At 44.4% G+C, this 137,533-nt stretch overlaps 2 protein-coding genes across 4 annotated transcripts; both read left to right on the forward strand.

Moving 5' to 3' along the window:
* Window positions 1–12,099: 12,099 nt before the first annotated feature.
* Window positions 12,100–66,274, forward strand: TXNRD1 (thioredoxin reductase 1). Of its 3 annotated transcripts, none has more exons than XM_080662767.1 (15): window positions 12,100–12,471; window positions 13,881–13,990; window positions 31,814–31,936; window positions 35,393–35,465; window positions 37,123–37,242; window positions 41,307–41,449; window positions 41,869–41,984; window positions 43,629–43,854; window positions 46,249–46,341; window positions 46,530–46,606; window positions 47,911–48,067; window positions 51,534–51,641; window positions 54,926–55,021; window positions 57,189–57,323; window positions 64,359–66,274. In XM_080662767.1, the coding sequence occupies exons 3-15, from the start codon at window positions 31,850–31,852 to the stop codon at window positions 64,419–64,421; spliced, it is 1,494 nt and encodes a 497-aa protein (XP_080518893.1). In that variant the 5' UTR covers window positions 12,100–12,471; window positions 13,881–13,990; window positions 31,814–31,849; the 3' UTR covers window positions 64,422–66,274. The 3 variants fall into 3 exon arrangements, with proteins under 3 accessions (XP_080518893.1, XP_080518895.1, XP_080518894.1); XM_080662768.1 differs by lacking the exon at window positions 12,100–12,471 and adding an exon at window positions 12,515–12,678; XM_080662769.1 differs by lacking the exon at window positions 13,881–13,990 and having other exon boundaries at window positions 12,233–12,471.
* Window positions 23,404–25,503, forward strand: EID3 (EP300 interacting inhibitor of differentiation 3). Its single transcript, XM_080662770.1, has one exon. The coding sequence runs from the start codon at window positions 24,078–24,080 to the stop codon at window positions 25,215–25,217; it is 1,140 nt and encodes a 379-aa protein (XP_080518896.1). The 5' UTR covers window positions 23,404–24,077; the 3' UTR covers window positions 25,218–25,503.
* Window positions 66,275–137,533: the final 71,259 nt, after the last annotated feature.

A 137,533-nucleotide genomic window follows, 5' to 3' on the forward strand; every position in this document is an offset into this window, starting at 1 on the left:
ACTAAGGGTTTTTGGCATATATTTGTACCAAAACAATAAATTGAATGAAGAAGCAAATATGAGAATCTTGCTATCTTTTATTAAACCAGACACTAAAAAACTTGTAAAAATAATGCCAACCTTCTCACTATATATTTTTGAAAATATAGTTATTTAAATTAAATTATGTTGTTAATTTAAAGAGAATAAATATGCTTAAATTTTTCAGTTTTAATTTCTAATATGATAAATATTAATAACTATAACCCATATCAACGAAAGTTCTTTGGGGCCCTCAATAATTATTTAAGAGTGTAAAGGGGTACTGTTACCAAAAGTTTGATATCTCATGTTCTAGGGCAAGTAAGAAGTGTGTTATTAATCCAAGCACTTTGTTCTTTTTTTTTTTTTTTTTTTTTTTTAAATATATTTTATTGATACTTTACAGAGAGGAAGGGAGAGGGATAGAGAGCTAGAAACATCTATCAGCTGCCTCCTGCACACCTCCCACTGGGGATGTGCCCGCAACCAAGGTACATGCCCTTGACCGGAATCGAACCCGGGACCCTTCAGTCTGCAGGCCGATGCTCTATCCACTGAGCCAAACCGGTTTCGGCAATCCAAGCACTTTGGATTCTGAAAAATTTTCTTGCCCCGGTATAGGAGGAACACTGTCGAACATGTGTAGGGCCTCACACAGGAGAGATGTATGATCTGGTCCATATTTCCCAGAAGGTTTTAATTTTGGAACTGGAATTGCTGATGTGGTCTGTAAGTTCTGATTTCATGAATAGACAGCTTCTCATCTGTTTCTGCTTGGCTCCACGATTTGATTTTCACACTGGCCTTGGCTACCTAATCTCCCTAGTGCCTAGATCACAGTAGATTCTCAAAGAGCCAGACAGTCAGTTGGTAGAGGTATCTGGTATAGAATCTGGTGGGTGCATTTATTCATCCAGCATGTTTTCTGAGTGCTTGTTATATGCTAAGCACTGGAAATAGAGTCAGGAGCTAGGCAGGTGTGCTTCCTACTCTTACGGAGTTAGGCTTTTTTTTTTTTTTTTTTTTTTCCCCAGGAAATCCCCTTTATTTTCCTTTGGAGTTGGGGGCCTGTGGTAACCAGGGCAGTGTAGCATCTAACTGAATTGCTAATGGAGTGACTCTGCAGTGACTCCTGCATTTGCAATAGTATCTCCTCTTAAAAAAAATCAAGATGGAAAGCTGTGCTACCAGGGATCCTTCCCCACCACCCTGACATTTTCCTCTTCCTTCTTTTGGGCTGTATTTTGGACCAGTCTATATAAATTAAAGTTATTACTTGAGAATAACCAGAAAGATCAACTCAGATCTATTGAGTTTGGTATTGAAGGGAGGAGCTTAGTACAGGAAGACAAGGCATTGGCATGTATGTGTGGGCAGTGGTAATAGTCATAAATGCTGTCTGCGCCTGAAGGGCATGTTCTCCTCCTCAATCTTCAAAGTACATCCGTGAGGTGGGTAGTGATATCACCTTCTTATGATGAGGAAACAAACTATAGAAAAGTATTAATATGGGGGATAGTTGGCTTGCTAGTAAACCCATTGGTAATTCCTGGTCCCTCCCTGTGCTTCCTCCCACTACCTCCTCAGAACCTTTCATGCCTCACCCCACCTGCCTTATGTATGATGTGCATGGTATTGATACTATGGTAGGTGTTCCTGGATGTGACGGCGGCTGTTGTCACCAGAGGTGGTATAACCTGCCACCATGCCAGCTGCACCGTGCCTACCCCTGTGGATGAGCTGCCACTCACAGGGCTTTTGATAGATGGAGCCGTGTAGCTTGGCCTCAGGTAGCTGCCTAGTGGCTTTGATCTGAGTAACAGACAACATTAGGGTAATCATCTTAATTTTGGCTGGCAGCTGCTGCCATTCTTCAGCTGTCAATATGGAAAACAGTGTAAGGTTTGAGAGGACTTGTGTGACAGTTTGCCAAAAGTGTATATCTGGATGCCATATGTCACTAATTTGGGGATTCTGATGTGTATCATCTTTGTTCCCTGGCTGCTTATAGATAGCATGGCTTTAATGACTTAAGAGGGAGGAAATCTAACATTTGAATTTCTGTTTTTATGCCAGTATTTCATCTCTCTCTCTCTCTCTCTCTCTCATTCTCTCTCATTCTCTCTCTCTCTCTTACAATATGACTGGTGCTCTAAAAGCCTGACACTTCTGTCTCTTAATCTTCACAATAACCTTGTGAGTTGCTGGATTTAATTCTGTTTTACAAGCAAAGAAGCAGATGCTCCACATTTTAGTAACTTGCTCTGTGTGGCTGTGGCAAGCCCAGGCCTGTCTGGTTCTCAGTGCCCTTTCCTTAAACAAAGAAAAGCCCCTTGCATGCAGAGGTATCCCAGGCTGGCTCAGATTTCACCGCTTTGATATTGATGCTTATTCATTCAACAGATGTGTTTTGGACACCTATTTATTTACCAAGCCCTGGCAGGAGAGAAAAGAAGAATAAGGCACAGTCTCATTCTTTAGTTTAAGGGCACTCCACTTATTTGCATCTGTGTAATCAGGTGTCTAGAAAGGCTGTCAGATCACAGAGTAGCTGTGATAGGATATTAGATAGTTGTTTTCCTGGTGTAAAAAAGCAAGGAATTCATGGCTGTAAACAAAAACAAATTAGAAAACATCATGGCTTGTTCACTTAGAGTGAATCTAGTAAAGAGTGGGTGGCAAAGAGATGATGAGAGATAAAAGTGGGCAAGGAGAGTCTTTTCCTGTAGGAAGTAGGGATCCATGGGAGGTCATTGTATTTATTTTATGAACTAGAGGCCCAGTGCATGAAATTCATGCACTGCAGGGGGGCTGTCCCTCAACCCAGCCTGCACCCTCTCCAATCTGGGACCCCTCAGGGGATGGGGCCTAAACCAGCAGTCGGACATCCCTCTCACAATCCGGTACTCCTGGCTCCCAACCGCTCACCTGCCTGCCTGCCTGATTGCCCCTAACTGCTTCTGCCTGCCAGCCTGATCACCCCCTAACCACTCCTCTGCCAGCCTGGTCACCCCTAACTGCCCTCCCCTGCAGGCCTGGGTTCCCCCCAACTGCCCTCCCTTGCAGGCCTGGGTCCCCCCCAACTGCCCTCCCTTGCAGGCCTGGTCCCTCCTAACTGCCCTCCCTTGCAGGACTGGGTCCCCCCCCTCTGCCCTCCCCTGCAGGCCTGGGTCCCTCCCAACTGTCCTCCCTTGCAGGCCTGGTCCCTCCCAACTGCCCTCTTCTGCCGACCTGGTCACCCCCAGCTGCCCTCTTCTGCTGGCCTGTTCACTCCTAACTGCCCTCCCCTGCTGGTCTGATCACCCACAACTGCCCTCCCCTGTAGGCCATCTTGTGGCGGCTATCTTGTGTCCACATGGGGGAGCCATCTTTGACCACATGGGGGAGGCCATCTTGTGTGTTGAAGTGATGGTCAATTTGCATATTACTCTTTTATTATATAGGATAAGGCTTAAAATATTCTTTAAGCATTTTAGTTTTGTCTGTAAAAATGTTCATTTTAGAAAATTTGGAGACTGCAATACAATAAAATTTAAAAATCACACATAGTTACATTCATAGATAACCACTATTAATATTCTAAATAATATCAGAATATTCTATAAATAATATGCTGATTTATTTAATAAATATTTTGCATGTTATTAAAGTTCTTTTTAAAAAATATTTTTATTGACTTCAGAGAGGAAGGGAGAGGGGGAGAGAAATAGAAACACCAATGATGAGAGAGAATTGATTGGCTGCCTCCTGCACGCTCCACACTGGGGATCAAGCCTACAACCTGGACATGTGCCCTTGACCAGAATTGAACCAGGCCTATTCAGTCTGCAGGTCGATGCTCTAACCACTGAGCAACCAGCTAGGGCTTAAAGTTCCAATAATTTACTCAGTTATTATAAAATATTCCATATATTTACTTGGCCACTTCACTATAGTTGGACAAATAGTCTTTTTGCTATTATAGAATAGCAGGTTAGAAGTATTTTTCTTTGTCATAAAGTTTTTGCTATATTTAGAATTTTTCCTTAGAATAGATTACTGGAATGAATTTCTGGGTTAGAGTATGAACACTTCTCAAGTTCTAGAGCCTTTTAAGTGATGTGTACTAATTGATAACCCTACAAGCTCAATGAAATGTTACATAATAATCGGTTTTCAAAAATTATTGTTTGTCAATTTGAGAGGTAAAAGAGTCTGTATTTTAATTTGTATGTCTTTGATTATTAATGAGGCAAATTTTTTCTATATGTTATATTACATTATCTGAATTGTATCTTATTTATTGTAATTCATTATCTGAATTGTCTGTTCATGTTCCTCATGGAATAATAATAATGGCAGGAAGCCCTGATATGGCAATTGCTGTGAACCACTGCTCTAAGCACTTCAAGTGCTAACTAACTTAATCACGTTCTGTGAGATTATGTTCACAGATGAGGAAATGAGGCATAAAGAGGTTAGATAACTTGCTCAACGTTGTACAACCAGTAACTGACAGAGCTGGAACTGGAAACTAGGGCATCTGGCTCCAAAGGCCAGGCTCCTAATGCTGACTTGTTCTCTGATCTAACCTGTACTTATGATCTTGTTGGTTATGGTGCTCTCCTCCAAGTTCTATACACAGAAACAGACACACCCCCACGAGGCTGCTTTTTATACCTGTACTAGTGCTACTTATGGAAATAAGCCCTGCACTGATTGGACCCCTAGTGTGTGCTTTGCTCTTATGTAAATGAGTCAAGAGGATGGAGACCAGTGGTTATGTAGCATTCACCTAAGGATCCATACATATATACAACTGTTTAGTCAATGTCTGTTTGGAATGAATGCAAGGAGGGTAAAGAAGTTGATTATCCATTTAAGAAAACAACTTACAGCCTTGGTCTGTGTTGCTAAGCGGTTAGAGTTTTGGCCCAAGGACCTAAGGATCTGGGTTCAATACCTGGTCAAGGGCATGTACCTGGGTTGCAGGTTTGATACCCGGTCCCATTGGGGCACCTGCAGGAGGCAGCCGATGAGTGTCTCTCACATCAATGTTTCCCTCTCTCTCTCTCTTTCTTCTCTCTCTCTCTCTCTCTCTCTCTCTCTCTCTCTCTCTCTCTCTCTCTCTCTATATATATATATATATATATATCTCGCTCCCATTTTCTCTAAAAATTAATGGAAAAAATATCCTTCGGTGAGGATTAACAACAACAACAACAACAAAAAGAAAATAGCTCACACATTTTATAAAAGTAGAAAATATGGTTTTGTACCATGCAGACCTGGGTTCAAATGCATACCAGGTAAGATAGTGTTACTTCTCTGTTTGAGTTGTTAGGATTAAATAAGAGAATGTTTGCAATGCATCTAACATAGTGTTTAATTAATGTCCTCTTCCCAATGTACTAGTAAAGTGCCTGGTACTGTTCCTGGTACATAGTCAGTGCTCAGTAGTAGCTACTAACTCATGTACTATTAGCTGCCATTAAAAATGATTCACATAGAATTTTTAATAGCATGGGAAATTTTCTATAATAAAGTTTAATTAAAAAAACAAAGAGCTTATCAAATAAAAATAAAAACAATATTTCAAAAAATAAAAAGGAAAATTATGTAAAAAAACAAAGCATAAAATAGTTTTTGTAGAGGAGTCACATCTTGCTTTAAAAAGCAAAGGAAAGGACTGGAAAGAAATACATAAAAATGAATAATCACTCAAATATTTGTGCATCTGTCTTGCCAGTGCAATAGGTTCTGAGGAAACACAGGTGAATAAGATGTGGTTCTTCTTTAGGGGGAAGTTTTTTTTTTTAATCCTCACCTAAAGATATTTTTTCCATTAGAGAAAGTGGAAGAGAGGGAGGGAGGAAGGGAGGGAGAGAGAGAGAGAGAGAGAGAGAGAGATTGGTTGCCTCCTGCACGTGCCCCCGACTGGGGCAGGAGGATCAAACCTGCAACTGAGGTGCATGTCCTTGACTGGGAATCCAATCCATAACCCTTCGGTCCTAGGGCCAGTGCTCTAACCACTGAGAAAACAGACCAGGGCTAAGGGAAGTTTTAATGCAGGGAATGAGGATCATAATCCCGTGCAGGATGAAGTAGAGGAAGAAGTCAAGCATGGGGCATTGATTTCTGGCATGAAGAAAGATGATGGTAGAATCATCATTTAGGACACAGGATTTAGACTAGGAAGATCATGAACTTGGTTTTGGACACATTGTGATTGTCCAGTGTGGCTCTATAGGCTAGTGGGTACATAGGTCTGGATGAGTGGGGAGGTTTACTCTATAGGTGAGGTTTGAAGTTGTGGGAATCAATAAGAGAAATTAGACGGGATGTTCCTCTCAATATCAACTCAAATAGGGTTTAAGAATTTAGCGGTTAATAATAATAAGCTGTGTAACTTCTCTCATCTGTTTACCACTATTAATGAATACACATCTTCTTGATTGGTGGTGAGGGTGGCTGATCTCGTTTTGTAAGATGAGATATCTGAAAGTTTACTGCAATAGAGACTGTACCGCCTGAAGTTCTGCTGGCCAGAGGTTTTCTACATTAAAAATGTTTTCTTTCCTCTATAATCGAAATCTTGAGTGTGTGCCTACTATGGGAAAGGCACTGTGCCAGGTACTAGAGATTCAAACATCAGCCCCTCAAGTGAAAAATAGTGTGGTGGAGAAAGAGAATGAGGGTGTAAATCCCGGGAGAGCTGTCAGACCTTGAGTTTACTCATCTGCAAATGGAGATGGTAATACATATCCCAAAGGCTTATTGAGATGATTCATGAGAACATGTGAAGCTCCTGGCACACAGGTGCTCAATAAGTGGCAGTACTAAGGTTGGCAGGCGTGTACACAGACAGCATTACTGCAGGTTGTTGTAAGAAATAGGAGAGTGACTAGTCCTATGTTTGCTCGGAGGCTTCACAGAAATCATGGTCCCCCAAGCAGTTTTCAGGGTGGATGTTTCATGCATGAAGTCTGCCCTGGTCATTGTCAGAAAGTTAATGCTTCTTTTTGTCCTTAAATCATGTTGCTTTTACTTCTTTTTAGTCTGTACCTCACTACATACACTTTTGAATTGTAAGACAAACAGGGGATTTAGGGATAGACACACCTGGATTTATATGGCAAATCTAACACACCTGCTTTGTGACCTTTGGCAAGAGTCTTCATTTCCTGGAATTTCAGTTTGTAATTTTGTAATATGGGTGTAGTACATGGATGATTTTGAGAATGTAGGGAAAAGAGCTAAGGCCCTAGCTGCCTTGTGAACCCCAAGCTGAATCTAACATATTTATAGTTTCATCTTCCCTTATGCTTCCGTATAACATGCAATAACACACAGTATCTCTCCTACTGCTGTTCCCTAGAAGAAAATCTGTTCAAGTGATGGAACAGCATTGTGGTAAGAGCCAAGGGCTGAGTGGCAGTCTCAGCTCTGTCAATTATTAGCTCAGTGATCATGGGCAAGATAATTATCCTCACTATCCCTCAGTGGGTTTGTTTTCAGCCGTAAAAATGGGAAAAATAATAGTATCTCACTCGTTGGATTGTTGTGAGGATTAAATGAGTCATACAGAGACCCAGATTTATGCCTGGCACATAAGCAGTGAAAAATTCTTAGGAGTTACTTCTACTCCCATTATTCCTCAAGGTATGGTTCCCTTATAGATATCACTTGCTTTTTTAAGGCCTTCCCCAGTCTTCCCATACTATTATTTGCCCTCTGTGAAGTTGATGGGCCATTACATTTGAGCACTTACTATGTTCCAGCCATGCTCATAGGCATATTACAATTGTTATTTTACTCAGACCACCCAGCATGTTCTCATTTTTTATCCCACCTACTCTCTGGGATAGAGCAAATTCTTAAAGACCCAGCGTCCAAGGAGGTCCAGTCCCTGGCAGAGGGACTCGGACCCAACAGTTAGCATAGTGGAGCAGGGTCAAGAAGAAACTTCCTCCCCAACAATTGGTGCAACGAGCAGGGTCAGGAGTGTGTGCAGGTTCGAGAAGCAGCTGTGCTCCCACACGATATAAAGTCTTTTTTTTTTTTTTTTTTTTTTTTAGATATATTTTTATTGATTTCAGAGAGGGAGCAGGAGAGAGAGATAGAAACATCAATGATAAGAGAGAATCATTGATTGGCTGCCTCCTGCAAGGCCCCACTGGGGCTCGAGCTCACAACCTGGGCATGTGCCTCTGACTAGAATCGATCCGAGGACCCTTCAGTCCACAAGTTGATGCTCTATCCACTGAGCAAAACCAGCTAGGGCACCATATAAAGTCTTTTTTCCCTTTTCTCTTTGGAAAAAGATGAGACGGACAAATTAACTAATAATATACCATTTTACAGATTGAATCTTTTGACAGATATTTATTAAGCAATTACTATATATGTAGGCCCTGTATTAAATTCTGGGAACATGGTGAGCATAAATAATCCTGGTCCCTGCCCACATGTGGCTATTTACATCTAAATTAATTAAACAAGTAACAAAAACTTCAGGTCTGTACTTGCACTAGCCATATTTTAAGTGCTCGGGGGCTTTTGGGTTGGATAGTATTGATATAGAACATTTCTATCATCACAGAAACTTCTATTGAGCTGTGCTATTCTAGAACTGGAGGCTGACAGTGATCATATTCTTAGATCTTTCTTGGCTTCTGTCAGAGAGGAAAATTTTCTCCTCTTCTAGATGGTTTAAGAATTAAATTGAGATGAGACAAGTTAATTGGAGAAAATCAGTTTAATTTCATCGGAGGCTCAAAGACAGTCAGGCAATTGACAATGGTTTATATGCCATCCAGAGCTAAAAAGAAGGAATAGGCATCTGGGACTTCACATGGAGATGTCAAAACAAATGTTTGGTAAACGTTTGCTATGCCATACAAAGCCAATTAGAAGGAGTACTCTGAATAAGCAGGCTTTGCTAAGTTCCCCCAGCTCACCACACCTCATATTATTTAAGTTATCCCTGGTGATAGCTCCTCTTCCTGGAACAGGCTATCTAAATCAGTGGTTCCCAACCTTTTTTTTGGCCATGCCCCACCTAAGCACCTCTAAAATCCTGATGCCCCCTTGTGACATATAATTCTTATTATTCAAAAAGTGAACTCCCATTCACGTGGAGGAAGCCTAAAAGGCCATTAATTTAGTCTAAACAAGCTTCCAAAGAACGTGGCATCCATGAAAGAGAAAAATAAAAGAACGAAAGGACAGTTGAAGTACTGAGGAAGAAATCACTAAGAAATTGTTAAAAATAATATAAAGGGATATGAAAAAATAGCAAATAAAGTTTCAAAACATAATAGAGAACTGAAATGCACAAATATGTCCACAATATATATACTGTATCTGAGGCCCCTAGAATCATAAGAAATGCAAAACATTCACTGTTAATAACTCATTCTCAAATTGCCCCCCTTAAAAATCAAATTGCCCCCCTGTGGGGCATGTGCCCCATGTTGGGAACCACTGATCTAAATTCTTTTAGGCAGTTAAGGGGGAGGTAAAGAGCTCTTTCTGGGCCTTTTGTTTCTTAAAAATAATCAACCTAAAATAAACCTCATGCCAAAGAGACATGCTTTCCGACACCTCCCTATCCTACAAAGAATTCTCCTCCCTCGTTTTTTTTTCTGTGAAGGGGAGCAAAGAAACGGGGTGGTAACTATTAGGGTTGGAGCACATGGGATGATGGAAGGCTTTTTTTTTTTAATGTGAAAACTACAGTGTGTTTGTATGGTGATGGGAATGATCAGGTAGAGAACAAGAAATTGATGATGCCATGAGTGAAGTTACTGAAGATTGAGAAGACAAGGAAAGGGAATCCAAACACAAGTGGAGGTTGAGAGGGAAGTAGGAGGGAGTTCTGTCTAGTTGATTTGATTTTCTTAAAGTAGAAAGCAGGTTATGAGCCAATGGGAAGCTGTAGGTGTATTAGAGGTTTGACAGAAGAGGAATAAGAATGCAATAGTAACTTTGGAAACAGGGAAAACAAATATATCAGAGATGCAAAGCCTTGCTGGGCAGCTTTGGGGCACATTGAGGTTTGTGGTCTTGACTTTAAAGTGAAATCACTTTTAATTTCTGTGTCTTTTCCAGCAATGTTTTGGGTGCAGAATATGTGGACATCTAGGTTTTACAAGGGTGAGCCTGGCCAAGTCAGTACAATTGAGGAGGTTGGACTTTATCTTGAGGGTCCTGGAGAGCTACTGAAGATTTGAGCAGAGAAGATTTGGGTGTCAGAAAGGTGTTCCAGCTCACTGGGGCGAGAGAGGCTTATTTGTAGGAGGAACAGTAGTTCGATGCAATAGGACCTTAATCAAACACCTGCATAGATCTGTTTTAGAGTGCTTAGATGTTAGCTCAAGAACATAGAGGGCCTTTTCAAGGATTTTTTGAGTACTTACTATATATAGCAGGTTCTGGGGTGACAAGATAAATCAAACAAGGGTTTGCCTTCCCAAAGCTCTCTTGGATTTAGATGACTTGTAATTATTTTTAGTTATTTGGGGACACGGAAAAGGGGAGGATCGATAAACACTGGGTTAGAATCAGGGAAGCCCTCCCAGAGGAAGTGACATTTCAGATGAGCTTTGAAAGAGTAGGCCCTTAGGGAGGGAAGAGAAGTCAGGCAAAGGGAATAACGTAAAATGTATAACTAGAACAAATGCTGCATCATGGAAAATGTGAGGTGAGGCACTTCTTCCATTAACCAGCAACTAAATAGAACTAAGGAATTCTCTGTTTTGTGACAAGGGTAAGGCATCTGGTCCCTAACTGTAGCAAAAAGGGCTTAAAAAAGTGAAGGTTTTTAAAAATGGTGATCTTTTTACTTAAAAAAAAACAAAACAAAACAAATTACCTGCAGTATTCTAGCTATTTGTACTATAATTTGCTCATTTAAGAATAGTGTGAACTTAAGATGCCTTTCTGGCCTTTTCTGGTATGCTGTTAGAAAATATTAACTATGGTAACACTGACCTATCTGTCATACAGGGTTCTTAGAAATCAGTCCTTATCACTTGCTTTTAGTACTTTATTTCAAGTTAAATGATTTTAAAGTCCCTCTCCTTAGACTTTTGAATAAGGTATAGTGTCTATATATTTTTAAGAAGGAGGAGTGTATGACCTTGGTTCATGGCTGTTATTGTGTAGATTAAATGAGCTAAGGCCTATAAAATGGTTAGTATGGAGGTTGTTTTCTCCCTTAGTCCCAGCTTTCTTTCTGACACAATTTTCATTCTTTGCTCCTTAAAACATTGTATCCTGACCATCGTCTGTTCTAAGGACCCCAGAATCAGGTGAGGCACGCTCTCAGGAAAACTAGTAGTGGTTATTAGGTAGGGAAAGTGTCAGGTTAGTGCACACATGCGTGTGTGTGTGTGTGTGTGTGTGTGTGTGTGTGTGTGTCTGCGCGCAAGCACACACGTTCAGAAGCTGAAAGGATTGGAAGGCGCTCAAAAATGTGGATTGTGTTTGCCAGGTCATAAATGTGGTTTCTCACAGCCTTAAGAAACCAGCAACCCTTTCACCTAAGTCTGCTTCAGTCTGGCAGTATCCAGACAAAGAGGTGGGAAGACATTCATTTATTTATTTATTCAGCAAATACACCTAGCTGGCTACCAGTGTAAGAATATGACAGAGCAAGGACGTATGAGAGAGCATGGCTACTTGGACGGCTACAGGTGGCTTGGCATGGCTGGAGTTGTAGACTCTTCAGTTTTCTTAAAATATCCGTGACAAACCTAAACCTGAGAGGAACAAGAAGGAAGAACTGTAAGGGGAAGTTGTATGTTGGTGGAATTTGTCACTTCGTTTCAGGATTAGTCAGGGTAGACTAGTAACTTCCTTTAGGGAATTGCCAGGCTGACTAATCCATTACCTGAAGGCAGTGGGTCCCTCACTTTGCTGTTCACTCTATAGAATACCCAGGAATTAAAAAACAACAACACTCATGCCCAGGTGGCACCCCATACCCATTCCATCCCAATATCTGGGGGTGGAAACCAGGTGCCAGCGTTTTTTATAAGATCCTCCCGCGATAACACTGGGCAGCAAAGTTCTGGAGTCACCGCCTTAGGGCATAGTCCAGTTTTGTTCATTTAAAACCCACTCTTATTTTGGGTTCTGGTTCCACACATTCCTTAAATTGTTTTTGTTCTTTTCTTGGGTTGGGGGCGCTATCAGCAGGAAGAGGATGTGGCGTCACCCACTTAGGGGATCCTAGTTAGCTGAGCCACGGGCGTAGGTCGCCAGGGCTGCACGAGCAGTGGATTTTTGCTTTGTCATTCTGACTCTGGCTCTCGGCCCACCCGCTCAGCTCAGAGAAGGGCGTGGCTTCCTGTAGCCACTGGGACCCAGCAGCCAGTCCCACTGTTCGCTGCAGTCCCGCATTGCATCGCAGCGGACGGTGTGGGACACCCGAAGAGGGCCCGAGGCCCTGGAGCGCGTGTGCATGTAAGCCTTGGGTTAACTGACAGCCGACCCGCTCCGAGCGAGCGGCTGTGAGCACGCCGGGGACCCGAACACCGCCTGCTGGGTGCCTCGGGAACGCAGGGAGGGGGGATGTTGCAGGCGTGTCTGAGTGAGGGTGAGGCTTTTCTCGGGCAAGTGAGCTGCTCGGCGTTCTTCGTTTAGTCCCGGTTAGTGGAAGCTTAGCCTGTGGTAGGTGACACCGGCCCCCTGGTGGTTTCCTTCCTCTCGCTCTTCTTTGTGGAGACAGTTTGCTTGCATAATATCTGAGAAAATGGGTTTTGTATCATTTCTTAGTGCACGAGCTTGATAGATCCTCAACAGCATTAAGAGAGTGCAATAATTTAACGACGCTTTCCCAGGATTTTCACACCATTGAATCCCCGGAAATCCGGAGAGGTTGGCAAACTATATGTATTTACATGTTTAAGGCCCAGAATCATATGACTCCCCTAGGCAATTAATCGGGGACAGCTGAGAGTGGAGCCAGTGCTGTAATCTGACTTTTTTCAGGCGATACAGGGTACTGTATAAAAGCACACACCACACTGCCTCAGTGTGGATCCTAGATCTGCTGTTGACCAGCTGTGTGACCTTGGGCAGGTTAGCTTTTCTGTGCCTCAGTGTCCCTATCTGTGACATGGACCTGATAGGCCTTGCTTCAAAAAGGCGGTGAAGATTGTGTTCATATATGCAAAGCTACTACAGAAGTGTGTTAGCTATTATTGTTATTATCAAACAACTATACTTTTAAGTGTTGGTGTGGTTTTTGTCTCACGAATGGGCCTGATATCAGTGTAACTGGAGTCTTTAATTCTATCACTGACTCATTCTCTGAGTTAAAATTGGACCATTAGGTACCATATGCCATGGAGGGTGTTGCTGTATTGCTTAGGGTAAATAAACCACCCTAAGTGGAAAGAGTGTTCGTAATTCTGCCCTATGGATTCAAATTTCAAAGAAACGTTGGAAGTTGGAGTTTGACGTCTTGTATAGATGCAGAGTTTAAAGGAAGATTAAGTGGGGAGGTGTTTTATAAACCTCTCAATGCCTCAAGCTTCCTTTTGGAGGCTTTCCTGGATTCCGGATGCACTGGGAAGGTAGCACGAGTATGTTTAGCGAGACTTAGTTGAGTCTGACCGGAAATTCGTAGCTGGCCTCGAGGCCATTTCCAGCTTGGGTGGTCCCGGGTCCGGGATCCGAGATCCCAGCCCGGGCGCGGGCCGAGGTCGCCGTCAGGGCTGCGGCAGGTGGCGCTGTTCCGCGGGAGGCGCTGTGCGGGTCGCCTGGGGGCGCGCACTTGGGTACGCGGAAGCCCCGCCCCCGGCGCGCACTTCCCGCCGCGGCCCTGAGCGCCGGCCTGACCCGCGCCCCTCTCTGCTTCTGTGCCACAGAGGACGGGCCGCGCCTCGAGGGAGCGCTGGCCGAGCTGACCTCGGAGACCGACGTTCCCGTTGTGTTTGTGAAACGGAGAAAGCTAGGCGGCCATGGCCCGACCCTGAAGGTAGGTAGGAGACGCTAACGTTCCTTTCGCCCGCTGAGCTGGGAGTGGGCCCGGCGTGGTCGCGCTCCGCCTTTCAAAGCCAGGGCGGATGTGCACCGAGCTCCAAAAGGAGCCGGTCCTTGGGAAATGATAGACACACCGGGGCTAGCCCACGTGTTACTCGAAGTTGATGAAACGTTGGTAAAGCGAACTGGCGAAGGGAATATGTAACTCTTCTCATCTTTAAAAATGCATTTTTGAAGTGTCCCTTTCCTCCTATTGTCCCTTCTTCTTTCCCAGTAAACCTAAATAACTTAGGACCTTCTAGGAGAAGTGTAAACTTGTTTAGGGAACTGCTGGGAAAAGGGGACCAGGAAATGCTTAGCGTTTTTGGTTCCTAGCCTGTTTAATTCTCTGGGAGGGAAACCCAGAAACCCCGGCGCAGGGGAGAGCAACCAGGAAGCTCGTTGAGTGCTTTTAGTTTTCTTCAGATGTCTCTTTTCTAGCCCAGAGTTAGCAATTGTGTGGAAGGAAAAGAGAAGTCTTTCCTTTGGCTGGTGGCAAGCGTGGTGGCACTCCTGCCCTAGGTCCCTTGAGGGAGGGATAGGTCATGCCCAAAGGCACTGGCAAAATGCTTGGAGGCTGGTTTAGGGCATATGTAACATGGAAGATCTACATCGGGTTGGTTACCAGGTTAGAAAGCCTATAATCCCATCACCTTGACACATTTCTGCTAATTATCTTTTTGTCCTTGTCTGTTTATATCTATGTAATTTTTGAAAAAACGGAACTCACATTTGAACACATTGCCTTCTGAGAAAGTAAACCTGTGGCACAGTTAAATGTAAAATCTATTTAGATATGTGTGCCTTTAGGAAGGATATTAGCAATTAATTTACATTTTTATTATTTTTCTAAAATTTTTATTTACGTTTTTGAAAAATGGGTATAGGAAATGGAGATGGACTTCAAAGACAAATAGCAAATTAATGGACAATAAAGAGATAAAAAGGCTTTTGGCTTCATTTAAACTATATTGTGTTACTCAGACCTTTAGTTTGCAGGGAAAATGAGACAAAGGTCTCTTAATATTCCTGTCTGATTGTTCTCTTTGTTCCACCTGTTTCATAAAATTGCACTTAAAAAGTTATATAGGCGTTTGAGCTTTATATAAATTCTACAGATGATCCTGGTTTTAACATCCATGGGAGGAAAAAGAATCACTGTTTTTATATGCTTTGGACCCATTTTATTGATATAATCTGATGTTTTCAATTCCATGTGATCATAGGTAATTTCAGACATTTAGGGAAGTGCAACAACATGAATGAAAAGCACACTACCAACTCACAATTAAATCACTTAGCACATCTCTTTTAAGTAAACTTACCACTCAGCTCTGTATCATTTGGTTTATTTTGGGTTTTTAATGAGTACTAAGGAATGGAGGAAGAGACACAAGATAAGGACCACTGGTTTGAAACGTTTGTGAATTTCCAGCCGATTGTTGCCCACATTTGGGGCTAACTGGTGGGTTTTGAAAACCTTTAAGGAACATTGGGTTTGAGTAAAGAAAGGCATTTATTTAGTGGAGAATTGGGTGATTGTAAGATTAGTGTTAAAATCCTAAAGTCCACACCTTAAAAAAAGGTTAAGGTTTCATACTCTGATGGCAACATAAATAATGGAGAGGGAGTTTTTACAAATGTCTTCTCCCTTCTCTTAATAGTTTTTTCCTTTGCCTCCTTTCCTCCTCAGTAAGTAACAGTGGCAACAGCAGAACTCACCTTGCTTTCATTGTACTGTAGAAGACAAGGGAGTGAGATTCCTATTTCAAGGAACTGATAAGCTCAGATGACTACCTACAGGAAGGAGGTTTTAAAGAAGCAGTTCAAAAACTAGTCTTCGGAACACCTACACAGAATTCTCTGGAGTGCTTATTAAACATGCACCCCTGGCTTTACCTGAGGTCTTGCTAAATAAACCCTCTGGAAGGGGCTAGGACAGCTGTGGGCAAACTACGGCCCTCGGGCCGGATCCAGCCCGTTCGGCTGTTCTATCCGGCCCGCGGAGCCGAAAGAGTGGAGGGTTCTCTTGCTCTCCCCTCCGCTCCTTTACTTTGAATTTATATTAGTTCACACAAACACTCCATCCATGCTTTTGTTCCGGCCCTCCGGTCCAGTTTAAGAACCCATTGTGGCCCTCGAGTCAAAAAGTTTGCCCACCCCTGGGCTAGGATCTGCTTTTATTATTATTTTTTTAAACAAGCCCCCCTCAGGTAATTCTTATTATTAATACCGAGTTTGGAATTTTAATGTTTAAGGTAGTTTAGTCAGGATTGGTTGCTAAATAATTAGAAGTGAGGAAAAAAATAACTATTCTTTAATACCCAAAATATAATAGAAGATAGCTAATGGTAACTCAACAGGTGAGTAACAATTTATATGTGAATAGAAAAATAGGGAAATATGCTATCTGTGGCTAGGACTTGTATGTCCATGTGTAAAATTAGAACTAGGGAGCTACTAAATTCTGAGAACTATAAATAGAGTTCCTATTGCTCCAAGACCTCTGGCTTTCATGAACATTTGAGTTCTTAATGGCATAATGCAAGTATTCTTTATAGGGAACCTTGTGTGTAAATCAGTGTCTCTAGGATTCCAGAGCATTGAAACCACTTGTATAAATGCCTTTTGTTGGTATTGAGAAGAACAGCAAAGTGAATGAAAAAGTGCTTATTGAAATACTAAGTGCTGGACATAGTTAGACTTTAGTAGTCCTCAGTAGTTTGAAGTAGTAGTTTTGGGAGATAAGACTTAAACTGCGGCAACATGGGACTTAATTTCTTCAAAGCAATAATAGAAAGGTGACAAACACAAATCAGTGCATGGTTAACAATCCAAGTGAATTATGAGACAGTTGTGAGAGGAGCTCAGATGTGATTGTGTAGTGGTCAGGCTCGGTAGCCCCGTGTTCCAGCCTTGAAGGCGGGTAAGACACTGAAACAAAAGCTTCTTTTAAGCCTAATTTCCACAATTACCAGAAATCAGACTCTTAAGTGAATAGACACCAGGAGATGAGTGGTAATTTAGTAACTCTCCAACCATTACCTTTCTCTCCTAATATTCTACCAAAACTGGCAGAAAACATTTCTTTTTATTCTTTCCTCTGAGATAATTCCATCCAGGGAGATGAGCCGGGTACCTGCTTTTGGTCTAGTTAAGGGTTGAGGCCTGGGGAGAATTGAAGGACCACTTTGAAGATGAGAGAAGTGAACAGGCTCTGATTTAAGAATAAGGAAAAAGGTAAGGACTAACAAGATTTTAAAGGAGGATAGATCATTAGGACTGCAAATGAATTTATCTGGTGCTGATTATATAGTAACATTTTTACTAGTTGTGAATCCATGTTGAGACCCATTGAGTCCTCCTCCCACTTTAACCTAGTGAACACAAATCCTTTTTTGCTGTGTAGCTGTTCTTTTTTCAATACATGTCACTATTCTGGTGGTCCAGGGTTCAGATTTCCTCTGGCCTTTCCTGTCTGTTCACTTACCAGGGCCTGACTGCTTCCTATGTATGTGCCTGCAGTCTATCTGAACTTTGCCCAGGCTATTTCAGGCACTTACTTCCTCTTGCCCAAAGCATTTCATCAGTCTCTAATAACTTGCCTTCCACTTCTGATCATCTCCCTCTCTGTCCAGTCCATCTGTGTTCAGAGTCATCTTTCTGATTGCTTCTTTGCTGCCTCCAGGTCTGTACCGGTGATAACATGCACACTTCTTAGTTTGGTATTCGGTGTCGTCAGAGAGCTCTGGGTCCCACCTATTTTTCTGGTTATTTTCTGCTCTGCTCCCTCACCTACAGAAAGCTCCTGGGAATAGTGTTACAGCCATAGTCCCCAAATGTCCCTTTTTTTGTCCTGGTCTTTGGTTCAATTCCTGACTTCCTGCTCAAACCCACTTCCATTAGTCTTACGAAGGAGATGGTTTATCATCCAGTTTTACAGATGAGAAAATGGAGGCCCTGAGAATTTAAGGAGCATGTCCAGATTACACAGCTAGTTAAGTGGCAGAGCCAGGAATGGAACCCAAGCCTATCTATGTAGTTCACTTGGGTGTACTCACACTTCTGGCACTTGGCTCTGTGTTATTGCTATTGGGATACATGCCTGATCTCCCTCGTGTGATGGTGTGCTCATGATTCAAGGCTGAGCCCATGCAAATCTTAGTATTCCTAGCATAGCCTGGCAAATTGGAATTCATTCGTTAGATGCTTGCCGAGTGGAACTGCATTCCTCTGTGCCTACTAAATTGTAGTTTCCTTTAGGATGAAAATGATTTATTTTTGTATTTTCTCTGTGTTTTAATATCTAATGTGCATTCAGTTAATATTTGTTGAATGAATGGATGATGTTAGGGCTCACTTCATCACTTAAGGGGAGACTCGCTTAAGTGAGGTGTTTAGCTACAAGGTGTCTGATTTTGTGAAGGTGGGCTGTCTTTGTAGAGACCAAGCCCTAAGATGTTCAGGAGATGGTCTTCGGAGCATAGAACGCAGTTCAGAATTTTAAATGCTGGATGACAGCAGTGTTGTCCACCAGTCAGCACTGCTCAGCCGCCTATGCAGGTGTGTCTAGGTCAGTTGAGAAGAAATTCACATTATGCCTATTTCGCTAATTGAGCACCTGTGTTTGCATGGTTTAGCTAGGTACTCTGTTATCTCTAACACAAGTTTGTAGGGCAGAGTGTGTACTTTAAAATACATTTGTCAACAAATGTTTGTATATGACTTTTTTAAAAAAAATATATTTTATTGATTTTTTACGGAGAGGAAGGGAGAGGGGTAGAGAGTCAGAAACATCGATGAGAGAGAAACATCCATCAGCTGCCTCCTGCACACCTCCTACTGGGTATGTGCCCGCAACCAAGGTACATGCTTGACCGGAATCAAACCTGGGACCCTTCAGTCCACAGGTCAACGCTCTATCCACTGAGCCAAACCAGTTAGGGCTATGACTTTTTACTTAGAGTCACAACCACTCCCTTCGGCAGAGGAGGAAACTCAAACTCTGAAGAAAATAAGTGGAAACTAACAAAGCACTAGTTTTGATTTGAACCCAGGCCTCCAGGGCAGAGTTCCTTCTTGGTCGCTTCCTCTGAAAGCCACATACCCAGTGCGTCGCTACCCTGGTCTATGAAAACCATGCTCCTGGTCATTGCTGACTACTGAGGTGTCCCAAGAGAGCTGATAATTGCTCTTACAACCTGAAAGGCTATGTTCTCCTCTGTCACACCCTTGTTTACATTAGATCTTGAGTGGCAATTCAGTTGCCACTGGGTTTTCCTAAGTGTTAGTTAAGTGTATGACTTTTACCACAGACTAAGGTGGAGGTTTTATATACTGTGGAATATTTCAGGGAATGGCTCCAAATTATTTTGTGGGACTCAGCTGTCATTTTCTCTTTTATTTCATTAACAATAAAGCAGTATTATTTGAATATAGAATAATTATTCAACACCTCTTTCGGATACTGTGTTTTTAAAGGAATGTGCTGAAATCCAAGGAGCCATTCATGGGAAAAATACACAAATAATTTTGCATATCGTCTCAGACTTTTTGTGGACCTGCTTCAGAGTATTTAGTAGATAGGATTACCTTTAAAGTACTATACACACTTATATTAGTTGAAGCCTTACGTTTTAAAATTTTATTACATGTCAAATTCCTTTTCACTGGTGTTTGTTATAATGGGATATATTTTTGTATTCCTCCTTACAGATTTAACCTTTAAAACATTTTTCTTTTCCTAAATCAACATCAAGGAGTGAAGCTACTGGTTTGTATATATTTTTTTCTATTTGGTATCTAATGTTTATTAAACATTTGTTTTAAGATTTATTACGTACTTACTCAACAGTTGAAAATACTGTCAAATCTATCACATAATTCTCACTTAATACCTATAGTAATTTCATGATGTAAGAAGTAGTATTCCCATTTTACAAACGAGGAAACTGGAGACCGAGAGGTTAACACGTTAAGCGCCCAGACTGTTTTGTCTTCTGGACGGAAACTATAGTGTCAGTCACCTGTGACTACAGGGCGCTTAATGTGTTAAGCAACCTGCCCAAGATAACAGTAATAGCTAATAGGTCAAGATTGGAACCCAGGGTTGCCTTCTTCCACTGTTCATGGTCTTTTCAGAAACCCATTTGAAAAGCACGTAACTGCCTTGATCATAGCACAGTTTACCTTTAGTACTAAAGAACCAAACAACGCAAAAATATACACTCAGAAACAACCTTAAAGGAAATTAAAAAGAAAAAGAAACTATACCTAGTATCCTAGCATCCTGCTACTCTGACAAATCAAGTAAGACTTTTACCACGTCTCTTCACTATTAAATAGATACCCTGGCAGGATGAGGAGAGAAAAGCTGCAGTGAGAGAAGAAACAAAATTATTAGGGAGGTAGCTAGAGGCAGAATAAGTCTTATCTGTTGGAGTGCAGGACTCAGACTCTTAAACATCTATTTGTTATAGATTAATCCTGAAATAAAATCCCACTGGAAAGGGTAGTGGGCACTGTGTGAGTTCTTTTTCTATTTGGCCAGAAAGAGACCTGTGATCTGTGACATACATCCCATCATGTTTGTGTTGAGTGCTGGGGGTTGTGGGACAGAGCTCAAGAATGCTTGGAAAGAATGAATCTGAACTATTAGCAAAGGGACTGAAAAAGAACGCAGGAAGGAAAACTGAAGAAAGAAAATGGAGGGCCATATTGAGCCCTCAGCAGCCACTCCTGAAAGAAGAAAAAGGGGAGAAGAGGAGCTAAATTACCTTGGAGGCCAAGTTATGTCATTGGTTGCCTGAACTAATACTAATGAATTTTTGCTTTCTTTTACAAGTCATAAAGAAGTTTACCAGTATAACTGCAATTGTGTATTGCTGTCATTTATATAATTACTAGAGGCCTGGTGCACGAATTCATGCATGTGTGGGGTCCCTCGGGTGGCCTGCAGAGATCGGGCCCCAGCTCACGCCCCCAGCCTCACAGCCCCACCGGGCACCCAGCCTTGGCCTGGCACCACCTCCTCACCTCCACCATCCCGCCTGCAGGGTGATCGATCGGGGCTAGGCCTCCGCCTGGCTCCTTCAGGGCCTGGGAGCCAGGTGGTGGCCCTGCCCCCCTACCACCACTGCTGGTCACTGTCTGCGGGGCGATCGGGCCTCCGCTCACACCTGCCTTGGCCTGGTGCCGCCTGCTCACCTGCTCCACCATCCTGCCGCGGTCCTGCTCTCGTCAGGGCCCATTGGGGCTGGCAGCGCCTCCACTGCCGCCTGCTGCCAATGCCGCATCGCCGACACCTGCCATGTTCTGCACCACCCCTTGGTGGTTGGCCCATGCCATAGCAAGCAGTCGAACTCGCGGTGGAACTACTGCCCGAGGGGGGCAATTTGCATATTAGGCTTTTATTATATAGGATTACCAGTAATTTGATCTTAGGTTAGAAAGTCACTGTTTAGTGATTTAAGGATTCTCAAGTGTAGAAATTCCCATTCTATAAATTATTAGGGAAAGTCATTAGACAAATTTTTACTTTGAAGCTTCATCTGAACCTTGTGCTCCAAAGGCAGGTTTAAGAAGGCAGGATATAATGCAAGTATGTCTTCTTTCTGAGGCTGATTTAAGTTATGTATTACTAAGGTTTCTTAGGGACAGGGATCTAGCATAGAGTGAATTCAGTACTGGAAATCACAACTTAATAATATGATGCTTGTCTTATTGTGTTCTGTTGCTTCAAGCAAATTGTGTGGGCTGTTATCTCCTGAGAAATCCCTGTAAAATGTATTAGTAATACTTTATAAGTAGGTTAGGAGAAATGATTTACTTTTCTAAAGCATTTTGAAATTCTTAGATGAAAGGCTCTGTATGAAGAAATTGGTGTCAGCTATTTTCTCCAAGTCCAGAGAAAATAGGCACCTTAGAGTGGGAAGGTTGGCTTATCTTTAGCACTTCTTTATAAGTTACTTTTATTGACTTGCAAGTGAATATCAGGAGCTCCCAAGACTATGGTTAACTGTAAGAGCAAATATTTTTGGGTTTGGGACTTGGAATTAGCTATGTGTTTTCATCTAAGATTTAAAACAGTTTTAAATATTAGTTTGTAATTGGCCAACTTGGGGGCAAAATAGGGCCCTTTGTTGATCGTGGGTCCCACCTTTGTTTTTCTCTTGCTCTTGCTTTATTTCAGAGAAGGGATAAGCCTGACTTTTTAAAAAGCATCAATTTCATTTCCTATTTGAAATTCAATCTCTTGCTGCTAAGTAACTTGCAATACGTCGTGGAAGAAACTTTTTCATCTATATCCATTTATACATTAAAATCTGCATACTCATGCATCCATGTGAAAACAGCTTTGCTTGGAAGACTTAACACATTCTTGCTTTAGAGAGGCTAACAGTCTAATAGGTCAGAACAATATATATGCACAAGTAATCGTAATACATGGTGTTTTTGAAAAATGCATGCTTCTTCCTCAATTACCCTTACTAAAAAATAATGGTGAATAGTAGTAATATAAATATTTTGGAATAACTTAGTAAGTTTTGCTGTTCATGGATTTGCAAGAAACTTTCTGCTAATGTCAAAGAAAAATGAACCATTAAAACATGTATCCCAATTTGGGATTCTGAACAAATAGTCATACAATCTTCCACTTCCCAATCGTGTTAAAAGCTCCCACTTCCCAAACCATAAAGTTAACTTTTCAATGAAAAAGAAAAAAAAAAAAAAAAAAGAAAGAAAAAGACAAATGAACCAGCCTAGGTGCAAAGGATGGAAGGTAGGGCTAATTTACTTCCTGGTGCCTTGAAACCAGAGCTGATAGATGAAGTGTGGTGTATTCTCTCTCCTTTAAAAGGAGCACCTGTTGCAGTGATTAAACACTTTTTTATCTTGTGGGCTGAGTGCATGTTATCTTTAAAAACAAAATTATTTCTTTGCAATGTTATGTATAATTTGCTGCTCATGTGACTGCTGAGCTGGGCCCTTTCTCCAACTACCAGAATTTCCGGTGAACTAGTGTGTGAATTTTCCAATTTAGATTAGTCACCCAATTTACAGCATTACTTGCATATCTTTATAACAGATTGCGTTTAAAATCTTCCTAGCTTTGCTCACCTTTTAGGGTTCAGATTTACTATCCATTCAGTCTGTGGCCTTTACCCTTTGGCAAGCTCTCAAATAAACAGCTCTTGCAGAGACTGTACCCACTTTATTCTTCCACCCTTGGGTTGTGGAGGACTGAAGATCACTTGAGTAATACCCCTCTCCCCATCTTCGAGCTTGCTCTAGCACTGAAATTCGAACACAGGTGACTACTCCCCGCCCCCGCACCCATCACGAGGTAGGTTGGAGGGGGTTGGGCTTTGGAGGGCTTACGAGGGCCCACCACGGTAATTGACGCAATTTACATTTGTATAATAATTGAGTTACAAACAGCCATCTTGCAAATGTGCCCTTGGAGTTAGGCCTACTTGTAATAGGGCTTTGCAGTCTTGCTCCTTGGCCTTACGGGCACGGGCAGTTTATAATCCAGCCAGATTTAGTTCTCAAAAAATAAAAGAATAACCGTAGTAATCATGAAAAACCGAGGTCGACCTAACTGCAATATGTGACAGCAATCTAAAGCGCAGGACCTTGAGTTTCCCCACAGTTTTGTCAAAGATCATCCAGGTGTTTCTTTGAAAGCTAGATGACACTGTCAGTAAACGCTAAAACAATACCTATCGCCTAAACGGGTGGTCTTTCAGTGTGCGGTTGGGACCCATTGTTGCGTGTGTTCGTTCTGTGCGCCGGCGCGGTTCTGTGCGCCGCCTTCTGCGAGGTGGGCTTTTTGCAGGGCCCTGGCGCCTGGCTCCGCGGGGCGGGCTGTCGCGAGGCGGGGCGAGCTCGGGGCGGGGCCTCCTGCAACGCCAGCCACCACTGCGCATAGGCGGAGGTCTCAGCTCTGACTGACGCCAGCCTTCAATTGCCGCCGTTGTCTGTGCGAAGCATTGCGAAGGCCGCTAGCCGAGCGCTACCTGAGCTCAACTGTCACCGACATGTCTGATGAAAAAGACTCCCTGAGGGGAGACGAAGAGAGAAGAGAGGAGCCGGTGGTGCGTGCCATCCCCAGTAGTGCGTTCTCTCTGACGCAGGCAGGGGAGGTGGACCCCCTGAAGCTGGAAGTGGCGTTGGGGGCTGACGGCTTCTCTGACAGCTGCTCCGAGGACTGCTCTGACGACCTCAGCTGTGCGGCAGCCCACATAGATCCAAATCTCCTACTGCTGGTGGCTGACGAGGAGAAATGCCGGAACATCCGCAGGCAGTATCGGCAGCTCATCTATAACGTCCAGCAGAACCGGGAAGACATCGTGAACACGGCGAGCGACTCTTTAACCGAGGCTCTGGAGGAAGCCAACGTCCTGTTTGATGGAGTGAGCCGAACACGGGAAGCAGCTCTCGATGCCCAGTTTCTTGTTTTGGCTTCTGATTTGGGTAAAGAAAAAGCAAAGCAGCTAAACTCTGATATGAGCTTTTTTAATCAAGTAGCATTTTGTGATTTCTTGTTTATTTTTGTGGGTCTAAACTGGATGGAAGACGATGAACATGATGCGTTGAATGGTTGTGATGATAACATAGTTCTTTCCTTCTGGGAGACAGTACATAAGGAAGCAACATCCTGGATATCGCAAGCTGAAACATTCCACTTTATTTTTGGTTCATTCAAGTCAGAGTCTTCTGCACCAAAGCGGCGACCTGGACACCATAAAAAAGCTCACAGGGTGGAAGAAAATGTGGATATGCCTACGAAGCTGAGGAGGCTGGACCTGAGCAGCAATCAAGAAGGGACAGAAAAGGAAGTAGAAAGAATCTTGGGGTTGTTGCAAACGTATTTTCGAAAGTATCCTGACACTCCTGTGTCCTATTTTGAGTTTGTGATTGATCCAAATTCTTTTTCTCGCACTGTGGAGAATATATTCTACGTTTCTTTCATTATAAGGGATGGTTTTGCAAGAATAAGGCTTGATCAAGACAGGCTGCCAATATTAGAGCCAATTAATGTTAACCAAGTGGGTGAGGAAAATGATCCCAGTTCCCATGGCAGGAAACAAGGAGTTATATCTTTGAGTTTACAGGACTGGAAAAATATTGTGGCGACTTTTGAAATTTCAGAGGCTATGATTACAAGCTCTTACTAAATATTTTTGTTCTTAGTATAGGGTGCATTTTGTGGCTTTTCTAAAGTATCATCTCAAAATAGAGTGTAAAACGTAAATAGAAGCCCATATTGTATCTTGTAAAGAGAAATATTTTCAAGAACATCAGAATTTGTCTTACTGTGCAGTGTATTTTTCTTGGTAGTTTATAAAGTTGTCATGATCTTCTGTTATTTAAAAACAATCACTGGCATGTTCATGGAAATTTTTTTGAATGTCCTTTAAGACTTTATTAATAAAATTCAGTTCCAAATTTCATAAATTAAAAGGTATTTTATAATTTGCAAAAAATTATCAGTTATGCTCTGTGATATTGTATTCCTCTGTTACAGGGAACCAAGAGAATCCCATATGGGACTCCTAATCAGGTTGGGGGAAAAGTGGGTAAAAAGCTAAATTAAAGGAAGACTGACTATAGGGCAATGAATGTGTAATGTTAACACTAAAAAAAAACAAACAAAAAAACAGGTGCCTTGCTTCATTGCTAGGAAGACTCAGTAAGATTAATTCTTGGGTACCCACATTCTAAATAATTCTCCCATGATTAGATCAAAAGAAATACAGTATCTACTGTAGTAGATGAGGTATCAACTAAGTGCTGAAATGTGAGTAGGAATTGGTCACAGATAGGAACGGTATACTGGACATGGAGGCCAAATATAGGGAATTGTGAGAGGTTTATGGCATTAGAGAGCCATAAGATCTTTTTGAAAACTATTCCAGTTGAATGTTAAACTGGGCAAAAATGAATTACCTTTTCTGTTAGTATTCTCAGAGGTAGAAGATATTTTTGTTAGATTATTTTAAACAAAATCAACATCTAGTTCTAGTCTTTATGTGCTTGGTTAATTTCTTCTTTGGCTCCTAGTTTCTCTTTGTAATTTCTGCTGGTACACTGTGTGTCCTTCAGAAATCAGTGATGTGCCATTATGTAACAGCCTTGAATATCTGTTCTCAATTCATTTTGTGTGTTTCTTAATAGGGCTTTCAATTCCTGGAACTGCCCGTTTCAACTGAAATAATTGATTAATTTATTCATAAAGCCATAAATGCGCTTTTTTCTTTTTAAAATATAAATCAATGCCTTATTTGGAGGTTATTCCTGAAAATTTGGGTTTGTAAGAAAATAGTTTCGAAGGTGCAGTGAGCGTGCCTATAAGCTTCTTTTCTTGAACCCTATCGGAATTTAATCTTTGGTACTGGTGGATTTTGTTATTAAACATTATTTGGCAGGTGGATACGTATTTTGCATAGCAATAATGATAAATTTTTCTATTAAGTTTAGTGTGGTATGGAGAGGGGAAATCCAAAGACTAAATGAATGACATCAAGATTGAGAGGAGAGGTTTTTATATGTGTGAGTAAGGTTCTTTTTTAATAATAATGAAGGTGTTTTTTTGGTTTTTTTTTTAAGCAGAAATAGAAATTTCTTATGAAACTTGGCCAATTATTTTCTTAACAAATGAACCGTTAGATTTCCTAGTCAGTTTGTAGTGGAGGTTCTGCATGTCATGATCCTTGATCTCCCCCCCCAAGTTCATAATGTAGACAGATTAGTTCTCACACAAAACTTCGAAGGAATGCTGACCCTTCCTGGTCGTCTACCACCCTTTTATTTAGCAGTCAGGAGAGCATCTCACTGATCCTCACTTTAGCCTGTTTCTACCAATTGAGTTCCTTAGTTTCCAGAGATTGGCTGTTTGAGGAAAAGATACTCTTAAAATGACAGCAAAAAAAATCTTGCCTCAGTTCTTTACTTGCCACCAGATTGCTCTGTTAAATGCCTAGTGTCTTTATTAGGAGTATTTGAGACTTAGTAATAACTAAAAGCAGTAACAGAGATGTGAAGGTTTGGGGTCTTCTCTACAGTTAATAGCTGTTAAAATATAAATCAAATTAACCACTTGTTTTGTTTTTACTGGTTGTCATGATACTTGGGTTGCCTTATCACTTTGAAATTAAAATGACTGCTTGCTTACCTTGAAGAAAAAGGTGAATTGACCAAATAGGTAATTTAATTATAGAGATTAGGTATCCACCAAACTGCAAATCTTGTGGGTTTCCCACTAATATAGCTAGAGTGGCTTAAATTTCAGATTTCAATAAAATCAACTGAACTTAAGGAGAATATTATGGCAAAAAAATTTTTTTACTAGACCTTTGTTATATAACAACCACTTTCTGATCAAAGAACCTGGGATTAGATCCTCACCCTCTAACATTCTAGAGAGACTTTGGGCAAATTATTGAACCTGTAAACCTTAGGTTTTTTTTGTTTTTTGTTTTTTTTTGTTTTTTTACTACAAAGTGAAAATAATACCTATCTCAAGTTTACAGTAAGGATAAAATTAGAAAATGTATGTGACAGGTACTTTAAAATATGAGCAACTGGGTATGGTATAGTGAGAAAAGCAAGAGATTTGTAATCATACAGACTTGAGTTCCATTCTTAGTTCATGGGCAAGGCTCTTAATCTCTAGTGCTTTTATATTATCATTTCTGAAATTGGAAAGACATCTTCTTGGAAGACTATTGTGAGAATTAAATGGGAATACACGTACCACAGTGTGCATGCGTGCACACGCACATATACACCGACCCCACTCCATCTTCTGCAGCACCATGTCGCTAATCGTGAGCACTCATATTGGTGCCTCATTCTCTAGATCAGGGTTAGAAAATCCATGCTGCCATCTCCTTTCATGGTGACCATCTCTGTCATGGTTTATTCACTTAAGTTTAGACATGACTTCCTTTGTTCTAGGAAATCAATTACCAAGTGATTGGAATTGGGGCTTTGTTGATTTACGTAGCAACTACTTGAGTGCCCGCTGTGCCAGGCACTGCTCTAGGCACTAGGGAAAAAGTGGTGGACAGAATATGACTCAACTCTCATGGAATTTATATTTTACTGGGTGTATTAGTTTCCAATTGCTTCTATAACAGATTACCATTTAGTGTTTTAAAACCAATTATCTTTTATAGTTTTGGAGTTTGGAAGTCCAAAATAGGTTTCTCTGGGCTAAAACATTGTTTCTACACACTTGAATTGCTTTCAGTATTATTTTTGCACACTTGAATTGCTTTTGGCATTGTTTTTGCACACTTGAATTGCTTTTGGCCTTTTAAAGGGGAATCTGGAGCAGTGTTTTACTGGGATGGGGGAAAGACATTACTGAGAGGCAGGTGGAAGAGAGGGAAGAATAGCTAATATATATGTAAGCCTGGCAAACACCTGCAGGTGGGGTGTTGCATATTTACACTTACATCCTACTAGAGGCCCAGTGCTCGAATTCGTGCACCGGTGGGGTCTCTCGGGGTGGCCTGCGGGGATCGAGCCCCAGTTTGTGCCCCCAGCCCCGCCTGGCACCCCGCCTTGGCCTGGTGCTGTCCCCTTACCTGCTCCACCATCCCACCTGTGGGCTGATAGATTGGGGCCGGGTCCCCCACCTGGCTCCCTCAGCACCTGGGAGCAGGGCGGTGGCCTTGCCCCCCGCTGCTGCGGGTCTGCTGTCTGTGGGGTGATCAGTGGGCCGATCAGGCCTCCACCTGCACCTGCCTTGGCCTGGCACCGCCCACTCACCTGCTCCACCATCCCACCATGGTCCTGCTCTCGTCAGGGCCCATTGGGGTTGGCAGCGCTTCCACTGCCACCCGCTGCCAGGCCACATCACCGACGCCCCCCTGGTGGTCAGCGCACGTCAGAGCGAGCAGTTGAACTCCCAGTCGAACTCCCGAGGGGACAATTTGCATATTAGGCTTTTATTATATAGGATAGCATGGTTCTCAGTGAGGTCTGGATTCCTCTAGGGGCCTCTGAGGCTCTTTCAGGAAGTCCCTGAGGTCAAAAATATCTTTGTAATACTAAGATGCTGTTTGTCCTTTTCACTCTTAATTTTCTTGCAAGTCTACCATAGAGTTTTCCAGAGGCTACATGCATGACAGGTGATATTACAATAGAGTGAACACAGAAAAGATATGGGCTGCCTTTTATTAAGACAGACATTAAAGAAAATTATCAAGATATTAAACAATGCCACTGTTGCCAATTAAAAATGTTTTAAATAAGTTATGTTTAACGTTTAAGATATTTAATAACTTACAATATTTTAAATCTTTTCTTAGTTTTAATATGATAAATATTATAAATAAACCCCATTAATCAAAGCTCTTTGGGGTTCTAAAAATTTTAAATTGTAAAGGGATTCTGAGACTAAAAAGTTGGAGAACTCTTCTGTATCAGCTACTGTGATTAGCAGCCACTATTTCTAGTAGTTGTAATTGAAGGTGAAAGCGGGGAGCATTTTTCTCTAGTCTGCTTACCCCATCCGTATGCTCCTTTCTTACATTGCCTGGCGGAGCTGTCTTCTACTCCATTTATATTTCAGAGGGGAAACCACTTACCTGGAGCTGAATGACAGCAGTGTCACTTTTAATTTAGATTAAAATTTGAAGACATCATGTTTAGTTCTGGGGTCAGCTGAATGCTTCAGTTGCCTGTCTTTCTGATTTTACACAGTTAGAAATGTCCAGGCTCTCTCAGAGCTTGCTTTGTGAAGTCTGTGCACTGGCTGATATAATTTGACTTTAACCTGGACCATAAGAACCCAGGTCTGATACAAAATTTCAGCACAGAACAGATTATAAACATTGTTGGAGGGAGTGTGTGGCATGATAAAGCTTTATTTTTTTCTCTTGCTCTAGTAGCTATGTTGGGGGAGGTGGTTGCAAGAATGCTGGTTTTCTTTTAGACAGCCCGTGATTGTGTTCTGGCATCATTTGTGTCGAGTAGATGCAGATAAAATGGGGCTGAGATGAAAAATGGTTATTTTCCAGAAGAACATCTAAGTGCATTTATTAATTCTTTCAGACCAGCAAGTCAGCTTTATGTTCTTTCTTTAAAATTTTTTTCTAGCTTTATGCTCTTTGATACCAACTAGAGTGATGCTTGTTATTTGAAGATTATATTGATCCTTTGATCTGAATGGCTGTTGTTACCAAATTGTTTTTCCCCCCACAGTGCCTTGTGTTGAAGGAGGAGCCGCTGCCATAATGCCAGTTCATGAATACTGGCTGTGTTTACCAGCCTCTCATGTTAGACCTTTTGTACAGACCGTCAGGGTGACGCAGACTTGTCCCCACTGTTGCTGGTTTCCAGGTGTTCTGCCTTGCATCCCTGGGCCATCATGTGTACCTGCTATGCTGCCAAGGGGCAGCCACAGTGCCGCGCCTCCTCCTCCTCCTCCTCCTCTTCCTCCACCACCACCACCACCACCATGTTCCTCTATTGCACCCCCTTCCACATCCCAAGCATCCTGTTCTACTGACCCCAAGCTCAGCCTTTCACCCCCAACATCTGAGGTAGGCAGGAGAAAAATGTAAAGTCTAGGCTGGTAAGTTTGGGGGCTTTTTTTGTATTAAGGTTAAAACTTGATTTTTTAAAAACATTTTTATGCTTATTAACTTTTCCAGTTATTATCCCATATTAGCACAGATTTTTATTTTAATGAAAGGTAATATGAAGTATATCACCGAAACTGTATTCAAAGCTAATGTGCAATGGTAAATAATGTGTATAAAAACCAGGGGAATGAAATATTTTTTTAAATTAAAAGTCGAACAGTTACATTATAAAGCCTGTTATGTGCCAAGTATATGGAATCTAAATACTGAATACAATACAGGAGGCTTCGTGTATAGGTAGATTAAAGAAATGAGCTTTATAGAGTTGTGTATTTTTATTTCCTCCCCCCTCCTTTTTTATTTAAAATGCCCTGCAGAAGTAGGGACTTTTCCATTTATGTCAATTGATGATTTAGTTCTGAATTTCTAGATTTTATGCCTTACCTAAACAATATAGAAAAGTCTTAAGTATTTGGCTAATCTGTTTCAATGGCTAGTTACCAGGCCCCTATCTTTATCTGAGACCCTAGCCCACACATTATTCTACCTTTGACTTGAAAATAATGATGATTGACAAATTGTATTGATGATTCTATTAAAAACATACAGTACAAATGTTTAAAAGCCTAATTTAAAACCTAGTTTAAAAATTCTAGGATATGCCCTAGCCGGTTTGGCTTAGTGGATAGAGCATCGGCCTGAAGACTGAAGGGTCCCAGGTTCGATTCCAGTCAATTGCACATGCCCAGGTTGTGGGCTGGATCCCCAGTGGGGGGCGTGCAGGAGGCAGCTAATCAATGATTCTCATCGTTGATGTTTCTGTCTCTCCCTTCCCCTCTCTGAAATCAATAAAAATATATTTAAAAAAAAAACAATCCTGAGATGCTTCTTCAATATTAAAAAATAAATTCTAGGATAAAAGGACGGATCAAATTTAATTTAGGCCTAAATTGATTTTGTTGGGCCATCAGCACCTTACTTATGTGACACTTCGAGTAGCTATCTGTGATGTGAGAAGATTGAATGTTTCATTTGTGTGCTGTAATATAACTCAACATTTTTTCTTTGAAAAATTCCTTTTGCTTTTTTTTTAAAGGAAGGTCTTTCACAAAACTCTTCAGACATTGCTGCTTGTAAGTTAAATTATTTTCCCTTTCATTGTTTTTGTTCTTTAGGCTTATCAAGAGGGCAGACTTCAAAAGCTACTAAAAATGAATGGCTCTGAGGATCTTCCCGGGTCCTACGACTATGATCTCATCATCATTGGAGGGGGCTCAGGAGGACTGGCAGCTGCTAAGGCAAATCTTTTTGTGTGTTACGGGGTTACAACAGTTCTCCGGATTCTCTGTGGAATTTGTTTGAGCCACTTTTGTGAAATTTTGCACATTAACTTGGGTAGGACATGTCAAGGGGACCACTTTATAAGTCATTTTTCCAGCTTGAACTAGATGTTCTTTATTTAAAAAAAGATATTTGTATTGATTTCAGAATGAGGAAGGTAGAGGGGGAGAGAGAGAAAGAAAGATAAAGAGAAAGAAATAGCAATGATGAGCGAGAATCATTGATTGGCTGCCTCCTGCACGCCCCCCCACTGGGGATCAAGCCCGAAATACTGGCATGTGGGCTGACCAGGAATTGAATTGTGACTTCCTGGTTCATAGGTCGATGCTCAACCACTGAGCCACGTGACCGGGCTGAACTATATGTTCTTTACATGAAAGTACTGGACCTAGTATTGTTGGGATGCATTTTTATTCAGTTTAAGTTTGGTTGATTTTTTTCAAAGATAATAAGGGTGTTGTATGGAAATGATTTGAAATTAAATATATTTCTTATTCTTAATAAATATTATTTTTTTTCACTTTGATGTTCCTATTCACAACTCCTCCTCCACAATTGAAAGATGGAGAGTGGTTAGAGTTCTTAAACTCAGTAAAAATGATTTGCCTCTTGTGTATACTGTGAGCTAAGAGTATAACCACTAACGCTGGCCTGGGGGTGGTGGGTAGAGGATTACAAATAAGAGAGGTTGGTGTGAGGCTTCTAGCCCTGAATTGAGTTTCATTCACCATGTGTGAAGGGTCCCTTGGAACTATCATTCTTGCTGAAGAGGTTCTTTTAAAAGATGAGGTGCTTATACTCCTTGTAGCTTGTGGTGAATCAGTAAAAGTAGATTCAAAGGAAACTGCCCAATATCTGAATAGGCCAGTGGTCGGCAAACTACGGCTCACGAGCCACATGTGGCTCACGAGCCGCCGCAGTTTGCCGCTCTGTTGACTAATGAGTTTGCCGACCACTGGGATAGGGGCTTAATCACAAGGAACAACAACAGCCTGTAATTATTGGAATCAAGAGTCTAGGTCAGTGGTCAGCAAACTCATTAGTCAACAGAGCGGCAAACCGCGGCTCTCGAGCCGCATGTGACTCGCAAGCCACAGTTTGCCGACCACTGGATTAGGCCAATACCTGGTATTAAACAGTGTTTTGCTATAAATAACTAAGGCATAGTACTATGCATATGTATTTTACTGAAGTGATGGTGGTTTTGGAGGACACATAGACTCTACTTTCAAATAACCCTTGGAGGTCTAGTTGCCAATACACAAAGCTTATTCTGTGAGAAAGATAAAGGATGCTCTTCAAAATGAATTTTTGACTGTCATCACTCCCCTAAAATAGATTTGGAAATCTTATAGATACCATCAACTTTTTTATTGGCTCCTCACATAAGTAAATCTGACAATTTTAAAAGAAAAACTTCTCCAATATTCTGCTTAGAAACAAGTAAAACTTAAAAGTACTTTAAAAAAGATTATAGGATACTAGAGGCCCAGTGCACGAAATTTGTGCAGGGGGGTGTGTGTCCCTCAGCCCAACCTGCACCCTCTTCAATCTGGAACCCCTACCAGGATCGGGCCTAAACGGGCAGTCGGACATTCCTCTCACAATCCAGGACTGCTGGCTCCCAACTGCTCGCCTGCCTGCTTTCCTGATTGCCCCAACCGCTTCTGCCTGCCAGCCTGATCACCCCCTAACCACTCCCCTGCCAGCCTGATTGATGCCTAACTGCTCCCCTGCTAGCCTGTTTGCCCCTAACTGCCTTCCCCTGCAGGCCTGGTCCCCCCCAACTGCTCTCCCCTGCAGGCCTGGGTCCCCCCCAACTGATCTCCCCTGCAGGCCTGGGTCTCCCCCAACTGCCCTCCCCTGCTGGTCATCTTGTGGTGGCCATCTTGTGTCCACATGGGGGCAGCCATCTTGTGTGTTGGAGTGATAGTCAATTTGCATATTACTCTTTTATTAGATAGGATAGAGGTCTGGTGCATGGGTGGGGGCCAGCTAGTTTGCCCTGAAGAGTGTCCTGGATCAGGGTGGGGGTTCCCTTGGGGCATGGGGCCGCCTGGGCGAAGGGCCTGTGATGTTTTGCCAGCTGGCCACGCTCCCCCGGCGACCCAAGCAGAGGCCCTGGTATGTGGAATTTATTTATCTTCTATAATTGAAACTTTGTAGCCTAGAGCGGAGCCAAGCCTCCTGCTTGCTCTGTGGCTGCCGCCATTTTTGTTGGGATTTATTTATCTTCTATAATTGAAACTTTGTAGCCTTAAGTGGAGGCCAAGCCAGGCCAGGGCTGTGGAAAGCTTGGCTTCCTCCATCGCCAGGGGCAACTCAAGCCTCCTGCTCTCTCCAGTTCCGTGGCTGCTGCCATTTTTGTTGGGATTTATTTATCTTCTATAATTGAAACTTTGTAGCCTTGAGTGGAGGCCTGGGCCCTCCAGTGTGTGCGGAAAGCTTGGCTTCCTCCATTGTGGGGGAAACCCAAGCCTTCTGCTCGCTCCGTGGCCACAGCCATCTTGGTTTGGGTTAACTTGCATACTCGCTCCTTATTGGCTTGTGGGAGTGTCTTGTGGGTGTAGCAGAGTGATGGTTAATTTGCATATTACTCTTTTATTAGATAGGACTAGAGGCCCATTGCATGATATTCGTGCAAGAAGAGGCCCCTGGCTTCACTCCCAGCCGCCCGGGAGCCGGCAAGTCCCCACTCCCCAGCCGCCTGGGAGCCAGCATGTTCCCACTCCCGGGCCACCTGGGAGCCGGCAAGTCCCCGCTCCCTGGCTGCCCGGGAGCAGGCACGTCCCCACTCCCCGGCCGCCCGGAGCTGGCAAGTCCTCGCTTCTGTCTGGAGTACCACTCCAGTAGCTCCTTCCGCCGCCCTCCTTCCCCTCATAGCAGGCTTCACACCGCTCTGCGCCTGCATATGCAAATTAACCTCCATCTTTGTTGGGTTAATTTGCATACTCTGATTGGCTGTGGGTGTAGCGGAGTAATGGTTAATTTGCATGTTTCTCTTTTATTAGGTAAGATAAGATGGATTAAGGGTTGTAGACTATCAGTAAATCTGTTTTACTGGCTACTTAGCACTTGCTTTGAAATGGTCATATGTTTTTCAGATTATCCCTTAATTTGTTACTGTTTGAGTGGAATTATGTAAGAGGATGCTAAGATTTCCAGCTGATGGACCATTTTATAACTGTAATTTGTGTGTTCTTAAAGCCACCTTTAGGATTATCTAAGTATTGCTTAATTTTTTTCTTAAAGTAGCACTAATTTTAGTATACTAGTATGAAATTCCCAGGTATTAATAACTGGTTATGCTTTAGGCATTGTAGCCTAATAAAAATAGCATGGATTTTTTAACATCCCATTTCCAGTCTATCCTGTTAATTTTTCCAACTCATTTTAATAATTTTATTTTCTAGGAGGCAGCCAAATATAATAAGAAGGTGATGGTCCTGGATTTTGTCACTCCAACTCCTCTTGGAACTAGATGGGGTAAGTTTATAAAATATTTTACAAGTGAATATTTGTAGGAGCAGGTTTTTCCTTGGTATTGGTTTAAATGGCTCCTAAAACCCAATTATAAAATTAAAAATTAAACAAACACCCAGCCCTGGCTGGTGTGGCTCAGTTGATTGGAGCGTCATCCATCCTGTACACCATAAGGTGGAGTGTTCGATTCCTGGTCAGGGCACGTACTCAGATTGTGGGTTCAGTCCCCGGTCGGGGTGTGTGGGAAGCAACTAATCCATATTTTTCTCTCACATCAATGTTTTTCTCTCTCCCTTCCTCTCTCTCAAATCAATTAAAAAAACAAACCCCAAAACATGTACCTTTTACTTATGCTATGTTAAAATGGGTTCCAGTTAAATGTTGAAAATTTAGGTTCCTTGGAAGTTAAGACCATACAAAACCTTATCCACAGCTTTTTTGATGATTTAAAGCTAAATCATACCATTTTGTTCACCTCACCACGTACCTACATTTCACTCCCATGGAGATAGCTGATGTACCAAATAGCTATCACCATGTTTTAAACTCAAGCATGCTAATATATATATATATATATATATATTTTTTTTTATTTTTTATTTTTTTTAATGAATTCTTTTTTTAAAATATATTTTTATTGATTTCAGAGAGGAAAGGAGAGGGAGAGGTAGATAGAAACATCAATGATGAGAGAGAATCATTGATCGGCTGCCTCCTGCATGCCCCTTACTGGGGGTTGAGCCTGCAACCCGGCATGTGTTCTTGGCTGGAATCGAACCTGGGACCCTTCAGTCCTCAGGCCGATGCTCTATCCACTGAGCCAAACCAGCTAGGGCTTAACGAATTTTTTGTGAGAATCAGCAAAAGCTAAAGACCACACCATCTTCTTTAAAACATGCTCATATATTGAGGCCTGCGCAGGTCCCAACCTGACCGTGGTTTGGAGTTGCTATCTGCCTCATAAAGTAAAGCAGAGGATTTGTCTTCTGGGAGGACTAAGTCGTCTTCTCCTTTGAAAAGCCTCTCACATAGTCGGTTTTGGCATCTTTCAGGAATAGCAGGGCAAGGATTGAGGCCTCAGGAGTCTGGGTTTTCATTTGAGGTAGAGAGAGAAGATAGTGGTTGTAACTAGAAAGTCAGAGTGGGGTATAGTTACCTCCAGAACATGTCACTGTTAACCCAGCCTGGGCTTCGTGATAGTCATAGAGGTGGGTTCCTTAATAAAATAGTAATAAAAATACAGTTTATAAAATGCTCGTATACACCAAATTTTATATGTAGTTCCAGACCACTACAGTTCAATTATGCTCAGTTTCACAACCCCTTTATCAGGTAGTTCCGCGCATAGATTCAATGGCAAGTGTGGGTTGTACACAAAGTAAAATTTCAATTTCTGGCATCTTTATTAGCAGGCAATTCATTTTGAATCTTTAAAGTATGTGGACATTTGCTCATTTTTGTGTTTTCTGATGTGTCTGTGTTTGGTATATAAGGCTATCTGAACTTAGAAATGTCACAAGATTTAGGAATAAACTTGTATAAACAGTATTGGCTACATTAAGCAAATAAATCGTGGTTCATAGACTAGTAATAATTGTGGATCTTTTCCTTTGAAGGATTGCAAAGCAGGTTGTGAACTGATTTCTCAATGCTGTTGCAGGTCTCGGAGGAACATGTGTGAATGTGGGATGCATACCGAAGAAGCTGATGCACCAAGCAGCTTTGTTAGGACAAGCCGTGCGAGACTCTCGGAACTATGGATGGAATGTTGAGGAGACAGGTATGGGGGGGAAAGCTGTTGCTCCCTTTGTGCTTTGGGGGTTTGAGCTGTGCTCTTGCAGTACGCCATTTTTATGAGACTAGCAATAACCTGGAAGTTGTTTTTATTGTTTACATTTTTAATGGATAAAATCACTGCCGAATCCTATGTCAGGTGGCGACATAGCTATTATGGTAAGAACAGCTATTGCACTTGGAGTTTCTTTCTTTACTAAAAGACCAGAATTCTTTCGAAGAAATCCTTATAGAGCATTTCATAGAGGAGTACAAATTACATTTACTTGCTTTTGAAGCTGTTACATTTTTCTCAGTTCAAAGAAGTCTGTTTCATGAGCTGATATTTTGGGCGTGGAGGGATGGCTTGTTTGTTGAGTAGAGGATGGTTAGTCTTTGTCAGATTATAAGTATTTGGAGCCCGGTTGGTGTGGCTTAGTGGTTGAGCATTGAACCATAAACTAACAGGTCGCTGGATTGATTCCTGGTCAGGGCACATGCCCGGGTTGCGGGCTTGATTCCCAGTAGGGGGCAATGCAGAAGGCAGCCAATTGATGATGTTTCTCTCTCATAGATGTTTCTATCTCTTTATGCCTCTCACTTCGTCTCTAAAAATCAGTAAAAGCATATTTTAAAAAAAAGGTATTTAGAGTACCCTAGAAAAGTTGAAGAGGAATTTGTTGACTTTATCTGATAGGAGAATAATATGAGGCCTGGCACAGCTTCATGGCTAATTAATGACCTAGGACACTATGTCCTTGGAGAGTGAAACTCCAGCCCCTATCTGATTTTAGCTTTGAGACCTATGGGTTATGAGACATTGGAAGGCAATCTTTCATCCAGTAGCTAGGGTAAATTATTTTGTGGCTTTTTTTTTTTTTTTTTTTTTTTGCATTTTAATTAATAGTTGATTATTTTTTTGAAAAGAGCTGCATACATCCTTTGAAAAATTTTGCTTCCACTCAAACTAGTCATGCTTCCTTTATTAATGCTTTTCTTTCTCATTTAAAATCAACTTTTTTTCCAAGTCTGGAATCTTAGAAAATCAGTTACTTTAAAAGTTTTCCTGGGGTCATAACTCTTTCCTCAGACCCTTAGAAGGCTGCTTCCTGGGTCTTTGAGATCTTAAAAAGGTAAGCATCGGCCTCTGCTGAATGTAAATTTTATTAATAGGGCCAACTGAATATTATTTTAATAGATTCAGTAATCAGGTGGATGAGGAAATATAACTTGGTAAATTTGATAAATCTTCTTTCCAGCAAAAGAATGTCTCTGTCACTGTTCTGTTATAATAATAAGCACTGGCTATTTTTTTTTTTACTGGCTATTTTTTTATGTTGAATTTATTTCTAAATGATATAATAAGGAACTAATAAATGCACTGCAACAGGGGTAATAAGAGCCACTACGAGCATAGCCCACATCTGAACAGCAAAAGCTCCCTGAATTTCATGGGGGTTTTAAAACTTAATTCAAGGGGTGTCTTATTTGTCTATCCTTACAAATTATCCAACCAATTTAAGTTTACCTCTTTTGTGTTTTTCCCCCTTTCCATATTTTAAAGTAGAAATGTATAGTTTTCTATTTTTATACCTTAACACTGCTTGTATTTGTCAGCCACAAAAGCAATCTCCGTCTTTGTAGTTAAATCCCTTCACTCTTCCCAAATCGAAGCCTGGTGGTTTGCTTATTGTTATCTTCAGCTTTCCTCATTAAGCCTTGGGCCTTCTGAAGCAGGCAGTGGCCTCGCTGTGAGAACCAGAGGCGGGCGGGCTTTGTAGGAGTGGCCTGTCAGGATCCACTACTGAGGGAGCAATAATTACTCCCCTCCTTTTTGTGTTTAAAATGATTGTGGTGAAGAATTAGTGGATTTAGACAAATGTTTTTGTCATTAGATCTTAGAGGAAGAAGGAAATTTGGAGGTGTAATTTCAGATGAGAATCCCCTAGAGACTGCTGATTCATGTTCCCAACAGATAAAGCGAGAAGGCTTATTTTGCATTTTTCTAATAGAAACACATCTAATCGCGTGTCCTTGGACAAAGAACAGTGCTCAGTTTTCTGGGAAGAGACTTCTCTGACACGGCAGATAGCTCCCAGTGTGGTGACGGAGGACAGGGACCTTGGGCCAGGCAGCACAGCTGACTCTGCCCAGTGACAGGGGAGTGACACGTACGGGACGCAGCCTGTGATCTGCCGTTTCCCTGAAGCTCCAAATGGAGAATGTACAGGAAGCGTCCAAGGCCTTAAGAAATATTACTGAGCTCAGTTATGCAAATTGGAGGAATTGGTCCTTTCTGGAAGATTTATAGGCTTTATATTTTTTAAGATTTCTCTATTTGAATTCTCCTATGCTTAAGAATTAAGTGTGTCTTTAAAATATTAAATATTTGGAAAGCTTTAGAATCCCATTGTCAATACAAAGAAAGCAAGCTCATTGGTTTGCAGTCGGGGGCTTGCAGTTCTCCCACCACACACCTGTCTTTTCACATACACTGTGTGTGCGTTTGCCACTGGGTTAGTGTGTGGCCTGGGGCAGGCCATTCGTCCTTCATTGGGTTACAGCTGATAGACCAGGCCAGTGGAATTGGGAGGCCTAGGAGAAATGCTGGGGCCGTGCCAGCAGATGGGGGAGTGTGGGGATGTGGAGTATGCAAGTAATATTTGGGAATGCAGTGCATTTATTTGTTTCTTATTATACAATTTAGACATTTTTACTCATTGAAGGTGGTGGATTTAGGCATTATCAGAAGACAGGGCAGCCCTGGAGAACGGGGGTTCAAGGAACTTTAGGACCAATAGTCCAACAAGGATCCAGTGACCACCACTAGCATGTAAAGTAAGAATTTGGGTTTTCCAAGGCCAGAAACTCAGTTCCCAGACTGGAATGCAAGGTCAGGACATAGGAGCAGCTAGAGTGCCTTGATGCTGAATCCCAAACTGGTGGATGGAACTCTTAAAATCCTTCTGCCTGATCAAAATCACACTATAGAGATTGGCGATGGATGATGGTTGGCTATCCCCTTATCAGAGGATGAAGGAACTCTGGTAGAAAAGGGGTTTTGATGAGTTTGGGAATTGGGGGATCTGACGGCAGCAGAGGAAGGCAGACTGAGATTGGATCAGGTCTAATAATTGAATTTGGATTTCTGTCATTGAAATAACTGAATTTGTTGGTGCTGTTATTTAATCTCAACTATGTCTTCTTTTAGAATATAGTATCTCCTATAGGATTAGCAGAGTATGCTTCACTTAGTCGTTCTACAACTGTCAAATTTCAGAAGTGAATCTTCCCTTTAATCTAGTCCATTGTTTCTTCACGGGGGTGTAAATAGCACTGGCACATTGGGCCCGACAGCAACTAGCTGTAAGGAACTGTAGTGAAGGATATTTAGCATTGCTGGCCCTTGGGCATCCCTGAGTCACTATAACTAAGCCAAAGTCACCACCAATAAAATGATGTCTGGGGTTTGCTTAAATATTCTAGTTTGTTTGTGGTTTTTTTTTTTGTTTAAAAAAAGAGAAGTAGCCTGGCCAGTGTTGCTCAGTGGTTGAGCATGGACCGGTGAATCAGAAGGTCTTGGTTCAGTCAGGGCACGTACCTGGATTTGTGGGCTTGGTCCTAGTAGAGGGCCTGCAAGAGGCAGCCTACCAATGATTCTCTCTCATCATTGATGTTTCTCTCTCTCTCTCTCTCTCTCTCTCTCTTTCTCTCTCTCTCTCTTTCTCTCTCTCTCCCTCTCCCTCCCTCTCCCTTCTTCTCTAAAATCAATAAAAATATATATTTTTTTAAAAAGATTCCCATTCATTTCTAGATAAAGAAGAAAAAAGTTGAGAATAGTTATTTTAGTCTTAAGAATTGCCAGGAAGCCTTGCATTATTTAGTATTATGGTCGTTTTCTAAAAAGGAAAGAATATTTGAAGATTAAAAGGTTGTTCATGGCTTGAAATGAAGGATTTGCCCTTTTCAACTAAAAACTCTGCTCTTTGTATTCCATGTGAATAGTTTCTGAGAAACGATCTTCGCCAGGCAGGTGAAAGGCTAAATGTTTTGTCTTATTTCCTTGTGCAGTTGGACATGACTGGGGAAAAATGACAGAAGCTGTGCAGAATCACATTGGCTCTCTGAACTGGGGCTACCGCGTGGCTCTGCGGGAGAAGAAAGTCACCTATGAGAATGCTTATGGGCAGTTTGTGGGTCCTCACAGGATTAAGGTAATGGTGTGACAGCCTGAGTAGCTTCTTTGGGTTTGTGTTAAGCTCTGGTTGGAGGTAAGGGAGGAAAGGAGAAGGGGACTATCCTAATGAAAGTAATAGCCACTGTGACCCAGAGTGTCCAATGTGGTGATTTTGCCATCACCTCTCCTTGTGGGGCTTTCTTTTGTGGTGTTGTAGAGAGTAAGAGAACTAGATTCAGGGCCACACCATCTGGATTTGAGTCGTGGCTCTGCTGTTTATTGGCATTGTGACCTTGAGCCAAGTCCCTTAATTACTCAGAGCCTTAATACCTCTTATGTATTACCAAATTTATGAGGGTCAAATTGGACAATGTGGTGAATGGCCTTTGTTAACTATGAAGTTACAATTCTACGTCATGACAACTATTAAAAGCTGACATTTTGGTTCCTTTGTAGACAACGAATAACAAAGGCAAAGAAAAAATTTATTCAGCAGAGAGATTTCTCATTGCTACCGGTGAAAGGCCACGTTACTTGGGCATCCCTGGTGACAAAGAATACTGCATCAGCAGGTAAGTAAAAATCACAGGGAGAAAAGAAAAACCCATTGTGGATTTACGCTTTTGCTTTTGTCTTAAAACCCATTTTGTCTATTTCCTGAAACTTAGCAGTTTTTTGTTTTGTTTTTTTTTACCATATTTTTGCCCAAAGGGGCAAGGGGTTGGGAAAAAGAGAAAAGAAAAATTATTTTATATATGAGAATATTTTAAAAATTAAAAACTATAAACATTGGTCATCTTACCACCCAGAGTTTACATCACTAACATATAGATGTATGCTTATATTGAAATTTATATGTGTGAATATATTTTATGAATGTATTTTATAAAACCAGATGGACAGTCACAAACATTTTGTGAAATGATACATATGTATATTTATAGGATCATCTGTTACCCTACCCTTTAACACTTGCAATGTGACACTGAAAGAATGAGAGGATGGCAGACCATTTGGTTTATCAAAGCCTGGTCCCTGTTCACTGTTGTTCAAATGTTTGCAGTGTCAGTGTAGATGGACTTCCGAAATAAGTGAGTCAAGCAAGAAGGTTTTGCTAAGTGATTTATTTTTGTCCATCAAGGGATAATACTGGTGACATTGTTTTTCAGATGTTTTAAATTATGAAGACATTAAGATAGATTGTTGATAAATATGTCCTCTTGGATGCTTTTTTCCCAGAGTATCTGATTGTGTTATAGATTACTTTTTTTTCAGGCCTTTCCAGAGTATCTGATTGTGTAATAGGTTACTCTTTTTTCAGGCCTTTTTTTTTGTGTGTGGCGGGGAGGTATGATTTATTTCCTCTGTGCTTCATATAGGTGCAGCTCAGATGGCAACTGTTGTCTTTGTTGTTTTGAATAGGCTCCCTTCTCAAAATTTAAAAAATTCATTTTCTAATGCTTATGTGATTTCACTCATATATTCTATATTCTTCATTCAGCAAGAAGATTCTGTCAGATTTTACTTTTTATAATTGACTTTTATATACAAAAACTGTATGTTGAGTTTTTCCCCACTCTTGATAATTGGTATTCCAGATAAGAAGTACCAGACTTTGCACCTCAGAGAGAGCGGAGTGGTGGGACGAGGGTTTAGATTTTCAAATGTAGGATATTAAACACAGTGTGAAGAATCGTTCCAGGCAATTCAGAATCGGTTTGTTTGACTGTGAGTTGGACTGTGGTCAGAAGTTACATAGTTTGCTGTGCTTGGCCCCAGGGTAGCTTGAGGTACTCCCCAAGCCACTGGGTGGCAACACAGGGAGAGTCTAAGACCTTATAAAAACTTCTCATATTATGTATGTAGCTAATTAAATGTTTACATTTTTTAATTGATTTTATACAGAGAGGAAGGGAGAGGGATAGAGAGTTGGAAACATCGATGAGAGAGAAACATCAATCAGCTGCCTCTTGCACACCTCCGCATTGGGGATGTGCCCGAAACCAAAGTACATGCCCTTGACTAGAACTGAACCTGGGACCCTTCAGTCTGCAGACCAACGCTCTATCCACTGAGCCAGACCAGTCAGGGCTAAATGTTTATATCTTAAAGGTGTCTTTCTCATAAGAAAGTAAAAATATTTGCTTTGATTTGGTCATTATTCCCATGAACATTTTTCTATTTCTGCCCCCTTTTTTTTTCAAATCTCTTTTCAGTGATGATCTTTTCTCCTTACCTTATTGCCCGGGGAAGACCCTGGTGGTCGGAGCATCCTATGTCGCTTTGGAATGTGCTGGGTTTCTTGCTGGCATTGGTTTGGATGTCACTGTTATGGTACGATCCATTCTCCTTAGAGGATTTGACCAGGACATGGCCAACAAAATTGGTGAACACATGGAAGAGCATGGTGTCAAGTTTATAAAACAGTTTGTACCAATAAAGGTAAGTGGAGTTGCCTGCAAGTTTGTTGGTTCTGTACACGTATTAAAAGTTAGGAAATAGATTTCTATGGGTGATAGAAGCATCCTCTCAGAATTATAAACCATTAGGGACACTGTAATTCCTCAATTGTGTGGTAGTGGTATGTAAACTTGTACCTACCTATCACCTAAATAGCTTTGTTCTTATTTGCAGAATAATAATTTCTTCATTTCCTTCTCTGCTTTCTTACCTTTGGTTCTCTTCTGTTTAACACTTCCCTTTATGCATTCCTTTATTATCTTTGGTTTGTTATATTTTGTTCCTTCATACATACCAGTGATTTAAATAAGAATTCAAGATTGGCTTATTTTAAAAAATTTCCCATAAGACATTTCTCCTAGATGTACAGTGTAGTCAATAGTTGTGCTGTATTATTCTGGCTTCCCTGCATACAATTACCTATTTTGCTCATTTCATCTTCTCTTGAAAAGGCCGAACAATATGACAAGTTATATTGGGACTTGTAAACATTACCACAGATGCTTGATATGTAAGAGTGACAGAATCAAACACTTTGTATCTCAGATTAATAGTTTCCTTTAGTGCAGGTGAGGATGGAACTGTTTTGTTAAAGTTAAGGGATTTTATCTGTTTTTTTAAAAATTGCTTAGTGGATTAACATAGTTTCATTGTGTGACCATGAGTCTCATAGTGTTGATAGCACATGGAGATTGAGGTCAGAATGGCGTGGATTTGATACCGTTCTGCCCATTTCTTGCCATATGACTTTGGGGGAATTATTTAACCTCTCAGAGCTTTAGTTTTTTTCTATGAAATTGGGATGATAGATGATAATAGCACCTATCTCAGTTCTTGTGAAGATCGCATTAGCTTACAGTTAGATAGACAGTTCTGGCTCAGAGTAAGTCTAAGATGAATTTATCTCATAATATTGTAGTGAGGATTAAGTAACAAATGTCCTGAAGGTTATCAGTACTTACTGCTGTAGCTGCTTTTTAGGGAGTGGAGGTATATGATTAGAAAACAGCGGCTACCAGTAATGCCATACTGATAAGGAAAGCAACATCTTTTTTTTATAACACTTTAACATCTGGGGAGTTGTGGGACCCTTTGAGGCCCTGGTGGACTATCCCTGGTGAAATAAACCAGGTGTCTGTATACATAACATCTTGCTGAGGTTACCAGGTGTCCGATTCCCCAGAGGCTAGTGTGAACGCTTGCTACATTATAAAGCGACTGAGTGGAAGAAGTCTCTGCAGAGAGGAGGGATAGAGGGCATTTTAGGCAAATAACAAAGTATGAGCAAAAATGCTGTTGGGAATAAAATTGTTCTAAATGCAGAAATTGTTCTAGATACAGGAAAAGCCTGACTGGAACAGAAAAGTGAGTAAGGCAGGAAGGAATTAGAGGTGGGGTGAGGCCCTTATCATTTTTTAAGCAAATCTAAGCCGTGGACCAGTTCAACTTTTCTCCAAAGATTAGAACATTATACCTTAAATTAAATGGGAAAGACATTTCTTAACTGTATAAGAAAGCAAGGGAGTTCAAGAAGGAAATCCTGACTGTCTATTAGATGTTGAAGATAAAATCAACCTTGATAGTTTTCCCACACGGAGCGGTTGTATTTTAAAGGAAGGGTAGACATTGCAGGTTACTTTTATGGATTTCTCCCAGTAAATATTTTACAGAAACCCATGATTTGGCTGTCATTCAGAGACAACAAAGGTTCACTACATACTTGCAGAAGTCTCCAGGTAGTAGGTTTTCTTAGTCATTGTCACCAAGTTGCCATTGACATCTATGTGTAGTAGGCTAGTATGTTCTGTCTCATTATAGCACAGGAACCAGGACTGCTCATTCCCCACTACATCCTTAACTGGAGACAACCCATGGTGGTGACAAACAGACACACCTCCTTGCCCACTATGGTTTTTAGGGCTTTCTAGATGTTATCTGTATCATGATTGACCTCCTCTCCTGTGTATTCTTTGTATAGAGTTGAGCATCTGTAGTCAGAAGAAGAACCTCTGAATATGAGCAGTAGTGGCTCTCCAGGGGATTAGTGGTTCTGGGTGACTTACAATTCAGTCAGTCATTGGTTTGATTTTAGGGATTGTTGACTGCTTTCTCTGGCTTTCCTTTCACTTTTCTCTCTGAATTCTGCATAAGAACTGTTTGAAAGAAAACCCCTCTAGCAAACATTAAGCAGCGAGAAAAGGGATTAATAAGAGAATCACATTATCCTAATGATGCTAGGGTGAGGGAGATAGGACATGAAAGACCTTTCAAACCAGATTTTGTGTCAACTTTGGGTTAACCAGACAGAAAGGGAGAAAGTAATTATCCACTTGATACATGTCTTTATCGTTGAGTAAAACCTTATCACTTTTATAGGTTGAACAAATTGAAGCAGGGACACCAGGCCGACTCAAGGTGGTAGCTAAGTCCACCAATAGTGACAAAATCATTGAAGGAGAGTACAATACGGTAAGGAATGGATCCAGGTCCATACTTCATTGTAATTTGTTTTAACTCTTGCATTATTTTCTTAATGAAATTTCTTCCCAGGTCTGGATAAATCAGGTTGGCTTAATAATCAGAAAAAATAATAATTAAATAACTCATGCAAAGCTTTTTGTTATAGTCACTACATATATGTCAATTTTTTTTTCCAGGTATTGCTGGCAATAGGAAGAGATGCTTGCACAAGAAAAATTGGCTTAGAAGCCGTGGGTGTAAAGATAAATGAAAAGTAAGAAAAAAATCTTTATTATATCTTATTGAATACTATTTCAGTACTTATAATACTGATTAATGCTGGAGTTTTGGATTTTTAAAGTTAATTTTTATCATAGTTGGAGAGTTCCCTTTTTTAAGTTCAGAAGAAGTCTTCCAGCTCCACTCATAGTATTTTCTGTTTCTTCTTTCTTTTCAAAATCTAATTGAGAGCTATATTGGCTTGCTTTTTGTTTCCTTAATGCATATGTGTGCAGAAAAAGATCCAGCCCCCGGTTAACTGTAGGAATATGCTTTAGCTTCACTCAATATGTAGATTTGAATCATGTTTAAAGCTACCAGGTTTTAAGGTCACTAGGACTAGGGTGGTCACTACATTTCTTGTGACAGCGGCAGGTATGAAAACTTGTTTCTGCAAGGGTTTTAAAAGTTAAAGTCCTTCCATCTCTCCCCCAATTTTTTTGGGGGGAGGCAACCAAAATTTTTGGTGGCTTTGTTTTGACAAGGCTTAAAAAAAAAAAAAAGTTAAAGTCCTTTGGACTGTACTCCTGCACCAGATAATTGAGACTGGTATCTGCTTATGGGAGCAGCATGGGGTATTTCCCAATATTGCCTTTCTTACATCCAAGTATAAAAGCATGCTGTGAACAGAAGCTCCCTTGGAGTAATGGCAAGCTCTTAATCCTTGCAGGAATCACATCTATTCAGGAGAAAAGATAGCTAATCTTACTGTGAAGACTGTTTTTTCTTCCTTTTTTTCATAACCTGCTAGCCTGTTTCCAATTAGGTCTAAGGCTTATATTTCATATAATGTTAATAGTTATTCTGTACTTACTGTGAGCCATGGACTATTGTGCTGAAGGCTTTATTCACATTCGCATTCAATCCTCACAATCCCTTATGGAAGATAGAGATGGTGTTCTTTTTCTTCCTACTATTATTCCCATCATTATTCCCATTTATAGGTGGGGGAATGAGGCTTAGAGATAGTAAATAGCTCTCCCAAGATCATAGAGGTAATAACTAACAGACCTGGTTATTACAGTTTATAATTCTTATTCTTAACCGCTATGTTCCAGTTTTTCCATTCCAGGGTTTCTATCAAGTTGTCTTATTCCTTTACTTTTCAGAATAGCAGTGAGAATGGTCTCTAAGCTTTTATTTCCTCTGAAATAAATAAAGTTGTTTTGTGTGGTAATACATTAGAACATTGTCCTCAGCTGGAGTCATAATTTTGGGCTTCTTTGGGATAAAGGGGATTTTGTTCTTCTTAACTAATAATGGTAATTAATGATGATTTTTAATGGGATCAATTTGCAGGAATGGAAAAATACCTGTCACGGATGAAGAGCAGACCAACGTGCCTTACATTTATGCCATTGGCGATATTCTGGAGGGGAAGCCAGAGCTCACCCCTGTAGCAATCCAGGCGGGAAGGTTGCTGGCTCAGAGGCTCTACGCTGGCTCCACGGTCAAGGTGAGTGACCCACTGAAATACTGTTTTTAATAATATGCCCAGTTCTCTATTTAGGGATAGCTGGGAAGTTTCCCAGGTCTTGAATAATTTAGTTACTTTGATGATGGCATCCTAGATGTGCTTTATTACTGAATTCCAAATGACATTGTTAAGAATGCTGTACCTTTGTGATTTTATTAAGAAAACTGTCACTCTTGGAATTACACTAAGAATAAAATGAGCTTGATAAATCAAATTTTAGCACTATTATGTTCCATATACACATAATAGTTGTATTTTATATCATTTTTTTTATTATCAAGGTAAGAAATCTTGTTGTGGTACCTATCTAGGGTATGTAAAAGGATTTGGGGATCTAGGGAATAATGCCAGTGTGCAGAGCTGCTTAAACCAGTGTTCAGGCTTTATTTCCCTGTCCTTTCTAAAAATATGTCTTCTGTGCTTAGAATGTTGAATGTGTTCTATTAATAACTTAATGTGGTTTTTAAAAATCAATGTAGGAAATGGAAACTCTTAGGTATGTTTCATGGGACCAGTTATTGAGTGCATGTCTGCTCATGGTGATTTTGCTTGGGGGCGGGGCGGGGGGTAATGGAGAGTGACTGCTAATGGGTATAAAATTTCTTTTTCTGGTGATGAAATCTTCTGGATTAGATTGTGGTACTAGTTGCATACTTGTGACTATACTGAAAACCACTGAATTGTAAACTTTGAAAAGTGAACTTTATGGTATGAGAATTCTATTTCAAATGTTAAGAAAAGTAAGAGAGGGCGGGAGGGAGGGAAGGAAGTGAGGAAGGAAACACTAGGACTAAGAGAGAACACCCAAGTAAGAAACAAACTTGGAATGGGGTGGGGAGAAGAGGGCTCCCAAGGCTAAAAAAATGGTTTATTTTGCCTTTATTTTCTGGAAGATATTTTTACTGAATATAGAGTTCTAGATTTACAGTGTTCTTTAAATATTTTAATGATTTTTACCATTGTCTTGTGGGTGCAGAGATTCTAAAGAGAAATGCACTATCATTTCTATATTTGTTCCTCTTAAGATTTTCTTTCTGTCATTCTTTTTTTAGCAGTTTGAATATTGCATGCCTTGCCATGCTTTTCTTTATAACTCTTCCTCTTGTGATTTGTCCAAGGTTCTTGGATTTATCTGTTTATAGTTTTCACCAAATTTGGAAAATTTTTAGCCATTCAATTATCTTTTTATTATTTTTTTTAATCCTCACCAGAGGATATTTTTTTCCATTGATTTCTACAGAGGGTAAAAGGGAGGGAGGAGGGGGGAGAGAGAGAAACATTGAAGTGAGAGAGACACATCGATCCATTGGTTGCCTCCTGCACATGGTGACTGGGGATGGGGAACCTGCAACCAAGGTATATGCCTTGACTTGGAATCGAACCCCAGACTCTTCAGTCCACAGACGGATGCTCTTAACCACTGAGCAACTGGCCAGGGCTTCAATTATTTTTTTCTGTTTCCCCCTTTTTTGTTTTCCCTTAGACTCCAATTTATAAATGTTGGTTCACTCGATATTATCTCATGGTCTCTGATGCTCTGCTCCTGTGTCCATTTCCTCCCCACCCAACCCCATCTCAGTGGTCCATTTTCTTAGAAAACCTATTGCCATGTCTTCATCTTCACTGATTTTTTTCTTCTGCACTCGCTTGGGCTATTAATCCCAATCTGTGTGGTTTGCACTTCAAATAGTCTTTTTCATCTCTACAAGTTTTATTTATTAAAATAAATTTTCCGTTTTTCTCCTCAGCAGGTTGATGTTTTCCTTTACCTGGTTGAATAGACAGAACATATTTATAATAGCTCTTTTAATGTCCTCTGCTAATTCCATCATTTTTTTTCAGTGTTTGTTTCTATTGGTTGATTTTTCTCGTGGTATTGGTTCACATGTTCCTGCTCCTTTGCATGTCCAGATACTGTTGGGTGGATGCAGATACTGTACATTTTACATTGTTCAGTGCTGGGTTTTGTTGAGTTCTTCTATACAGTGTTAGGCTTTGTTCTGACAGTTCGTTAAGTTACATAGGGTTAGTTTTATCCCTTCTGTAACTTGCTTTTAAGCTTTTTTAGGGTCCGGCTACAGCAACCTTTCACCTAGGGCTTAGTTTCACCATTCAATTGATGCCTTTGGGCATCAGTTGACCCCGTTCCTCTCACATGATGAATTCTTTCTGCTTTGGCTATGGGAACAGGAACTATTTCCAGTCCTGTTGGAGCTCTGGTCATTTTGGGGCCTACTGCTTTCCAGTGGTTCTTTCCTCTGAGGCGTTTACAGATCAGTACTCAGCCCAGATCCCAGGAGTTCTTGCCCAGCTGTACCGGCTTCAGCGCTCTGCCCTGCAGCTGTTGCCAGATGTTTAAAAAGTGTTGCTGCATATTTGTCTGGTTTTCTAGTTGTGTAAAGCAGGGAGGTAGATCTGGTCCCAGGTACACTATTGTGGCTGTCAGTGGAGATCTGCCTTTACTTTTGAATCAGAATCCTGAAGATTTATGTTATTCTTAGAGAAAAAGGATTCTGTTGTTTGCATAGGGAGGCACATTTTAAAGATTTCACCCTACTGTTTTAGGGAGTGAAAATTCAGTTTCTCATATTTTAAATGCAGAATGGCTCACCTCTGTGGGTAAATGTAACTGGGTAGGTTTTCATCAAATAGCATTTACAAACATTTTGCATTTATATAACAGTTTTCACAATTCACATCAGCATATTAAAGACTGAGAAATTTGGTAATTGAGAAACTTATTTGCTTAACACAGCATTTTACAACTTCTTTGATTTCAGAATTTGTCATCTATGCCTATTAACATAAAATATGCTTTGGAAATAGAATCCTTAACTTTTTTTGTTTCTGTAGTTTTCATTTCACTTTAATTGCTGCATAATGTTACATGGAGTGTATGTACTATAGAACCACTTCCTTATTTGCACTTTAAAGCTGCTCCAATATTGCCACTATTGAAGAGAGCTACAGCATTGCTCAGTTAATGCACACAGCTGTTTCTATATGCTATTATAGATGTCTAAGAATGGGTTTATTGGTCCAAAAGGTATAAAATATTTTTTATGACTCTTAATATGTATTACCTAATTAACTTCCCATAGAAGTCTGTTAGTTTCTGTCACTGATAATGAGACCATCATCTTTGGGTACACTTGTATTGTTTTTGGCTGCTTTATTAAAGGTAGAGAAAGTATGTCCTTGTTGTTAACATCCATGAATCACTTACTCATGGCTAGTCTTGCCAGACATTAAACCTCTGCCAAAACCTCATCACAGTGGTTTATGGTTTTCATGTGGTAGGTTTATACCTGGGATTGTTGTGACTTCCCATATTTTTGGTAGAAATTTATTAGTCTGCTTTTCTCCCCTAATTTTTAACCTTTTTGAAGCGTACCCTTTTTTTGAGTTATAATTTCTCTTGTAACTCTTCTCCATTTTGAAATAGTGTGACTATGAAAATGTTCCAACAACTGTATTTACTCCTTTGGAATATGGTGCTTGTGGTCTTTCTGAAGAAAAAGCTGTGGAAAAATTTGGGGAAGAAAATATTGAGGTAAGTTCTACTCTACTGCTTTCTTTTCAAAATTAAAAATAATTTCAAGCATACAGAAAAGTAGGAAAATTGTACAAAGAACTTTTGTACAATTATCCAGATCCACGTATTATTAATATTTTGCCCATTTGTTTTTTTATGTTGCATAGTCTCTCTTTCTCTATTTGTGTATCTGTGTGTATTTTCTTTCCTGAACTACTTGCGAGTAAGTTGAATGCCTTTTTTCTCCTAAACACTTCAGTATATATTTCCTATGAATAAGAGCATTTTCTTATAAAATCACAGGGTAGTTATCACATTTAGGAAACTTAATATTGATACAACTAGAGGCTTGGTGCATGAATTCATGCATGGTGTGGTCCCTAGGTCCAGCCATCAATCAGGGCCGATCAGGTTCCCCGCCTTCCTGCCTCCCACATCCGCTGCCACCCACCCCCGGCTCCCCATCCCACCCTGGGGCCCAGCCGTAAGGAGGGACTGGGAGGTTGGTCAGCAGGCCCTGATCGGGCCATCGGGGCCTGCCGGTTGGGGGCGGGACCCAGGAGGTTGGCCGCTGGCCCCAAAGAGGGAGCCGGCCCTCGGCACCCCTGGGAAAGGGGCCATGTCCGATGCCAAACACCCCTGGTTCCCCGTCCCAGCCTGGGGGCCCGGCCCCAATCAGGCAATTGGGGCCTGCGGGCTGGGGGCAGCTCCTCCGTTTAGCGTCTGCCCCTTGGTGGTCAGTGCACGTCATAGGGACAGGTTGTTCCATCGTAACAGTAGCTTAGGCTTTTATATATATAGATAGATACTTTTATGTGATCTACCTTATATTTTTCAGTTTCATCAGTTGATCCAATAATACTTCTACTTATTAAAACCACTTTTACTGGTTTCTTTTTATTATTAAAACAATATTGTTGGAAATAGGAAAATACAAAGAAAAAAATTAAAAATTAACTTTATTTCTGCTGTTCTTTTAGGTTTTGTCCCTCTGCTGTTATCCTCTAATTTATACTAACTTTACCACTCACCTTTTATTATATAGTCAAGGAAAATGCACATGAAATGCGCTATTTTCATATACACAAATAATGCTACACAAAGTGACTGCTGCTTTTTAAGTAATTTGAGGAAAAGTTTTTAGTAAAACCTTCTAAAAGACCAGAGTAAGTTTCAGGATGTGAATCTATTTTAAATCTCTTATCAGTCTTTTTCTTTATTATGTGCATTAGTAGTAGCATGTAATATCTTGGTCTATGAGTAATATTATTAACTTTTTTCTGATTGTAAACATAGTATATCCTTGTTATAGGAAGCTCGAAAACATAAAAAAGGAAATTTTAATTTATGAAGTGGTAACTGCTGTTAATATTTTGGCATATTCTAGTCTCTAAGTATTTATGTGTGTTTTTATATATTGAATGCATGTATAATTTTTGTGTAGGTACATATATCCTAATTTTTTTAAAAGTGCGATTAAGTTATATGCAGTTTCTGGCCTACTTTACAATAATATTAGGCCAGGAGCATTTCCCCCTAAAAACATCATTTTTAAAATGACTTGTGTAATGTTTCTTTTTAGGGATGCTATACAGTAATTTGTTGTGCCATTCTTTATAGTGAAAACATGTTTACAGTTTTTCACTATTAATAGAATGATGAACCTTTTCATTATTCACTGTTTCTCTGATTTTCTGAGAATAGATTCCTATCAAGAGGTATTTAAATTTTAAGGTTCTTTTTTTTTTTTTTTTAAAGAGAGTGACTTAATAATTTTATTTTATTTTTAAAAGGTATTTCTTAAATATATTTTATTGATTTTTTTTTACAGAGAGGAAGGGAGAGGGATAGAGAGTTAGAAACATTGATGAGAGAAACATCGATCAGCTGCCTCCTGCACACCCCTTACTAGGGATGTGACCGCAACCAAGGTACATACATGCCCTTGACCGGAATCGAACCTGGGACCCTTCAATCCGCAGGTCGACGCTCTATCCACTGAGCCAAACCAGTTAGGGCTTAAGGTTTTTAATATACATTCCATATTTCTTGATAGACCATCTTTGGATTTTTTTTTATTAGAATTTGCTTTTTTTATTATGTGAATAATGCATTTGAGTTGAAATTTTGGAACATGTAAAGGAAATAGGAAACAATTACTCTTTCTTTTTGGTAACAGTAGTAGCAATTGGGTATAATTTCTTTAATCATCTTTTTCCTATATAATTGTTATCATACTATGATGATATACATTCAATTTGGTAACCCATATTTTTAAAAAAATTTACATCATTTTTATAATATAAAAGAACACTTATTATAATGTCTACAAGATCAGTATGTTTTTAAAAGGTAGTTAACCATATATATTTCGAATTGAGGCTAGCAGTTAGAGGAGAAAATAAAGCCCTTTAGTCACCCAGGACTTAAGTTTATGAAACATCAGTAAGCATGTCTGAGTCCTTCCATTTGCCCACCTTCCCTCCCGCCTTCTCTGCTTCCCTTCGGTACTCTTGGTGAATAATGTCAATGGAGGGAATGTCTTTGGAAGCATTAAGCAAGAAAACTAGATAATTGCTATAATGGTTGCTGGCGCTTGACTTGTCCTTCCTCTCAGGTAACAAAATAGAAGTTTTTTGGTTTTTTTTAATCCATATGTTAATGCAAGACAGCATGTAATGACACGGCTTCTTTCTCTCATTTGCTGACTCTTTGCTGTTATTATGACTTAACGTTTACTCTTGAGCCTGAGTTGTAATTAAGGGATGAGCATATAGCAAAAGGATCTGACAACAGGACTTTTAAAGTCATTTACTTTCTGACCGGATTCCTATTTATTTATGAATTTTATTGGGGGTGTTTTGTATGTGTTTTCTTAACTTTGATTTTTCAATTGCAGTTGACATTCAATCTTATTTTATATTAGTTTCAGATGTACAGCATAGTGGTTAGATAGTGATATAATTTACAAAGTGATCCTCCCCAATCAGTCTAGTACCCACCTGGCACCATGCATAGTTATTAGAATAGTATTGACTGTATTTTCTATGCTGAACTTTGACATCTCTGTGACTATTTTGTAACTACCAATCTGTATTTCTCAATCCCTTCACTGTTTTTACCCAGTCCCCTTACCCTCCTCCCCTCTGGAAACCATCAGTTTGTTCTCTGAGTCTGTGTCTGTATGAATTCTTTAGTGAAAGTCTAAATACTAAAGAGCCTCCATTGTCTTTTACCAGAGCTAGTGTTTGACAAACATGCTTCTTAAGATGATGAGTCTAATTGTGCTTGTATCTTCTTAGGTTTACCATAGTTACTTTTGGCCATTGGAATGGACGGTTCCATCAAGAGATAGCAACAAATGCTACGCAAAAATAGTCTGTAACATGAAAGACAGTGTAAGTGCAATTCTCATTTAATCCTTTCAACTAATTTCATTTTGTTTTTAATATGTAGCTCTATTTTGATCACATGTTACACACTACACTCCTTTCCTGTTTTACCTGTCGGTCTCCCCAGCTGCATAGACCTCTGAGAGCAAGGACCATGGTGACACAGTGCTCTCGCCCCAGCTTCACTGGCACAGCGCCCTGCACATAGGAGGCAGGCAGCTAAACTTGCTGAGTGAAGGAGCCTAGGGACAGCTTGAGAACTCTGTGTTTGTGTGTATGAAAGGAAGCCAATTAAGTCATCAATGACCTAAAAATGGCAAAAAGAAAAGAACAGGAGTACTGCAAGTTTATATCCTAAGCAGCTATCCCCAATGAGAAAGCGTTAATGGGAAGCCCTCTTAACTGGGTTCTGATTTAAGGTTTCATTGCTTGCTGCTGCATGTATCAGTTGATAATGAAGGCCTATGGGTAAATTCTTTGACCTCACAGTTTGTCTCCATACTTACACAGCGAGTGAGTAAATCATTGGTTTTCAAACTTTTATGACTGCTCCCCCATTTTATATTGTAACCCAGGACACGTATATGTTGTGCACATACTCTGTAAGTATTGTGAAATATATCTTATGAGAACTGTTATTTTTAACTTAGCTGGGATCTTACTTTAAGAAAAAATACAAACGATGCTAAAGAAACCATATGTTAAAAGCCTAATAAACTCATAATTTTCTTAGGTGGGATTGAATATAATTAAGCTATCTATCCTGTTTAGAAGTTACTGCTCTTGACAGTAGCACAGTAGCAGGTTGCTTTTTGCAGAACCCAGGGTTCTAGAAAAACATGGATCCTGTGCAAAAAGACATCATCATAGATACATTTAATAAGTGAATATACTAGGATAACCATAACAAGCTCTACACAGTTGACATCAAGAACAATTTTAGGTACAGTTTTTTCTTTTCAGACAAGTTTTATGAAAAGGTTATTTGTGTGAGCATATATTAGATAGAAGTTAAGTAATTGTGCCAGGGCATGTACTAGCTAATGGAAGGGCTGGAATTCAGTCCCAGGCAAGGTCGATTCCGTGCTATTAACCATTATCCCATGCCTATGTAGTCTTTTGTAGTCCTACTTGATCCTGTACCCCTCATTTCTTCCCTACCCCACAGGCAGCAGTCTTGAAGTTGGAGTGTCTCACCTGTTCATTTTTTTATGTTTGCCACCTCCGATGTATCTGTAAACATTATACATTGTGGTTTGATTTAGTGGTATCCTTAGCTAATTAGAGCCTGCAACTTGTTTTTAATCTCAGTTTTTGAGATCTATCCATGTTATTACATTATTTCTAGTATTTTAAGACCTAGTATATTTTGTGCTTTGTTTATCCGTATGCTGAACCCCTGATTGTCAGGATGAATGATGTAAGTCCAACATGGAATATATTACAGTACTTTGGCAACAGAATGACTTCTTGATTGCTTTCCATAGAGTGATTGAGCCTTAGGCTGTGCACCCCACAGCCCGAGTTGCCTCGGCGGTTATGAGGAGATTGGACTAGAGTCACTAGACAGCCTATTTCAGTCAGAGTTGGCTCTCAAAGTCTGAACAATGGAATGAATCAGATTTCTCTCCTCTTGGCAGAGTTTCTTCTGAGTTTGGGAAAAAGGATCTATCCAAAATAATTCCTACACAGTTATTTCAGAGTTGCCAAACATTTTTCTATTGTTTTCAAAAATGCTATCTATCCCCAAAACCTAATTTAAAAAGATTTTTAACTTGAATGAGTGCTCTGAAATGTTTCAGCTATCCCAGATAGGTTATCTGGGGCTTTGAGACAGCCCATAGAGGAGATGAGGACACAGTTGCCCATCGAAAACATTTTCCAGAACATTTTGAGCTTTTGGAGTTGCAGGCAGTTCTTCTTTCAGTGTTTCTCTCGTCATCATTTGTCGCTAGTGCTCTTCTCTTCCTTCTTGCTTGATGTGACCCCACACTCTGTATGGGCCCATGTTGGAGTTATCTTCAGCCTAAACAGCTTTTAGCAGCAAGCATTAATATAAGTCTATGGCCACTCCTGAATGGGGTTTTTAGAATGGACTGGGAAAATACTTCAGGCTGCTAAGGGGGTGGTGTGAGAAACCAGCATAATTGTATTACTTTATTTTATATTTTAGGAACGTGTTGTGGGCTTCCACATACTGGGTCCAAACGCTGGAGAAGTTACACAAGGCTTTGCAGCCGCGCTCAAGTGTGGACTGACCAAGCAGCAGCTGGACAGCACCATTGGGATCCACCCCGTCTGCGCAGAGGTGGGTCACCTGCACTCACATGGCTCTGCCTAAAATGCACACGCACTCTGGCTTACAAATGGCACATCTCGCAGTCTGGAGCTAGAGATCTTCCTGCTGTATCGAGCTGCTTCTATACCTCCTTGTGGCTCGTGAATGAGTGAGAATACCTCAAAAAGAGGCTTTGTCTCTAGAACCCACATTTTCCTCTTTCAAACGGTTCTTATTCCTGGTGTGAACTGGATAGTTCGGCCATGCTATTAGTTGGTAAAAGCCATATTTGTCATGTCTTCTAAATTATTTTTATGGCAGTCAGTTAATAATGCCATTCATACCCAGAAACAGCTTAAATACTTGTTATCTCGGGTGCACCTCGAGGATAAATGATAATGGGTGCCTCTTTAGCTTTGGATATTAGAGAATGAGATTTGAAAATGATGCTTTTTAAAGATCAGGCACATGATAATAGAATTGGAAATTGACCATTTGGGGCCTCTGGGTGTTAGTTTTCTTCATGTTTGTCAATGATTATTGTGGAGTTGAATGTTGTGATGCTTACTATTAACTACAAATTGTAAACCCAAAATGTGTCTATGTTGGAGAAGTTGGTGAAGATTGGGAAGAGGTATCTCAGACCAGCTTAAGTATGGAATTGAAATTACAACTGTTGTCTGGCCACCAGTCAGTGGTTTCCACGGTGTACCTTGTGCTTGTGCACACATGCACACACGCACATGCACACGTGCGCACACACACACACTCCTGCCAGATTTCGTTCAGCAGCCTGCTAACTGGTGTCTCTGTTCTTCATTGCCCTTGTACAACTGAACTCTTTACTGAGTATGAAATGTCAGCTTCAAGGCCTGGGGAAATGTTTTCGTTCTTTGGTTTGCCGTGTTAGGGATAGTGTCCTCCTCTAACTTAGTATGCCCCTGGCTGGGATAGTAGCATGAAACTTTAACATGTTCCGTGATTAGGGCATTCTTCATAGAAAACTACTGTCTTACGAACTAAACCTAAGCTTCAAAAATATAATGTAAAAATTGAAACTAGTCTAGATTAATGCTCTTAAGCAATGTGCTGTGATAATATATTTTATTCAGTGTAATGAGTAAGACCGTCACTGTCTGCCTAGGGGAGGAGCCAATTAACTTTTCCCCCAAACACATAACTTTAGCGAGTATGTTACTTCCTAGGGCTGCCTGAACCAAGCAGCACCAACGGGGCGGCTTAAACAAATGTTCTCTCAGAGCTCTGGAGGCTGCAAGTCTGACATCACCGTGTCCGCAGGGCCATGCTCCCTCCACACGCTCGAGGGGAGAATCCTCTGCTCTTCCCATGGTTGCTGGCAGTCCTTAGTGTCCCTTTACTTAGAGGTGCATCACTCCAGTTTCCGCCTCTGTCTTCACACGGCCTCATCTCCTATGTCTGTGTCCAGATTTCCTTTTTACCATAAGGGCATCAGTCATTGGGTTAGAGCCCACTCTGATCCACCGTGACCTCATCTTAACTTGATTCCATCTGCAAAGACCCCATTTCCAAATAAGGTCACATTTACAGGAGCTGGGGCCTCAGACTTGAACATATCCTCTGGGGGGCTTAATTCAACTCATAACAATGAATATATTTAAAAATCTTGATGCCAGTCCAAGAGGCTTAAAAACTACCACAATCATATCCAATTTGGGTGAAAAGATAACTTCCCGATTTACATCTGTGTGTCTAGTATTTTAATCTGAATTCAGCTCTCACTGGGCTGGTTAGAAGGAAGACGGCTGAGGGCTTGGCTCCTGCGGCGCCCCCTTGATAGAGTTGTGCTTTGTCTCAGCAGTGGTGAGCCCGGCAGCATCTGGCAGGGTGGCTGCCAGCTGGGCAGAGAGGTGCAGTGAAGAGGCAGGGCATCTTCCTGACGCCCCGCCTACAGGGAGGCCAGCCAGAGGCCTGTTTTCCTTGGCACACCCGGCACATTTGAGAGCCCTTTCTAAGCATTTACTGCTGTGCATCTCCATCTATCTCTTGGTTCTCTTGTGACGTTGAAGCTCAGAAGCTAATTTCACTGTTTTGATAGGGCTTCCTCCCACCCCCCACCCTTTTCCCCCGGCTATTGGCTGATTTAGGAGGTAAAAATTGGGTGCAGTGTCACTCTGTGAGCACATTTGTTGTGCATCTCTGTGCACAGCACTGTGCTGGGCCCTTGAGGATACAGCAGGGATGTAAGACGCAGTTAAGAGCAGGGAGGCAGGTGAGTGAAGTGCCAATCACAGTTCAGTGTGTCAAGCCCTAGGACACGGTAATAGTATCATGTGGTGTTTGGAGTAGGGGTACGGGCAGGGTGGTTGAGGAGGGAGTCTTGCCTAAAACTAGAAGAATGTGTTGCGTTAAGACAGTCAGAAGGAGCGCCAAATAAAAGGCCTTTGTGGGAGCAAGCATGGCTCACTCAGGGAACTGAAAAACCCTCAGTACTGCTGTAGCTTGAAGAGCTTATAGGTTTAAAAAATCATATATATGTATATGCACACTTATACATACACTAGAGGCCCGGTGCACGAAATTCGTGCACACAGTGGGGGGTGGGGAAGGGCGGGTTGTCCCTCAGCCCAGCCTGCGCCCTCTCACAGTCTGGGAGCCCTCAGGAGATGTCCAACTGACGGCTTAGGCACGGTGGGACATCCTTAGCACTGCCATGGAGGCGGGAGGCTCCCGCCACCACTGCTGGGCTTGCCAGGCATGAGCCTGGCTTCTGGCTGAGTGCACTGACCACCAGGGGCCAGCTCCTGCATTGAGCGTCTGCCCCCTGGTGGTCAGTGCGTGTCATAGCGATCATTGATTTGCCTTTTATTATATAGGATATACATACATACACACATACTGGAGAAGTAAGTGGAAGGTCATGGCCTTGTAAACCAAGGTGCCGGGCATTTTTACTTCATCCTGAGGCACTGGGATTCAGCTGAGAGGAGCTTAAAATGGGAATAACATGATCAGATAGGTTGTTGAGAGAAATCACTCTTGCTACACTGGAAAATGGGCTGGAGGAGACATGTCTAGAGGCAGGAGTGGCAGCCTGAACTAGGATGGTGGCAGTGGAAATTGAGACACTGATCCATTGGAATAGAAGGGCGAGTTGATAGTACTGGCCAGCTGGTTGGAACTGTGAACAGGGAAGAACTGAGAATGATTCACATTTGAGTCTGAAGTAGGGAGTGATAGAAAGAGCAGGTTCGAGGGGAGGACTCTGATGATAGCACTGACGCTGGTGAGGGTTCCTGTGTGTGTCCAGCACTCCCGCTCTATATGTATCGACTTAGCCCTTGGAAGAAGCCCAGGAGGTCGGTGCAGTAGTATCTCCACTTGACAGATAAAAACAGAGAGGTTGAGTAACTTGCCCACAGTTACCAGCTTGGAGGTGGCAGAACTGGGATTCCAATCCACGCCACCTGGCTCCCGAGGCACCGTGCAGTACAGATGATAGACCATTTCCACAGACCTTCTTACAATATTTAACATAGAATTTAAAAAATGGAAATGATATCGGTGGCAACATGAGCATAATGAAGACACACAGACCTGGGTTGTGATCTCACTCAGCGAATTCTTCTCGGTGAACCTGGCATGTCACCTGGCTTTTCAGAAGCTTAGTTTCCACGTTAAATAAATTAGAGATAATATCAAACTCATAGGGTTGGTGAGCAATGCTATGTGGAAAGTGGAAGTGTCTCAGACAGCTCCTGGCATATGATAGCTATTCAGTGATTTGATACATCTGATAGCTGGGTTTCCCCAGGGTATTTCATTATAGATGTGCCTTGACTAAATGGTCATCACTACAGTATTTTTAAGGGGAAGGGAGTGGGTGTGGGAGGGATATGTATTTTGAAAAAGCTCCTCTGGATTTTTTTTTAAATCCCTGGTTATGAACTATTTGCTTAGAAATTAGATTTTGAACAACCAAAGGCTTCTAACCCCTGACTATTGAAATCTTTTTTAAGTTACTTGATTGAGGGAAAGTGAAATTTGATTGGGAGGGGATTTTAGGGACCCTTCTCTGTGCTAAATCCTGGGATCTGACATGGACTTGCTACTGGACCCCTCACTGGCTTTTCATGTCAGGCTATAGACTGTAGAGGGGTGCTGCTCAACGTGCTGGCCACAGAACGTTTGTTACTGTCCTTAGTGAGTTAAGGATGGAAATGAAGAAAGGTTTAGAAACTTGGAGAGTAATTTGACAGTATTGGGTTTAATAATTAAAAGTAATATGCCTTTTAAAAATTCATTTTCTTAGTACATTTTATTGCATTTCACAAGTGTCCGTCCATTGGATGGCTTAGGAATAATAATCTAAACCCTGCCCCTGAGCACTGCTTTGAAGTGCTCAGAACTAGTCCCAGCTCCCAGGCCAGCTGTGGGCGGTTGGCAGAATGAATCATCAAATGATGTCTGTTACTCTGTTTTGACAAAATAACCCAGGCAATGGAGCAACCTTTGCTTTTGAAGAGTAATTACTTAGAAAAGTGGACAAATTCCTCAGTTGAGACTTCGCTCTTTGGAGCAAAATCACTTCTAAAGGGTTTCCTTCTGGAATTGCTCTTTTTTGTGTTGTTGTTGTTGTTTTTTAAATAAATTTTTATTGATTTCAGAGAGGAAGAGGAAGAAAGAGAGAGAAACATCAATGATGAGAGAATAATTGATTGGCTGCCTCCTGCACGCCCCCTACTGGGGATTGAGCCCATAACCCAGGCATGTGCCCTTGACTGGAATCGAACCTGGGACCCTTCAGTCCCGCAGGCTGATGTTCTATCCACTGAGCCAAACCGACTAGGGCAGGAATTGCTATTGTTTTAACCAGAAGCCCGTTGGTGTCAATATGAAAGGGAATCTTAGCCCGGGAGCATCAGTGATGCATTAGCATTATTCAGTGTGAAGATAGCATGGTGATAATTTATTCTGGACATCTGAGCAGCAATATTTGAATGGGAAACTGGTTGTACATCATTTGGAGTCATAATTTCAACTTGTCAAGTATAAATGTGGGGGAAATATAATAGCTCAAGAGGAAAGAACATTAGAAAGGCCCCTATGAAATGTCTCTAAATGAACTTCAGTGCCCAACATCAAACGTCTTGTTTTAATAGTCAACATAATCATAGTCTAGACTAGAGTGAGGGGTTCTTGTGAGGCTGGGAGGTGTTGGGGCCAGATGTAAGTGTGAGGTGAAGCCTGAAGCAGTGTTTGACCCTTTGTTAGTGTTCTTTGTGTTGCACAGAAAAACACGAAAGGGCAGCCTCCGTGCTCATTTTTGTAAATTTTATGAAGCTTCTAAAGCAGTTATATGCAAATGAAATCTTTGTAAAAATCAACCCCATCAGTTTTTCCATGTCTACTAATCAACAGTGGCAGTATATCGGCTTCCCCATCTTTTTAACGTGAGTGTGTTATCAGTATAAGAAAAAATAGATAAGAGCTCTTTCTTATCTGCTTGCATGTTTGATGGGTTTTGTTTTCTTTCCAAATCTGTAGGTTCTATTTCTAAATTAATTCCTGATAAAGAAAACTTAAGCTGGCAAATTCATAAGCCTGAAATTTCTTTGAATGCATCCCCTGGCTCTTTATTGTTCTTTCATTGTAAAAATTGAAAAGAGAGTGTGTTTGTTGGTATTTTCGGTTGCCCATGATGTCATTCTAACAGCTATTTTCATTACTGAATATTGTCTTTCTGCCGTCTTCCACAGTCACACATTTTTAAAAAAAGGGAACTTTATTGCTTTTCCAAAGAGTCATACTTATAGTCTCCTCAGCATTGAATTGAAGAGTGCTAATGAAAATGCTGCAAAATTCAGCATAAAATAAATTATGGGGGATAACTTATTTCAAAGACACTGGTGTTCCACAGAAATTCTCATATGTGACAACCTGCGTTACAACCAATCACTTAGGACTCCTGCTAAAAATGAGATTCCTGAGCCCTCCCCTAGCTCTGCCAAATGAAAATCTGTATAATTTCTGTGTCTTTCAATCAGTCTAAACAGGCTGTGTTCACTAAAGTTGGAGAAGCATTGTTTTACATATAGGCCATCTTGTGAAGTAGCCAGTTAAAGCTGCCTAAAGATGTTAATTAGCTCTAAATCCACCAGCGCCACATGTTTGCAAGGATGTGACATGAGAACTCATGGGTCACTGCAAGTAAGAGTGTCAGTTGGCGGACACCTTGGAAATCCAGTCAAGTCAGAGCTGCATCTCACCTGCAACCCAGCAATTGTACTTCCAGCTCTGGGTGTGAGGAGATCCTGCATGCCACAGAGCATGTTGCAAATGGCATGTTGGCAATAGCTGGGATGGTCACCCAAAGGAGCCTGGATATGTAATCGTAATAGATGCACCGCTTGAATGATTTGGATACGTAGTGTACAGCATGTGTAGCATACTGTAGTAATTGAATACTCTCCAGTGAAAAATGGAAGAATTAGAGCAGTGTGTCCGTCCATATGTGTGAGTTACAGAAACATGTTTAGCCCAGAAAGCAGGTAGCAGAAGCAGATATACATCATCTCGCCATTTTCATGTAAAGTTTTAAAAACTTACAAAAGAAGACAGGAAGAAATTCGTAGGAAGGGTCGGCAGTGATTGGGGGAGAAGCAGGGAGGAGGTGACCAGGGAGGGGCACACGTGGGACTCTAGCCACATTCCTAAAGCTCCCTGAGCTGGGTGGGCACACGGGTGTTTGTAACGATACACCTGGCACATTTCTACGGGTTCCAGATATTTCATGTGCATTTTCTTAGAGAATAGACAGGCAACTTGGGTAACTTGTTTTAATCAGCCTTGTGCTAATAAAGTTAGTCATTAAAACTTAAGTATTTTTCTCTTTCGCCTTTGTTTTAAAATGTTCCCCGCCTTTATTCTCTGGAGAAGTTGAGGATATCCTTGGTCATATCACTTCTCTGTTTCTTTCATTTTAAGTCGTCACCTAACTCCTTCATACATGTGATGTGATCTGAACTACTCCTGTTAACTCATCTGCTCGTGTGTCTGAGAATCTCATGCTTTCTCCTCCCACAGGTATTCACGAGTCTGTCGGTGACCAAGCGCTCCGGGGCGAGCATCCTGCAGGCTGGCTGCTGAGGTTAAGCCCCAGTGTGGATGCTGCTGCCAAGACTCCAAACCACTGAGGTGTTTCCTTGCCCAAGTCCAAGGTGAAGTTGTCAGGAAGCTTCTTTGGCTTCGACACCTATGTGTCCTGGACCTATGTCACCCGAGGCACCCTTGGATCTTACGGGCAGGAGGTGGTGAGTGGAAGGCAGGCAGCATCACACTGGGGTCACCATGACGGACTCGAAACTGACCTTCGGCAGTGCATCGTAGGGTGCGTCCATGAAGTCACTGGCCTGAAGCCCCTGCGGTGGGCCGTGATGGAACTACTGGCGGAGCAGTTTTAGCATGACTCCCTGTGGGTTTCTTATCCTCTTTGACAAGCTTCTATGATTGATTATTGTTTTCTGTTTTCTCCAGGGTGTTAATGATACTAGAGATGAAAAAAAAATCTTAGTGCTTGATTTTTGTCCAAAGCAAGTCTTGGCTTGAGTATGCTCATGGGTGCCTGGTTGCTTGGGAGGCATGGTTTGGCTCACTTGGAGGCTGAGAGGCCCGTCCCATGATCCAGAACTGCCCTGGGACTCAAATGTTCTGTTCTACTCGACTGACCCGTTCAGCGTCTCCCCTAACAAGTTACATGTTCAAGCAAGTAAACGTGTGGTTGACTCTGGCCAAATCTGCCCCATGTGTTCCATCACTAGTTACTATTTTTCTTTCTGCTTAGGAGAGGAAATAGCTACTTGGCCAGCCCATCTGGGCGATATTCCACCGCACGGACCTGAGTGGTCCAGTGCGATCGCCATCATTACTCATCATGGAGGCAGATGTGCTCCTTAAATGGGAAAAACCATACATGTCTCTACTGAGTCCGTTGCATGTGGGTCTAAGTGAGCTGAAATGCTTAATACTTGTTTAAAACCTTTTTTTTGAGGGGGTAGCTTTAGCTTTAAGCTAAAGGCACCAAATGTCACGGCTTTATTTTTCATGTATGTTATGTATCTGTTCCTTGCTAAGAACTACATTTATCAGAAAATGGGTCTTTCCACACTACCATTTAACTCTTTTGTGGTAATTGCTTTTTTAAGGAAGCTCATCGTATCATAAGTTATTATTATTTTTGAACACAGGTGGATGTGAAGGATTTTTGTTTAAAAACCAAATGGTTTTGATACTTCTGTTGAGTGAGTGACTGTACCTGGTGGGGTTTTGGCAGAAGTGTCTGTGCTTCGTTAGCATTCCAACGTGTGTTACCAAGACGCCTGTGTGAATGTGCTGCCTGAGGATCATACCCAGGCCTCTTCTCACTACGTCAGTTGGATTTAATGTGTGCCGTGGCCATCAGGCCTCCCACCAGCAGTCCTGCAGCTCCTGTTGCACTCCCTCCCCTCTGCTGGTGTCTGTCGGCTGCAACACCGAGTAGTTGATTCAAAGTACATTTCTCATCACCTCAGGGAACCCGTGCGTGTGCCTGGCATTCCATCACAGCACTAACCCTTCCCACAGGGCCCGCCTCGCACCCTCATCCCACCCGGTTATGACGAAAATGAGAAACGGAAAAACAGAAAGGGAAATGGAGGCAGTTGACATCTAGTTTTATTTATTTTTTTAATACATTTTGTCTCCAAGTCTGCCAGTCTCTGAAATTCGAACAGGAGGCAGTGAGAGGATTGTGCCGAATCATGTGGTTCTCCCTGCTCAGTGGAATGGAAGGTTCTGCCCCCACAAGAAGGGTTGTACTTTATGGACTTGTCTTGTTTAGATTCTGTACTTGCCCAATGTATTGAAACATTAAGTTCTATGTATTTTTGTTATAATTCTTCGGGAAAAAAAACACAAAAAAACCCCAAACACCAATGTGAACCATTAAAAGTATTGATAACCCACCCTGTGTGCCTTCTTACTTATGGTGGTCTTGGGGTTCTTTGCATGAGCCTTCTTATCGGCGATCGTGAGAACCAGCTGCTGAGGAAGCAGCAGTGATGGGCTCTCAGGACTGGGCGGTATGCTGACGTTTACATTTTATGGCGTCGACTTTTCACATTCCAGTTTTTAGCTTGTCCTGATTTGACCTGTCAGTCTTGCCATCAGGGTCACGAAACCACCCCATCCTACTCCAGGTCACTCTGGGTCCTGACACTTGGTACATCCATGGCTGCCTCTGTCTGCTACTGAGTGAAGAGACGAGAGGAAAGTATGGAATTCTTACATCCTAGGCACGGTGGACAAAGTGAATCAACACTGGTTAATTTATGTGTCAGCTTGACCGGATCATGGGGGCCCAGCTATTTGGCTGAACCTTATTTCTGGTTTGTCTGGGAGGGTCATGTGTGCCTGAATGAAGTGAGCACTCGAAGCCGTGGACTCGAGAGCAGTTTGCCCTCCCCAGTGTGGGTCGCATCATCTGTCCACTGAGGCTCTTACCAGAGGAAGAAAGAATTCAGCTCTTCCTACCCGATTGCTTGAGCTGGGACACCCATCTTCTCCCGCCCTCCGGGTTCCTTGCTCTCAGACGCCTGGACTCGGACTGAACTACCCACTGGCTTTCCCACTGGCTTCCTGCGTCTCCAGCTTGCAGCTGGCAGCAGGTCGTGGGACTTCTCACTCTTCACAATTGCATGAGCCAATTCCTTATAATAAATCTTTAACTGTATGTGTGTATGTATATATACATATGATTAAAACAGACAGACCTTGCCCTGAAGCTGTGCATGGTTCGGGGGGCGGGGGTGTCAGTTGAGGTCAGCAGTGAACAAAACAATAATCCTTGTCCTCAAGGCATTTACAGTACAGTTGAGGGAAATGTGCAGAAATACCAAGTCAGTTACACAGAATGTGAAGTGGTGGTGAGTGCCTAGAGCATGTTGGGAACCATTGGAGATCTCTGGGCAGAGGAGGGGTGTGGGTCAGGGTTGAGGCAGCCTGAGGCTTCGGGCAGGATGGAGGATGGAGGTGACCGCAGTCATCCAGGGGAAAAGCTGTCTTGGTTCAAGATGGTGGTAGTAGATGCGAGAGGCAAGTCCTAGTGGGATTCAGTGTTGGATTGGATGTGGGTGGGAGAGAGAGAAGTCAGGAACGACGTCAACTTTTGGGGCTTCGACAACTGGGAGGATGGAGGCAGGAGGTGTCGTTTCACTGAGATGGGAAATGATGGGAGGAGGGGCAGGTTGGAGGGGAGCATCAGAAGCTCAAGGTTTGGGTCCCAAGTGTGAGATGCCTGTCGGACCTCAGAGTAGAGATGGCGAGGAGGCAGTGGACATGAGTCTGGAGCTGCAGAAAGAAGGTCAGGATGGAGAGTTAAATGTGGGTCAGCCCAGAGAGGGTGTGTCAAGTCCCCCAGGCACGAGTGCAGGGAGAAATGAGGAAATCCCTGCCAGAAACCAGAAGCTGCCCCACAGGACAACAGCAGAGCCAGAGAACCTCTCACAGATTCTTCCTTTCATGAAGAATGGGCAGGGAAAGGACATTGCAGGCAGGCAACCAGACGACACGGAAACAGAAAATAAGAGGAAGATGGACAGGTGAATTGTAAGCAGCCTGTGGAAGGCCCCACGCAGCAGGCCAATGCTTTTGGACGGCATTCTGGGGCCGTGGGGAGCTGGGAAGGTCCCGGACTGCAGGCTGGGACTGGGGTGAAGAGAGGCGTGCACATACTGGATCAAACTTGCACCATCACCTCCCCTACTGGTGGTCCTGCATAACTCATGGGCGGCTGGGTTGGGAGATTAGCATCCTATTGCATTGCAGACAGAGAGAACACCAGTTTGAATCAGCTTTGCCACCTCTTGGCCAAGTTTTCCATGCTTAACCTCGCTCTGCCTCAGTTCCACATCTGTAAAATGGGGATATTCATTGATCCTTCCTAGGGTGGCTGTGAGGGTTACGCAAGTTGAAACACATGAAGTGCTTAGAACGTGGCCTTACTATGCAGAAAGTAAGCATGCGGTCAAATTGACTTCTTACACAATTTGGTCAGAGTAAAGAGAGATGAAGTCACAAGCAATTGCAACTCAGAGCAGCGGTCGCCAATTGGTGGTCCGTGGACCACTGGTGGTCTGTGAGGTCCAGAAGGTTGGCGACCGCTGAGTCAGCAAGAAAAAGGGGCAGTTGTCCTGGAAGAGCTGAGATGGATATTACCCTGGAGGCTGGAGGTCTGAGATCAATGTGCTGGCCAGTTCATTTTATTTTTTCCTGGGGCCTCCCTCCTTGCTGTGAATAAGGCCACAGACTTATAAGTTACAGGGCTTGCAAATCAAAAGGGAGGGACAGCCTGGCCAGCATGGTTCAGTGGTTGAGCGTCCATATCACCCCCATTACTCCTCCCCCTCCCCACACTCATGCCCTCACCCCCCTGGTGTCTATCCATTGATTAGGCTTACATGCATGCATACAAGTCCTTTGGTTGATCTCTCCCCCTTACCCCCACCCTCCTCTACCTTCCCTCTGAAGTTTGATGGTCTGCTTGATGCTTCTCTGTCTCTGGATCTGTTTTTGTTCATCAGTTTATGTTGTTCATTATATTCCACAAATGAGTGAGGTCATGTGATATTTATCTTTCTCTGACTTATTTCGCTTAGCATAATGCTCTCCATGTCCATCCATGCTATTGCAAATGGTAAGAATTCCTTCTTTTTATAGCAGCGTAGTATTCCATTGTGTAGATGTACCACAGTTTTTTAATCCACTCATCTGCTGATGGGCACTTAGGCTGTTTCCAAATCTTAGCTATGGTGAATTGTGCTGCTATGAACATAGGGGTGCATATATCCTTTCTGATTGGTGTTTCTAGTTTCTTGGGATATATTCCTAGAAGTGGGATCACTGGGTCACATGGGAGTTCCATTTTTATTTTTTTTGAGGAAACTCCATACTGTTCTCCACAGTGGCTGCACCAGTCTGCATTCCCACCAGCAGTGCACGAGGGTTCCTTTTTCTCCACATCCTCGCCAGCACTTGTTTGTTGATTTGTTGATGATAGCTAATCAATGATTCTCATCGTTGAAGTTTCTCTCCCTCTCCCTCTCTGAAATTAATAAAAATATTTTTTTATAAGGGGGAAAGGAGAAACAGTTCAATCACTGTATGTTCAACTATAAAACTAGTGCCAAATAACAAAGGTAGACTTGGAACAGATGAAGGACCTACATGTACTAGTATATGGTGCAGCCATAAAGTCTTTATGGTAAATGTAGAAAAATATCTCTGTGACCTAAAGGTGGAGAAAGACTTCTTAAGCCATGGCCTAAAAGCATGAACCATAAAGCAAAGACATCGCGCGGGCCAACTGCATCACAAGTTCTGACCCCAAAGACCACCAGGACAGAGTTAATAGGATTAATAAGAAGATCAGGAGAGCCCTAACCGATTTGGCTCAGTGGATAGAGCGTTGGCCTGCAGACTCAAGGGTCCCGGGTTCGATTCTGGTCAAGGGCATGTACCTTGGTTGCGGGCACATCCCCAGTGGGGAGTGTGCAGGAGGCAGCTGATCGATGTTTCTCTCTCATCAATGTTTCTAACTCTCTATCCCTCTCCCTTTCTCTCTGAAAAAAAGTAATAAAATATATATATAAAAAAAAAAGAAGATCAGGAGAAGCTAATTTCAGTGTCTAAAACTGACAAGGGACTTAGGCCCAGGGGACAACAAGGAATTCTGCCCAATCAACAAGAAGACAGGAGCCCCAAAAGAACATGGGCAAAGGACATTGAATCGGTTATTCCTGGAAGAGGAAACCCCATAATCCAACGAGGGAGATATACACAAGCTCCTGGCTAATTAAGAGGTCAATTAGGATAATGAGAGAGCGTGTTATACTCACCAGATCTGCAGACATCAGGAAGCTGAATAATGCGTAATGACGGGACCTCGGGCTCTGCTGATGGGAGAATAGACTGCTTGTTGCTCTGTGTGTAGACAGATCAGGCACCTTGGACCCCAGGACCCAGCAGTCCTGCTCCTGACATCAGCCCCGGAGAAATTCTCACACATGTCCCCAAGGGAAAGTGCTTAAAGATGTCCGTTGATCATCTTCTTGGAAGTTGGACCCAATCCTCTGTCTCTCACTGCAGGGTGGACGAGCAGGCTGGGGTGGATGCAGGACACACAGCAGCGTACTGGGAGGTACCATGCCATGGGTGGATGCAAGTGAAGGAAGAGAATGAGCCCTACAGCTGCTTTTGTGTATTAAAGTGACACACCTCTTACAAGAACCTCTACAAGCAGCACCAGCCAGCACAGCAGAACGGCCCACTGTGGAGGGCAGAGGAGGAAGCAAGTGGAAATAAAAGGAAGTTAAAGAAAAAGGGGGCACCACACTAATGCCAGCTGTCCTGCACCCCTGGTGGCAAGCAAGGCCTCTCCAAGCCTCGCTTTTCTTCCCCAGAAAGTGGGGATCATCATAGTGCTCACCTCCAGAGTTGCCGGGAGGACCGCCTTCGCTAATACAGATGTGCAAGTACTCAGAATAGTGGCTGACACCAAGCGGGTGCTGGGTGAGTGGGCGCTACTATTAGCAGCAGGAGGAGGAGGAGCTCAAATCTCAGCATGGGAGGTGCAAAGAAGTAAAGGTGCAGTGCTGGGCCCTCGCTAGTTTGGCTCAGTGGGTGCAGCGTGTCATCTGCGGACTGAAGAGTCCTGAGTTCGATTGTGGCTGGGCACGTGTCTGGGTTGCCGGCTCCATCCCCAGTGGGGGGCGTGCAGGAGGCAGCCAATCAATGTGTCTCTCTATCTGCCTCTCTCCCTTCCACTCTCTCTGAAAACAATGGAGGAACATCCTCTGGCGAGGATTAAAAAAACAAAACAAAAGAAAGGGGCAGCATTGGGATTCAAGCCCAGGATGGTGACCTGCCTCTTTAGACTTCAGCCCGGCCCCCTCCCGCCCAGGCAGCAGCCAGGGGCGTCTGTTGGTCTGGGAAGGACCAAGTGACTCCGAGCCTGTCTGACTTGGAGTGTGGCTCAGAGCCCGTTTGATGCTCAAGGAAGTGAGGGTGACCCTAGGGAGAGCACTGGGCCAGCAGGGGGGTGACCCAGAAGAACAGGCTTGTCTCTAGCAGGGGACAAGCACAGAGCCAGGGTGGGAAACACTCTCCACGCTCTGCCCCCCATCGCCCACCTGGAACCCCACGTGAGCCTCCTCTGAGAGAGTAATTACAGAATTAAAAATGGCCCTGTAGAGGATCTTTCCATTAGGGAACCCTGGAAGGCGACACTGATGGATGTTATCAGGGGCTGGCGCCTTCCTCCCTGCACCCCCAGCCCTAGTGTGGAACAGCCCTGGGGATTTTGTGGGATGAGTTCCCCATTCTGGAGGTGGGTGGTGACTGGTCCATTGTAGGCACCTCCCTTCCCCGGCCTCCTTCTTACTGTAGTAAATTTGAGCCCGGTAGTTGGTGAAATGAATTTCTCATGGTGAAGTGAGGAGATGGGAAATGATTAGGAATGCAATTGCCTTGCCTCCTGCGTGGCTCACAGTTTGAAGACTGCTTTGTTATAAATGTATTTTTATGATTCTAGTGGCTTTCTGCTGGGGTCCACGTCCAGGACCATTAAGCAAAGGAAGGGAAGAACGTCAGCAGCTGATCAGGGCTGCTGGCAGGTGTGGGGTCAGGTAGCTCTGAGAGACTGGGGTGGGGGCTCCGGCCACCACAGGCACAATTTTAAAAGCTTGTCATCAGCATCGTAAATCCTGCTCTCCCCCAAGCTTCTGAAATATGGCTGCTCTGCTGCACGCCATCCAGGGCTCTCTCACGCAGGACCTCATTTGGCTCCCAGATGGGTCAGAAAGTGGGGCATGTGGCCCCTTTTCCCAGAAAAACCTCGGGGTGGTGGCTCAGGCACAATGTGGACAATCTGGTGTCTTCAGCAAATAAAGTCAAGGGAGAGCAACGAGGTGGAAGGAGCCAGGGCCCCCGGATGACCAGCCCGGAGCACCTGCCCGCCTCCACCTGCTGGGTGAGAGAGAAAGACGCGTGTGTCCTATCGGCCTACTCTTGGAAGGTACTGCACTCTGGGGGCTCGGATATAGCAGCGTTACCTAACAGAGCAGTGTTCCAACTAATACAGCAATTTAATTTTTTTTCCGAAGATAATGATATGAGAAAAAGCTTATGGTTTATATTTCAATGAAAGGAAATCAGTATACAGACGCGAGATTTTTAGGGCAGTGAAACTACTCTATATGATACTACGGTGTTGGTTACGTCACACTATACATTTGTCCAAACCCATCAAATGGGCACCACCAAGGGTGATCCCCATTGTAAACTCTGGACTTAGGGTGATAAGGATGTGTCCGTGCAGGTTCATGGACTTCACAAATGTGCCGCTCTGGTGGGGGATGTTGATAATAGGGGAGTGTGTGTGTGTGTGTGTGTGTGTGTAGGGTCAGGAGTTAGAGGAAATCTCTGTACCTTCTGATTAACTTTGCTGTGAACCTAAAACCTCTCTTAAAACAATAGCCTATTAAAAAAAACACCCAGTTTCATAGATGTGCACCAAATATGGAAGACCATATGGCATGGCCTCCCTCCGTCTTCTCACGGCTAGTGGGGAGGCCCACTTATTTGCCAGAGCACCTGGGGCTTGGAGTTTTTTGTGAATAACTCTCTATGTAAGATGCCCAGGTGGGTTCCCTGAGCTCGCCTGGGCCTGATGGTCTGAGAATCCCTCCAACCAATGAATGAGCAAGAATCCAGTCACAGGACAACCCAGCCTGTTGCTATGGAAGTGATGACCCTGGGCCTCACAGAGCGCCTGTGACAAGTGCAGGCAGCTCCCAGCATGTTTTCTTTTTATCCTTTTGGCAGTGATCTTAGAATGGCTCTGTGCGATGGTATCCTTGTCCCACCTCTTTCGGATTCAACACAGCTACTAAAACGATCAGAATTATACAGCGTTGAGTTAGAAGGGCCGACTTTGAGTCTGCGTATATTTAAGAAATCTGAATTTAGTTTTAGATAATGGCAGTATGTGACTCTCTCATTAGATTCATGAGGTGTTGTATCTGAGGAGAATGAGAGCATTAATTGTATTTATAATGAAATTCATTAGTGCATAAATAAGAGGCATGAATGTTTTATTCATGACTATTAAGCGCTGGTAGACAGGCCAGCGCTGTGCTGGGTCTGAGTTTGGAGTCATCTCTCCGTTTCTGCAACTTCTCTGCTCCTTCCCTCAGACACACACGGGGTCCCCCAGGCAGCCACACAGGCACGTGTGTACACACCTGTGCCCAGGCCCCTCATGCAGCAGAAGGAGAACGGTGTTCGGGTGACATGTTCTTTCTGGAAGCAAGAATATGTCAGGTCTGATCTAACAGGAGTGGGGACCTCTCTTCTGCCAAGGGCCATTTGGATATTTATAACATCATTCACTTAATATAAACGTGTGTTTCTATGAATAAAGCTCCTAGATTTATTGAATTTCAAGTCCCACGTGCAGTTGCCAGACCAAATGATTTCGTGGGCCTCATGCGGCCTGTGGGCCGGACGTTCCTCATCCCTAAAACAGAACTTCCGTTATGTGGATAAAACAACAGAAATGGGCCTCCAAAGCTTCTGACGTTCTGTGGGACGCGGGTCCCGGGTCCCAACGATAGATTCCCTGGACGGCTTTCCTCGATGGCTTGGAGCCTTCCTGGTGAGGTCTGTACCCTCCCCCAGGCTCCCTTCCTCCCTAGCTGCAAGGGAGGCTGGGAAAGTGAGTTCCTTTTAGCTTTTCCAGTCTATTGAGTGGATCAGCCAATGTGCAGTCTGTATCTCAGCATCTAAAATAGAGGCAAACTAGGCAGTGGAGGGAAACGGAAGAAAAACTGATCTTTGTTTCCTGTCCGCCCTCCTCCTGCAGGCTCCCCACTCCCCCACAGTTGTAGGGCTCAAAGAGCTCCGAGATGTGCCGGATGAGTTATAGTCACCATCCAGAATGCCAGGCTGCCACAGGGAAAGCCAAGCGGACCATCAACGCAGGCTGCCTTGACCCCTGTTTACTTGTTAGAAGGTTTGGGTTTGAGTTAAATCATGAAGCAGTCGAAGCACTAGCTTTTAAACCTCACCTCTCGTGACCCCTCCTCGTCTGGCCATTCTTTATCCTCGGTGCAGCAGGGGCCAGTCCGTTCTCTCCGTAAATAAAATCAGTGAGAAACCTCCAGGTACACGGCAGGGCGTACACAGGCGCAGTGTTAATTCACCAACAGGGAGAAAAGTGTCAATATTTGTGGGGAGGCGAAGTCGCCACGCGTAGGAAAAGGCCACATTATGGAAATGGAATATTGTATGCAGAGACGTTTTCAGAACCCGGCGGGGAGGTGGGTGGTCAATAAAGAAGAGTGACGTGCATGTGTATAAGAATTAGGCACAGACAAGTCTACTGGCTGAGACATAAAGCAAGACTTCCACAATCTACCCCGCCCCTCAGCGCCCACATCCCCCTTTTAAGAAATAATGGACATTTCCCAGGGACTGTTCTGTGCAAAAATCTAAAGGTGTTCATGCCAAAGACGGAGGGGGGACCACTGCTACCAGCCACCACAGCCGTCTGTATTCTGAGTGGATTGGCTGCTTTGTTCCCCAGTCATAAAGGAACTAGAGAAGGGCGGTTCAAATCCCAGCTCAGCCAAATCCCAGCTCGTGCTGTGTGACTCTGGCTTGTTGTTGAACCTCTCTGTGCCTCAGTTTCCTCAGGTATGAAATGGGGGTGATCGCATCAATACTTTCCTCCCAGGGTGATGACGACTAAACAAGTTAACTGAGGTCAGTAAGGAGCTGGCAACGGAGCTGGCATGTAGACAGGGATCCGCGGGAGTCAGCGATTATCGGACGTGAGCCCCCGGCAAGCAAGCAGCGGATCTGGCCACGGGAGACGCTGGCTTTTCCCAGCTGTGCCTGCGAATGTCTTGTGCCGAGCAGAGATTTTGAAAGCAATGCGTGTATTTTCTAGAAGGAAGGCCCAGAGACGGGGGGGGGGGGGGGGGGGGGGGGGGGGGAGGCAGAGGGAAGGGGGTTGACCAGGTGCCGTATAAACAGCATAGGAATTCAGACTTTGCCATCAGACGCACTTCAGTTTGAACCCCGTTGCTGGTCCGCACTAGTGTGGCCCTGGAGTAGTCCTCTGTCCTTGTGTGTGAAGGAGAGATGGTAAAGGCTCCTGGCCCGAGGGCCGCTCAGAAGGTGCCAAAGGACACTGATGGAAGAAGGATGGCGCATGCCTGGCACGCATGGCGTTCAAGAAGTTCATGCGGCAACAGTAACTCAGTCAGAAGCAGCCTGCGGCTGTGGGTGAGGGATTTGCCTCTTGACTGTCTGCCCCATAATCCATCATTTCACTAAATGGCAAACACTGATGGGGTGCAGGGTGGAAGGGGTCCCAGCTGTGTGTAGGGGGGTGCCGACCCCTTGGGGTCCTCTCTCAGCCTGTGAGTGCGTGTGAGCAGTGACCGGGGCGGCTGACAAGGTCCTGGAACCCTGGGGGGCTGGGCTTTGAGAGGTGGGGGTGTCAGGAGCTGGTGTTGGGTGGGGCAGGGCTGTAAGCGGAGAGACTGGACAGCCTCCATGAGCGTGGGCCTGGAGGTGAAATAGCAGGCCCCAAACTAGGCTTTCTTGGCTGCAAATGCTACCATTTCTAATCCAGAGGATTATTTTTGTATTTGAGACCCACTCAGGAAGATCAGGAACTTATTAAAATACAGAACGTTTAGCCTTTGGGGAGGAGTCTATGTCTGTTTTGTTCACTTATTCCCAGAGCCTCACAGAATAGGTGCCCAATAAATATAGGTTGATTAAATAACCGAAAATGAATTTAAGTAGCTGGTATTTGAAGCTCCCATATGCACAAAGATATTTGTTGCAGCATTATCTTAATAATAAAAGCCCAGGATTGTAACGACCACTCACGACCAAACACTGACCATCTGGAAGTCAGCGCTGGGTTGCCCAGCTGCAGCCTGGCCACCCAGCACTGACTGCCCAGGTGGCTGAGACCCAGAAAGTGAGTCAGGGTCTGATCTGCAGCCTCAGTGGAAGCTGTTGATCAGTGTACTTACCTCTCTCCTTCTCTCCCTCTTTCTTTCTGATCTTCGCCAGCAGCAAGGCTTTTCTTTCTCTCCCAGCCTCCTCCAGGGCTGCTGTTAAGCCCTGTCTCTTTGATCAGACCCAGAGATAGGCCTGGAGATGCTGACTGGCATAGAAACCGACCAATCAGAACCAAATCTGGGTGCTGTGGGGAGCCAATGGCTGTCTAGGAGGCAGAGCTTTTGATGCTGACTGTCATAGGAACCGACCAATCAGAACCAAATAAGGGTGCTGTGAAGAACCAATGGCTGTCTAGAAGGTGGAGGTTCTGATGCTGACTGGCATAGACACTGACCAATCAGAACCAAATGTGGGTGCTATGGGGAGCCAATGGCTGCCTAGGAGGCGGAGCTTTTGACACTGACTGGTATAGGAACCGACCAATCAGAGCCAAATTGGCCAGCAGAGGAGGGCAGTTGGGGGCGACATCAGGCCTGCAGGGGAGGGCCGTTGGGGGCGAGATCATGCCGGCAGGGGAGGGCAGTTGGGGACAACCAGGCCAGCAGGGGAAGGCAGTTAGGGGTGATCAGGCAGGCAGGCAGGTGAGCAGTTAGGAGCCAGTGGTCCCAGATTGTGAGAGGGATGTCTGAATGGCAGTTGGACATCCGGCAAGGGGTCCCCAATTGGAGAGGGTGCAGGCCGAGTTGAGGGAACCCCCCCTCTGTACACAAATTTCATGCACCGGGCCTCTAGTTTATAATAGAGAAGAAGTAGTTTTTTATAGTCTGGTTAAACAGTCTGTGGTATTGAATACAATGTAGTGGATGTTAGTATTAGAGTTAACAGGAGGAGTATAAAACATTATGGAAAATACAGGAAAAGGATATAGATTAAATTTAATAATTCCATGATTAAAACAATATAAATGTGTAAATCTAGATTAAGATTCTAAGGCACATTTAGAAAGGAAGTTATTATTGTGTAAAATTAGTGGGCTTATGAGCAATTAAACACTTCTGATCATGTTTTACACCGGCTTGGAAAATATTTTTAAACTCTTAAAGACGCTTTCTAAACCGATGAGCCAGTTCACTGTTTTCCAGGGTCTGCTTGGTGAGCTGTGAAGGCCGCATTGGATAGGGAGGGGCCTTCTGGAAATTTCCGTCTCCCCACTTCCTGGTGCAGGGCAACAGGTTATTCCAGGCAAACACAGTGGCCTCAGGTTCTCAGTGCAGGGAGCCTCCGGGGCCGAGGTGCCACCATCTGTGCTGGTCAGACGTGGCCAACAGAGGGCTTCCCGGGCTTTTATTTCCAAGTCTGTTCCTTCCCTCCTTTTTTTTTCTCCCTAATTTTAGCAAACAGCCAGGTCTGTGGTTGGAACATGTGGAAGGCCGCCTGGTCCCTCCTCTCCTGTACGCGTCCCTGCTGCTTGCGGAGCCCAGGCCTCCGCCCCCCTCCCACCCACACCATCCTGTGGTCTGACAGAGGACCCAGCCCTCGCCGAAAGCAAACCTTTGCCGCTGGACCGCCCGTGTCCTAACGGGACATTGGACTCTTTGTGGGACCTGCCCGTGTCCTGCCCAGCTGTTGGGTTGACTTGCTCCTGGAACTATAGCTTCGAACTATCCAGGTCTTTGTTTGCAAACAACCATACTCCGGGACATGGAAATGGGTCTCTGTGGAGGTCCAGGTGGAGCTGGGTGGGCTCATCCCCACACAGCGGGGTGCCAGCGAGACGGGCACCAGCGAGACGGAGCCCAGCGCCACTGCGGCAGGCGAAGCCAGGTGGGCCCCTGAGAGCAAGTCCACTGTGTCTCCCATCGGGCCCTTCATTCTGCCCCAATGTCTGGGCTTCCCCTTAGGTGAGTTAGAGCAGAATTCTGAGGGTCGGCTTGGGGGGCTGACAGGCTAGAAGGGTCTTGGTGTTTTCCTGCCCCACCTGGCATTACCGGGAACAAGCAAGAGCTTCCCTTTACTTCCACTTCCCAGCTCGGCCATGTACAGAGCGAGTGTAATAACAGCCCTCATCCATTCTTCTAGTTCGGTATATGCTGCATGTTTTATATGCTTCATCCTTTTTCTTTTTATTGCTTCATCCTTTTTCATCTCTGCAGCTGTGGGCTGTGTGTACGCGTCAGCAATGAGGCCCAGCAAGGGCAAGCTGCTGGCCTGGGGGTGCCCAGCTTGTAGTTGGTGAAGCCAGGATCCAAACACAGATGGATTTTGCTCCCAAGCTGATGACTTAATCCTTATCCTTATTACCTCCTTCCGCCCTGCGAAGCCAGTTTCCCTTCCGAAGCAGCAGAGCTGACTGTATACCGTGCTCACTTCTCCATAAACCCAAACTGCACAAATCCTAAACAACGAACACACACACTTCTAGCTCCAAAACTCATACAGCAGCAAAACCCGTGTGGAGCTGCCGTGAGGCTCCTTGTGGTCTCGATTTATCCAACTCACTGGGAATGTTCATACGTTTACTGAGGACACTTTAATGATGAGTTGGACTGTGGGTCCGCCCCGGAATCTGCTGGAGGCATACCACGGTGTGCGGAATGTACACTGCAGAGCATCGCTCCAACCCGGGAAATCCTGAATTCCGAAAGGCACGTGGTCCCAAGGGACTGAGCTGAGCGCTGAGATCTGTGGGACATTGCCCACTCTTGCTCCCCGGCCCCCTGCTCGGCCAGGTCCTGTAGGAACTCTGGAGGCAGTTGGGTAACAAAGGTCAAAGGTTGACAGGTACAAGCCGTTTGACTCAGCAGTTCCTCTTCTAAGAGTTTCTTCTAAGGATTCAGCATGTCAAAACCTGGAGATAGGGTAAATACCCTAAACTCAGGAAATAGCTTTGATAAAAAGGCTGATACATTCAAACAATGGAACCCTATGAGCCATTAACATTGGTGCTTGGCTTGTAAGTCTTCTAATATGGAAAAATATTCATTAAGTGCTGTTAAGTGGAGGAGAGACCACATGCTATCTGGCCCTGTATTTGTTAAAAGGAGAAAAACGACAAGAAAGAACACTGTTTTCATTTATTTATTTATTTATTTTTATTTATTATTTTTTACTGATTTCAGAGAGGAAGGGAGAGGGAGAGAGAGAAACATCAATGATGAGAGGGAATCATTGATTGGCTGCCTCCTGGGCATGTGCCCTTGACCAGAATTGAACCCAGGACTCTACAGTCTGCAGGCCAACGCTCTACCCACTGAGCCAAACCGGCTAGCGCAAGAAAGAACACTGTTAATCAGTCCTAGCCGGTTTGGCTTAGTGAATAGAGCCTTGGTCCGCGGACGGCAGGGTCCCAGGTTGTGGGCTCGATCCCCAATAGGAGGCAGCCAGTCAACGATTCCCTCTCATCATTGATGTTTCTCTCTCTCCCTCCCTGAAATCAATAATATATATATCTCACTGCCAATCATTTCTGCTCTGGAAAGAACAGTTCTCCAGCTTTTTCACCCAAAGGACAGCACTGGGCTCTTAGCCTGGAGCTGGCCGGCTGGCCATGGACCTGCAATGATAAAGGATGCTTTCCCTGCTGATGTGATTAGGGTGCTTCCTGTCCTCAGCACTGCCCATCCAGAGCAAGCGAAGTGAGGCAGGCGTGCTCCCCCCACCCCCGACCCCCCTTCACCCCCAGCCAGAGCGCTAGACCCATTGCAGTGGCTGCACTTTCTGCAACTTGAGGTGGGTCATCTAGGGATTTTCATCTTTTCCTTCAACAAATATGTCTTCTATCTTTCAGGCAGTGCACTGAATGTCAAGGATGTAGAAATTAGCAACACGACGCTCCTAAGTGTCCTCTCCCCAGTAGCTGTGGTATACCTTACTCATCCATGTCTTCCACGTTTCTCATTGTACCTGCTATCGCATGGATGGGGGCTCAGCAGATGAATGACAAATGAACAGGGTCCCTGTCACAGTCCTGGGAAGGGTAACAGATAAAGAAATAAGCTTGATAAGGTGTTAATGGCGGCATGTCCTGGTGGGGACACATAGGAGGGATGATTCACTCTGGGGGGGCAGGGTGAGGGGAAGACTGGCAACTGGTCTGGATGGATGATCTCCTTATGCCCAATTCTGTGTTCAGCTCCATCACAAAGACAACAAGCTCACTCAATGCCTCTGACCCAGACTGCGTGCCAATGTCAATGCCAATGCCAATGCCGCAGAGGAGCCAGGGCAAGGGGGTTCCTAAAGAAAGGATAGGATGGCAAAGATGACTTAGGCTCCTGCCTCTTTAAGCCGGTGTGTTATCCTTTCCTTTGCTGTCTCTCAAGTCAAGGGGGCGGTGGGGAGAGGAGAGTCCTGGGGGCGGGGGCAGGGTCCACAGTAGAGTCATTTTGTTTTTCAGAATTTCGGCTTCTCACTGCCCTAAAATGCCCTGTGCTCTGCTCACCCCCCTGACAACCACTGATCTTTTTCACTGCCCCCACAGTTTTGCCTTCTGTAGATGTCATATAATTGGGATCACACAGTGTAGCCATTTCACAGGGGCCGCATTCCCTTAGTGATACGCATTTAAGGTTCCTCTGCATTCCCTTAGTGATACGCATTTAAGGTTCCTCGCTGTCTTTTTGTGATGTAACAACTCACTCCAATGAATGATTCATTGTCTGACCCCTTGCCTTCCCACTTCATTCTCCTCTTTCAAAATTGTTTTAGCTATTCCAGTTCCTTTGCCTTCCCATATAAAGTTTAAAACAATCTTGTCTATTTCTACAAAAATCTTGCTGAGGGTTTGAAAGGGATTAGGTAAAACCCATATATCAGTTTGGGGAGAATTGACATCTTTTACTGTATTGTGTCAGCCAATCCATGAACATGCTATGTTTCTTCATGTATTTCGATCTTGGATTTCCTTCATACATATGTGTGGTTTTCAGCATACAAATCCTATACACGTTTTATTATATTTACACCTAAGTATTTCATATTTTTTATGAACAACTGTAAGTGGTATTGTTTTCAAATTTTGATGGCCAGGTGTTCATAAGTATTATATAGAAATACAACTGATTTTTGTATATCTATCTTGTATCTTTGCTAAACCCACTTATTTATATAGCTTGAGGATATATATATTTTTTGTAGATTCCTTGGCAATTTTTTACATGGACCATCATGTCATCTGCAAATACATCTTTCTTTCTGGTCTGTCTGCCTTTTATTTCCTTTTCTTGCCTTATTTCACTGGCTAGAACTTGCAGCACCATGCGGCCTAAGAGTAGACATCTTCACCTTGTTCCAATATTAAGGGGACAGTGCTCAGTCCTTCACCATCAAGGATGTTAGCTGTAGGGTTTTCTCAGGTAGATATGATTTATTAAGTATTCCTTCATTCCCATTTTTCTAAAAGTTTTTTTTATTGTGAAAGGGCATTGAATTTTGTCAAATACCTTTTCAACATCAGTTTATTTGAACATATGATGTTTTCTACTTTAGTCTGTTAATATGATGGATTCCACAGATTGATTTTCAAATATGTATTTTTAATTTTTTCTAACATTTTTATTTTATTAAAAAAAATCTTTATTGTTGAAAGTCCCTTTTTTCTCCCCATTGATCCCTTCTAGCCTGCCCCTTCCCGCCCTCCCCCCCCCCATCCCAGGCCTTCACCATCCTATTATCTGTGTTCATGGATTATGCATATATACATGCAGGTTCTTTGGTTGATCTCTTCCCAATGATTTTTAAATAATTGAATCAGCCTTGCATGCTAAGGATAAGCCTCACTTGTTCATGGTGTACAATTCTTTCTATATATTCTGAATCCTACTTGCTAATATTTTATTAAGGATTTTTGTGTCTATATTTATGAAGATATTAATCTGTAGGTTTTTTTTTTGGTACTGTCTTTGTCTGGTTTTAATATCAGGGTAATACTAGCTTTATAGAGTGAATTGGCAAATGTTCCCTCCTCTGTATTTCCTGATAGAGAATATAGAGAGAGACAGTGTTACTTTCTCTTTAAGTGTTTGGTAGAATTCTCCAGTGAAACCATCTGGGTCTGAAGATGTCTTTTTTTTTTTTTTTTTTTTTTTTTTTTTTTGCAGTTTTTAAATTACAAATTCAATTTCCTTAATAGTTGTAAGCATATTCAAATTATCTAGTGCATATGGAGTGAGTGGTGGCTGTTTGCATTTTTCGAGGAATCGGTCTCTTTTATCTAAGTTGTCAAATAATGTGTGTTCTCAATAGCATTTTTAAAGCTCACTTTCCTGTGTTCGTTCTTCTCACATTGAAATGAGATGCTGATTTCCCTCCATGCGTTACCCACCCTCCTTCAGGTCAGAGATGATAAATGACACAAAGCTTTATTCTGTGTCTTGGACCCTCAGGCAGAGCCCAGGATGGGACAGTCCCAGTGTAAACTCACAGAGTCTCAGGGAACCAGCTCTCCGTGGGCTTCTCTAAAGTGTCCTGGAACCCAAAGGGCTGGAGACCTAAGTCACCTAAGCTTACCTAGAGAGACCTCAGAGGAAGCCATACCAGGTTTGAGAACAATCTCCAGGGGCCCCAGGTACCACTAGGTGGCGCTCAGAACGCACAGTTGCTTGCAATGGCCAATGTGGATCCAAGAAGCTCAGCTCAGGGAGACAGGTCTGTGGGGCATTTTGTCCTTTCCGTGAGGTGAACACTATAGAGTCTAGCCTGCAAGGACCACAGGAGCTCTGCGCTGGTGGAGTTTGCAACGCATTCTCAGGCCTCCCTGCAGACAAAGGTGCTAAGGCTTGAGAGGCTGGCTGGAGGCTCCCGGAGGCGTCCGAGGACCAAAGAGCAGAAGGTCCCCACTGAGACAAACATGCCCCCTGGAGCCTCTGTCTGGTTAGGAAGCAGTGACACCCAGCCAGGCCTGGAGCAGAATCCTGAACCCATCTGCCCTGGTCCCCGTCCACGCCTGGCTCTGGAGTATGTTGGGAGGCCTGAGGTCAGCCTTGCCATGTGCCCTGGGCAGGTCTCGTGCAGCATATTTGCTGGGTTCTGGACTAAGTCCAATTCCTGACTCAACCACGCCGGGGCTGTGCCACCCTGGGGAAGTTACCTGAGCTTTGAGAGCCTCAGGTTCTTTGTCACGTGGGGTAACAATGACCCTCACCTCCCAGTGCCGTGAAGCTTGAATCAGGTAGGTGTGTAGCACAGTGTAAGCCCTCGATGGGCATGAGCAGGTACTTTTATCATCACTCCCATGATTAATCCTTGTGCCTTTTCCATCCCTACCCTAGGACCAGATGTATTCGCTTCCCACTGCTGCTAGAACAGATGCTACAAACGCAGTGGCTTAGGACAGTGTGAATTATTCTCTCATAGTTCTAGAGGCCAGAGTCTGTAATCCAGTTGCATTCTCCTTTTTTAAAAAATATTTTTATTGATTTCAGAGAGGGAGAGAGAGAGAGAAACATCAATGATGAGAGAGAATCATCGATTGGCTGCCTCCTGCATGCCCCCCACTGGGGATCGAGCCCGCAACTCTGGGCATGTGCCCTTGACCGGAATCGAACCCGGGACCCTTTGGTCCGCAGGCCGATGCTCCATCCACTGAGCCAAACCAGCTAGGGCAGTGGTCAGCAAACTGCGGCTCGTGAGCCACGGTTTGCCGCTCTGTTGTCTAATGAGTTTGCCAACCACTGACCTAGACTCTCGATTCCAGTAGTTACAGGCTGTTGTTGTTCCTTGTGATTAAGCCCCTAGCCCAGTGGTCGGCAAACTCATTAGTCAACAGAGACGCAAACCGCGGCTCGTGAGCCGCATGTGGCTCGCGAGCCGCAGTTTGCCGACCACTGAGCTAGGGCATGCATTCTTCCTGGAGACTTCAGGGAGGACCCATGTCCTTGACTTACTGGGCTTCCAGAGGCCACCACGTTCCTTGACTTGGGGTCCCTTTCTTGAATCACTCCAGCCTCTTGCTTCCACCATCACATCTTTTCCTACTAACTCCAGCCCTGTTTTTAAAAATATATATATTTTTATTGATTTCAGAGAGGAAGGGAGAGGTGGGGAGAGAGAGATAGAAACATCAATGATGAGAGAGAATCATTGATCGGCTGCCTCCTGCACACTCCACACTGGGGATTGAACCTGCAACTTGGGCATGTGCCCTGACTGGGAATCGAACCTCCTGGTTCATAGGTCGATGCTCAACCACTGAGCCATGCCAGCCGGGCTAACTCTGATTCTCCTGCCTCCCTCTTTTAAGGATCCTTCCAGGGGTCCTCAAACTTTTTTAAACAGGGGGCCAGTTCACTGTCCCTCAGACCGTTGGAGGGCCGGACTATAGGGTTTGGCTCAGTGGATAGAGCGTCGGCCTGTGGACTGAAGGGTCCCGGGTTCGATTCCGGTCAAGGGCATGTACCTTGGTTGTGGGCACATCCCCAGTGGGAGGTGTGCAGGAGGCAGCTGATCGATGTTTCTCTCTCATCGATGTTTCTAGCTCTCTATCCCTCTCCCTTCCTCTCTGTAAAATATCAATAAAATATATTTAAAAAAAAAATAAAAATAAAAAAAAAAAAAAAAAAAAAAAAAAAAAAAACTATGAACAAATTCCTATGCACTCTGCGGGCCCGGGACGAGTCGGCTGCTAAGCAGGACAGGCAGCGGCACCCGGCTGGCCGGATAAATGTCCTCGGCGGGCCACATGTGGCCCGCGGGCCGTAGTTTGAGGACGCCTGCATCATCCAGGATAATTTCACCACCTGAAGCTTCTGACCTCCATCATGGGACCCAGTGAGCTGAGGCCCAGTGTGTGGAGGCTCCGGGGATAGTTCTCTCTTCCACGGGACAGGAATGAAAATGAAAATCAGTGTAAGCAGTGGGTGTGTACATACGCCACATGCAAAAGATTTTTATCCCAGCATTGCCGGTAACTATGAGCGGCGGGAAGAAATTGCGAGTTTGGTTAAGTGGGCGGTGGTGTAGCAGGAAGAAGCAATGCAGTGCTGTGGCGACGGTAAAACTGGAGGAAAAGTCTGTTGAATAGTACTGAGAAAAAAGTATGCACGAAACTATATATACATGTTCTGTGATTATAACCCTGTAAACATTACGTGGGTTTATAAGGATTGAAATTAGAAGGCCCTTATTAACGAATGGAAATAATTACTTTGTAAGACTGCTTGGGGTTATGAGTAGCTAAAAATACCCTTTAAACTATTCTGCGGTGGACACTATATTTTATGTTTTCTAAAGAATTCTTGCAGGGATTTCTTCTTGTTTGTTGTTGTTATTATTGTGTGTGTATAATCTGATTTTATTTTCTGAGGGTCTACCTAAATTTGATTTACAAACTTGGTGTCGCGTATGCGATTTTGTGCCATTTTCCCCACTTTACAGTATTAATAATCCTTTTTAGAAAATGCCTTTTTAAAGAGCTGCATAACATTTCGTAGATGGATTTATAACTCTGTTATTTATCTATGTTGTTACTTTTACTAGTAAGATGGTTTAAATTTTCTACAGCTAACCCAGCATTAACATCTTTGTATATTCATTTTTGTTCCACTTCAGAAAGATTTTTAGATATGTGGATTATTTATCTTTATACTAGTATATACTAGAGGCCCAATGCATGAAATTCATACACGGATAGGGTCCCTAGGCCTGGCCAGCGATCAGAGCCGATCTGTGGAGTGACCAGCAGGGCGATCAGGGCCCCTGCTGGCACCCGCCTTGGCCAGCCTGGCACCGCCTGCTCATCAGCCCTGCCCCCTGTTGCCGCAGCTGCCGGTCACCTCCTGCAGAGGGAGGCGACTGGCAGGGCGATCGGGGGTGGGGCCCCCCATTGGCACCCACCTTGGCTGGCTTGGGGCCTGTGGGCTGGGGGCAGCTCCTGCATTGAGCGTCTGCCCCCTGGTGGTCAGTGTGAGTCATAGTAACCACTTGTTCTGCTGGTCAGTCAATTTGCATATTAGGCTTTTATTATATAGGATAAACCCAAGCAACTGAATGACTGGTCGCTGTGATGTGCACTGACCACCAGGGGGCAGACGCTCAATGCAGGAGCTGCCCCCTGGTGGTCAGTGCGCTCCCACAGCCAACTTCCCTCGGCTGGCCAACCTCCCGTGGTCCCTCCCCCCAGCCAGCCAGCCCTGATCGGCCCTGGTTGATCAGGACTGGGCGAGAAGGCCCCAATTGGCCTGATCACCAGCCAGGCTGAGGGACCCCCACCTGTGCACGAATTCGTGCACTGGGCCTCTAGTTTTCAAATAAGATTCTACAACTATGACAACATAAGGGTGGAGCCTTTATAGCTGCCGTTTCCTTAGCGTTGCCGTGGTGCTCTCCTGCAGTGATTTCTGATGGGTGGACCAGTTGGTTGCCATTTTCCAGGGTCTGCCTGGTGAGCACGGGACCCCGATTTCCTGGCAGCTGCCCTCAATCTTGAGGGTTCCAGCCTTCAGACAGTTGCTGTGTGTGGAGAGTAGAAAGACAGAAGGGGACAAGGACCCTCATGGTCTCAGCGAGCTGCTGGCGGGCACTTCTGACTTCCTCCTGGGTGGGCCAATACACTTCCCAGTTGTTTCACACAGTGGGGATTGTGCTTTTGATGGAAGGAGAAGGCATCATAAACCCAACCCTCTCCACGGCCTTCTCCACATCTTTTACCCCATTTTAACAGCACTGTAAGGTCAGCAGACTATCTTTATACAGGATCCACTTTGGAGAATGTGTTCTGTAGCAATAACCTTTCTTTACACTCCCCTCTCCCCGTGTCCCTCGTTCCCATCTTTTACCCATTTTTTGTACCATCTTTTTTTCTGGAGCTGTGACCCTCAAGCTTTGGTTGGGCAGGAAGCATGGGGAGGCCAGTTCTTTAAGACGTAGATTCTTGGGCCTCCCTTCCAGGGTCTGCTCTAGGCAGATGTTCATCTCTGCATTTTTACCCACCTCTCCAGGTGCTTGTCCTGCAGCCGGAGTGAGTGAGGACCACTGTTCCCCTACACCCGTGGTCGGCAAACTGCGGCTCGCAAGCCACATGCGGCTCTTTGGCCCCTTGAGTGTGGCTCTTCCACAAAATACCACGGCCTGGGCGAGTCTATTTTGAAGAAGGGGCATTAGAAGAAGTTTAAGTTTAAAAAATTTGGCTCTCAAAAGAAATTTCAATCGTTGTACTGTTGATATTTGGCTCTGTTGACTAATGAGTTTGCCGACCACTGCCCTACACTGAGGCATGTGCCCTGGAGTCATGGGCAAAGCCCTGAGGGGGTGAAGGGAAGAGACCGTCTGAAGACAATCAACATGGTGTTTGCTTCTTTCTTCTTCAAATGCATAACCACACACAAGAATGAAACATGATCTGACCTTCCTTTCAGAACTCCTTGATGGTGACCTTCACACCTGATCTGGATTAAAATTGAACAGCTGCACTGAAACCATGTCCTTGTGGAAGGACAACTGGATGTCTCAAAAGATTCGTTCGAATGACTGGGTAGAGATCCCAACCGAGGTTAATAATTCTTTATAATCAGGTCCATCCAAGATGGACTCAGATGATTCAACCAGCTCAGGAATCCTCATCTGTTCTACTGATATTGAGAATGCAATGATATTAACATATTTCATTGATTCTAAGATCACCTACCCCCACATGCACACACCTTAGCAGCCGTGAAATTGGGATGTGTCCATGATTAAAGGTCTCATTGTCATTGACATGAGGTCATGACATGGCTGCCATTGCTTGACACCTCCCCTCAGCACCAAAGTCCAGGCCCTGGAAAGAAATGCTTTATCAATGCCATCAGTTGCCTGGAGGGTGACTTTGTGTTGAAAAAGATTAACACTGACAACATTCAGGATTCAGTTGAAAATCATTAAGAAAATGTGAACTCTCAAGAAGTTTTGAGAATAACTTAACCAATTTTTTTCACTTCTATTTTTCTTTCTAGGTGTGCCCAAGGGAGATAGGTGATATATCCCATAAGTCACTAAATGAGTACTTTCGATAAGTCTACAATAAAAATTGTAAGAGATAAGAGAGCATTGAATAGTTCAATTGGGAGTATTTTTTCCTTTCCTGGTGGGACATAAAGCAGTGGTGCTTCTTACAGTTGACGGCATTTTAGATACAACGAAATGCAGCAGCAGCTCACACACAGGTCGTTTCCTACACCAGCTGTCAACACTTCATGCACACGAACTCATGCAGATCCTCGTTACTGTCAGTCCCAGCCAACCAAGGAGGAAACCGAGGCACTTGGGAGATGAGGAGGTTGGTAGGGCTGGGTGGGATTCCCATGCAAGCCGTCTGCTCTGGGGCCCAGGCTCGTCGCTGTATTGAGGGTCTGACTGAGAAGTGTGTAAGCTTGCAATGCGTTGGATAATAACCGGTGAAGGATTTCCCACCAGATTTGTATTTCAACTAGCATGGTATGGATTGGGAAGAAAATGTGCAAACCTATTGCAAAGATAAGGCCAATTCTGTGCAGGCAAAGGGCCATGGAGGGAGCTTACATCATGGTTATTTCTTGTCCTGAAGCGCCCAGCAGGCACGCCCTCATTCATCAGGAACACCACACATCAGAAAGTTTCTTGTGGTTTCTCATTGCATTGGATGGAGACTTCAAAAGAGTAGACACAAAACTTGTTTCTACATTGAAATAGGGAGTGACTTCCGTGATGACTGATCTGCAGATTTTTGCTGCCTTTGTCAGGGGAAGAGGCAGTCCCAGCTTTCAGGGACTGAATTTATATTCTTTGCAAAGGATTATGTAGGCACTAGGGCCAAGGGTACAAATGTGGATTCAGTGTTTGACCTAATGGTAAAGCCTATCCCCCAAGTTTACTTCATTTAGCAGCTTTTAAAACGTCTGAATTAGCACAGATTTTATTGCTTTTTTCACACACGATGAGATTGATATGGTAACAGTGACATTTGGGATATGAGTGACTGGAGTTGATCATGGAGACAAATTTGGGGGCTCAGTTCATCGGCAGGTGACAAAATGTACAGCTTTGGTGATAAAACAGGAACCAAAGAATCCGTTATCTTTGTTCATGGAACATTTCCTTTGAAAACTGTTTTTCTAAGGCAAAGGCAACAACAAAAGAGAAGAGTGGTATTAGAGACCCTTAAAGCCGCTGTCTGCCCCAAGCTTCGTGCTCTCTCGGCAACAGGACGTTTAGGAAAACGAAGCTGACCTAGACCCCCCAAGCGCCCTGGGTTCATTTTTGTCTGTCCCAAGGGACACTGATGTGGAAAAGTTTGAGAAGCTCCGCTTTACAAAGAGTCCCTTGAGCCTCATGGCCATTGGTCATGAAGTAGGAAAACACTCCCGGTTCCTTCTGTCCTGGGCTGCCTTCCATTGGTGTCCACCCATGACCATGGCCTGCCCATTGGCGGGCAGGGTCTTCGCAGCTGAGGGCTCCCTTGGCAGAATGTCCTCGGTAGTTTTAGCCCAGGAGGCCCAGGTAGTGTGGTTTGCAAGGCAAAATTAGAGACCACCCTGGAGTCTTGAGTCTGAAATAGTCTTTCCCTCTGTTTGGTCCCCTCTGGTTTGGTGTTGGGGAGGTAGGGCCCTGAGGGGCTCAGTCTGGGCGTCCAGTGAGACAAGAACACTTTGCAAAACCAATAGAGTCCACACCTCTGTGTACATAGAGGTTGGAACATTTGCACATTTTTGTATAAAGTTTTTCCCATTGTATTAGGATTTTGAAAAAAGATATTCATTCATTCAACAGTATTGTTGAACTGCTCTGGGCATGGAGAGTGCAGCAGCAGCCAACAAAACAGCTAAAATCCCTGCCCTAATGGAGTTTACCTGCTAAGGAGAGAGAGAATTTAAAAAATGATAAAAAAAATATCTAGAATATCTGATGTGATCTATAAAGACAAATAAGGAAGAAGGGATGAGAATATGTGTGTGTTATTGGGTTGATCATGATGTTAAGTAGGTTGACCAAATATCACTGAACAGGTGACATTTGAACAAACAACGGTGGGATGCTGAGTCTGTTGTTGAGGGTACAGCCTGTTGAGTTGCCTGATGGATTGGGTGTAGGGTGTGAAAGGAGAGAAATTGGGGATGACTCCAAGGGGTGACAGGCAGATGATGACCTGACTCCTGATGACCCTACCTCCTGGTACTTATGTCTTTGTGTCATTCCCTTCCTCTTGAGTCTGGGCTGGACCCAGTCACTTGTTTCTAATGAGTAGAAGATGGCAAAGTTGATGGGATGTCATTTCCATGATTAGGTTATGGAAGATTGTGGCTTCCTCTTGTTAGTGGGTTCTCTCTGCTTCCCTGCTGGCTTGCACACTTCATTGGAGCAAGCTGCTGTGTTGGAGAGGTTCCCAATGGCAGGGATCTGAGGGCAGCCCTCGGTCCAACAACCCTCAAAGAACTGAATCCCGCTCAGAGGGGTCTTTCCCCAGTTGAGCTTTGAGATGAGATCACAGCCTCTGCTGACACTGTGATTGCCACCTGTCAGGGACCTTAGAGCTGAAGGCCCAGCGAATCATGTCCAGCTTCCTTACCCTTAGAAACCGGGAGCTAGTAACATGAGTGTTTTAAGCTAAGTTTGGGGATAATCGGTTATACAGCCATACATAACTAACACACAAGGTTTTTTTGTCAGGGCAACTGAAAGTATAAAGTGACCGTTTCTCATATCATGAGTGTAAATTGAAGGTTTTTTTTAAATGGGAAAATAGCAAATTTGGTTTTTCATACGTACGATACATTCATATTTCTGTTTCTGTGATAATGTTTCTCATGGATTTTTCAGATGGTAGTGACCTACCAATAAATATGATCTAAATGCTCTCCCATGGACCATATTTTGAATGTTAATGAGTGCATGCTCAGAAATAAGATTCTATGATCATTTCAGTCACAGTTATTTCTAGAAACCGAGAACCTCAAACACATACCAACCCATTAATTCTGACGTCTCACTTGTAGAATTTACTTATTCTTTTACAGTTTGCACAAAACTGGGATAAAATTCATTATGTTGCCTCTAAGGAAGAGATTTGCTGGAGCAAATTGACAGTACAGGCCACTGAAGGGAAAGAATGTTTAATTTTTAGCATTTGAGAAGGATGTAGTTGTGTTGACAATTTCACCGGCTGTTAGTAGAAGTTTGCCCAGCTTACTGAGGCGCTGAATTCTGATAGCCTCGTGGAGACCACAGCAAAGAATGGAGCCCAGAGAATGAAGGAGGCAAGCAAAGGAGGTGACTGATTGGACATTGGAGTAAGGAAAAGGGAGTGGGTTGACACTCTGTGTTGCTTACTTACTTTCTCATCTTCTTGGGAAAGAGTACCTGGTATCAGGTGGCCAGTGTGACAAGAGAGGCCGGACTTCACACGACCCCGGAAGGCAAAGAGTTGTTCATCTGAGCCATTCTGATGGCTCCACTTCTTTTGCCCTGCTGGTGTAGGATGGGCACGTGGCACAGTCAGGGTCAGTGAGACATCAAGGAGCTCTCCTCTGGGGCACCTCTGTGAAGGGCTCTTTAAGGAGAATGTTGAGGGGAAACCTTCCTTTCCTGCTCCTGGACATTGCTGTCTTCTTGTGTTCCTTGGAACCAGGTGAAGTGATCTAGCCAACAGGCTGAGGGTGGCCACGTGGAAAGACAGAGGAACCTGGTCCCTGGATGCTGAGCTTGAGCCGACACATTAACCGCTCCTGGAACGATCACACTGGGGACCTGTTTTTCTATGAGATAGAACATTTTCTGATGGTTTAAGCCATTTTGAGGTGGGTTTTCTGTTCCTCGCAGCTAAAAGCATTCTGAGACAGGAAAATTCTAGATAAGATCTGGTTTTCTGGCTTAGTCAGAGAACTCATTTACCAAAACAGAGAATTCAGAAGGAGAAGGTGACTGGGCTGGGATGTGAGAGAAAGGATGACGTGGGCTCAGGCATGTTTAGTTGAGGTGCCTGCGGGACACCCAGGTGAGGACATCTGGGAAAGGTCTCACGTCAGACCTGGCCGTGAGGAGCAAGCTGAGTGGAGGTGAGGAGTGGGAGTCCTTGGGCAACTGAGAGGTGGTGGTTGCAACACAGCCTTTGATTTGGGTTTGAGCCCAAGCTTTATCTTCTAACACCTGTGTAACCTGGGGCAGGGCACTTAATGTTTTTAAGCCTCTATTTCCTCACTTGTAAAATGGAACTGCTTGCATTAATATTTCCAAAGTAGGAATCCTTACCTTAGTGTGGCAGAGGCGATGTTAGATATCCTTTAAACCTGGTTTCCACTTCTCTAGGGCCCACGGGCCAACCACATGTCCCAGAATCCCCTGCTGTTAGGTAAGGATCCCATGGATGAGTCCTGACCAAGGGGATGTGATACTCTCTCTTTCCTCACCTGTCAGCTGGGTGCAGAGAATCCAGGGGAGTCCCTGAGGCCCCAGGGGATGAGGGAACCGTGAGATGGAAGGAGCCTGGATTCCTGAGAGACTTTGTGGAGAACCCCAGGCCCTCCTGCCACCTACATTGAACTGACATGAGCAGAAAACCAAGCCTGACTGCTGTTTCTATAGCAGCTAACATTCCTTACTCAGACTCACACCCCAGTGTATCCCAGCGGCTGATACGCAAGATGATTTAAAATTTCGATGTTATACATTTGATTGCTAGGTATGAGAAAAAATACACATATACATAAAAGTAGCTCATCAGTCTTATGATTTTAGATGTATTATTACTTAAAATAAGGGTTGGTTTAATCATGTGAGTTGGTTTAAGAAAAATATCAGGTAAGTCACAGAGCGAGTGTTAGGTGGGAATGGCAGAGATGGTAACAGTGGCACACACACGTCGGCTCACTTCATGAGGTGGTTGTGGGGTAAAATGACATAATGTATGGGAAGGACCTCTCCGAGGCCTGGCACATAGTCAATGTGGTAAATGGTAGCTCTTACCTTGTGATGGGCAGACCTGCATCACAGGCTTGAGCCCACTGTGCCGTAGGGCTGGCCCTGTTGACATGCTTATCATCCCTGCTAACTCTGAGCTCAAGGATGGGGAGCTACCGTATTCCTCGTGGCGCTGTCAGTGTGGCTTGGTGCCCGGCACCTAATGGGAAACCAGTGGATGGGGTTGGGTGTAGACGACCTGGGCGGCGAGACGTCCTTTCTAGGATTACAGATTTGAATCCACTGGACAATGAGCCCCTTGCAGACAAGACCTATGTCTGACTCAGTGCTGGGTCCCAGAACCCAACACAGTTCCTGGCATATAGTGGGTGCTCAAGAAATATTTATTGTGAATGCACCTATTTTAATCATTCCCATAGACTCCTACATGGTCCAAATTTGGGGTTGGTCACGAGTTAGCACCCCAAGGCGGTGCCAAGGTTCTTCCCAGAAGCTGATGAGGAGTGGAGCCCATGGGACTCCCCATCCCTTGTTCCCTGTCCCTTCTCCCGGCAGCTCAGCTCTGCCTGGGGGAGGAGGACAGCGTGCAGCAGAGGGGAGAGTGTGGCAGAGATAAATCTCCCTCCGAGGTAAAAGCTGGCTCTGCCTCCTAATAAAACTCAGACGAGAGTGTGTATTTTAAAGCAAATAAATGTTTCAGGGCCTGAGAAGGGAGACGTTAATGGCTCCATTCGAGTTCGCGGAATTTATTTTCCATCAGGGCCGGGCTTTCTGAGAAGCCTGGTTCAGTCAAGGTTAGACATGAAAGAAGCGCTTGTGGGCTCAGTGGCCCCACGTCAAGCCCCCAGAACGCACCCGCTGCACACTTTTAATTAGATCTCCGACCCCGCCGCCGCCACTGGCACAGGGACACGCTGGCTGTCTCTTGCTCCTTTGGCTTTTTCCATGCTGGAAAAGATAATCTTTCAAACTTGTTTTTCACAGTCAGCACTGAGACAGCCAACTGACCCATCCGAAGGGTGCCCGTCAGCCGGCAAGGAGGGGTCTGGCTTGCCCTTTCAACAAGGAGTATGTGAAACAATGAATGGTGTTGACAGAAGTGAGATTGGGAATAGAGGTTCCTAAGGAAGAACTCTAGCAATAATCACTTATTTTCTATATTTATCGAAAATGAATACATACAGTATTGCTGTTTCTCTGAAGAGAAGAATGTACGTAATTATCACGACTATTTATCTACTTTCCTGTTTTGATGATTAGCAATTGCCATTTTTAAGTTACTAGGGCAAAAGAAAATGTTACTCCTAAGATGAGATGGCTCTAGTGTCATTAAGAATCATTTGCACATTAATATCAGTAAGTTAGCGTGCAGGGAATAAACAGAAAGTATTTGGGCTTACCATCCAGCTGTCAGGCTTGTGATAGAAAAATAGCCTGGGGTTGGAACAGTTTGTTTCTGGATTCCTGAAATGAAACGAGTTAGTTTTCCTCAGAGGTATATGGGAACCCCTCTCTTAACAAAGGAGACATATCCAATAGCACATGTCCATTTATGTTTAGTGAAGTGCTCGTTAATGTTTAACAACCAGCTTTCCAGGCAGAAAAAATCTTGATATACAGCATTGGCCAATTGCTATGGTGTAAATACTGCCATCATGAGAGAGAGCAATATGATATCATGGATTACACGGTTGGGATGGGATATGGGCAATTAACTTCCAAAGCTGGTGTGAGCTGGCTCAGCACATCACTGGTTATACATTATATATTAAACACAGTGATTGAGGACCTACTCTGTGCCAGGCACTGTCCTAGCTGCGGAAGTCACAGCGGTGAACCAATAGACAAAACCCCTTCCCTAATGGAGTAGGAGGAACAGACAATAAACGAACAAGCAAACTAATAAATACGTAACATCACATCAAGGAGTGATGAATGAAAAAGCAGAGTAAGAGGAAGGGCTGTGACAGGTGAGGGGGAGCGCTTGGGGTACAGTGGACAGGACGGCCTTTCAGAGGGGTGTCATGAGCACACATTTTAATAAAGGGAAGGAGTGAGTCCATGAGGATGCCTGGGAAAAGAACATTCTAGAGAGAAGGGAAAATAAGCTCAACGTCGATGAGGTGAGAGTTGGGAGGATGCCTGCGGGTGGCATTGAGTCTGTTTCTGAAGGTCCAGAGATCTGGTAAGCTGGGGATGCCCTGTAGGACACGGATGTATGTCTGGTTGTCTCCAGGAAAGTATTTGCGCCCTACCTTTAGGCAAGGGCTGAGATTGGGGAGACCCATGGCTTTGCCTCCTGTCCAAGCACCACAGCTTTCTGTGGGAAGTGTGAGCCTCGCTTTTATTCTCATGCCTTCTATACCTCCACTCCTTCACGTTCCTCATATTGATTGGCTCCTGACATCCTTATTCCTCTTACCTTCAAATGTATGCCCGAACCTAGAATGGCACTCCACGGGGGCAGGCTAGTGCACAGCTCATTCTCTGTCTCCCAGAACAGTGCCTGCCCCATTGTCAACATTCAGTAAATATTAAATTAATTAATACAGGAAGATGCAAGTGTCTGATTAGGTCATTAGGACTTCCATTGAGGTCTTGCCTGAGCTCCTAACCCACACCCTCAACATTTCCTATCCCTCTTCCCGCCACTTTTGTCCACCGCTCGGCACCTACAGAGTTGCCTGGGAAGAGGCGCTCACAAACATTTATTGAATAATTGAATGCATGGCTATTATTTTATCCTAAATGACTTTAATTTTTATTCTAGGTTACTTTTCTTGTATTCCTCCTTCATATTATGGATAGGATGTTCTATTGATATTTTCAACATGGTGTGTGTAGGGAAATAAAATGATCTATGAATTTCATTGGAGCACAGTGAAGCAAGCATTCAAATCTTTATGAAGGGGCTGCTGGGTCTGACAGGTGAGAGAACTTCTGAGTTAGGCAGAATGATTCTCAGTTACTTTCCTGTTCTAACAGGCCCTTGGGGGGGGGGGGGCGGGGGGCGTCTCCCTGAGCATCGCCGAAGCTGTAAGAACTTGGGCAGGCCGAGGGCAGCTCTGGGGACTTTGGGAAACTCTGCTGGTATCTTCAACGAGACACGCATCTGGGACAAAGGCGGGCCTTCCTCTCTGGGCATCTCCAGTGAGCAGCAGGAATCAGAGAGAGGGCCATAGGTCTCCAGTGCTCTGAGAACCCGGTCAGCGATCAGAGAGTGGGGGTTTGAGGGGGGTGTCCCCCTTCGTGCCATACTAGATGTTCAGTGCACAGAGAGGTACCAAGTCCAGCCAAGGAGTGAGGGTTCCTTTCTTGTGGGAGCAAAGTCTCGTTGGGTTTAAACACAGATCAGTCTGCTCTGAGCTAGTGATGAGAATGGAAAACATTGACATTGCAGGTGTTTAAGTGTGAACACAGATGCTTCTTTCTATCTGTTCATTAGTGACTGGACAAGTCTCCCCACTTGAGAGACTTTGTTGTTGTATTTTATTTTCACACCGACTTCTAAGGTGAAGACATTTATGGCAGGACTTAATCTTCAGAAATCGGGACCTGGCGGCTCAGTGTTGAGAAAGTAATACAAAGGGCAGTCACGGCAGGCGTACAATTGGCTCTGAGATTGAGGCTGGAATGGTCACCTCTGTGTTAGAGACGAGGACAGCAGGATCAGAGAGGTGAATGGATTTACCTGAGATCAGCCTGCTGGTCAGAGGCAGCCTGGGACTCCAAACCAGGCTTTCTGACCCAGGACTGCTGGTTTCTTTGATGGGGAGTTAACAATAGAAGGCAGGAACCATACTGCACAAGTCAGGTTTCTCCAGAGAAACAGAACCAAGAGGATGTGTACACACACACACACACACACACACACACACACACATATCTAGAGAGATATTTTATTCAAAGGAATTGGCTCATGTCTACAGGGTAGACCAGCAGGCTGGAGACACAGGGAAGAGTTGCAGTTTGAGTGCAAAGGCTCTCCGCTGGCCGAAGCCCCTCTTGCTTTGGGGAGATCAGTCTTTATTCTAGTAAGACCTTTAACTGGTTGGATGAGGCCCTCCCTCGTATGAAGGGAATCTGCTTTACTCAGAGTTCACTGATTTAAACGTTAACTGCATCCAACAACACCTTCACGGAAAGATCCAGAATAGTGTTTGACCACATATCTGGGCAGTGTGGCCCAGCCACGTTGACACATTAAGTTAACCATCACACATATGTTTACTTAAAAATACGTTTCTTCATGATAGCAAATGTAGTACATATTCAGTATAGCAATGTGAAAACTGCAAAAATATAAAAAAGAAAAAACTTTCAATTCTACCAGGGTCTACTGGGACGGATATTTCTTACTACTTTAATTCTAAGCAGGTGGAATCTTTCTATAAAGAATACCAGTATATTCATACCCCTGAAAGGTATAGTTTCACAGTAATGTTTCCAGCCTACTTTTTTTATTTTTCATTTTGCAAGACTCCATGAATTTTCCCCTCGGTTAATAAATATTCGTGAACATCCTGATTTGTAATGATAGCACAGTAGGCCTGTCTCATGATGGTTGTAGTGAATGGCTTCCCCTTCTGCTCAACATCCGTCTCCTTCCCCCCCACCCCCTCATAATAGCACCTTGACTTTCTTTTAGGGACCTTCCTCCCCCCCCCCACCCCCCCCCCCCGCCCCAGTCTATTTGGCTCAGGATGGGCCTGGGCCAAAGCTATAAATATCAAGAAAGAGGGTTTTCTTTTCTCTAGGTTGCTAGGCTGGTAGGCTCTAGGTCGAGGGCAGCTGGAGGTCATTTTTGTCAATATTTGGACTTGATCCTAAAAATGAAGCCAGTATAAGGAAAGCAAAGTGGACGAGTGGACAGAAACAGACTCCTGATTACATTGTTTACACACCCGAATGCAGCCATGCCTGAAGCTACTCTGCTATACTTTCCAGCTGTGGAAGATAATAAATGCATCATTTGTTGCCTCAGCCAGTAGAGTTAGATGTTGTCACTTTCCCCTAAAGGAGTTAGTTCAGAGTCCTTGCTGATACGGCACCATTCCACCTGACATGACTATACTGTTTGGGGGTTTTGTCTGAGATTTTTTTGCTCATTTATCCACCACAGGCGAGATGTTGCAAGAGGATCTGGAGAAGACAAAGATAACTAAGACATGTTCTCTGACCTCAAGGAGCCTGTGACTCAGTGACTGGGGCCACGCACACTTTAGTCATCTATAAGGATGTGAATTCTAACTCCCTGTGGGGATTCCTGTCAGCTTATGGGGATCTGGACAAGCTTCCCAGAAGAAGAAGCATGTACCCTTGACCTGGAAGGAGGGGGCGGGGAAAGGGATTTCAAATCCCTTTCCAGGGTCTAAGAGGACCTGCGTGATCTGGTCCAGAACCACAGCGTTAAAGAATGTACATATGAATCGCCTGGGGATCTTATTAAAATGCAACTTATGATTCAGTAGATCTGGGGTGGGGCCAAGATTCTGCATTTCTAATGTGTTCCCGGGTGAGCTGGGCACTGGCTGAACTTTCAGGAACTTTGAGTGGGGAGGGCCTGGACCTTGACCACTCCCTCCAGCCTGGCCTCCACCTGACCCTCTGCCCTTTGTGTCCTGGACCCACCCTCTGGCTGCCTCACGGCCTGCAACCCACTGGCCTGGGATTGCTCCTTCCTGCCCTCCACGCGGGGTGCCTCCCTCCAGGCTCCACTCAGATACCACACGTCAGACAGGCCACCGGCACCCCCGCCCGTTTCACACGGCACTTCCAGGCTTTCTTCACATCGTGGCGGAGGCAGAAGACAATACTGGACTGAATGGATGAGCACAACCTCGAGGGGCTCCGTATCTCGCACATTTGTAATCTGTTCTGGGCACGTGGCCAGGAAGCTCAGCCGTGTTGCATCAACCCGTTTGACCAGAATCTGCAATTATCATGTTGATTGATTGGCTTACTGTCTGCCTTTCCCAGGAGAAGGGAAAGCCCTGGAAGGCAGACCCGTTCAGCTCGCTCGTCACTCTCCTCAATGGTGTCAAGCACGTGCTTAGCAAATGTTCCCCCAGTGGATTGAATGAATGAGTGGGTGGGAGATAGAGTGAGACAGGAAGCAGGACAAACAGTGCTAGCAAAGGGAGGATGGTGAGCAAAAGTGGGGACTAAAATGAGTCACTCACTTTAGCTGGAGCCTGAGTAGAGTGTGTAGAGGAGGTGGTTGGCGAGGAAGGTTGGGAGCGTTCTGGGGAGGCCTCCCGGTGATGGGTGCATTGCTCAGATCTGATCACAGGTCAGCTTGAGGAGTAGTCATCTGGCTGGTGGGGAGGGGGAGAGGGAGAAAGTGGGTTGAGAATGGGGACCAGGAGCTGCCAGAGGCTCTAGAGGCAATTGGTGCGTAAGGGGGTGTGGTGGTGGCAGGGGGACAAGGGGACGGGCTGGAAGCTGGGGAGGGCTAGGAGTGGAAGGCTGGTGAGAAACAAGACTGGTGATTGAGCCCAGCCAGCGTGGCTCAGTGGTTGAGCGTCAGCCTATGAACCAAGAGGTCATGGTTTGATTCCCGGTCAGGGCACATGCCCCGGTTGCAGGCTCAATCCCCAGTGTGGGGCGTGCAGGAGGCAGCCAACCAATCAATGATTCTCTCTTATCATTGATGTTCTCTCTCTCTCTCTCTCTCTCTCTCTCTTCATCTCCTTTCCTTTCTGAAATCAATAAAAATATATTTAAAAAAAGAGGGACTGGTGATGGAGTGAGGGTGAAGGACCAGGGGCCCAGACCCTATGAGGGTGGTGCTCTGATCAGAACGGGTTAAAGGGAGGGCCAGGTTCTCTGGGGAAAGGTGAGTGCAAATAGAGGAACTGGTTCCTGATTCCAGTTTGGGAACTGATGGAGTTACATAACCCGAAGCTTAAGGAAGGGCTCGGCCTGTGATACTGAGGACAGTGGCAGGGGATGCATCACCTTTCTCAGGCCTGCAGCACGGGTGCAGAGCATCCCTGGAAGTGTCATGACTTGCGAGGTAGCACAGGTAGGCGAGTGACTCACAGGATGCGGTGTAGTGGGGGTGTCGCTGGAACCGCTCCAGGATGGACGTGTTTATTCCCCCAGTTGACGGGTGTGTTGGTAGCTGATGGCTGACCACTGAGTCCCTGCAGAGCCCTGCCTCGCCCAAGGACGTGCCTCCTTCCCTGGGATCAGCTACATCCAGTGACTGGATAGGTGTGTGGGCGCAAAGTCTGCAGCCCCAGCCTTGCTGCAGAGCTCCCCATGGGATGGGTGGAGATTTTCTTGTGACTGTCCCTTGCCCCTGCACCCTCCCCTCCCCCTCACCAGTCCTGCTTCCTTCACTGGCCCTGCAGGGCAGGTTTGGCTCCCGGGTGAGTGCGCTTCCCACTAAACTCCCTGCACCCCAGCCTCCATCTCTGAGTCTGCTTCCCAGGGAACCCAACTTGCAACAGATGGTAAGATCTTGGCAGAAGGATTTTAAGGCACTAGAATATCAGGTGTTGCTTTCTGGCCAGGATCTTAGATATGGTGCCGCAAATCTTGAGTACAGAGCTGAGAAGGAAAATAACGTACTGAAGGCCTGGGCTCTGGGTCAAAAGGCTCCTCCACACGTCAGCGATATACCAGTAGAAAGGATTGGGAGACAGTACTGCAGTTAATGAGAGACCGGAGGGGCTAATCACTCAGAGGAAGCAATGAGCATTAATGTATATGTCAGGCATAATGAGATAGGAGACTATCTGACTTTGTTGATGGCAAAGTTGCAGGGTTTGCAAATACTGAGGCCAATGAAAAGAAAAGATGAAATTTCCCCCCTGTGGAAATCATGGCACCCCTGAATTCCATGCATGGATTCCCTGAGTGGGGGGGCAGTCTGTAAAAACACACACACATTAGTGTCACAATGTCTGTTAATACTTCGAAGTGTTCTAGGTGGTTTGATATACACTGAGTGACCAGATTATTATGATCTCTGAATGCATAATAATCTGGCCACTCAGTGTACATATGTGTATATGTGTGTGTGTGTGTGTGTGTGTGTGTGTGTGTGTGTGTATAAATATATATATATATATTAGAGGCCCGGTGCATGAATTCGTGCATGGGTGGGGTCCGGCCAGCCTGGCCAGGGGGAGGGGACATGGGCAGTTGGCCAGCCTGCCTGCTGGTCGAACTCCTGGTTGAGGGGACAATTTGCATGTTACCTTTTATTGTATAGGATATACACTGAGTGGCCAGATTATTATGTGTTCAGAGACCATCATAATCTGGTCACTCAGTGTATATGTGTGTTAGTGGCCCTCTTAGCCCGTTGGAGGCCATGCTCCAGGGCAATAAGGTAACAGTAGGTCAGAAGGGCTCCTCTCTGCTCACCAGGTGTCTTACTGATTAGCACAGAGAATAGCACAAATGAGTTTTCACCGGTGACATTTGTGTAGAAATGGGCTCTCCTTCGTGCTGTTCAAGTTGAGTGGATTGGCTGAAGTGCTCCGAGACCCTCCCCATGCCGCATGGATGGAGCGTAAGCACCCATCAAGGCTTGTCCTGTATGCTCAGGGAGGTGCCTGTGTGCAGCCCTGGGCGGGGAGGCCAGCCGATTGCCTAACAGCAAACACAGGGAGGACAGACTCCTGCCTCTGAAATTTGGTTGTCTCGTCCTTAAGAAAATGTAACTTGTAACAGGTGAGCAAATCAGCTAAAAAGTCAGAAAGCTGGAAAGTCACTGAGTTTATAATTATGCTTGTTAATCAATGCGAATAGGGGAGGTGTGGTGAGTTTGGTGTGAGGCTCGCTTTCAGTATAACCAGTGGTGAGGCTGCAGAGAAGTAGCCCACCTCAAACATTCTGGAAAAGTCTTACATCTATCAAAAAGAGCCCAAGAGGTGGCGCCTGACCGTATTGGCTTAGGTCAGTTTGCAACCAGGACAGTTAAACTGTCGCCTATAATCACTTATGCCACCACCAGTGCTTCACAGAGGCAGGTTGAGGGGAGGATCCCAGGCTCCATGGTGGGCACAATGCCATTCTGCTGGCAGATTCCGGCATAACGAGCCAGAACGTCAGCATTTTCCATGACGGCGAGGGTTGAGGGGGTGTGTTCACCAATCTTCAGCACATAGCGCCACTCGGCAAAGTCAGGTCCATCCTTCTGGTGCTGGCACAGCACTCAGACAGCCCATCCAGCCTTTGGGTAGTAATCTCTGCCAGGGGTACCATATCTTTGTCTACCTTGATGCCCACAACACCACCCTTGGATCTGATAACTTGGGGGAAGGGATGCCCATCATCTGTCTTCTCATAGAGCATCTCATGGAATAGGGTGACACCCCCAGTACAGGGGTTCTTACGGTCATCGGCAGTTGTCAGTAGCTGGCGGAAGCGCTGGTCTCCTTGGGGTTTTCCGTGCCAATGGACGGCAGCCGTGTGGCAATGCTCCCAGTGGACTCATCCACAGCCCAGGGTCCCCTTGCTCAGAGCCCTGATGTGGTGAGCAAAGTCAGACACCTCCTCCTTTTGCTCTGGGGTCAGCCCTGGGTATTGGTAGGGCCTGGTACTGATCAGTTCCTGACCCAGGAGAGAGGCGGGTTTACGTGGGGCAGCAGGGGAGGGCAGCGGGCTGGCAAGTGGACTCTGGATTCAATTCTTGTTCTGGGTCAGGGGGAATCTTTTCAATGACTCAAATGTGAAGCCTTCTGCAGATGTCTTTAAAATAGTTATATTCTTGCAAATGTATTATACACTACCCAGCCCTCAAATCTGTGATATTTACATAACTCAGATGTCTGAGCTGGGGGGGTGTGCCACTGATTAAGCGTTGAGGAATTTATACTTTGAGACTTACAGAGATGATTCTCATATCCTTAAAATCCTCTTGTTACATGCGGAGACTGCATTGCCTGGATCTCTCTGGGGGCTTAGATTATTTCTGCAGTGTTCACTAATCCCACCCATTTTTCTACCCATCCACAACATACCTGGTCTACCATTTCTCATCAATAGACCCCTGCATTAGTTTGGGTCAAATGTGAATATTTGTATTACACAGTTATTAGCTGTTCAACGGTGTGCTGGTTAATTGGGAGGGGAGCCCTGACTTGTAGCATTTGCCAGTTTCTGTGGTGTTAATATTCCCACCATACTAATGTCAAGCTACCGAAGTTTAACAACTGTCTCACAAAAGTCCTAAATACTTAACCAATATTAAATAAATTGATAAAGGTCACACAGCTACCCATCGGAGCTGTGTGACCTTTATCAATTTATTTAATATTCTTGGGCTTGCTTCCTTGTCTGCAAAATGTGGATATTATTAGTGCCTACTTCCTGGGGAGGGTCTGAATATTAAACAAGCTGATGGGTGAATGTGCTAGCCAGCGTGATTGTATGCACTCAATAAGTAATGATTGTCATCACTGTTACAGTTTACAAACACCTGATTATATCTGATGAATTAAGCCACAAACAAACAAAATACTGCCCTCCATCTCCTATTAGGTTTGTGGATTTCCACAGATTGCCAGATAGGTGGGTCATGGATAAGTCATTTTGCTGCATACGAGTCTTTCCTGAGTAGGATCTGGTTCACTTTCATTTAGCAAAAGATATTTCTACAATTGCTTCAAGAGTGTCCTGCTAGTATATTGTTGGAGTTTCAGGGCTTTGTCATCTAAAAAAAAAATCTTTTTGCTTTTCATGATTCAAAAAAAGCACACCTTCTTGAAAGCTTGAAAAATGTCCCTTCTGGTTTTCACTTTCATACCCAGAAAGGACTAAATTATACCCTGCTCCTTTGTGTACTTCAGAGGGAACAGAAATGGGCTTACCTGCTTAATGCAGCTAATAACATAGCACACTTTGCTGTCAAAACAGCTTTATCGATTGGCAACACTACCTGTGAATGCCCTTCCTGACTTTGGAAGGTATATTAATGGCCAGTTCCTGAAATTCTGGCAGAGGCACCATCTGAGTTAATGGTTTCGGCGAGAGCTTCTAAAAAGTCTAGGGGAGGTGTTATAATCTTTCATTTTTATAATAAAGTGTCAAGATGCGTCTGGCTGCAAGGTAGAGAATACCTAACAATGGCTGGGGCAATAAAGACACTTAATTATCTCTCACAGCAAGATTTCTGCAGTAGGCAGTTCGAGGTTGGTGCAGGGGCTCACTGATGACTTTCTACCTCCCCCTCTGTCCTCCTCATCATGTTCCCTTTGGTCTTCGGCTGCTTGCCTCATGGTTGCAACATGGCTGCTGCAGCTCCAAGCATCTCCTCCTTATACAGCCATGTCCAAGACAAGAAACGGGAAGGGATAGTGAAGGAAACTCTTTCAACTTTTATCAGGAAGCAAAACATTTCCCGGAAGCCCCTGAACAGACCTCTTTTCGTATCTCATTGGCCAGAACGTGGGCTCGTGGCCCCCTCTAGCAGCAGTATCTGGAAAATCACAGTGGGTCACCAGAACCACTCGTGATATATCCCCTGGAGCCTGGGGAGGAGTCCTTACTCCCTGCACTCAAGGGCTCTGCACCTCATATCAGAGCAAAACTCAAGTTCAGGGTTCTGTTAGTGAGGAATGGGGGTGTGGAGGGGTAGGCAAAATCCATCACACGTAATGAATAAATGTCACATGTATGACCCTCACGTGTTAAATTTGACTCTATGAGGCGGGTCAAGTAGACTAGTGGACACCTGATGCTGCCTGCCTGATGTCCATTCCTCTTTCTTCTGGTGGCTGAACCTTCATTTTCCTTTGGAGAAGCACCTCTCCCTGAACCCTGGAACACGTGCAGTGAGTGGAGACACCCAGCGTTCAGGTGACCCTGGCTGATCGATCAGCCCCCTCCGCCTCCTGCTCACAGCGATTATTTCAGGGATGGGCACAGGACTCAATCTGGTTGGATGAGCCTCAATCCTAGGAGATTTTTGGTAACCGTCGGAAAAGAGTCGATTTCTTCAGGGGGTGCTGGGAGGATGTGAGTGTTGCCCTCTCGGGGGGGAAGGTTGCTTGCCTGAGAGGAAAGCAGGCCAAGAAGTGAAGAAAGACAGGTTGCTGCCAACATTGTCTGAGTGCCTGATTCCAACTGCGACTCGTCTTCTCCAATTCACACACACGAGCCATTATAGTTCTTCTTTTGCTTTTACCAGTCTGTGGGGTTTTTGTCTGTTGCCACAGAAAGAGCCCTAAGTTACCTTCTATGTGAAACTTTCCTGACCTCCTGACAACTCCTCTTTTATTTTTGACTGCACTGACCTCAGACAGGCTCTTACTGCCTTGTTGCCTTGCATTGTTTTATTCTTTACTAGAGGCGCTGTGCACGAATTCGTGCACGGGTGGGGTCCCTCGGCCTGGCTGGTAATTGGGGTTGATCAGGGCTATCTCACCTAGTCCCTATTGGGGTGATCAGGGCTGGCAGGCCGGCGGGGGGGGTGGGTGGAAGGACCGCGGGAGGTTAGCTGGCTGGGGGTGGGGGGATGGGGACCATAGGAGTTTGGCTGTGGGAGCACACTGACCACCATGGGGAAGCTCCTGCATTGAGCATCTGCCCCTGGTGGTCAGTGTGTGTCATAGCGACTGGTCAACCTGTCATTTGGTCATTTGGTCATAATGGTCGCTTAGGCTTTTATATATATAGATGTATACAGATTGCAAAGCTTCTTGTGGCAAGGACCGTAATAGCCAAGAGCAGGGATGCTGAATCCTGACTCTGCCATTTCTGGGCCGACCACTCTGGGTAAGCTATTCAACCTCTGCAGTCGTTGGCTGTCTCATCTGTAAAATGCGGATGATAACAGCCCTGTGTGTATTAGTTGCCTGCGGCTGCTGTAACAGGATACCACAAATGCTGATGAAGCTTCTTCACACAGCCATGAAGGATGACTATGCCCCCGCTGCACCTGCACCTTGTAGCAACCAATGGAAATGTGAAAAATTCAAGGACGGCCCCTTCACTTGGCTGAACTGGCCAGAGGCCTTGACCCAGCCCCTGTGAGATGAAGCTACTTGGAAAGGAAGATTCTGGAGCTCACTCTGCCACCTAATCCATCCCCACCCCCACTTCCAGGCCAAATCCTGAGGGGGGTGGGAGCTGGAGTTGGGTTTCTGGGCATTGGAGGATCGTGTCCCACCTAGTTCTGGAATCACACAGAGTGACATTCTCATTCAGGGACAGCCCAAGGTTGGATTACATCCCTAGCAAGTCTGCTGAGGGAGAGCACAGAGGCCCTTTCAGAGGAGAAAGGCATTAAGAATGCAACACCAAGATCTTGATTTATCACGTTCACTTTTACCTGTCAGTCTCCTTGGATACGCCTCTCAATTGCAGGGTGCGGGTTTCGCTTAGGCATTCTGCTCACAGGCCGGGCTTGGTAGCTGCATAATTCAACGGAAAGAGCCACCCAAGGAAGCTGGAGAAAGATGCTTGCTCTCAGAGGGGTGGCTGGGGAGGAACCCTGAGGACCTCCGGGTCTCAAAGGGGCCTCAAAGCAAACCACTGCTCTTGGCCACGTCTTCCCACTGAAGCACCAGGTGTTCGTTGCCTGCAGAAGGCAGGGGTTCGTCATAACTCCCTTCTGACCTTCATTATTGATGAGGTGACATTGGATGCATGGCACAGGTCCCACCAAATGACTTACTAGCCTATACGTGCCCTCTCTCACTCTGCATGAGGCCGATTCACCTGCCTGGGACCGGGAGAATGAATGCAGGCTGGACCATCATATTGGGCTGAATAGTGTGACCTGGTTTAGCAATGGGGTCTTTTGCAGAGGTAACTGGTTAAGATGAGGCCCTACTGGGTTAGGGTGGCCCCAAATGCAATGACTAGTGTCCAGATAGGAAGAGAAGAGGATGCAGACACACGAGAAGGCTCTGAAGAGGGAGGCAGACATGGAGCGATGCAGCTATAAGCCAAGGAATGCCGGGGTTTCCAGAAGCCCCAGTAGCTAAGCAACAGGCAGGCAACAGACTCTCCCTCCTCTCCAGAAGGAACCAACCCAGTGAGCACCCCGATTTCAGACTTCTGGCCTCCTGAACTCTGAGAGAAGGAATTTCTCTTGTTTTAAACCCCGACTCAGTGGTCATTTGGGACGGCTGCCCCGGGAAACTAACACAACTGTCTAGGGCAGTGATGTCAGGCTACAGAGTGAAAGACAAGGGAGGGGCAGAGCTGGGATGCCCTGGTCCTGCCCCCGCTCGCCAGGATGATGAGTCACTTTGGGGGTCTGAGGGGGAGCCCAGAGTGTGACCCTAACCAGCTCATTCACATGGAGACTTGAAGCGAGCTGCGAAGTGCCTTCCCCTGACAGCACCACTAATAAAAACCACACCATTGGAGCAAAGCCTTAATTAAAGCTTTCATTCTGGCCAGGCTGGAGTCCTTCTGTAATGAACTTTTATTCTTTCCTCTCTCTCCACTTGTCAGGAAAACAAGCACGCTTATCTCAAGCACTTAATCCAAACGCAACCGTGTCCATAACCACGTACAGATGTTCTTATCTGCTGATTAGCATGTAGGCTGTGGGTCTTGAGAAGTGTGACCGCAGCTGCTCAAGATGACATGTCAGAGACTTTAGTGAACCCCGTTCAGATGGGTTCATGGGGCTAAAATTACGAAGGCAGGAAAGGCCACTAAGAAATTTATCTTTTCAACCGTAAGAGCATTCCATCAAACAGAGCTCATATTTGCCTCGAAAACTGTACTTAATCAAATTTCACTTCTGTCCAAGACAGTCTGAGGGTGGAGCCAAACTCCGGTGCTGCGGAGCAGAGCAATGGATCCTGGTGACATTGCCTGACGCCTGGATGACGCTGTGCCTGAAGCCATCCCTGCCGACCAGCTTTTAAAAATATTGGCCATCATAAGCCTCAGATCATAGCACTTTATGTAAAATATCCAACTTATTTCTTTAGTTCCAATAACTGTTGGCCTTCTCCCCTCTCTCCCTGTAGTCAGTCATCCTTGTGTGTTTATCATGTAACTTTGTGTTCGTATCCTTTGTTGTAGTTTTAATCGACACAGATGATTTTGTTGTGTCTCATTCTTTCTTCTACTTTTTTCACTGGGTGCCATGTTTTTAAGGTCCACGCATGATGCTATGGGTACCATTTTACTAATTGATTCTCATTATTGCATGCTTCTCCCTGGTATATATTCACTATCGTTTATATATCCGTCCCCCTGCCACAAACACACTGTGATGAACATGCTGCGTATGTGCCCTGTGGATCTATGTAAGAATTTCCTTGGGTCCTAACACTAGCAGTGGGATTTCTGGGTCCCGGGGGGCACTTAATTTGACTACGTAATGCCCGATTTCTCTCGGTAATGGGCGACTCAGTCTACACTCCCAGCAGCAGTGATTTCTCCCCCAACCCCCAGCACTTAGCATTTTCCAGTTTCCTAATTTTTGCCAATCAAATAAAAATAAGGTAACATCTCATGCTTTTAGAATTGGTGTTTCTCTGATTACTAATAATTTTGAGTATCTCTTTATATACCTATCAGTAACGTGGGTTACCACTTCTATAAACTGCCCATTTCTATTTGTTCATTTGTAAGGGTTCCTTATATATTATAAATATCAACCTCTTGGTGGTTTCAGATATTGAAAATATTTCCCCCTTTCTTTCATCTGTCCATTAACTTTGTCCACAGTGTCCTCTGTGGACCAGAAATCCTTAATTTTAATGTAATCATGGTAGGCAGAACTCTAAAGGTGTCTCCCCAGAATCCCTGTCTCCTAATTATCTAATGAAACACTAATACTAATAGAGGTATTGTAGTGAGAGGACTCTGCATATCTAATTAACATTAAGGATAGTATTAGTCTATTCTGGCTGCTATAACAAAATAGCAGAGACTAGGTGGCTTATAAATTTCTGTTTATAAGAAAACATAAATTTATTACTCACAGTGCTAGGCCCGGAAGTCAAAGATCAAGGTGGGGGCAGAGCTGATGTCTGATAAGACCCACTTTCTGGTTTATAGGGCACCTTCTAGCTGTAACCTCACAAGACAGAAGGGCAATAGAGCCTCTTTGTAAGGGAGCTAATCCCCTTCACGAAGGATCTGCTCTCATCATCTAGTCATTTCCAAAAGACCTCCCCTCCCAATACCATCATCTGGGGTGGGGTGTGTGTGTGATTTTCAACATATGAATTTTGGGAGGACACAAGCATTAAGAGCATAGCAGGATTGTCCTGGGCCATCTGGTTGGGCCCAGTCTGGTCACTTGAGCCCGTAAGGGCAGAGGCATTTCTTTGGCTGACATTGGAGAGATGCAGGAGGAAAAATGAAGGCGATGGGAGGTCAGAGGGTTTCGCTTCTTCAGAAGGACTTGACTGTGTGTTGCTGGCTTGGAAGGCAGAGGAAGGAGTCTCAGATCCAAGGAATGGGTGTGGCCTCCAGGAGCTGAGAAGGACCCCTGGGCCGCTGGCCAGCAAGAAAATGGGAGCTCAGCCCCACCACTGCGTGGCCCTGAACTTTGTCAATAACCTGAATGAGTCTGGAGGTGGATTCTTCCCCAGGACCTCCAGGTAAGGGTCCAGGCCAGCCTGGTGGGAACCTGGGCCACATACCAGCTGAGCTCACTGGACTTGGGACACAGAGCTGGGAGGTAACAATAAATGAGTGGCGGGTGAAGTCGATAAATTTGTGGTAACTTGTTATGGCCGTGATAGGAAACCAATATAGTCGTCAAATGTATCAATCTTTGTCTGAGGGCTTGAGCTTTTAAATTTTTTTAAAAATTACTCACGTCTATGCGTGTAACATTCTCATGGGTAGGGTGGGAGGTGGAAGGTGATTGCCCCCAAGAGTGAACATTGTTTTTCAGGGGAGTGAAAAAAGTAATACTCTTTGTAATTAAAGTACAGATATACATACAATATCTAAACAGAAAATTAGTACAACTGTGGTATTAAAATTTCCCTGTTGTGAGCATGGAGTGGGGTCATAATTAGGAAAAAAATGTCTAAGAAAGCTCCTTAAGAGGCGATAATAGAAGAAAAAGGTGGAGAAACACCAGCTCATGTCATAATGATATTCTTTATTTTTTTTAAATTTAAGAAATCTTTATTGTTCAGATTATTACAATTGTTTCTCCTTTTCCCCCCCATAGCTCCCCTCTACCCGATTCACACCCCACCCTCTGCCCTTACCTCCCTCCCATGTCCTCATCCATAGGTGTAGGATTTTTGTCCAGTCTCTTCCCGTACCCCCCACTCCCCTTTCCCCCTGAGAATTATCAGTCCACTCCCATTCTATGCCCCTGATTCTATTATATTCACCAGTTTATTCTGTTCCTCAGATTTTTAATTCACTTGATTTTTAGATTCACTTGTTGATAGACATGTATTTGTTGTTCATAATTTTTATCTTTACTTTTTTCTTCTTCTTCCTCTTCTTAAAGAATACCTTTCAGCATTTCATATAATGCTGGTTTGGTGGTGATGAACTCCTTTAGCTTTTTCTTGTCTGTGAAGATCTTTATCTGACCTTCAATTCTGAATGATAGCTTTGCTGGGTAGAGTAATCTTGGTTGTAGGTTCTTGCCATTCATCACTTTGAATATTTCTTGCCACTCCCGTCTGGCCTGCATAGTTTCTGTTGAGAAATCAGCTGACAATCGTATGGGTGCTCCCTTGCAGGTAACTAACTGTTTTTCTCTTGCTGCTTTTAATATTCTCTCTTTGTCTTTTGCCCTTGGCATTTTAATTATGGTGTGTCTTGGTGTGGTCCTCTTTGGATTCCTTTTGTTTGGGGTTCTGTGCGCTTCCTGTAAGTCTATTTCTTTCACCAGGTAGGGGAAGTTTTCAGTCATTATTTCTTCAAATAGGTTTTCAGTATCTTGCTCTCTCTCTTCTTCTGGCACCCCAATAATTCTGATGTTGGTACGCTTGAAGTTGTCCCAGAGGCTTCTTACACTATCTTCAACTTTTTGGATTCTTTTTTCTTTTTGCTTTCCTGGTTGTGTTTTTTGCTTCTTTGTATTTCAAATCTTTGACTTGATTCTTGCGTTCCTCTAGTCTGCTGTTGGGTCTCTGTATATTTTTTATTTCAGTCAGTATATGTTTAATTTCTAGTTGGTCCTTTTTCATATCCTCGAGGGTCTTGTTGAATGTATCGGCCTTTTCTAGGATATTCTTGAAAAACCTTATAACCGTGGTTTTGATCTCTATATCCAGTCGTTTGTTTTCCTCCATTTCTTTCATTTGTGATCTGTTTCTTTGTCTCCGCATTTTCGTTGCTTCCTTGAGTTGGTAGGGTGGCTTTGTTTGCTAGGTGTCCTATATAGGCCAGTGGGTCGACCTCCCAGTTACCTGAGGTAGACACTCTTGGTGCACCCCTTTGTGGACTGTGTGTACAGCCTTGTTGTAGTTAAGTCTTGATTGTTGTTGGTGTCACTGGGAGGAATTGACCTCCAGGCCAATTGGCTGTGAGGACCCACTGTGTCTATAATTGAAGAACTGCTGCGCTGGAGACACGTTAGGGGCAGGACTTGCTTCAGTGGGGCTTTGGTGCTCACTGAGTCTGCCTCTTGAATGTGTCACTTATGGATGTGAGTAGTTGAAATCTGGTGTCGTCTCACACTGACCACTAGATACACTAGCTTTTGGATCTCCAATGAGGTGCCGGTCAGCTACTGTCTGAGGCCACCCAGCAGGAGGTACAGTGAGAACTACAGTTTTCTCCTCCTTGCTTGGGGTTTGGAGGTTTTGGAGCTGTCTGACCAGAGCTGCAGTTTGTTTGGTTAAGCTATGATAAGGCAGGCCATTTATATGCAAAAGCCGCTGCCTGGAGCTTGGGTGGGTTTGTAGATTGTGCAGGGTTGGGTCTCAGGGAGTCACTAGGCTAGGGCGTGGCAAACAGCGATGGCTGCCAGTCAGCCATCTCTGTGTCTCAGCATTTCCAAGTCCCCACGTCTCGTGCCCCAGCGCAGTAAACAATGATTGCTGGGTGCACCTCTGCAAGAAAGTCACCCTCACTTTCCGACTCAATGGCAGACAGTCCAGCTTCTCCCCGTAGGAGTTTGGGTCCCCAGCATCTCCCCAGTTCGGAGTAATTGGGAACTTGTCTCCCTTAGGGTTGAAAGAAGCAGCGCACCCAGACACCCACAGCCAGCCTGATTCGTGCACCTCTGTACCTCAGCTTTTCAGCGCTTGTGCACGTCTCAATGCTCTTTTCTCTTTCCTTCTAGTTGTAGAACTTCCACTCAGCAAGCTTTCCCGTGGTTCTGGATGATAGACGTTTAGTCTTTTAGTTGTAGTTTTGAAATTGTTGTGAGAGACAGCAGTTTAGGTGTTTACCTATGCCGCCATCTTGGTTTCTCTCTATTCTTTATTTTTTTTAAATCATAGTTTTATCTTTAATATTGAGGTCTTTAACATTTATACAATTTTACTGAGTTCTTCTAAAAATACCTATATGAAATTTTTACTGGAATTGCATTGAATTTATAGGTTAATTTGGAGGAGAACTGACAACTTTATAATATTAAATCATCTCATCAAGAGCATAGAAATCCACTTCACTTATTCAGGTCATCTTTTGTACCTTTCATTAGGCTTTTAAAGTTTTCTCCATAGAGGTCTTTGTGTACTATTTATTATTGACAAAATACTTTAAAATATCTGTGGAACTGAGAATGGTGACTTATTTTTGATGCTGTATTTACTCAAATCCAAGATGCCATCAATGTAAGATGCATCCCAATTTCAGAGACATTAAAATGTGAAAAAAAATATGTGTCTGAAAGTTATTTTTTTCTATTGATTTATTGCTGGTGTAGAGAAATGCTGTTGATTTTTTATGGGCTAATCTTGTATCTGGCAACATTGCTTATAAGTCCTAATAATTTGTTTGTTGCTCCTGTTGGTTTTTCTAGGTAAATGATGAGCGTTTTATCTCTTCCCTTCCAATGTTTACACTGTTCCCTTCTTTATAGCTCTGGCTGTGACTTGTAGTACTATGTAATCATTAGTGGTGAGAGTCGATTGCGGACTTTCAGTTAATGGATCAATATGTTATTTTTCTTAAGTCGGTATGCTTGGGTTTTACAATCTAAGAACCATGACTGATATAAAGTAGTTTCTTCAAGGATACAGAGTGCAGAACTCTAGCCAATTGTTGAAGGAGTCCAGATTTTTCAGTCATCTGTCTTCACACCACCTGGTACAAATGGAGTGGCTTAGCACCATCTTGGTCTGTGGATGAAGGCAAATTCTTTTAGAAAGGCATGTGGGCAGGAAGAGAATAATTGGTGGGTTTAGTGGAGTGAGAATAATAATTAAGATAATTACAAAGATGATGATGATCCTTTCATCTTTATGACTATAAGTTTTCAAAGTAATCCTTTATCACATTTGATTCTTGTGACAGTCCTGTGAGGTGGTAGAAAAATTACCATTCCCGCCCAGCCTGCGTGAAACTAATATAGTGGTTGAGTGTGTCGACCTATGAACCAGGAGGTCACAGTTTGATTTCCAGTCAAGGTACATGCCCAGGTGTGGGCTCAATCCCCAGTAGGGGGCATTCAGGAGGCAGCCGATCAATGATTCTCTCTCATTATTGATGTTTCTCTCTCTCCCTCTCCTTTCCTCTCTGAAATCAATAAAAAAAATATTTTTTAAAGAAAAGTATCATTCCCTTCATTTTCTACATGGAGAAAAGAGATCATTACTTTCTACTTGGGTCCATGGATAGCTTCTGGTAATTCTCCTAGAAGGGTTGAAGCAACTGGGCAAAGGGGTAGGAGGGCCCCTGAATCAAGTAGAGCTGGGGAGGGGATGTTGCTTATTCAAGACAATCTTGCCCTGACCGGTTTGGCCCAGTGGATAGAGCGTCGGCCTGCAGACTCAAAGGTCCCAGGTTCGATTCCAGTCAGGGGCATGAGCCTTGGTTGCGGGCACATCCCCAGTGGGAGGTGTGCAGGAGGCAGCTGATTGATGTTTCTCTCTCATTGATGTTTCTAACTCTCTATCCCTCTCCCTTCCTCTCTGTAAAAAAAATCAATAAAATATATATTTTTTAAAAAAAGACAATCTTGATTAACAACTGGAAAGTACAGCAGTGGCCCAGCGCACCGAGAAGACCCTGGATGACAAGCCAGGGACATTTGATAAGGAAAGAGCTGGTCACCTGAAATGGCTTTTGGAATCTCAGACAATGGCAGAAAAGCGTGGCTCAGATAAAGAACCCAGAACGAGAAGATGTGCAATGTCAGAAAGAGTTTTGGGTCTGTGTGGAAAAGGAGGTCCAGGTGAGAGCTTCCAATCTAAGACCGAACCAGAATTTCTACATGAGAGTCCTAGAGAACCCCGTTGTGTGAGAATTTGTGATTGATTAAAACAAAACAAAAACCCACCACCAACACACACGTGATGTTTAGAATATTATGTCTGTACTATGCTAGCATTTGCAATAAGAGACTGATGAAGCAATTTGGTTAAAGGTCCTTCAGCCCCCTGTTTCCACCAGAGAAACAGAATGAGTGGAGACAAGAGATTTATTACAAGAAATCTGCTTACACAATTGTGGGACTGCCTAGGCATGTCTGAAATCTGTGGGGCCGGCCGTGAATTCTTTTTTCCTGGGTAAAGCCTCAATTCTGCTCTGAAAGCCTTTCTACCGATTCAGTAGGCTCATCCAGGGTATCCAGATGTTTCAGGAAAATCTTCCCTCCTTAAAGTAAACTTATAGACTCTAATCACACCTACAGAACACCTTCACAGCAACACCTAGATTAGTATTTGGTTGAATAACTGGGTTCTACAGCCTAACCAAGTTGACATGAAACTCACCATCACAGCCCCTGTGCAGTGTACAGTTGAGTTGCCTTCATCCACTGAATCATTCTCACTTGAACCCATTGACTCGAGACAGGGATGCTGCTGAACACCGGTGAGCTCTGGATCGCACGGAGGGGGACAGCAGGCTGGCAACATCAGCTTCTCCATCCCAGTGACCTCCCCAACCTCCCTTACTCACTGCTGACTGACTTATGGGGGCAAACACTCCCTATAGGTGTAATATCAGAGAGAAAATTTAAGACTAATAAAAAGTAATTTTTACCCACTGTGCCTCAGCCATGGTAAATACTGCAAAACAGCCTGTGTATGTTAGAAGAGAATTGCATTGTGAACTTTTTGCATTTGTTCAACTTTCTTGTATATTTGTTATGCCCTTTGCCTTTATATTGTACTAGAGACCTGATGCATGAAGATTTGTGCAAGAGTGGGCCTTCCTTCCCCTGGCTGCCGGCACTGCCTTCACTCTGGCCCGGAGCTGCCTTTCTGCCTTCCCATGCTGCCCAGAGGCCCGGAGCAGCTGGGGTGGTGTGGAATGTCCCGTCCCCGGCCGCTCAGCACCTGTGTATGCAAATTAACCCACCATCTTTGTTGGGTTAATTTGCATTCTCACCCCTGATTGGCTGGTGGGCGTCATGAAGGTATGGTCAATTTGCATCTTACTTTTTTATTAGTGTAGATTAACATTTGTGTTTTATTCTTTTGAGAGTAAGGTGGCACGTTTCAAAGGTAAGGTATGATGACGTGAAAGAGTATTCTAGGTCCAGGCCCAAGGACAGCCTTGGTAAGGTGAGGGGTGGAGGATCACAGGTGAGACCTGGAACTGGAAGTCAGGGAGGAGCTAGTCTTATGAGACCCTTCCTGCACCAGTCAGATAAGGGACACAGAGATGCTGTTCTTTACGGGGAGAGGCACTCATCAACGGGTTTTCACAGGCTGGGGAGCCATGAGGTCCTGGCCCCCTGTGTCTGTGTGACAAACAAAAGTACAGCAATGGCCCAGCCCACCGAGAGGACACTTGACAACAGGCCATGGCCATTCAGAAAGGAAAGAACTGGTCTTTTGAAATGGGTATCAGAGTCTTGAACAGTGTAAAGCTTTGGAGAAAAAGTCACATCAGTCATAGGAAGCAAATTATCCAGCAAGAGAGCTTATTGCACCAAAAAAGAAAGGTCACATGGTGGGTGAAAACCTGATCACACCAGTAAAGGTTCAGTGAGTAACATGCCAGGACAGGATGCAATGTGAGAAACCAGAGAGGTTCCACTCTCAAAGAATCAATACAAGTCATCATATTGATGACATGTCTCATGATGCTAAAGAGATCTAACTTGTAAATTGAAAAACAATAGCTTCTTTACACAGGTTGAGATGTCAACAGATTTTACCAATACTTGTCATGGTATAGCATTTGTAGGATTTGTAAATGGTGAGATTCAAAAATCTTTCTCTGTTGCAAAGAGTTGCCCCCAAACAAGTAAAGGCCAATATGTATTTTTTTTCATTATTTACTTTAGTTTTCATTACAGCTTTATTGAGATACTAGAAGCCTGATGCACAAAGATTCATGCTAGAATGGGCTTTCCTTTCCCTGGCTGCTGGCACTGCCTTTCCACTCCGGCCCAGCCCCTTTCCGTTCAGGCCCCGGAGCCACCTTTTTCCACTCCAGCCCCGCCTTCCCATGCTGCCCAGAGGCCCTGAGAGACCGGGGGTGGGGCAGAATGCCTGCATCATCGCCATGGCAATGATGCAAGCATCCCGCCCCCGTCACTCAGCGCCTGTGCATGCAAATTAACCGCCATCTTTGTTGGGTTAATTTGCATATCACTCCTGATTGGCTGGTGGCGTAGTGGAGGTACAGTCAATTTACATGTTTGTCTATTATTAGGTAAGATAATTGACATACAGTCAATGGCATAATGTGATGAGTTTTGATATATTTGTATACCTGTGAAACCATCACTACCATCAAGCTAATGAATGCACCCATCACCCCCAAAGCTTCCTCATGTGCTGTGTGATCCATTTCACTCTGCTCCCCAGTCCCAGGCCCAGGTGAGAACATTGATCTTCCTGTTATCATAGATTAGTTTGCATTTTCCAGAATTTAATATAATGCAGTTAAACAATATCTATTCTTTTGTGTCTGGCTTCTTTCACTCGGCATAATTATTTTGAGCTACAACAGAATCATCCTGCTGTGTGTACCTATATGTCCTTGTTTTATTGCTGGGTTGTGCTCATTCCATGATATGGATCTACCACAGTTTATCCATTCACCTGTTGATAGACATTTGATTTGTTTCTGGTTCTTGGCTGAACATTCACGTGCAAATATTTGTGTGGATATATGCTTTCATTTGTTTGGGGTAAATGCTTAGAAGTGAAATGGCTTGGTCATATTATAGGTATATGTTTAATTTTGTAAGAAACCACTTTTACAACGTGGTTGTGCTTTATTATATGTACCATCTGCAGACGATGAGAGTTCCAGTTATTTTGCGTCTTCGCCAGGACTTGAGATGATCAGTCTTTTTAATTTTAACCATCCTAGTGGCATTTCATTGTGGTTTTAATTTGTGTTTCCTTAATGACCATTGAGGTCTAGCATCTTTTCATGTGCCTATTTGCCATTTGTATCACTCCTTTGGCAAAGTATTTGTTCAAATATTTTGTTCATTTTTTGATTAGGTCATCTCCTTATTGGGTTGCAAGCACTCTTTATATTGCGGATACAAGCCCTTTGTCAGCTCTATTTTTGCAAATATTTTCTGTCCAGCTGGGCTTGCATTTTGATTTTCATAGCTGTCTTTTAAAGAGCAAAAGTTTTAAATTTTGATGAAGTCAAACTTGTTGATTTTTTTCCTTTTACGGTTCACATTTTTTGTGTCCTACTTGAGAATTCTTTGCTAGATCCGAGGTCACTGACATGTTTTCTAGTATTTTTGTCTAGAAATTTAAAATAATTAGTGTTTTATTTTCAAAATACAAATGGCCCGTCTTCGAGGGGCTATTTGGCATTTGTGTGGATGGTGCCCCTTCCATGGTTGACCCCACGAAAAGTTCAGCCACTCTCATAGAACAGAAAATCTGGATGTTGTCACAACATACTGCTCTTTTACTTGTGATCTGATGGTGTCAAAGACTTGGTGATGAACTAAAGAAATGCTAGTTGATGCTACAAAAATAGTTAACTTTGTTAAATAAAGTTCATTCAAGAATGTTCAAATTGTGTGAAAACCTGGGGTGGGGGAGAAAGACTTCTTCTTTCTTGGAACACTGATTCTTGTCAAGAAGCCCAAGCAGCCACGTGGAGAGGCCACGTGGGGAGGCCACGTGGGGAGGCCACGTGGGGAGGCCACGTGGGGAGAGGGAGGCCAGCCTTCCAGTCCTGCTGCTCTGGTGCTGGACACATGAGTGAAGACACTTTGAATGCTCCAGTGCCCACCACCATCACACTGAGAGACCTCAGATGAGACCAGTAGCGACCATCCAGCTGATCCATCTACGGAATTGTAAGAGCTTATGAAATGGTTGTTGTTTTAGCCATTAAGTTCTGGGACAGTTTATTACCCAGCGAGGGATAGATGAGCACTCGAGAATGAAAGTTCCCTCAGAAGCTTCCAGGGTACTGAAGAGCGTGCGGTGACACCTGCTCTCTCGTGGCCTTATTCTTGTTGCTCTCACTCCAGAGAAGAGGAGAAACTCAACCTCTGCGCCTCTCTGCCTGGCAGCCCATCCCCACTCCGCCTCGTTCAGCCAGACGCCCCTCCGCTGTGCCCAGGGCAGGGGTCCGTGGGCAGAGGTGTGGACTCCAATTTCCCCCTCACTCCTGCCTGGGAACCATTTGTACTTGCACCCCATCGCCCCTCTCCGTCTTTTCTCTAGAAAGATCCCTGACCCTCAGGTTTGTTGCGATTGTGACTTGTGAAAAGGCAGAATCTGGGGCCATGATCATGCAGACCTTGCTTCTGTAGATCGGGGTTTGACTTAGGAGGAGAGACTTTGTCACACAGCAGGTGGGGTGACACTGGACATCATGGGGCCATGGTTTGAGACACTCCTTGTCCACTCTCCTGGTGGACAAGGGCCATTTCTGCGTCCTGAGTGGTTCCTGATGAGTAGGAGTGTGAGTGTGTGTGAGAATGTGTGTGAGCATGTGTGTGTGTGGGCATGTGATGAGTGTGAGTGTGTGAGTGGGGGATGAGGGTATGACTGTCAGCACATGAGCATATATGAGTGAGCGAGTGGGAACATAAGTGTGAACATATGACTGTGAGTGTAAGTGTGAACATGTGTGTGGACATATATGAGTGTGGACATATATGAGGACATGGGGTTGGGTGGCAGTGGGAGGAAGGCGCCAGCCGTGGAAGGGGTGTCAGTGCCCTGGGAGGAAGGGAAAGGCTTTGGTGTGGGACACATGAACTTGATGGCAGTGGCTGCTGAGTTGCTTTTCGTACAAACACATGCGCCTGTGCTCTGGCGGAGTCCAGAAGCCACACGTTATAAACAGGTGTCCTGGGCGGGCAATGGAAAAAGGGCAAAGGAACCCACATGGACCCGGGCAGGGATCTGGGCTGCGCTGGAGCTTGGCAGTGGGTGGGGGATCTCACCTCGCTTAGTACTGCCCCTGCTCCCCTTTAAGGGAACTCCGGGCACTGGCGCAGGGAACTAGCTGTGGTGTGGTTTTCAGTAGTTCTCCACTGCCGTTTGGCAAGTCAGAGCCACGATAATCATAATAATAACACTTGCTAGCATTTGCTGAGCATAGTTCTCCGGCCCAGACACCGCGTTAAGTCCTCTTGGGGCATTAGATCACTTAACTTCAGCTTGGATGATGGCAGACATCTTCTGGAACCCTGATCCTGAAATGAACATGTAAAACAAAGTATAGATATCCCTGCTTAAGAGGAAAGTTTTTTAAAATTATAATTAAAAAAATATATTTTTGCCCTGACCAGTTTGGCTCAGTGGATAGAGCATCAGCCTGTGGACTGAAAGGTCCCGGGTTCGATTCCGGTCAAGGGCGTGTACCTTGGTTGCGGGCACATCCCCGGTGGGGGGGTGTGCAGGAGGCAGCTGATCGATGTTTCTCTCTCATCGATGTTTCTAACTCTCTATCCCTCTCCCTTCCTCTCTGTAAAAAATCAATAAAATATATTTAAAAATATGTATATATTTTTATTGATTTCAGAGAGGAAAGGAGAGGGAGAGAGAGATATAGAAACATCAATGATGATAATCATTTGTGGGCAGCCTCCTGCATGCCCCCCACTGGGGATCGAGCCCGTAACCTGGGCATGGGCCCTGACTGAAATCGAACCATGACCTCCTAGTTCGTAGGTCAATGCTCAACCACTGAGCCGTGACAGCTGGGCAAGAGAAAAGTTTTAAATAAAATAGAACGTATGGGAAATGCACAAACCGTAAGTGTGCACCGCGATGAGTTAGCACAGGTGAGCACACCTGTGTCACAGCCCCCAGAAACACCCTGTGGGCCTGCCCAACCACAGTCCCCTGCCTCCTTCAGGAATTGTCATCCTGCCCTCTAACCCAGGGGCTAACTTAGCCTATTTGTAAACTTTGTGTGAATTGAACCATACAGTAGGTAGTTTTGTGTGTGTGTGTGTGTGTGTGTGTGTGTGTGTGTGTGTGTGTGTGTGTGTGGCTTCTGTCCCTTGACATGTGTCCATGAAGTTTACCCATGATGTGGCACGTGGCAGTTTTCCCTCATTTCCTTTGCTGTAGATGTGGAGTCTTGCATTGTGTGATTGCACCACAATTTATTTGTCCATTCTGTTGTGGATAGGTTTTTTTTTTTTTTTTCGGTTTGAGCTATTACAAGTAATGCTTAGGTAGATCTACTTTTTATTGTTTGGCTTAAGGAAATATTATCTGTTCATGTTGAATACATAGTACAGGTGGCCACGTAAGCCACTGCGATGGCCACATAATGCATATCTGCTGAGTCATTAGCACTCCAAGGATGTCAGTCCTGCCTTCAGAAACCAGAACTTATGCCAGGTAGTTGGCAAGGGGTTCAGCCCCGTTATGGGGGTGGTGAGATGAAAGAGCAGTGGAGTTATCGGGTCAAGAACTTGCCTCCTCCAAGCCTCTGTTTTCTCATCTGTTAAATGGGAAGACTGACAGCTGCCTTTACAAGGTTACTGGGGAGGCTTAAAGAAAATACACGCGAAGTGCCAGGCACCTCCTAATAATAGCTACATTGATTGAATGTTTACTATATATCAGCACAAAAAGTGCTTCACATATTCTAAATCATCTCAATACCCATTAGGGGGTGGCATCATTATTGTCAATTTACAGATGAGGAAACCAAGGCAAGGGGGTTGGGGAATTTGCCTAAGCTACACTGACACAGCTGTAAGCAGGGAACTGGGAAGTACACTGCGACCTTGACCACCACTGTGACCTTGGCCACTGCAGGTCACACTGCCCAGGAGCTGTGGCAGCCGCCTTGGAGGTTCCGTTCAGAAACTTCCACAGAGCAGGTTAGCACAAGTTTCAAGCATCTGGCTGATCTTTCTCTTCACCCTTCACTGAGGGCCAATTCCTGGCTCCAGGCAGTAAAGTGAGAGCCAAACACAGCTTCCTTTGAAGTCCAGACTGTTCGCTGTCTCTCCCCAGGGGGCCCAGGGGAAAATGAATTCTTGCCCAAGATAGTAGCAGCTTGTCTGTGGGGGAAGCTCGGGGAGTATTGAACGGATACATTCAATTTCAAATGTGTTGATGATGAAATGAATGAATAAAGTCACTCATTTGTTTCACACATATCTACTGGGCAGCTTCTCTGTGCTGATGTGGAGCACTAACTCTAAACATGATGGGTGGACGCCCTTGCCCTGAAGGACCTTGTGTTCTTGAGTTGGGAGGCACAAAACAACAAGTGAAAGGTATTTTCAGAGGGTGACAAGTGCTTTGAAGACATAAAATGTGTTCCGGATTGAGGCTGGCTGGTGGGGAGACACTACCTTAGAAAGGGTGGCCAGGGAAGGCCCTGGTGAGGAACTGACATTTGAGCTGAGGCTGGACCAGTGAGAGGTTGGCCATGAGCATATCTGGGGCCAGCATCCCAGGGGAGGGAGCAGCAAGCCTCTAAGGCAGGAACAAACATAGCAAATTCAAAGAGCATCAGAAAAGGCCAGAGTGGTGGGATTGTGCTAAGCAAGGTCAAAGAGATGCGGTCAAATAGCAGGGAGGGGCCCAATCACATAGGGCTTTACAAGCCATATAGGACAGAAAATCCTGGCCAGCCCTCCCTCTCAACACCTGGTCTAGCCTTCTTCCACCGTAATGAAACCCCACTTTTAACTGGGCACATAGTTGCCTTAAAGACTACATCTTCCAGCCTCACTTTCAGTTAAGAAGTCATGTGACTAAGTTCTGCCAATAAGGTGTCAGCAAAATAATCTTCTTCCAAAGTGCTCTTTGTCTCGTTTTTTCCATATCACCTTGCGTCCTGCTGCTTGGACCTCTGATGCAATGGCTGGGACTCAGCTGCTATGTTGTATCACGAAGAGGTAGATTACACCTGCAGATGGTGGCACAATGATGTGGAAGGTACCTGCATCCCTGAGGTCAAGTCATGTTGGCCAGTCTCTGACTGCTTCTACCCAGGAGGAAGAAATAAACAAAATGCATTTTTGTTCTGTTTAAGTCACAGTTATTTGGGGTCCTTGTTACCCCTCAACTGAACAAAAGCTGCCTTTGCTACTGATTTCCATAATAAAGATTGTGGATACTCCTAACTTTTTAACTTGAGCAATTGGATAGATGTTGCCATTTAAAGGGATGGTGAAGACTAGGGGGGGAAAATTGGGTGCAAATCAAGAGTTCTCTTTTAATTATATCCCAACTGAGATGCCTATTATACATCCACGAGGTTCTATGAACAAGCAGGTGGCTGGATATTTGAGTTGGGAGCTCGGGGGTTGGGTAGGCGCAGAGCTGATAAATTTGGAAGCTATCATGGTGGGGGCGGGGGGGGAGGTTGTGACTTCTCCAGAGCCACATGGAGAGTCCCCAGCAGCACTCAGTCTTCTGAGGGGGTAGTGGGCTTGCCGTTGCTGTTATAGGTAAGCCTCACTTTATACCATAAATTCTTGGACAAAAAATTGAATTTTGGTCAATCAATTTCCATTATATATGTGCTGGACAAATGTGCTACTTAAAAAAAAAAATCCCTTTGTGAATTATTTCAGGAAGGCCAAGTTTCTTTCCATCACATTTTATTCTTTTTACCTGTTTAATTTGTTCCAATTTTTTGGGGTGTTTTTCAAGCATTTCCTTCCTTAAAATATAAAATGAGAATTAAAAACCTTTAAAAAATAAAATAAAAATGAGGGTGTTCAAGAGGGATTCATAAATCTAAGAAACATGAAATTATAGCATCGCAAAGGAACTTGCTAATCCAGACACCTGCCTTTGTGAATTTAATAGGAAAGATCACAGCACATGAGAGCTGGCAGGGACTTCTGAGGTCTACAAGGCTAATGTTTCCCAGGCACCAATTTATGGAATGGCCTGGATTTCAGGGAATTTTTTCCTACTTACAAAACTTCACTTTTTAAAATCCTCACCTGAGTATATGCTTTTATTGATTTTAGAGAAAAAGAGGAAGAGAGAGGAAGGGTGAGAGAGGAAAGAAAGAGAGAGAGAGAGAGACAGAGACAGAGAGCGAGCGAGAGAGAAACATCGACTGGTTGTCTCTTATATGCACCCCAACCAGGGAATGAACTTACAACCGTTTGGTGTACAGGATGATGCTCCAACCAATTGAGTCACTGGTCAGAACTTTTAATGCTGAAGGTACTTGCTTTTAAGTCACCTAGATATAAATGGACAAATACAAACTTTATTCTCCGTGGTCAAGACAAAACTGAATTTTTAATGAATCTGTATATAAAAATAATTTCTCTAAGAGAATTGTGGGGTTTTATGAAGGATAATGAAGGATAAAGGCAAGCTTAATTTAAATATTTCTAAATCTACTGAGAAATGTAGTGTATGTGTGATGGACTGAATGATGGTGCCCTCTAAAAATTCATATGTTGAAACCCTAATTCCCAATGTGATGGTATTTGAAGGTGGGGATTTTGGGAGGTGATTAGGTCACGAGGGTGGAGCCCCCATGAAGAGATTAGTACCCTCATAAGAAGAAGCAGGAGAGAGCTTGCCTCCCACTCGCTCCGCTCTCTGACCTGTGAGGACACAGTGAGAAGGCAACTGTCTACAGGCAGGAAGTGGCCTCGCATGCCCTCATAGACAGCCCCAGAACTGTGAGAAATAAATGTGAGTTGTTTACACTCCCCAGTCTCTGGTATTTTTCTTATAGCAACCTGAACTGACGAAGACTGAGTGTGTGTGGCTGAGACACACACACTCACATATAACTATGCAATTTAATGAGCCATGGTCAAGAACTTAGCTATTGTCCTGGCTGGTGTGGCTGGCTCAGTTGGTGAACTGAAAGGTTGCCAGTTCAATTCTCGGTCAGGGCATATATCCAAGTTGTGGGTTCGATTCCTGGTTGGGGTGTGTGCGGAAGGCAACCGATAGATGTTTCTCTCTCACATCAATATTTCTGTCTATCTCGCTCTTTCCTTCTCCCTTCCTCTTTCTCTAAAAAAAAAAAAAAAAAATCAACTAAAAAAACCATTAAAAAACAATTTATTGCCCTAACTGGTTTGGCTCAGTGGGTAAAGCATTGGCTTGTGGACTGAAGGGTCCCAGGTTCGATTCCGGTCAATGGCATGTACCTTGGTTGTGGGCACATCCCCAGTAGGGGGTTTGCAGGAGGCAGCTCATTGATGTTTCTCTCTCATCGATGTTTCTAACTCTCTATCCCTCATTTTCCCCCCATTGACCTTTCCCCAGCCTCCCGTACCCCCTGTCCCATGCCCTCATCCCACCCCGCCCAGTGTCTTGTGTCCATTGGTGTGCTTATATGCATGCATACAAGTCCTTCGGTTGATCTCTTCCCCCTCTTCCCCAACACTCCCCAGCCTTTCTGCTGTAATTTGACAGTCTGTTGGATGCTTTACTGCCTCTGTATCTATCTTTTTGTTCATCAGGTTATAATGTTCTTTATTTTCCATAAATGAGTGAGATCATGTGGTAACAATTTAGATGTTATCATTCTAGCTCTTATTTGACAGATAAGGAAATAGAGGCCACCAGATTTATACATACTAGAGGCCCTATGCACGAAATCTGTGCAGGAGTAGGCCTTCGCAGCCCCGCTGCCTCGGCCCTTGCAGCCCCAGCTTCGTCCGGAAGGTTGTCTGGAAGATCATCCAGATGGTCGTTCGGCTGTTCAGCTGTTCAGTTGATTTGCATATAATGCTTTTATTGTTATAGATGTTAAAAAAAACATGTTTTATATATATACAAGACTAGAAGGATTCACGGGACTCAGCATATCATTATACTCCTGGTGGTGATTTATTACAATGAGTGGGTATAAAGCACAGTCAGCAAAGGGTAAAGGCACCTCGGGGGCAAAGACCAGAGGAAACCAGGTGCAAGTTTCTCCCGACAGAGTCTCATAGGGTGTGCTTAATTCATTTAGTAACGAGTTGTGACAACACGTGTGAAATCGTTTCTGTCAGGGAAGCTCCACTGAGCCCTGGTGTCCAGGGATTTTATTGGGGTTCAGTCCGTAGGCCCCCTTTGCCTAGCATGTACCAAAACTCCAGGCCTCCAGAAGGGAGGCAGGTGTTCGGTGCAAACCATATTGTTTGTGCAAAGAGTTTGGGCACCGTGAGCCGCTCTTGTCAGCGCTGGGAATGCGGAGACTCCTCCTCCAAGCCAAGATCGCAGAAGCCAGCCAAGGACCACCCTCACGAATAGTCTCAAGTTGGCTGTGTCGACTCTTTTCTGCACGGAGCTTCAGGTCCACATGTGTCTTCTCCCTCCCTGGTCATTGGCCACTGAATTACAACAGGTTCTAGGTTATGCCGGAGGCCATCAGCTTTCTGAAGCCATGCATGTCCCAAGCCACAGGAAGCGAGGGGTGGTGTGCAGGCCCCCAGCCAGCCGGACACGTCCTTCCACCAGTGCTACCACCCCGTGCTGGACGTGGCCACAGGGGGACTTCTTTCCAGGGAAGTGGCAAGGTGGTACCAGACCCTGGCGTTTGAACTGCTCCTCTGCCTTGTTTGCGCTCCTTCCCACAGTCCACTGAGGTGGGAACAGGTGGCATCCCACACCTGCAAAGCCACGGCATCGCAGTCAGGGTAAACTGGCGTCTGGGCAGCCAGGTCTGACTGCTGTCAATGTACTCGTGGGAGCTAAAGAAATACAGAAAGTTCCTTTTCCTTCTGGCAAATCCTGGCTTCCAATGCTACTCAGGATTCAAAGCTGACGAATGACCTTTCTGCTCGAGCTGGGACTGTCCCTTTCATGGGGAGAGTCTTGTGGCTCCTGCCTGGCAGCGATGGCTGCAATAGTGGATGGATTTTAATTGCTCACATTTCATTCCCAAAGTGGTTATTTTCACTTGTCTGATGCTTTGCAATGTAAATGTGCTTTTATGGGTACAGGGTGGGGCGAACGTAGGTTTAGGGTTATTTGTATGGAAAATAATACACTAATTAATAAATAACAACACAAGAATAAACTCAGTGTTTTGTGTACTCACAACTGTAAACCTACTTTTGCTCCCCCCCCAAATTATGCCGCAACAGCTCAGTGACTGAAATAAGCGTATCCATTGTATGGATAAGAAACTGAGACTAGAAGAGGGCTAGTTAATGGTAGAGTTTAGACTTGAACTTATGTCTTCAGACTTGATGGCTACGTGACATTCATCACTGGCAATAGATCTCTACTGACTTTTGTACTCTATGGACTGGTGCAGATGTGGTCGAAATCATCCGTTCATCTGTTCCCACCCAGCATGGTGAGCTGAATACTGGCCCCCAAAGATGTCTACATCCTAATCTGTGGAACCTGTAAATGTGTTACCTTACACGGCAAAGGGAACTTTACGGATGTGACTAAGTTACTGATTTTGAGATGGGGGATTATTCTGATTATCTGGGTGGACCTGATATAATCACAAGGGTCCTTATAAGAGGGAGGAAGGAGGGTCAGAGTCAGAGAGAGAGAGAGAGAGAGAGAGAGAGAGAGAGAGAGGGAGATGCTTTGAAGATGGAGGACAGGACCACAGGCAAGGGATGCAGGCGGCCTCCAGAGGCTGGGAAAGGCAAAGAAACAGACACTTCCTAGAGCCTCCAGAAGTGACACAGCCCTGCTGACACCTGGCTTTTAGCTCCTTGAGACTGATTTTGGACTTCTGACCTCCAGAACTGTAAGACGAACAACTTGTGTTGTTTGAAGCCACTAAGTTTGTAGGAATTTGTAACAGAAGTGAGATGACACAAATACATCCAGCATCCCTTCTTGTACCAGAATCCCAACTTAGCCTCTAGGGGTGCTCGCCTGCCTCTTGGGGAACCCCCTGCTCTTGGTCCTTGTGATGGGGATGGGGCTGAGCCCATTTCTGGGTCCAGAGTACAACGTGTTACCAGGTCTGGCCAATGAGAATACCGCATTCTCTGTCTCAATGACTGGCGGGGTATGAGCAGGTGACCACAGTTGGGCTCCTCAGAACAAGGCGGGGGATGCCTGCTGGAGCCAGGGAGGAGGCCTGCACTTTCCACAGTGGAGGAGGTGCTGAAGAACCTGTAGCAGGTGGCGGCCACCTGAGAACGAAGACAACACAAAGGACGTCGGAGCAGAGGGCTGGGAGGAGACATGTCCCTTAAGACACAGCTCGACACCTTGAACCCAGTCATGCCTAAAGCCAGCGTTGCCCCTTGAAGATCCCGATGAGAGGAGCCGATAAAAGTCCCATTTTGTTCACGCGAGCTGGAGTTGGATTTCTAAATTCAAATGTTCTTGACTTAATATAGTTGCTTGGTAAGGAGTCAACTAAAAAGTATTATTTGATGATTGATTTTGTTGAAGTTCAACACTATTGAGCAGAAGCTAGTACTACTCAAGAGGGGCCAGCCCAGAAGGCATGGCTCAGTGGTTGAGCGTCAACCTATGAACCAGGAGGTCACGGTTTGATTCCCAGTCAGGACGCATGTCTGGGTTGCAGGCTTGATCCCCAGTTTGGGCGTCAGGAGGCAGCAGATGATTCTCTCTCATCATTGATGTTTCTATCTCTCTCTCCCTCTCCCTTCCTCTCTAAAATCATATATATATATATATATATATATATATATATATATATGTATGTATATATATGTATATGTATATATGTATATGTATGTATATGTATGTATGTATATATACATGTGTGTATATACACATATACGTATACATGTCATGTTCTTGTCCCAATGGCATTGACCATACAATTAAAGCCTGAGAGAAAATAGGACTTCCCCCCCGCCCCCATAGAATGTTACAGCTGAGAGTTACTACGGGAGTCCTAGTGCATAAGAGATCCTAACACTTGTATATTGGTACATTGCTTTCCTCAGGCTTTACCTCATGCGGCTATGGAGACCCAGGAAAGGGGAATGGCTTGTTTTAAGCAACATGGTCAGCTGGTGGCTGAGCAGGGATCAGAACCCCCGCCTCTGACTCCCAGCCCCGAGCTCTCTCAAGCGTGCTGCCTGGAGCTCTGGAGTGAGCCTTATCTCTCCCCCTCTGTGGCTCCGGAAACTCACACCCTGCAGTGTGCAATTAGTCTTTGCTGCTCTCCCTTGTTGATCAGCATTCTTAATTTCATTTCCTGAGCCCTAGGTTGGTCGTTATCATAATGAGATTACTAACATCTTGAATATTAAAAATATGACTCTACAGAATAAGGTTTGGGTTCCAAGGTTATTGTTGTTTACCAATACCCATCATTCAACCTGCTTTTTTTACATCACTTTGAGGGGCAAGATACACCCTGCCATATCCTATATTTGAAAGCATCTCCATTTGAGTGCCTGATATTGACGGCATTGATCTGACACAGCTACGTGAACCAAGCTCAGCAGACAATTCTAGATTCACCCCAGTGTCAGAACAGGAAGGGTTCTTAGGTTACCTAGTCTGATCTTTGCTTTTTTTCATTATACTTGTTAAATATAATTTAAAGATGTCCTTTTAAAATTAAGACTTTATTATTTAAAAATATGTTTCTTATTGATTTTGAAAAGTGATAGAAAAATCAATGTGAGAGAGAAACATCGATCAGTTGCCTCTCGTTCGCACCCAACCAAGGATCCAACGTGCAACCTGGGTATGTGCCCTGATCAGGAATCGAACTGGAGACCTTTCCGTGCATTGGACAATGCTCAATCAACCAAGCCATATCAGCTAGGGCAAGACTTTATTTTTTTACAGAGCAATTTAAAGTTCATAGCAAAATTGAGGGGACGATACAGAGATTTCCCTATGTCCCCTCTCCCCCACATATGTGCCTCCCCATTATCAACACCCCCCACCAGAGTGGTGTATTTGTTACAGTTGATGAAACTACTTTGACACCTCATCATCACTCAAAGTCCATGGTTTACATTTAAGAGTTCACTCTTGGTGTTGTACATTCTATGGGTTTGAACAAATGCATAATGACATGTACCCATCATTATGGTGTCATACAGAATATTTTCACTGCCCTAAAAATCCTCTGTGTTCTGCCTATTCATCCCTTTTACCCCTCCCTCACCCCCTGGCAACTACTGATCTTTTTACTGTTGCTATAGTTTTGCCTTTTCCAGAATGTCACATAGTTGGAATCATACAGTGTGTAGTCTTTTCAGATTGGCTTCTTTCACTTAGAAATATGCATCAACCATTGCATTTTCCAGTTGGAAAAGTGAGATTTGGAATATCAGCGTTCTTGGTTAAAGGCTATTACTATTCTGCTCATTTATGAAGAACATTGCTATTTTAAAGAATGTTAGGTAGCTCACAGAAATTCCAGGAGGGTCAGAGGAGCAGGTAGGTGCCTCCTCAACAAGAAACAAGACTTTTATGGGGCTGCTCCAGTAAAGACATCGCTGTTACCATCACAATAAGTTGACTGGTGGCCACCAGAAAGATATATCCACACCCTAATCCAGAGACACCGAAAACGTGACCTTCTTTGCAAAAAGGGTCTTTGCAGATGTGATTAGGTTAGGACCTCAAGGTGAGATCAGTATGGATTCTCTTGGTGGGCCTCAAATGAAAACAAAACCAAAAACAAGCGTCTTTATAAGAGGCAGAGGAGAAAACACAGACTCAGAGAAGGCCAAGTGAAGATGGAGGCAGGCATTAGAGCGATGCAGCCACAAGCCAAGGAACACCTGGAGCCAACAGAAGACGGAAGCGGAAAAGATTCTCCTCTAGAGTGTTCAGAAGGAGTGCCGCCCTGCCGGCATCTTGATTTTGGACTACTGGTCTGCAGAACTGTGAGGGAATACATTTCTGTTGTTTTCAGCCATCAAGTTTGTGGTAATTTGTCAGGGCAGTCACAGGAAATGAATATATTGCCACTGGGTGCATGGGTGAACCTGAGATTGCATCCTGTAAACTCCTGGAAGCTGTTCCAAAGAGCCAGACCCCTCTGCCACCACCCCGGCCACACAGCACACATGTCTGATTGGCAGAGTCTAGGTCACAGGCTGCACTCTAGCTGCAAGGGACCCTGGCAGAGTACTTCCAGGATCTGGCTTCTTCCTTGAGTGGGAGGGACTTGTAATAAGGAATGCTCAAAGACGCTGGGTAGCTCTAAACACGACCAGCGTCCTCTAAAAGGGTGATTTACCCAAAGTCAGTATATTAGTAGTGTGCTCAGGCTACTATTACAAATACCACAGACTGAGTTGCTTACACAAGAGACATTTATTTTTTCATGGTTCTGGAGACTGGAAGTCCAAGATTGAGGTGCTGGCAAGGCTGGTTTCTGGGAAGTCTCTCTCTTCAGCTTATAGATGTCTTCCTTCTCGCCATGTCTTCAAGTGGCCTTTCCTCTGTGTGGTGGCAGAGAGAGCTCTGGTGTCTCTTCCTCTTCTTATAAGGACACCAGTCCTACTGGATTAGGGCCCGACCCTTATGACCTCATTCAACTTTAATTACCTCCTTAGGATTCTATTTCCAAAATGTAGTTACATTGGGGGTTGGGCTTCAACAAGAATTTTGGGGGAACACAATTTAGCTCATAACAGTCACACAGTTAGTTTGAGATGTGCTGAGATTTGAGGGCAGGCATCCTGGCTCCCAAACCACCTCCTAGCTCAACTCCCACTAAGCTTGGACGTGCTGGGTCACAAGGTAAAAAACAGAGGTCCGTGTTAGCTTACTGCCTGGCAGGAACGGGGCAGAGAAGGGGAGGGAATGGAGCATAGAAGGGGAGGAAACTGGCCAAATTCTCTCAGATACATCAGTGGCTTGACTGTAGGTTCTGCATTTCCACCTATACTTTGTACTCTGTATAGTCTGAGTCCTTAGTGGCAAGCAACAGAAACCGACTATGATTTATATAGAAAAGGAGTTTATTAAGAGGATAATGAATAACTCAGAGAAAAGCTAGAAGGGCTGATAAATAGCTAAAACATTAGGGAGACGGCTGTACTCATTATCACAGCACAGAGGCCATCCAGAGAGGCCACCACTGCTGTGGACCCTGGATTCCGCAGCTGCCACCACTAACTCGATCCTCTGCTGACTCTGCTTCTTTGCATCAGCAGCTCCTGATTCAGCATATGCAGTGGGTGCCTCTGACTGGTCAGACTTAGATGTGTGTAGGCTCATAACAATCCCCAAAATATGCATTATCATTCCCACTTTACAGACAAGGAAACTGAGGCTTCAAGACATTACATGACTCGCCCAAGGCGGTTAGGTCTGCCTGACTCAACAGCCCATCCTCCCGGAAACCACATTTGGTGCCTCAGCCCCATTGCTCGGAAGGACACAGGGCTGTTCCAATGGCTTCTACCCACAAGGTAAGGCTGTCTGTCCCTCTCTCACTCCACCCTTCCCAGCATCAAGGGATACGTATCATTTCGCACACACCTTTGCTGATTTGATAGCCTCAAATGGTGTCTTCTTGTTTTGCTTTTCTTCTCTTTAACTATGAGGTTGAACATTTCCCCGTATTCTGTTATCAAGCCATGTTTCTTTTTTGCATGGGAAAAAGCCCATCCACGTTTTTTGTCCGTGTGTCTATTGGGGTCTCAGAGGCATCATCTCAGTTGTTCCTCTGAGCGCTTTCTATAGCAAAGAAACTTAACGCTTCATCTTTCTCTCCCTCCGTGCTCACCCCCGCCCCCCCGGTGAATATTTTCATTTGCTGTTTAACTGTGTTCATTTTCCTTTGACACAAAGGAGTTTCACATCTCAGGAACAAACATTTCACAACTATTTCTCAGGCTGCCCACATAACACAAGGGATTGTTTTAGGGCAGTGGTCGGCAAACTCATTAGTCAACAGAGCCAAATATCAACAGTACAACGATTGAAATTTCTTTTGAGAGCCACATTTTTTAAACGTAAACTTCTTCGAACGCCACTTCTTCAAAATAGACTCGCCCAGGCCGTGGTATTTTGTGGAAGAGCCACACTCAAGGGGCCCAAGAGCCGCATGTGGCCTGCGAGCCACGGTTTGCCGACCACTGTTTTAGGGCAAAACATCTCTAACACTGGATACTCAGATAATGTCCCCTTTTCACGCCTTGCTAGAGCATAATACTTTTGGGTCAATAGGTCTTCCGTGAGCTCTTTCATCCGGAGATGGAGAGCCATAAACAACTCTGAGAGGCCTGGTTCTTCACTACACCCCAGGGCAAAAACAAAACAAAAAACAAAAACCGACAAGGGAACATTGTGCCAGTAATTTACACAGACTCATCTTAACCCCCCTCCCATGTAAACAATTATTTGCAGGGAGAGAGGAGAGGAGGACCAGAGAATGCTAAGGCCCTGGTCTAAAGGGCACCAGGACTGGAGCTGTAGGAAGGAAGGGCTCTGAAAGGGAGCATGTCTGTGAAGTGCAAAGGCAGGAACCCCGATGAGGGGTGGAAAAGCTCTCCTTAGCCGGGTATGGCCCACCTCCCATCTCCCCTGTGCTTAGGTGACCTCTGCCCCCAAGCTCCTCCAAGCTGGATCTTGAGAAGGCATGATCTCAATGAGAAGTCTAGAAGAGAGGCTGCTAGTTGTCTGTAGAAGACATTGACATGGTCCGTGCTCTAAAGCATGGGTCTTGGTGCCACATAACCTTGATTCATATCCCACTTCCCAGCAGCGCTTAACAGCTGTGCAAATGGGAGCAAGTCCCTTCATCTTTCCAAGGCTCCGTGTTGTCTCCTGTGTAAGGGGAGGCTCGCGCTGCCCTTGTGTGATTGCTATGAGGATCGGTGGTGGGGCATGGAACATGCTCAGCAGAGCCCGGCACGCAGTAGGGAGCCCGTTCTAACGTATCAGGAAATGAACAGGCAGGGGCTTGTGGGTCATCTGCTTCGTGCTTTGGCATCAGGTCTGTGGCAACGGTCCCAACTGTCAACCTTCATGAGCTTCAATTCGGGGAGGCCTAGGCGATAGGGCACAGCTCACCAAGTGACCCTGCAACTGTACTGGACGGCGCAGACGGCGGACTACGGGGAGGGGCGTCACCCTCACAAGCTGGAAGGTGCTGCTGCTGCGGGAATACGTAGGGACAGCTTCCTGGAGGGAGTAGCGGCTCGAATTGGGTTGTGACGATTTAAGAAACAGATTCTTCTCCATTGTGGTGATGGAGGTTATACACCTGTATAAATTTGCTAAAACCCAGCAAATGATACTTAGGATGAGGGGGGTTTATTTATGTCTATTATACTTAATAAACACACACACACACACACACACACACACACACACAAAAAAAAAAAACACACCAGGAGAAAAAAAATCAGAAACAAATTCGAACTTTCTTCGTATCTATTCCGGCTTTGGTGTGATTTCTAGTTTGAGTTACACAGTGGAGCAGGCAGCACGAGGCTTTCAGTCACAGGTTAGGTTCTGAGCATCTTAATTTAGACCTGGCACCTGAGCATCAGGTCTTTGGGTCAGGCCTGGGTCACACTGGGCACCGCCCAGGCATCTACGGGCCTTGTCTTCCAAGCTCCCTCGGACCAGCAGGTCTGTGACCTTTATGCCCTGCTGGGGGCCCTGGGATCCTGGCTCAGGGGCCACTGTGCCAGGGTCCAGCCTCTCCTTTTAACTGCGGAGACCCTCTGTCTCCCGGGGCACAGAGCGCGAGGGCTCTCTCACCTCCCTTCAGAAATCTCCCCCAAAGCTCCCCTTCTCTCCCTGGCATTATTCTTCCATAGTTCTTTTTTTAATTTTAATTTTTCTTTTGATGAGAGAGAGAGAAAAAAAAGGGAGGGGGGGAGAAACATTAATTTGTCATTCCACTTATTTGTACATTCATTGGTTGATTCTTGCATGTGCCCTGACCTATAACCTTGGCATATCAGGAGGACGCTCTAACCAACGAGGCTACCTGGCCAGGGCATCTCTTTCATAGTTTAAACATTTTTTTTCCCCCCAAGAAAGTCTTTATCAACTTCCTCAGGCAAGGTAGCACAAAGCTTATCTGAAATGGAGGGGGGGTGGAGAAGTAAAAAATACAGGGGAATAAACACAAATATTTCATTAAGTACTGCTCAGCGAATGTCAATGTGCCTAAGTAACGCTAATGTCCTAACTGAGGAGCAGCAGGAGGCAGGGGGCCTGGAAAACGGGTCACAGGGGCTCTTGGAGGGGCCGGCAGAAGCCCAAAGCATCGTTGAGGTCATTGAGTGCCATGTCACCCTCTCTGGCATCTGGCCAAGGAGGCAGCTGCAGCCACCTTCATTTCACAGGTGGAGAAAGTAGGGCTCAGAGGGGTGAAGTGACCTGCTCCGGATCACACAGGTCCACCTGGTCTGGCTGAGCCCTCAGCCGACGAACGGTCTGGAGAGGAGAGAAGGGACCCTGGGGCCACTGCCACTGGCTGCCTGGCTTCTGGCTCTGTGACCTTGGGTCAGCCAACACCACTGTGGGCCCCTGGGGGTTAGGTCACCTTTTCTGCCTCCGTTTCCTCCTCTGAGAGAGAATAACACTGGCCCATCCGGGGGGGCTTGGGTCAGGGGAAATGCGTGCGAGCGGGACCTGGCCTGGAGAGAGCTGTGAGATGGAGGCTCTCCCTGTCTTCGTGGGGGTGCCCAGGGGGGCAGGGGGGAGACGTCTTTTGGTTGCAGCCGGAGAGCTTCTGTGTCATCTGGATGGGAGTTTGGGAGTTGACCAGGGGCCGCCTCTCCAGAAATACTTGAGAAGGATGAGCAGCTCCCAGGGGACCGGGAGGGTGACGGAGGCCACCTGGGGCCAGGTGGAGCGGGCACGGCGCAGGGCCCAGGTGCCACAGCGCTGTCTCCTCAGGAAGAGGGCAGAGGAGCCATGGCAGCATCCGATAGTGAACCAGTAACAGTGGGCACGTCTTTCCTCCTCCCTCTCCTCTTCCTCATTTTCTTCCCATCCTTTCTCCTTTCTTCCTTCTCTTTCTCTGTCCCTTCCTCCACCCGTTTCTCTCTTCCCCTCCATGTTCTAAAAGGCCCGTGAAGCACAGCCTGCTCCCCGCTGTCCTGAGTGCCCGCTTGTGTCCCTGCGGTTTACCTACCTGCAGAAGATTTGTACCCTGGATCGCCACACGCCGTGGACAAATGTTTTTTAATTCAACTCCACAAATATTTACTGTGCTCTGGGTAACTGAGCGTACTTTGTGCTGGAGGTGACAGAGAGATGCAAATGGGCAAAGCCAGTCCTCGGAGGAGCCAGTGTGGGGCCCCTGGCTGGTGCTGGCAGGACACATGCCCCCCTGCCTCAAGGATGCTAAGGAGCTCTCTGTCCACCAGGCCCCGGGCCCACTCCTCTCCCCCACAACGTGCGGCAAGGGCCATGGCTGCCAGTCCCGCAGGATCGCAACAAGACGGTGCATTGAAGGCGTCATCTGCGGGAACGAGGCAGCCCTCGGCCTGCAGGGCTTGGTGAATATCTGTCTGTTCACCGCGGGTGGCACACACGAGCCGGAATTTGGGTTTGGCATCCACGGCTCCCTCTCCTTATGAATGATCTGAGATCCATATACGTAGGTCTTTCCCTCAACGTGTTTTTCGGGGCCATACCCCGCTTTGACACAGACAGGCCCCAGTTTCCTTTGCATGTTATCGAATTTGGAGAGGAAGGTTCATGCCTAATGAGCAACCAAAAGGTTAAGCTCTTGGGGCAAAACGGAATTTAGAAAAATGAGGGAAAATAAGATCCAAAAAGGGACTACGCAGTTGCAGCCAGGAAGACGGTGCACCACGTACTTTAGGCTCTCTGACTGCCTGGCCTGGGCATGGAGTAGAGCAGTATGTGAGTAGTTCTGGCTGATAAATGATGGAGAGAGTGGCATGCGCTTCCTTGGGCTGGATCTCTGAATTGTGCTACATGTACAGCCGCTCTGCTGATCCTGCAGACATGTGGTGGAGTGAGATATGAGCCCTGGTTGCTGTAAGCCACTGAAGTTAGGGCTTGTTTGTTATGGCAGCCAAACCAGCCCATCTGACTGTTACACTGGGAAGACAAAAAGCTTGATTTGGGAGGCAAACTTCTGTTTCCCTCTCCTCAAAGTTCAAAAGATCAGATCTCCTTTTCCCACAATTTTATCAGTCAACACTGTCCTTTATAGGACCAATATTTATCACGTAGCATGCACAAAAGTTGTAACCACGTTTTGTTAGGATACTAATGGAAAGGAAGCAGTGACTCTACTTTTCCCTCAACCCTAATGTATATAGAACAACTAGTTGAACATCCTAGCCCAAGAAGGCATCACCTCTCCATCTCTGACTTATTTGTAACTCCTAGGTGACAGCTGCTATGCTGAGCATCACAGAGAGACAGAAACGAACAAAACTCAGCCTAGTAGGTACAGTGACTCAAGAGGGGTTCAGATCTAGTGCTCAGAGCCCAGAGGAGGAAAGAGGACACTTCAGGTGAGAAATCAGGGCAGGCTTCTTGGAAGAGGTGGTAGCTTACCTGTCAGAACCTTACCCCTCACTGTATGTTTAGGCCAAATCCTGATTGTGGAATGCTGGGCATGGCTCAGCATCCTTTCTCACCACGTGGTCCACCTTGACCCCTCCATGACCCACCAGGATTTGACATCTGACCTTTCCCTGGGCCCTGTGACTTCCCAGACTGCTTTATGCATGTCCGGGCCTTTGTACAGGTGCAGTGTGGTCTCTGCTCTAGAAGGTGAGGGACCCATTGAGTGAGCAAATCCCTTCACACAGCTGCTCCCCCCACCGCATTATGTAAAAGCAGGAGTTAATGGTAATCACTGGAGAATGACTTCGTGCTGGAGCTTGTTCAGCTAGGCTGTCTTTAGCAAGCAACGCATTCACATGTGCGTACCCATGGACACAGTACAAACCAGCTACATAAATATTGTGCTGTAATTGATTGTCTTCTGTAATCAAAGGCAAGGCTGCT

This window comes from Plecotus auritus (genome assembly GCF_963455305.1).
Source record: "Plecotus auritus genome assembly, chromosome: 3".
Classification (NCBI taxonomy): Eukaryota; Metazoa; Chordata; class Mammalia; order Chiroptera; family Vespertilionidae; genus Plecotus; species Plecotus auritus.

What these genes read in the sequence shown, in the direction of transcription:
- EID3 (XM_080662770.1), top strand. Translation starts at nt 24,078, where the DNA reads ATGTCTGATGAAAAAGACTCCCTGAGGGGAGACGAAGAGAGAAGAGAG.
- TXNRD1 (XM_080662767.1), top strand. Translation starts at nt 31,850, where the DNA reads ATGAATGGCTCTGAGGATCTTCCCGGGTCCTACGACTATGATCTCATC. An exon ending in TTGAAGGAGAGTACAATACG is followed by an intron (nt 46,342 to 46,529) that starts GTAAGGAATGGA and finishes TTTTTTTTCCAG; the next exon opens with GTATTGCTGGCAATAGGAAG. An exon ending in ACGCTGGCTCCACGGTCAAG is followed by an intron (nt 48,068 to 51,533) that starts GTGAGTGACCCA and finishes ATTTTGAAATAG; the next exon opens with TGTGACTATGAAAATGTTCC.